This window comes from Esox lucius, chromosome 8 (assembly GCF_011004845.1).
Source record: "Esox lucius isolate fEsoLuc1 chromosome 8, fEsoLuc1.pri, whole genome shotgun sequence".
Lineage (NCBI taxonomy): Eukaryota > Metazoa > Chordata > Actinopteri > Esociformes > Esocidae > Esox > Esox lucius.
Window position 1 is genome coordinate 33,969,550 of NC_047576.1, and position 110,786 is coordinate 34,080,335.

Here is a 110,786-nt window from a genome sequence, read left to right on the forward strand (position 1 = left end):
GATTCTTCTCGAGTTTTGCATTTTGCTAGTGTCCTTGTCACTACTGGTAGCATGAAGCGGTACACCTGCAGCCCATTCAGGTAGCACAAGGTGTCCAGCTCCTCCAAGATGGCACATCCATATGTGCTGTCGCAAGAAGGTTTGCTCTGCCTCCCAGTAGTCTCGAGCACGGAGGAGATACCAGGAGACAGGCCATTACACAAGAGCTGGACAGGGCTGTAAAAGGACCTGCTCATTTGTGTGAGGAACATGAGGAGCACTGCCAGAGCCCTACAAAATTACCTCCAGCTGGCTACTGGTGTGCATGTTTCTGACCAAACTGTCAGAAACAAACTCATGAGGGTGGCAGGAGGGCCTGATGTCCTCTAGTGGGACCTGTACTCACAGCCCGGCACCGTGCAGCTTGATTGGTATTTGCCAGAGATCACCAGAATTGGCAGGTCCGGCATTGTGAACCTGCTCCATTCACATGAGAGCAGGTTCACACTGATCACGTTACAGATGTGAAAAAGTCTGGGGATACTGTGGTGAGCGTTAAGGTGCCTGCATCAGAAAGAGTTTCATTGCCAAGTTTCACAACGAACAATGGGTTTATTCTGGCTGCCGGTGCAACAATTTTTACAAAAGGAATAAGTGTAATAAAAATAAGAACAGTGGACTGAGAATAAAATAGTAGACTGTGCATTAATAAATTACCATTATATAACCAAAAAGTATATGTAAGATGCAGGATTATGTCCAGTTGAGGGTTGTGTATGTATGTATTTGGGAAAGGGTTATATAATTGTCCAGTTGAAGGTGGGGGTATTTGGGGAGCAGGCTATAGTCAGTTTGGTTCTGGGGGCATGTTCATGAGGCCTACTGCTTATGATCCTGATAGACCTCAGGCTTCTGCCAGAGGGGAGAGCACTGAATAGTCCATTTCCAGGGTGAGAGGGATCAGCCCCAATCATTGCCACTTGCCTCCGTGTCCTGGAGGTGTGTGGGTTGTATAGAGACAGCACATTGCAGCCAATCACCCTCTGCAGAGTGGATGTGCTGCAGCCTTGTCTTTGGCTGTGGCTGCAGCGTATCAGGCGGTGATGGAGGAGGTCAGGATGGACTCTATGATGGCAGTGTAGAAATGCTCCATCATAGTTGTTGGCAGGTTTAACTTTTTCAGCTGCTGCAGGAAGTACATTCTCTGCTGTGCTTTTTTTGTAAGGTATGTGATGTTCAGCTCCCACTTGAGGTCCTCATCTATGGTGATACCCAGAAAGCAAAAAGACTCCACAGTGTTGACCGGGGAGCCATCCAGGGCAATGGGGGGAAGGGCAGCTGGGCTTCTCCTGAAGTCCACTATCATCTCCACTGTCTTCTGGGCATTGAGGTCCAAGTTGTTGTGACTGCACCAGGACACCAGATTGTCAATCTCCCACCTGTTGGCGGACTTGTCTCCATCACAAAATGTCTGATGAGGGTGGTGTCATCCGCAAACTTGAGGAGCTTGACAGAGTAGTGACTGGAGGTGCGTCATCCAGCATGGTGGGTCAGTGTTTGGCAGTGGGTCAGTGATGGTCTGGGAGGCCTATCCTTGGAGGGTCGCATAGACCTCCATCTGCTAGCCAACGGTACCCTAACTGCTTTTAGGTACCAAGATGAAATCCTCAGAGCCATCCTCAGACCTTATGCTGGTGCAGTGGGCCCTGGGTTCCTCCTGGTGCATGACAATGTCCAGTCTCATGTGGCCAGAGTTTGTAGGCAGTTCTTGGATGATGAAGGCATTGATGCCATTGATTGGCCGTCATGTTCCCCAGACTTGAACCCAATTGAGGACCTCTGGGACGTTATCCCAATCAAATTTATTTATAAAGCCCTTTTACAACAGCAGTTGTCACAAAGTGCTTTTACAGAAACACCTGGTCTTAAACCCCAAGGAGCAAACAACAGTAGTGTTGAATTTCAGTGGCTAGGAAAAACTCCCTAAGAAGGCTGAATTTTAGGAAGAAACCTAGAGAGGACCCAGGCTCAGAAGGGTGACCAGTCCTCTTCTGGCTGTGCCGGATGAAATATTAAGAGTCCAGTTGGAATAGTTAATAAATGCATGTGGGCTAAATCCAGTCTATTTAAATTTAGACAAGGTCTGAAGTATGACCAGATGGACAAGGACAGGGACAGCAACAGGCCCCCCAAACCAGGTACTCCGCAGGTGTGGACCAGGACCTCATGTCCTCCTAAAGTTTAAAACGAGACTGGGAAAATTCAGAAAATGCATTCCTCATATCAACAACGATTTATAGTGGAGAAGGAGAACTTAGTGGGGAAGGAGAACTGACCCAATCCCCAAGCACAGTAGTATAGCAGCGTAAGACCTTGGAACTGAGACAGGAGGGTCCGGCGACACTGTGGCCCTACCCGGGGGAGGCCCCGGACAGGGCCCAACAGGCAGGAAATCAATCCACCCACATTGCCAGGCATCAACCAAAGGGACACCCACCAACCGCAACCACTCTGAATGAGGGCCAAGTATTGCCAGCAGAGTGCAGCCCAATTGCACAAGTGCGCAACAGAGAGACAACAACAAGCCAGTGACTCTTCCCCCGAAAGGCACTGGAGGGAGGGCATCCCAGTGGCGACAAGAGCCCACCTGGCAAGAGGGCAAGGGTGGACAGTATCAAGCCTTCTGGTCACCTTCACGCCCCCAGGCCAGGCTACACCTAATCATAAACCGTGCTGTAGAGATGAGTTTTTAGTAGACACTTGAAAGTTTGCACTGAGTTTGCATTTCTAACCTTAATTGGCAGATCATTCCACAGTAGTGCAGCTCTATGAGAAAAGGCCCTGCCTGCGGAAATTCTAGGTACAATTAAAAGGCCTGCAGCTTGCGATCATAGGTTACGTGTAGGTATGTATGGCTGGATCATTTCAGCAAGGTAAGTAGGAGCAAGTCCATGTATTGATTTATTGGTTAACAATAAAACCTTAAAATCAGACCTAACCCTAACAGACAGCCTGTGTAAGGACGCTAGTACAGGAGTAATGTGTTCCATTTTAATTTTTTTCTAGTTAGGATTCTAGCAGCCGTTTGCAGCACTAATTGAAGTTTATTTATTGATTTGTCAGGGTAACCAGAAAGAAGAGCATTGAAGTAATCTAGTCTAGAAGTAACGAAAGCATGGATTAGTTTTTCTGCATCAGTTTTTGATAGAAAGTTTCAGATTTTTGCAATGTTTGAGACATATTTTATGTGTTCATCAAAGGAGAGGTCAGGGTCAAGTGTAACGCCAAGGTTTCTTACAGTTTTTTGGGGTACGACCGTGCAGCCGTCGAGGTTCACAGTGAGATCTGCTAACAACGCTCTTTGTTTCTTGGGTCCAGAAACGATCATTTCTGTTTTTCTACCGAATTTTGGGGCTTCTCCATGCTTCATTGAAATATATAACTGTGTGTCATCAGCATAACAGTGAAAATGTACATTGTGATTTCGGATTACATCGTCCAGAGGCAGCATATGTATCAGTGCATCCAATGCCGCCAAGTAGCACCACAGACTGTCCAGGAGGTCACTGATGCCATAATCCAGGTCTGGGAGGAGATCCCCCAGGACACCATCCACCGTCTTGTCAAGAGCATGTCTAGACGTTGTTGGGAGTGCATACAGGCACGTGGGGGACATATACACAACTGAGTCACATTATGAATTGACATGATGAAATTCACCTGTAAATGCAATTGTTTAGTTAGATTTTCGGTGTGAGTTTGAATCCAACCCTCAATTGGTTGGTGATTTTGGTTTCCATTGACCATTGTTACATCATTTTCTTCTCAACTAATAACACAGTATACACTGACCTGCCTAATATTGTGTAGGTCCCCCTTTTGCTGCCCAAACAGCCCTGACCCGTCCAGGCATGGACTCCACTAGGCCTCTGAAGGTGTGCTGTGGTATCTGGTACCAAGACGTTAGCAGCAGATCCTTTAAGTACTGTAAGTTGCAAGGTGGGGCCTCCATGGATTGGACCCGTTTGTCCAGCAGTCGTCTTGCCATCACAATTTGGCCCTTGTCAAAGTCGCTCAGATCCTTACACTTGCCCAATTTTCCTGCTTCTAACACATCAACTTTGAGGACAGAATGTTCACTTGCTGTTTAATACATCCCACTCACAGACAGGTGCCATGATAACAAGATTATCAGTGTTATTAATTTCACCTGTCAGTGGTGAAATAATAATGTTATGGTTGATTGGTGTGATTTTAGTGTTCACTTAATTTTTTTTAAGCAGTGTATTTTCAGGCACTGCAGGCCTATTTTTCAAGATCCTTGTGAACTTTTACAGCTGCACAACAGAGAGCATTCTGACTAACTACGCATAGTGTGGTTTGGCGGATGCTCCGTGGCTGACCGGAAGGCCTTGCAACAGATCACTGGTGCCCAGCTTCCAGCCATCGTAGCCCTCCAGCACAAGCGGTGTCTCATCATCAGAGACCATTCACATCCATACCACGTACTGTTTGCCCTCCTACCATCAGGAAGGTGGTACATGTTTATTCCACATTTAGAATTGTCATTTGTACTTGCATTTGCCTTCATTGCACATCTATACATCCCACTTGTAACAAACATTATACTTAATACTTGTAAATACTTAATACTTTAAAATGTTCTTCCCTCTTCTATTTGCATTTCTAGTTAGATGCTAACTGCATTTTGTGGTACTGAACTTGTACTGTTCATTGACAATAGAGTTTAATCGAAAACAAATCTAAAATCAAATTTATTCATGTTGATGTAATGAATTTTTGTATAATTAATTGTCTGTTAGGGACAACGACCAACTGGATCAAAGAGGAGAGTGGATTTAGGATTCACCTTTATGAATTAGCACCAGTACATTTTCACGTTTACAATGACACCAACTTGAAAACAAAGTTATATTACTGGATAGTTCGTTGAAGATGTTAACCTTTATTTAATTTGTTTTTAAGGTTATCGTCATGCTGGCAACATTAGAGGTTCGGTAGCAACAATAATAATTTCAATGAAGCAGCAATTGCTAACGTATCCAAACTATGTGCCATTCGTATGTTGTGTAAAATCAGCCGTTCGAACAGATTTGTTTTTGTTTCAAGCAGGACAGAAAAAGGACCCCTTTCCCGCTTTCACCGGATGACGCAACCTGTCATTACCCAAGGTCCTTAAATAGAATGCCCCAATTGTCTCAAAGTTTGTTTTGGAGAAATTTAAATAGTAGGGTAAAATGGGGTAACTTGCGCCCCCCCCCCCATGTAATTCTCAAAAATCACACAAGGTGTGCCCACATTTTTTGCCCAACACTTTCCCTGTGCGCAACTGATCTTGCTTAACTAAATATGTTCTCTGTGTCATCACAATTTTTTAAAATATTTCCACAAAACGATTCTAATGAAAGTTGATCTAATTTGTTGAAATGTTTAAAGATTTCCACATATGTTTCAATTAGGTTAGATCTTTTTATTTACAAGTAGTAAAGCCTTCAGATAAATAATCCACTTGTTTAGAGAGAAAATGTTGATAACTTTTTACATAAAGTAGTAATATGTTGGATGAGTGTGTTGGGGTTACTTGCCCCCCTTCTACAAGGGGTAACTGGCCCCCAGCGGCTAATTACCTCCTTTATGTTTATGCATGTAATTTGTACAATCACAAGCTCAGTTTGTGCTTGCAAACTGTAATAAATATAATTTATTTAAAAAAATGCATAAAACAGATTAAATGGATTTTGTACATGTGTAAAACCCTGTTGAAGTAACTAGCCCCCCTGTTACACCAGTATAAAAAAACTATGTTCTTGTCATCAAATATCTTAAAAAGTAAAAATTGCATCAGTTTGGTTCCCTAATCATCATCCACATATTTCTTCCCCAACATTTTTGGGTCCGCAAGTAGACAGCGTTCTTAGGGCGGGCTAATTACCCCATATTACCCTAATATTTGCCAGAGTTTGAATTACATATTGCCTAGCACGGTATTACAACATTGTGAAAATATTTCTGTTAGGTTGTGAAAATGTACTTTAAAACACTTGAGTGTTTTAGTTGAAACGTTAATGTCTAACTGTAACGTTACAGTGAGGATAAGTACAAGCCTGTGTCATACCACAACTCTACACTCACCTAAAGGATTATTAGGAACACCTGTTCAATTTCTCATGAATGCAATTATCTAATCAACCAATCACATGGCAGTTGCTTCAATGCATTTAGGGGTGTGGTCCTGGTCAAGACAATCTCCTGAACTTCAAACTGAATGTCAGAATGGGAAAGAAAGGTGATTTAAGCAATTTTGAGCGTGGCATGGTTGTTGGTGCCAGACGGGCCGTTCTGAGTATTTCACAATCTGCTCAGTTACTGGGATTTTCACGCACAACCATTTCTAGGGTTTACAAAGAATGGTGTGAAAAGGGAAAAACATCCAGTATGCGGCAGTCCTGTGAGCGAAAATGCCTTCTTGATGCTAGAGGTCAGAGGAGAATGGGCCGACTGATTCAAGCTGATAGAAGAGCAACTTTGACTGAAATAACCACTTGTTACAACCGAGGTATGCAGCAAAGCATTTGTGAAGCCACAACAAGCACAGCCTTGAGGCGGATGGGCTGCAACAGCAGAAGACCCCACCGGGTACCACTCATCTCCACTACAAATAGGAAAAAGAGGCTACAATTTGCACAAGCTAACCAAAATTGGACAGTTGAAGACTGGAAGAATGTTGCCTGGTCTGATGAGTCTCGATTTCTGTTGAGACATTCAGATGGTAGAGTCAGAATTTGGCGTAAACAGAATGAGAACATGGATCCATCATGCCTTGTTATCACTGTGCAGGCTGCTGGTGGTGGTGTAATGGTGTGGGGGATGTTTTCTTGGCACACTTTAGGCCCCTTAGTGCCAATTGGGCATCGTTTAAATGCCACGGCCTACCTGAGCATTGTTTCTGACCATGTCCATCCCTTTATGACCACCATGTACCCATCCTCTGATGGCTACTTCCAGCAGGATAATGCACCATTTCACAAAGCTCGAATCATTTCAAATTGGTTTCTTGAACATGACAATGAGTTCACTGTACTGAAATGGCCCCCACAGTCACCAGATCTCAACCCAATAGAGCATCTTTGGGATGTGGTGGAACGGGAGCTTCATGCCCTGGATGTGCATCCCACAAATCTCACAAATCCCACAAATCTCCATCAAATCTCCATCAACTGCAATCCTATCAATATGGGCCAACATTTCTAAAGAATGCTTTCAGCACCTTGTTGAATCAATGCCACGTAGAATTAAGGCAGTTCTGAAGGCGAAATAGGGTCAAACACAGTATTAGTATGGTGTTCCTAATAATCCTTTAGGTGAGTGTATAATGCCGTATGATACAGACTTGAAAAAAGTTTTTAAGAAACATACCTGCAAAGAACCACCAGAGGGCACCTACTTCTTTAGTGCATGACGAGCACAACACTTTAAAGTATACCTTTCAATCATTCAGCAGACGCTCTATGAGCAATAATGGGTCAGTCACATATTTCACGAGGATTCGAACTTGCAACCTTTTGTTACTGTCCTAACGTTGAAACCGGTTTACCTCGAATCAGTTCCAGAATAATTTGTCATAAAATATGTCGATGACGTTGTCATCCAATAATTTAAGGACACTATAATTTGCGTTTAGTTTAAATAACTGTTTTTCATCTTTACAAAATTAGATTGCTATTTTGATTCCTATTGGCCTCGAGGCGAGACTTTAGGACTCTAAATTTACCTTAACCAAACTCTTACCTAACCTTAAGCAAATTTGACGAATTTTGACGTACACATGTGGGATATCCACTTCACGCAGTTAAATTCCTCCTTGCCCCCTTTTGTCAAGTCCTCGGTCCCAGGACTCCAGCGCAATGAGTGCAGTTCCTCTTATCAACCCACAGTCCCTCACAGCAGATGCACACAACAGCACACAGGGGACCGTAAAACGTTGGTTTCCACCGAGAACTTCTTACTGTTTGTTGTTTTTTTATAGGCTATAAGAAAATGGACGATTTGCTGATGAAATAGAAATATGATATGGGATCAAATTCATATTCAAGGAAAATCGAAAAGTTCGAGTTTTACGCAGTCTTTTGCATACAGTATTTTAGCTGTCCCTTTCATTCAGGATGGCTAAACTGGCTTTGGTGTGCATCATTTGTTGCACCTTTATAGCATTTTGTTCTGCTGCGCCAAAGGAGCGCACGAGTACTGCCAAATCTGCGACAACTGAACCTGTTACTAATGCAGAACCTATTGCGGACCACGGAGAAAACGATACGTTACCGGAAGAGATGGACACACATCAGAATATCCTTACGCAGGTAGATCAGTATGATGCTAACACTTCTCAACTAGAACATTTGTAATATCAGGTCAACATCTATAAACCTACTTATTTGCAGTTTTTTAAGTCAGTATTGTTTCATTCTTTTTTAAATAAATGTGTTTGCACGTAAACTTGCCTATATATTACACATGGTCACTGTATGCAAGATACAAGATACATTGTAATTACATAAAGAAAAATGCTTTCTGATTATAAGTGGTGGAAAATGCATCCGTCCTCTTCTCTTTGTAGCTGCTGGGTGATTATGACAAAGTGAAAGCCCTGTCGGAAGGCTCTGACTGTCGCTGTAAATGTGTTGTCAGACCCATGAGCAGGAGCGCCTGTCGGCGGATAGAAGAGGGAACCGCCACTGCACAAGACTTCTACACAGTGGAAACTATCACCTCAGGGCCAGAGTGCAAGTGCGCCTGCATCGCTCCTGCATCTGCGGTCAATCCCTGTGAGGGGGAGTTCAGGTTGAAGCAGCTACGGGAAGCAGGGAAGGATAATATTAAGGTGACAACTTGGACCTCATCCATCTTATTGGACCTTGCCTAAGAATGGTGGCTATGTGTCATCCTCCTCTCACCAATTGATGCCCTGTGTCAAGCTGACTGGGCGCTATCAGCATCACTACAACTTCATACCTTTTGTAATTCATTACAGGAGGTGGATGCTTTTTTAAATGTTATACCCATGAATGGGCTGTGGTAGTGTCATTTTTGGCTTGTCTGTGCAAAGTTTTATGGCTTGTCTGTGCAAAGAGAGCATTCTCTATGGATCCACTATGGGAAATATATTTCTTATGGCATTTGTGCTCAGAAAAAAAGCAACACCCTGACGGAATTTACTTGATCCATTCTAGCTCAGCTCAATTATTGAATTGCTGGAGGGATCCTTCTATGGCCTGGATCTATTGAATCTGCATTCTGTCACAACTAAGCTCCTGACCCGTGTGGAAAACATTGAAAAGGTAAGTCGTACCACACTGAGGAAGTTAACCCTACACCTTACCTGTACCATCTCCTGAGCAATAAGTAAGCAATAAGGCACAATGGGGTGTGATATGACCAATAAGTGTGTGCCTAAAAACACTCAGCTGTGGTATTTTGGTTATATATCACAAACAAAGATGCCTTATTGCTCTTATAAACTGGTTATCAACAAAATTGGAGCGATTAAAAATTGATGTGATGTCATACCTGTGGTATATGAGCTCATAACATAGCTGTCAGTTAGCATTTAGGATTAAAATTAGCTGGTTTATAAGGCAACATGCCTCACAGTCATATGTTTGAAGTTGGGCAGTGGGAGTACAGAATGTGATTCCTGCTGGTGAGCATAGCAGCATTCCCACTTTGAAGTAAAACGGAGAACTCCCTTTAACAAGGTTAATCAACGCTGGTCCCAGAGGGCTGAAACACATCTGAATTTTGTTTCTGTCTGCTAGTTAACTGTACTCACCTGGTTTTTCAGTTCTGAATCAGTTCCCAATTTAGAAGGACCAGATGAAAACCAGAAGAGTTTTGGCGCTCCAGGGTTATCTCAGGCCAGATGTGCATGGATGCTATAGATTGGGACAGCCCATTTCAAACTGGCAGGCTAAATGGCGGGAAACACACCACTTAAAATATAATTGGCCTGAGGACTCAGTTGGTACACAGGAGTATTGAGCTTCTATCACAGGGGCCATTCCTCTACTTTAATAGTGGTTCATTCATGGACCTGAAAGGAGTCTCCTAATGAAGATTAAATCTGCTCTAGTCATACATAACTGGTTTCTTGTTTGTTCAATATATTGTCTTGAAAAGCATCCTCTTTGTTGAACTCCCTACCTTCTCAAAACAACATTCTCTCATACTGAAATCTTTATTTATTTTTTATTGGCTACTTTTTAAAGTTAAAGTGATTTAGAAAAAGTGGATTTCTATTACAAAAAAATTCTATATTTGTATCAACCTAGAGCCAGGCATTGCCTCAGAGCCAAAGCCAGAACCAGAGCCAGGATAAGACTGGTCCAGAGAAGAGTCCCTTTGTCCAGCCACAGCAGGGGAAGGAGAGCCCCTCTATCCTCTCTAACTTGCTGCCTCTGGAGAAAAAGAATAGACTGACAGATCTAAATGATATGGCTGCAGCCTATCAGAAAAAAGAGGTGGGTGCCCTCAATGCAACACCATTGTGTGTCTTCAGTGCCTTTGGAAACAGCATGTCAGCATCTCATCCATAGATAAATAAAGGAACCAATGTGCGACATTAGGGTGAACATTTCAAAATAGTTTGTTATGACAAAATTATCTAGTGTCAACAATACATCTAAAATGTTTGTACTTTTGTCCACTTCTCTAAGATTTATAGCTATTATAAACATAACCTAAATTATAAAAAATAATACAATTCTATGTTAATAGAATTTGTTTGATAGAATACTATAATACAATAGGTTCTCTCTATCAAGAAAATAATTAAACAATAAAAATCAATAACTCATCAGTAAACTATTTGAGCTGACATGCTTGCTTTGTACACTTGTGCTCAAAAGTTTGCATACCCTTTGAGAATTGGTAATATGTGTACCATTTGTAAAAAAAATAAAATAAACATGAGTGAGCAAGCAAAAAACATGTATTTAATTTCTTATGGGATTCACATTCAATTGTAGGTCATAACAGAATGGCACCATCAGAAAACAAAACATGGCAACAAAGAAAAGAATGAACTGACCCCTGTTCAAATACTGTGTATTGCCCCCATCCATCTTGGCAAAAGGCCTCCAGGTCATTCAAAGTCTTTGGTCGTCTTGCATGAACCACACGTTTGAGATCTCTCCAGAGTGGCTTGATGATAACAAGGTCAGGAGACTGTGATGGCCACTCCAGAACCTTCACCTTTTTCTGCCTTAACCACTGGAGGGTCAAGTTGGCCTTGTACTTATGGTCATTGTTATGCTGGAAAGTCCAAGAGTGTCCCATACACAGCTTTTGTGCAAACAAATGTAAATTGTCTCCCTGTATTTTCTGTTTACATGTTGCATTCATTTTGCCATCAGTTCTCACAAGATTCCCCGTGTCTTTAGAGCTCACACACCCCCCAAACATCAGTGAGCCACCACCATGCTTCACAGTGGATGGTATTCTGTTCACTCTAGGCTTTGTTGACTCCTCTCCAAACATAGCGCTTATGGTTGTTACCATAAAGCTCTATTTTGCTCTCGTCACTCCAAATTACAGTGTGTCAGAAGGTGTGAGGCGTATCAAGGTGTTGTCGGGCATATTGTAACCAAGCTTTTTTGTGACATTGGCGCAGTAAAGGCTTCTTTTTGGCAACTCGACCATGCAGCTCATTTTCTTTCAAGTATCGTTGTATTGTGCTCCTTGAAACAACCAAACCGTCTTTTTCCAGAGCAGCCTGTATTTCCCCTGAGGTTACCTGTGGGGTTTTTATATCCCGAACAATTCCTCTGGCAATTGTGGCTGAAATCTTTCTTGGTCTACCTGACCTTGGCTTGGTATCAAGAGATCCCCGAATTGTCCACTTCTTAAAAAGTGATTGAACAGACTGGCATTTGCAAGGCTTTGGTATCTTTTTCTATCCTTTTCTATCTTTATAAAGTTCCATTACCTTGTTATGCAGGTCTTTTGACAGTTCTGCTCCCCATGGCTCAGTATCTAGCCTACTCAGTACATTCACGTCAGAGCTAACAAACTCAAAGACTATTTATACACAGACACTAATTGCTAATTGCAAAGCCAATTCACCTTTAATTTCCATTTTCACCTGTGCGTGTTACCTTGTGTGTCTGTAACAAGGCCAAACATTCAAGGGTATGTAAACTTTTGATCAGGGACATTTCTGTTATCATTATGATTTAAAAAGGAGCCAAACAACTGTGATAATGAATGGCTTCATATGATCACTATCCTTAAATAAAATACATATTTTAAAATCAATGCCAAAATGTCACTATTTCTGCCAGGGTATGCAAACTTATGAGCACAGCTATATGTCCTTGTTTACACACTTTGTCTCTTTTTGTAAGTGCTCTGCAAGGACTCTCTTCTTAATGATTTGAGAAATAAAATGGCCACGAATCCCTTTTTTGGCAATTCTGCTGGTTACTGTGCCTTCAAATTATGAATAGATTAACCTGAACTAATATTTTGTATTGATGAGTAGTTCAAATAGTAATAAAATTGCCCTAAAATTATGGTGTCAAATAATAAATAATTATTATTAAAGACTTTAAAGGCTCCAAATAGCTTACCACAATACTATATGCCACAATAAATGCTCACTGATGCCCTAGTTTATAGAAAGACCCTCTCACAGTATATTGAGACAAATCTGTCTCTACTTACTTCTAGCAAAAGGAAAAAGTGAAGCAGTCATGTGTGGCCATTGCAAAGAGAACCGTATTCATTGATTCCACATGGTGTTGCTTGGTACAGTCATGACTTGGCCAGTACAGGACATTGAAAGACCATATTTACCCAATTTCCTGACAAAACTCAAACTGATTTCTTTTTTTTAATATATTTTCAGTTCTCCTTATTGTCAGGAACACAATAGCCTGATTGTCAATCAAGAAACAAATAAGAATGTTAATGTGTATTTTTCTTGTTTTTTCTTAATCAAATCCAAAATGACCAAGAAAATAACCTCTATCCCCAATACACCCTGTGACTTTAAAATAACAGAACATATTTCAGATAATTACCACATTAATATGTGGCTTGGCAGATCCAGTGGATATTTATACGCTGGGAGAGTAGATGTGGATATTAGAGAGGCGTTCAGTCAGGCTAACGCCTTTGTGTTGGTCGGAGTCCATTATTGCTCGGCCAATCCAAGGTGGAGACAGTGATGTGTCCTAAATGGCACCCTATTCCCTTTATTGTGCACTACTTTTGGGTGGAACTAGAGACTTGCTTCAAATTATTCAACATATAAATATGTTTTCTCTAGAGTGCGTCACTTATTTATTTTATGTTGCCTGTTTTAAATTATTATATCATGCTGTGACAATAATGTTGACTCCTGTGAGGAGGATTATTTTTTTTACTCTTGAACAGAATTTAATTTCTGCATCCTGCCAGATGTTGTGACATGATGCATATTTATCAGAATACGTATAACACCTGTTATTAACACTCCATTTTTTTAACTGTGGTGAATGCATGTGTTTCATCCACTTGACAGGAGAGATATGAGGAGAGGTTTATTGGAAGCCACAAGTCCTCCAGACCGTTACAGAAGACAGATGGTTCAGGGCTCAGCCCCACCACTCAGGGGTCCCTGTTGAACTTGGTGATGCCCCAAAATGGAGTAAGACAGGGGGTGAAGACTGGCCCCAACGGGATGGTTATAAGGGGGATGACTTTCTACAAATCTGACCAGATGGTGGCTGATGACGGGGAGCCAGGGGAGAATTGTAAGTTCTAACTGTGAGATCTCAGATCTTAGTGACTTCATCAGTTATAAAACCTATCGATTTTACCCCAAAAAAGTGCTATTTAGAATAGCAGAAAATACAGGTTGGTCCCTGGTTAAGCTAAATAAGCTAAATTGGAAGATGTAAACCACAGATGTGGTTCTGTGCAGCATGGAGACTATTCCCATATTCCCATAAAACATCTGTTTTGGCTTAACCCAGCCCCTAATGAAAAAGTGGTGCTAAATTACTACTCATCACTACTAAACAAGACTTAAACAAAACCTACTGGTTGTTTCTGATTACAGTTGAGAGGTGTAGTAAACCAGTAGTGATAAAAGTCGTAATTTACGTAGTAGGACACTATTTCGTAATGACTTCTGGGTAACTGTTGAGCTTGTCAGTATCAACTGCTTAAAACCTTCACAAGCAGTACATACACAGTTCCTGTTGATTAACAAAATTAGTGTGCCATGCCTGCTTATTTCATATTGAAATGCTAGTGCCATCTTTTTAGTAAAAAACAGTATTGATTTTCTTATTAACAACCAGGTTGGTTTTCTGTGATTTAAATAGAGTCCTGTTTTCCAACAACTTGTTGGTAGTAATATGTATTTATTTTGGTAGTAATATATTTTTTACGCTATATGGCCAAAAGTATGCGGACACCCCTACTAATTATCTCACAAGTGCATAAAATCCAGCACATATGTATGAAATCTCCAAAGACATACATTGGCAGTACAATGAGTCGTATTTGAAGAGTTCAGTGACTCTAAACATGGCACTGTCATGGGATGCCACCTTTGCCACAAGTCAGTTTGTGAAATCTCTGCCCCGAAAGAGCAAGGCCCCCGAGTTAAAATGCAAAAATGTCTATCATCTGTTGCTTCACTCTGACTTCCAAACTGCCTCTGGAAGCATCATCAGCACAATAACTGTGTTGGGAACTTCACGAAATGGGTTTCCATGGCCAAGCAGCTGTACGCAAGTCTCACATCAACATGTGCAATGATCAGCATTGGCTGGAGTGGTGTAAAGCACTCTAGAGCAATGGAAACGTGTTCTCTGTAGTGATGAATCACATTTCACTATCTGTCAGTCTGATGGATGAATTTGGGTGTGGCAGATGCCAGGAGAACGCTTACCTATCGAAATGCATCGTTTTGGTGGAGGACAGATAATGGTCTGGGGCTGTGTTTCAGGGTTAGGGCTAGGCCCCTTAGTTCCATTTTAGACAATTGGGTGCTTCCAACTTTGTGTTAACAGTTTGGGGTAGGCCTTGTCCTGTTCCAGCATGACTGTGCCCCTGTGTCAGGTCCTGGCTGGGGGCCTCTAGGCATATATGTGCCTTGGGGTCACAGTCAGCACCTGGCTACAGAGGTGCCTCTATGGACCTCTGTGTTCGTTTTTCTGTTCTTCCCAATTAGAGGCAGCTGCACCATGCTGCCTCTAATTGGGGACCATATTTAAGTTGCCCTTATTTGTCTTGGTTTGATGGTTGTTTGCTGTTTGCTTCAGTCTGTGGTTGGTCCTCGTTATTATTTTGTAATTGTTTCAAGTGAGCGAAATCAATAATAAAGGAAAGTTCACTCTGCTCCACGTGTCCTGCTTCTAGAACACTGTGACACCCTGTGCACAAAGCAGGGTCCATAAAGACATGGTTCGACATGGTCGGTGTGCAGGAACTTGAGTGGCCTGTACAGAGCCCTGACCTCAACCCCACTGAAACACCATTGGTATATATTGGAACAGCGATTGCTAGCCAGGCTTTCTTGTCCAACATCAGCACCTGACTTCACAAATGCTCTTTTGGCTGAATGGGCACAAATTCCCACTGAGACATTACAAAATCCTGTGGAAATCCGTCCAAGAAGACCAGCGGCTGTTAAAGCTGCCCATGGTTTTGGAATGGGATGTCCAACAAGCTCATACAGGTGTGATGGTCGGGTGTCCAAGTGCTGTTGGCCATATAGTGTATTTACTATTTACTACCATTATCAAGTATTTTAAAGCACTACCTGATTACTACTGGAAACACTACTGTTTTTCTACTAACCATTCAAATACTCTATTTGTGTTTCTTGAGTGGTGAAATTAGATATTCACTACACCATTCATAGAAATCTCTACATAGCAATTACAGCACATATGTTTTGATGTGGTAATCAATAGTTATTTTTCATGAGGGTCCACAAATCCTCAGTAACAGGTTATTTGTATTGTACTACTGTTTGTGTGGTTTGGTGCTTGAACTGTTTTTTGCTTGTGTTACACCCAGAAATGCCAGGCTATTACTGTACTAGTTCAGGTCTCTAACAATTAAATCCAAGGCAACTCACTTTTCCATTAGGTTGTATGCTAGTTTGTAACCTATTTTTTCTTTCTTTCCCTGGCCAGTCTTTGAGTATGATATGTTGAGTGGTGATGGCACAGTCAACCTATTCATTGAGGAGCAGCTCTTCCAGCACAGGGCTCCTCAAAAACCTAGAGGGAGGGCGGGACAAAAAGCGGTTCAGCCAAAGAGCACAGACCAAGAAATGGGGGCCGAGCAGACCCGTCAATCAACACAGCCTATCCAAACTCAAGTGGAAACCACTGCTAAGATGATTTCTTCCGTGTTGGCTAACACTGCTCCACCTACCATAGGAAACACAGTTAAGGGACAGATGGTCATGCCAATTGAAAACTCTGATACTAACTCAATCATGGGTCAGACCACTGGGCAGACTACGGATGGGGGAACTGAGAAGCCCATCCCTTTGATGCTGAAACCAGCCAACAACATACAGAGCACAGAGGCACCATTCAATACATCAAAGAGTCAGGTAGGCACTGAGACCACAAGGCAGATGACTGTCAGACCCACAGACACACCTGTAATTGCCTTGGAAAGTACTGGTTTAGAATCCCTCAGACCCTTGGAGGAAAAAGACAAAATGCAGACGACCATAAGCACTAGTAGAGACAACAATCATACCACTCAAGGACAAAGCAGAGCTACAGGGTCCTCTTCCATCAAAACAAATGGCACGGCAACTACTGCCATGACAACAACTGCCACGGCAACTACCGCCACAGCAACTCCTGCCACGACAGCAACCCCAAAAACTGTCCCTCTAGCGACAACAGTGCCAACAGCTGTCTCTGTAGCAGGAACCATTTGGCCAACAACCGGCAGCTCTACGTTGACTATGTCCCCTACAAAACAGAGGCAGGCTAGGATCTTCTCCACTAGACCATCAACCACCGGCCCATTTACCACTCCTACTACCATAGACCCCTTTACCACTCATAGTGCCATACACCCATTTACCACCCCTACTACTAGAGACCCATTTACCACTGCTACTACCATAGATCCCTTTACCACTCATAGTGCCATAGACCACTTTCCTATCCCTACTACCCCAGACCCTTTTACTATCCCTACTACCCCAGACCCCTTTACCACCACTACTACCACAGACCCCTTTACCACCACTACTACCACAGACCCCTTTACCACCCCTACTACCACAAAGCATTTTACCACCACTACTTCCACAGACCGATTTACCACCCCTACTACCACAGAGCCTTTTACCACCACTACTACCACAGACCCCTTTACCACCCCTACTACCACAGACCCCTTTACCACCCCTACTACCACAGACCCCTTTACCACCCCTACTACCACAGAGCCTTTTACCACCACTACTACCACAGACCTCTTTACCACCCCTACTACCACAGAACCCTTTACCACCCCTACTACCACAGAACCCTTTACCACCCCTACTACCACAGACCCCTTTACCACCCCTACTACCACAGACCCCTTTACCACCCCTACTACCACAGACCCCTTTACCACCCCTACTACCACAGACCCCTTTACCACCCCTACTACCACAGACCCCTTTACCACCCCTACTACCACAGACCCCTTTACCACCCCTACTACCACAGACCCCTTTACCACCCCTACTACCACAGACCCCTTTACCACCACTACAACCACCAGCCGGCGTCAACCTGCCAAACGCAGGTACCGTCTCACCTGGGAGGAGGATGTGGGAGAAAATGGGAACCCAGAGGATGCTAAGGAACCAGGACAACAAACGCCAACCAGAAAGCCTGGTAGGTTCTATTTTTGAGTCCCTATTGTTGGGTGGAACATGACTAGGTTAGGAACATTTCAGTTCATTCAACTTGGTTGAAGTTGGGCTCTGTGGCTAGTTGTTTGGGGTAAATGTTATACATGTTACATATCATTATTATTTATGTTCAGGGCTGGGTCTAGGCAGTTGCAATGTAAGTGGTCACTTAGGGCCCCATACTGCTAGGGGGCACAGACTGCTAGAGAGCCCATGCTTGCTAGGGTAGAGGGGGCCCCACATGTAATTTTGCTTAGGGCACCCAAAAGACTAGAGCTGGCACTGTTTGATATTGCAGTAAGATTTCTGTGCTACTCAAGTGTTATCTGCACCAAAGCATAGTATTTTTTCTTTAAATGGTATGTAGTATGTATTTTTTACTGTATACTAGCATATATACAAGCATAAATGACCAGAAAACATCTGCAGTTAATGATTTAAGTCATTTCAATGTATTCTATCTACAAAATTGTTAGGAGTGCCTGAGAAATTCCCTATTGAAACTTTCTTACCTGACTGTCTGTTTGCATTGTCATGTAGTTTTCTCATACTGGCTTTCTCCTACCCTTATCCACCCTGGAATAGCTAATATGATATGATATCATTTGGTAAGGGAAGAGGAAAGTGTTAGTCCTGTAAGTGTTTTATGCAGGATTCTACACAATATCCCTTAAAGAGTAAGGTTATAAGAGGGGTTTGGGATGGTCCCATATGGAAATGTAATATATGGCAACATAAGTATGTAACTAATGTCTTATATGAGCATATCTGTTGTAAACATATATTTGGTTTGATCAACACATGTACATGTGCATATGTCAAAATATACAATAATTGGCAATTTTTATATATGACAGATTAAAATATGTAATTAACATATAAGATCATGTATTTTATAATATGCTGAGTCTTTTAATGTATATGGCCAAATATAAGATTTCCATATGGGGTGAACAGTGCTACACTCCAAGTTGAATGCTGCATCCTTCCTCAGGAGAGTGTAAGGACACACTGGCCACTGTCTCTGAGCCTGTTCTCCTCAACACCTACGGCCGGAACGAGGGGGCCTGGATGAAGGATCCACTGGCCAACGATGACAAGATATACGTCACTAACTACTACTATGGAAACAACCTGCTGGAATTCCGCAATATGGTGGCCTTTAAATCAGGTAGCTAGGGACCAATTCTTAGTTGCAAATGCAACAAAATCATTGGTATAAAAGCAATGTATGAAAGTAAATGCACTCAATACCATAAGTTGCTTTGGATAAAAGCATCTGGTAAATTATTACAATGTGAATTTCAATCCATGATTTTCTGTGCTATCTCAAAGGTTAATAACTTGTTTTTATTGAAGCCCTACAGTACTAAAAATACACTTCAACTTTAAAGATGATAGCTGTGCTTGTCCATAATGTTGATTTCAGTAATTCATGTATGATATATTTGAGTATGATTTAAGTGGCAAATCCAAAAGTAATGTTCCCTCCAAAATTATTAGCACCCTTAATGAAGATAAGCAAAACATTCTCATCTCATACATCTTAGACATTTTACAGAATCTTTCCTGAAATAATTTATTTGGGAAGTTTGGTATGAATATTTTTTTCACATTAATATTTTTAGTTTTAAGGTTTTATTTTAATGCTATTTTTAGCATCCTAATCTTAAACCGCAAATGATTTATTTTAAATACATCCACAGTTTCTGGTGACACAGTCTTATCTTTGACTTCTGTGTCCTTGCCTTTCTTTCTGCCACTAGGTCGATTCACCAATTCCTATAAGCTTCCCTACAACTGGGCCGGGACAGGCCACGTGGTCTACAGCGGAGCGCTCTACTACAACCGCGCATTCTCTCGTGACATCATCAAGTTCGACCTGCGCAGACGCTACGTGGCAGCCTGGACCATGCTGCATGACGCTGTGTTCGAGGAGGCCTCGACGCCGTGGCAATGGCGCGGTCACTCTGACATTGATTTTGCGGTGGACGAGAGTGGGCTGTGGATTGTCTACCCTGCCCTGGATGATGAGGGATTCCTACAGGAAGTGATCATCCTGACCCGGCTGAACCCCTCCGACCTCAGTACCCAGAGGGAGACGACCTGGAGGACAGGCCTCAGGAGGAACCGCTACGGGAACTGCTTCATCGTATGCGGCGTGCTGTACGCCGTCGACAGCTACGACGCGAAGGACGCGTACTTGTCGTACGCCTTTGACACGCACACCAACACTCAGATGATTCCTAGAATGCCTTTCACCAACAACTATACCTACACCACGCAGATTGACTACAACCCCAAGGAGGGGAAGCTGTACGCCTGGGACAATGGACACCAAGTCACGTACAATATCAATTTTGCCTACGTTGACCCCCTGTAAGAGTTTGGGAAAGGTCACGTATGGCACATTGAAGTGGATTGTAGACCAGTCCACCTAGCTGCTTGTCAGCCTTTATAAAGCTTGCTGTTCTGTCACTGTGTATATTTTTTTGCCTTGTTTTTTACATTACTGGACAAATTTAAAGAGTAGAGAAGTTATGCAAAACTGTTCTGTAGTCTATAGAGCACACAGTATGTTGTATATACTGTAATATAAATCTAAACCGTTGTGAGAGAAATGAATGTACTGTAGAATAATAACATTGCTACAAAGTCTTAAAAAGAAGTTGGGTTTAGAAGAAGCTATGGCATTACAAACAAACAGTTCCAAACATGACAACAGGAGTGTTAAAAATAAATGTAGACAACTGTATACTTATTTTTTTTTACATACCTTTATTCTTTAATTCTTTGTACATAAACCTTGTGGAAATAACGCAGATAGCGGTTTCCTTTTATCTTATGGGAAGCACTCATATCACATTGTACTGTTTGGAAGAGACTGCAATAAAGTTAAAATACGAATTAAAAAGTCTCCTTTTGTAGGTTTCAACGTTTAAAGTGGCCATAATTACCTTCTGTAAGAGGTAATCTTACCTACTGAGGGGAAACAACCAGCTAAAAAAGAAAAACCCTATCAAAGACTCAAGACCCGCAAGTTTACAAAGAGCAAAAGGGAGGAGCATTCCACTTCATAATATCCCTGGTGTCTTAAATTAGGGATGGGCAACTCTTCAGTGTATTTTAAATGTTTGGTAACTTCAAGTCTCAACTTACTCTTTAAGTAAGTATAATAAAAAACAAGGTGCAGTGCCATAAAATGTACAGTGGGGAGAACAAGTATTTGATAAACTGCTGATATTACAGGTTTTCCCACTTACAAAGCATGTAGAAGTCTGTATCATAGGTACTCATCAACTGTGAGTGATGGAATCTAAAACAAAAATCCAGAAAATCACATTGTATGATCTTTAAGTAATTAATTTGCATTTTATGCATTACATAAGTATTTGTTATGTCAGAAAAGCAGAACTTAATATTTGGTACAGAAAACTTTGTTTGCAATTACAGAGATCATACATTTACCAGGTTTGCACACACTGCAGCAGGGATTTTGGCCAACTCCTCCATACAGACCTTCTCCAGATCCTTCAAGTTTCGGGGATGTCGCTGGGCAATAAGGACTTTCAGCTCCCTCCAAAGATTTTCTATTGGGTTCAGGTCTGGAGACTGGCTAGGCCACTCCAGGACCTTGAGATGCTTCTTACGGAGCCACTCCTTAGTTGCCCTGGCTGTGTGTTTTGGGTCGTTGTCATGCTGGAAGAACCAGCCACGACCCATCTTCAATGCTCTTACTGAGGGAAGGAGGTTGTTGGCCAAGATCTCGCGATACATGGCCCCATCCATCCTCCCCTCAATACGGTGCAGTCGCCCTGTCCCCTTTGCAGAAAAGCCTCTCCAAAGAATGATGTTTACACCTCCATGCTTCACTATTGGGATGGTATTCTTGGGGTTGTACTCATCCTTCTTCTTCCTCCAAACACGGCGAGTGGAGTTTAGACCAAAAAAGCTCTATTTTTGTCTCCCATTCCTCCTCTGGATCATCAAGATGGTCATTGGCAAACTTCAGACGGGCTTGGACATGCGCTGGCTTGAGCAGGGGGACCTTGCATGCGCTGCAGGATTTTAATCCATGACGGCGTAGTGTGTTACTAATGGCTTTCTTCGAGACTGTGGTCCCAGCTCTCTTCAGGTCATTGACCAGGTCCTGCCGTGTAGTTCTGGGCTGATCCCTCACCTTCCTCATTATCATTGATGCCCCACAAGGTGAGATCTTGCATGGAGCCCCAGACCGAGGGAGATTGACATCATCTTGAACTTCTTCCATTTTCTAATAATTGCGCCAACAGTTGTTGCCTTCTCACCAAGCTGCTTGCCTATTGTTCTGTAGCCCATCCCAGCCTTGTGCAGGACTACAATTGTATTCCTGATGTCCTTTACACAGCTCTCTGGTCTTGGCCATTGTGGAGAGGTTGGAGTCTGTTTGACTGAGTGTGTGGACAGGTGTCTTTCATACAGGTAACGAGTTCAAACAGGTGCAGTTAATACAGGTAATGAGTGGAGAACAGGAGGGTTTCTTTAGGAAAAACTAACAGGTCTGTGACAGCTGGAATTCTTATTGGTTGGTAGGTGATCAAATACTTATGTCATGCAAAAAAATGCTAATTAATTACTTAAAAATCATACAATGTGATTTTCTGGATTTTTGTTTTAGATTCAGTTTCTCACAGTTGAGGTGTACCTATGATAAAAATTACAGACCTCTACATTCTTTGTAAGTAGGAAAACCTGCAAAATCGGCAGTGTCTCAAATACTTCTCCCCACTGTATGTGCATCAGCAACCACATAAATATCAAATGTCAGCTGAACATTTTAGAAAGTCTATCAGCTTTCTAAAATTGTAGTAATATGAAAAATGTATTGCCAGTGGGGCCCCTATTGATGTCGTTAATCACTCTCACGCTTAGATCATATTGAAAACAGAATGTAGAATGCAGAAAACTTGCTTTAAAACAGCTAATTATAATATCGCCCCACGTTAACATTTCCTTTAATAGGTAAATTGTTTCCCTCCATAACATGTTGATTAAGGCCCCCAAAAGGGATTTGACCGCATATGTGGGTATGGCTGTGGGTATGAAATCCACTGATTCACTCTGGCTGCTCATGGGTTCATATTCTTTGTGGCCCCAACCTCAGTTGCCTATGCATGTCTCAAAGTTACTGCCCAGTGATTCCAGGTCTCTGTGAAATACAGTGAATATCAAAAATCTACACATCCTTATAGAAAATGCAGCTGTTGTTGATGCAATGGCTGAAATCAAAACTAATCATGTTAGACCTTTTCCACCTTTAAGTGAAAAACAAGAAATGTATCAGGAAAAATAATATAAAATCAAAAGACCTGTCAATGCCTTGGTTGCATAAGGATGCACACTTGTTATACTAGGGGTTGTAATTTTTTTTAGATTCAACCAATCACATTCCAAAAGATGTACAAAGGATAATTTGTACCTGAAATAAATTCAAAGGTTTTTGTTTATCCCTAAATATAATCAGCAGGCAACTCCCATTATTCTTTTTTGCTCTGGGTTTGGCCTCTCACCCAGCCAAAAAAAACAAACACCCACTGTATCTCTTATTTCAATATTATATTAATAGATTTAAAACAAAAACTTTTCTTTAATTGCTACTAAACAGTGATTTTGTGCTTGCTATCCTATAACTAATAGTTTGTGTGTCAAGCATACACACAAATTAAAAAAATAACCATGGTAGACATCAGATAGGTTTTCATCAACAACATCTGTAGTAGCTATTGTCACTGTGAGTGACAGTTATCCGGAGGTTAACCACCATATTAGGATTGATTTATTTCAGCTTCTAATGAAAACTGTTTATGTTGTTTGATGGCAAATCTGGGAAATTTGTCAACTCCAGGATTAGCATCTTTCCATCAAAATTTGACTTTCTTCAATGCTTAGGGTGTCACATTGATCTGTCACTTAGAGAACAACTTCCACAACTGCACTGAAGACTCCAGTTTACCTAGTTATTCAGTGCTTTACTGACTTACTGGCTCATCTGCAGCCTTGTTTAAAAACTCTGGTGCATTGATATGACAAAATCTTCAACAGGGGGGTGGACTCTCCAGGAAGCAGAAACTATATTTTTTATAAGATGGGAACAGTTTCTCGCATGCACAGACAGACAAAAATCTAACTTTTAATGATATGTCTACTCCAGTGTTTTATTTATTTGGGTTTGGCAATATAATACAAAGGTTATCATCAGGTGTAAAATATACTTCCTCTAAAATCCCCTGAACACAATTGAGTAGCCAAAAGGACATTGTGAATAAAATTGTTTTTCAAATAAATAAACTCACATACAACATCTGCTGGTTTTGTAACCATAGACAAATAGAAAACATGAATGGATAGGTTGAATTGATGTTGTGCTAATACAAACATTCATTCAAACAGATTATTAAGTACAACTTTTCCCCAAGAGAAAAATCATGCCATTGTTCTCTTAAATTAATCTGAAATCAAACAAGAGATAACATAAGGTTTACTCCACACAAAACTCCAAACTGGGTAGCCACTGACTAATTTATTTCCCTTGATCCATATAGTTAAAGGCAAGAAATGTGGGTACCTATTCTAGCCAGAGAACACAAAGATGCAGTAGTCACAACAGTGAATTAAATATTTGTTTTTATTTTGTCTTTCACAAATTAGTAAATCAAAATATTGATGTTTGTCTACTGTGCAAATCTATTTTATGTTTAAAAAAAAGTATTATGCACAATCATAGGTGTTCTGTGCCTACTAAGTTTTGTTCCAGAAACACTAGTTTTAGTAAGCTAAATATTCAGACAAATATTTACCGTGAGGGAAAAATGTATTTGATCCCCTGCTGTTTTTGTACGTTTGCCCACTGACAGAGAAATTATTGGTCGAATACTTATTTTACTCATTACAATGCAAATCAATTTATACAAATTTTTGACATGCGTTTTTCTAGATTTTTTTTGGTTATTCTGTCTCTCACTGTTCAAAATAATATCTTAAAATTCATAGGGGGAGTACTGCTAGAGAAATGTTTGTGTCTAACAATGTGCCCACTTTTAACGCTGTTTTAAGAAATGTTATGTATAGATTCATGTGCAGACTGACAGGGTCTAAGAATATGATCATTGTGTCCATAGTTGATGTTTCTAAGACTGACACAAGGTATACATCTTGCTTTTGGAAACACTGGACTCAAAGCCTGTATATGTTTTACAAATGATGCCTTATCAGCACCATTCTTAAATGTTTTGTATTGTTTTATATTTATAAATATATTCGTATTGTGTTGTCTCTATGGACCTTTGTGTCTTGAATGAAGTTGATTGATTGATTGATTGATTGATTGATATAGACTGATCATTTCTTTTTCAGTGGGCAAACGTACAAAATCAGCAGGGGATCAAATACTTTTCCCCCTCACTTTATGTTTAATTTCACACAAATAAAAGTGCAATCAGGCCAAGTGAATGGACTTTTAGACCTGGGTTAACATCTTTTGTCATTATGGTAATGAACTTGAGTCTATATGATTAGCTCTGACCAGAGCCGTTGAAAAAGAGAGTTGCGACACTCCCATAGACCGCCATAGGAACTTTCGAATGCGGAAGTAACACGTGTGGTGGAGCAGCCAATAGTTCCAAACACTGATAGTTCCAGCACTGAAGACCATTAATTTTAGGAGCTTCCAAAGTACGCTCGCTGGTAAGTTGATGAAATTATTGTAATTTTTTGACTATTAAACACATTTTCCGACCTCTCATGAATCTAGTCAGTAGTTTTGTTTTATGTAGCCAGTTTTAGTTCATGTTTATTGGAAGATAGTAGATGTTTTCAAAAGGATCAAATTATGATTTGTCAATATAAACACAATATACAGTAATATGAACATTAACAAAACAATAGTACAACTGGGTGAGGAACAGCCAAACTCGGCTAACAACATTGGATAAGACCATTAACTGTCAAAAGTTATACTGAGCACTACAAAAAAGGCAGACATCCGTTTTCAGATGTGCTGTCCAAGCTCTTTTAAAGAAGCACAATTTATGTATTATGGGTTAGGGTTAGTTGTGTACATATTTATACTTAAGAGTAGGCCTATAATAGTCTGTACATCATATCGTATGGATGTATTATGTTTGTTTTCTGATACATGGTTTAGTCTATGATTAAGGAAGGATGAATGGGTACATTGGCCATACTGAAATCAATCCCATTAACAGTTATGGTCGTATTTAGGAACAGTTAATTCACTCAGTAATTATATCTCCGGTTTCATTTCATGAAGTTAATATTTACCGAACATTGCTGCAAATATAGTCGTTGCTGTAAATGTATTCTACCTTATGGGAGTCCATTTCCCTCCAAAATTAAACACAAAAACATATTAATGCTGTTTCCGTCACTCTCCCCCCCAAAAAAGTATATTGTATGCATTTAATGTTAGCGTAAACATAATAATCAATGTACATTATGCGTCAATATTTACCTATAATTGCTGAAAATATAGCTGCTGCTGTCTGTCCCGCTTAAACTCATTCGAACTGGTTGACAGCGCAGCTCTGTTTGGAACAATTGAGAGCTACATAACCCATGTGACTGCGTGGCGGCAAGATCATAGTGTGTCGCAACTCTTTTTTTCAACGGCTCTGGCTCTGACTAACTAAGGTTATGTCAGCCAAAGGCTGAATTTTGCCAACCTGTTGAAACTAATTCATTTTTAAATGCTAAACATTTTTTAATGATGATTTAAGAGTGTGACATTATTTTCTTTGTAAAGATCAATTCTGATGTCATTTATAGTTTTAGCTGCTAACATTCATCAAGCTGTTAGTCTGTTTTCTATTTGTCTAAAAAAATTATGAACTTCAATCCTATTTCAAGGAAACACTGACTTTCAAACAGCCAACACCACACAACCAACACAACCATCTAAAAGGTTTAAATAGCATCACACAAAATCCATATTACTTCATCTTCCCAAAAGTAAGCTAACGTTGCGTCTTTGGGAAATAGTACATTTCCCATCATGGTGATAATATCAATTGTATGTTATACATATGCTTTCATAGATATTTAAAAAATGTAATTAGAGATATCTTACATCACAAAAATAGAAGATAGCACTTAAAAAATCTTGCTTTAGAGTATAATACTCTAAAAATGTGTATTAGCAAAGCACAGGGCAAACAGATTTCAAAAACAGTAACAATAATTAATATCTCAGAAATTTCACTACTAAAATGAAAACAGAAACAAGGGCGACCTAAGACATTTCATACTTAAGTGGTTAAACTACTGGCTTTCGCAGACTTAAATTAACCCCTGAGTGTAGACCTCGATTGCTGACATCATCTCAATGACATTACAGCTGAGGGTGACAAAGATGGAATTAGTTCCATAAAGAGCTTCAAGAATACGAACAAAGATGGAGACTGAAGAGAAAAAAAAGAAGAAAGAACAGCATGACAGGCATATGGGAAATGCTATGGGGTGAAATTATCTGTGTTATGACAGGGTGACTCAGGGTTCAATGCTCAGACCCCTGCTGTGGCTCAACCATTACTCTGGTAAGAGGAGTCTGGGGCCATGGAAAGTCCAGCCCCACACACAGTCCTGCCCTGGTCTCTGACCCTCACAAACCCAGTCGGATATGAGAGCTGAAAGAGAGTGTGGCAAACGAACACCAACCGCCGGAGCTTCCTTGATATTGCATAACGGTATTTTACCCTAATCATAACAAGTCCACACTCATACAAATCAAGGAAAAGGGAGAGAACTCACCACCCCAGTTCAGTAAAATACATTGAATCTTTAAATACCAAATTTGCACATTTAAAAAGACTCAAAATGTGCCCAGGCATATTTTCTTTTAGATCAGGACAACATTGTGTTTCAGTTTCATAATTTCAATTTCACTGTTCGATTTAGTTTATTTTGCATTGACTGGTTGGTTTGTGGGATTGTGTATCAGTCTGAATTGTTTACGCGGAACCCATGAGCACCTGGACAGGAGGCATGGCTTGGCTGTCCGCAGGTGATGGCGGGTAAAGGGTGTCTGTGCGGTTGACACGCAAGAACGGTGGGATACTGGAGGACTTGATGTGAAGGATCCTGGTGTCTGTGACCTCACAGTCAATCTGCATCATCACCTCATATTCCTTGTCCTTGATTACGCTATCTGTTCAAAAAACAGAGAGACAGGGATAGTCAGTGCATTGGCAAAAAAACAACAACAATACATCTATTCCTCAGTTCACAAACATCTGGAAACTCTCTTCTCCTTTCATCTCCATATGAAAGAGAAAATGTAGAATGCCAGTACCACAGGACACAGTACCATAAGTTCAAAGGGTCCACTGTAGAGTGCAGTGGACAGTTGGTTTATTATGGATTAAGACCCAGAGTGGTCACGGTTAATGTAATTTTGTTTCCTGACATCCATTTTCCTGAGTTACTGTAAATTACATGGAAAGGAGGGTTTATGAACCTTTCTTCATGGGGAGATAATGTCAAGAGAAAGTCAGAGACGTTGACTGCAGCTCTCTTGAATGGACCACTCCGTCCTGTTAATGTAGCTTGGCCCCACAGTGTGTTGAGCTGATTCTTTTTCGAATGGATCCCTGCATGCATGTCAACATTTACATTACTGAACCGCTAACACTCCATAATATCTCCTATTATGGCTTTGTCTATAGGACTGGTATTGTAAAGTGGTGGTTCTGTGGGGATTGAGTGTCTCCATAACATAACCCACACCACATGGACTGAAGGATTGGAGAGGCACAGAACACCACAGATGTACAGTTTTACTACTCCTCTTATATGACCCAGAGAAAGGTCTGACTACGGAAAGCTTTGAGAACACCCAACTCCGCTCAGTTTTAGAAGATCTGTGAAGAAATCTAGCCGCAGGTTGTTTTTAGAGATACTTGCCCAAGGCATTAGACCCCTCAACCATTAAACACATGCGGTAGGTTAATGGAACATAACCCAAACAACTTGAATGTAATGGAAACTGGAAGGGAAAAATAGGAAAATCTCCTTACTGCCCACCAGCAAAATTAGCATACATGTAGGTTCTAATTTTTGCATGCTAGTTACGCTTCCAGCTTTTACGAATGGGAGGTAGCATTTAGCAGTCACTTTTCCTAAACCTGAAAAAACTGCCAGATTTCTAGATGTGCTTAGATCATGACAGATCATGACAGAGCAAATTAATATCCAATGTTTTAGACCATAGCTTACCAATGATAGTATCCATCTAACACCCCCAACAAGTCTGCATTCAATTTCTCTCTTGACAAAGTTGCCATTAGGTGGCGGTGCATCTTAAATGGCACCCTATTCACCATCCACAGCTGTGCACCACCAGTTGGGTTTTATTCAAAAGTATAAATGCAACAGGATACCATTTGGGATGCAGCCACGGTGTGCATGGGGGATTCCCTGTGTGCCACAATGCATGGAAAAGTAAAGAGAGATAAAGATGGTGACACACCATCACTTCATCCCCCTGGTGTGAGGATGGGCCTTTTAACATGGCCACAATGTCTTCACAGGCAACAAAGTAAGTCGTCTCAGAGAAAGAGTGTTAAGCTTTTTGCCGGACCACGTAAGCGGAGCCCGGCTAAGAAGAGCGAATATCTCTTACTGAGTGACTGACGACCCCTAGTTAAATAGCGTAGTGGTTAGAGAAGCGGACTTGTGAACTATAGGTCCCGAGTTTGTATCTCCTCGCAGGCGAAGCAAAGTACACATTCTGAATTATTCCGTATAGGCGAAAACTTTGCTGGCTAAAACTGAAAACTATATACGGTTATATTGCGACTGTTTCTGGCATGGAATAGTTCATCTTCAGTTTCGCTAAAAATTGGTCAGTTCTTATGATTATTCCTAGGAAGTTAGTAGATACTAGTAAGCCTATTACTGGCTAATAAGCTGTTAAAACGGCCAGTGGCAAAAGCAATACAGTTCATGGTGGAGGTAAACTTCATAAGAAACGTTTTACACAATCCTCAATGGAGTCTAGCAACTGCTGAAATGTGAAATGCCGTCGCGTAGTGGTTAAAGACAATGCCTCTCATGTGGAAGACCTAAGTTCAAATCTTTTGAGAGGAATGACATTTATTAATTATTTCTGGTAGATTCCACGAATCTCGTCTTTTCACTTGATGAAAAAGTTAGTTATCGTCGCCTTTATGGATAGTTATTGTATAAATGTCATTCACGAATGAAAGAAAAAGGGTATGTTGTTTTGCCATGAAAGAAGAAAATGACTTATTATGCCATGAAATGAAATTAGCTTTGGCAGACTCGCTAGCAATTGCTCAATTCTTATGACTATTCCAGTAAGTTAGTAGATACCTGTAAAGCTTATTACTGGCTAATATGCTGTTAAAACGGCCAGTGGCAAATGCAATACATAGCCGCTATTTGTGGTCGAGGTAAACTTAGTTAGAAACGTTAGTCATTTTAACTGTATCAATGGCATTCATGAATGGCCAATTAACTATTCAAACGGCCAGTGACAAAAGAGGATTTGTTCAGGATAGAGACAAGAGGCTATACTGACACCCAGCAAATGTTCAGCTCTGTGGTGTAGTGGTTAACGACACAGCCTTTAACGTGGGCGACCAGGTTTCGAATCTCGAGGTGGCAACATTTTCTATTGCGGGCTGGCTGAACTAGGCTTGCCTGGTTTCTTGTTTTACATGGTTTGCTTTAAATGGAGGTAGAAATATTAGGATTTAGAAATCTGAATTATTAAGAAGTTTTAATAACAATTAAACAAATAATGCAATAGTTGGAAAATGTAAAAGAATACTTCAAAATCAGATCAATTACAGAACCTAAAATGTTTAACTGGTATGGACAAATATGGAATGGTGGAAATGTAAAAGTTTAAATTTCAATTAGTTTTTTAAGAAAATAAAATGGGTGCATTTGCATAAATGTAAACATTTATTAATGAGGTGAAACAGGTGTGAAACTCCCAAAACAAACTTCCTGTTTAGCCTTACCTGTGGTGTCTCCACTCTGGCCCTTATGAATTGTTATTGTCACATTCCCTTGCATAATTCAAGCGTGTCAAGAGACAATATTACATTTTAAACACTTGCCTCTAGATTACACCCACAGATATAACAAACAGTATTAATACAACCCGAGAGTTGATTTTCAGAAGTCACTCATGTATTTTGTAAACAATTCAACCTTCTCAACCCTGCTCCTGGACGCCCCCCTATCCTGCATGTTTTAGATATCTCCTTGCCCTAACATACCTGATGTTAGTGACGCCCATTCCAGGCTTCATTAGCATTATATTAGCAGCAGGATATTATGCTGGCAGCACTCAGATTTTCTTTATCACAATAAAAGCCATCATTAAAATTTATAAGGCAATATAGTTAACAATCAAGTCTGTGAAAAAGAACAGACAAGAATAACATTGGAACGGACATTAACCATAAAATGTACAGACTAAATTACAGTATACATTTCAATTATGGCTTTTATTTTAAAAAGAAAATCTGAGTTAGCACTGCTAGCATAATATCATGCTGCTAGAAGAACGGTAATGAAGCCTTGAATGGCCATCACTACCTGATGTAGCTCATGAAGGACTTGATAATGAACTGATCATTTGAATCAGGTGTGACAGAGCAGGGAGAGATGTAAAACATGCAGGGCAGGGATGCACCCAGGAGCAGGGTTGAGAAACGTTTTAATGTTTTGAATTCCCACAAACATCCTACATTAAGATTGGGACAGAGTCGACAGTGTGAAGATGAGAGCAATGAATCCAGCAACATTTAAGAGACCACTTGGTATTGGTCTCCTAAAACACATGAAATAGATGGCTGAAACAGAGATCCTCAGGTGGGCGTGACCTGTGCACTGCTACTTTAAAACAGCAGGACTTTGAGGTATCTGCCAAAAGCCCCTAAAAACCAAACACTGTCTGTCTGCCAGGGCTCCTCTTTTCCGTTTTACTGGTGGTATTGGACACCTTCCAGAACGGACCTTCCTTCCTGCAAAGCCCCTTCAGTTGCAGCCCACTGTGTGTGTGTGTGGAGTGGAGGTGTGCCATTGTCCCTAGTGTCAGCTAAGCCTCTTGGTCTGATAACACAGCAATTTGTGAAAAAATGAAAAATAGAACATAGGAGATACTGACATATTACCAGTAATAGGCAATTTAACAATCCTTGCAGCCTACCGGTAGAGCAAATTCCTGGTCAAAACCAGTCTGAATCTGTCCAGCAATCATTAACATATACCCAAAAAACACTATTGACCTCAGGTAAAAAAAGAACCTCACCATCTCTACGCCTCTTTGATACTGTGTGGTATTTCTGAATACAAAAAGGCTTGCATGAGACTTCAGTATTATATGGGCTGAACATCTGGTCTGATGTAGAGTTCTGCCTATAGGACTGGAGGGGGTGCTCTGTTTCTGTCTACTGTGGTTAGATAGAGCTAGGAGGCTATAAGTATAGAACCATCTGATCCTAACTTGTGTGTACAGCACTGCAGCGTTTTACCTTCAACCTGTTACACGCTCCCACTATACAGACAAACTTGGATATCTAAAAATGAACAAGAGGGCACCGTGAACACACCTGGAATAAAAAAAGTAATTTCCAAATAATCTTCTCTTCTAAACATGTCACTTCAAATTGATTGAGCACCTTTCAAACGAAGCAGACTTTTAAATAAACAGGGAGAAGGCGAGTGAGAGTCCTTCACTCCTTTTAAGGAGCCAAATCTTCCTGAAATATTTGGGCAATCTAACTTTTACAGAATCCATGAACCATAGACAAATCACTAAACAAAGAGCAGATGACCTAAATGAAAGTCCCACTTGAAAATAAAACTGCAATTGCACTATTGTCCATCAAACTATGGTCCTCTATTAGCAGAACCAATCTGCTCCCTCCAGATGAAAGCCATTTTGTGTCTTGAGACTACAGAGCAAAATGGAACTGGAAAGATTTACTCTCCATCAGTCTGATGTGGAGAAATCAAGCTATTGAAACAGTTCATGCTATTTCAAGGGTCTCGTCTAGATAAAGACGTACATTCACTTTGTTGCACATAATGGCTTAATTATTACGTACACCTTCACTTATGTTTCAGAGAAACATTTCCCATGCTCCTCAGACATTGTGTCACCTGTGCATGTTAGGAGGGAAAAGTGAGTTTACATTGCAAGGATTAAACTGGGCACCTCTGTTTTCTTCTGGCTTTCTATTTAGGAATGTGACTACAGACAAAGCAAATCTGGAAAACTAGGATATAGAGTATGAGAGATTATCATCCATGTTAAAAAAAATCTAAAAAATATTTATTTGGGAAATAATTTATTTAATTTGACCAACTAAGGGTTCCTGAAATAGTTAGGGAAAGTACTTCTGATATGTGCTTCTGCACTTGGTATATTACAAGCACAATGTTTTTATAGGGCAGGAGTGTGCATTGACTGAAGAAAAAAATCTACAAACATTTTCATTCCCTACATATTTAATTCTAAGACTTCTTCTATGTAGCTGTTTAGGTGACATCAAAATGACAAGTGTTCTATTAAATCAATTCAGCGATTGGATCATCTTTATCTAAACAGTAGCAAACACTGCAAAATATCTGTTATGTGTTGTTTCTCTGGTCCAATCCAACAGTTCGATTAATCTGATTGGACCCATCGGTTACTGGGAATCATACACTCACCTAAAGGATTATTAGGAACACCATACTAATACTGTGTTTAACCCCCTTTCGCCTTCAGAACTGCCTTAATTCTACGTGGCATTGATTCAACAAGGTGCTGAAAGCATTCTTTAGAAATGTTGGCCCATATTGATAAGATAGCATCTTGCAGTTGATGGAGATTTGTGGGATGCACATCCAGGGCACGAAGCTCCCGTTCCACCACATCCCAAAGATGCTCTATTGGGTTGAGATCTGGTGACTGTGGGGGCCATTTCAATACAGTGAACTCATTGTCATGTTCAAGAAACCAATTTGAAATGATTCGAGCTTTGTGACATGGTGCATTATCCTGCTGGAAGTAGCCATCAGAGGATGGGTACATGGTGGTCATAAAGGGATGGACATGGTCAGAAACAATGCTCAGGTAGGCCGTGGCATTTAAACGATGCCCAATTGGCACTAAGGGGCCTAAAGTGTGCCAAGAAAACATCCCCCACACCATTACACCACCAGCCTGCACAGTGGTAACAAGGCATGACGGATCCATGATGAATTCTCATTCTGTTTATGCTAAATTCTGACTCTACCATCTGAATGTCTCAACAGAAATCGAGACTCATCAGACCAGGCAACATTCTTCCAGTCTTCAACTGTCCAATTTTGGTGAGCTCGTGCAAATTGTAGCCTCTTTTTCCTATTTGTAGTGGAGATGAGTGGTACCCGGTGGGGTCTTCTGCTGTTGTAGCCCATCCGCCTCAAGGTTGTGCGTGTTGTGGCTTCACAAATGCTTTGCTGCATACCTCGGTTGTAACAAGGTGGTTATTTCAGTCAAAGTTGCTCTTCTACCAGCTTGAATCAGTCGGCCCATTCTCCTCTGACCTCTAGCATCAACAAGGCATTTTCGCCCACAGGACTGCCGCATACTAGATGTTTTTCCCTTTTCACACCATTCTTTGTAAACCCTAGAAATGGTTGTGCGTGAAAATCCCAGTAACTGAGCAGATTGTGGAATACTCAGACCGGCCCGTCTGGCACCAACAACCATGCCATGCTCAAAATTGCTTAAATCACCTTTCTTTCCCATTCTGACATTCAGTTTGGAGTTCAGGAGATTGTCTTGACCAGGACCACACCCCTAAATGCATTGAAGCAACTGCCATGTGATTGGTTGATAATTGCATTAATGAGAAATTGAACAGGTGTTCCTAATAATCCTTTAGGTGAGTGTAGTTCTGGTCAATCTAGAATTGGTCATGGAAATAGCTTTGTGGAGAAGATGGATGTGTATAGTGTGATCAGTGCCAACTGAATCTTGGGTACTATTTGGCCACCAATGGTAGACAGATCAATGTTTAACAAATCTGCTTGCCTTGTCACACTCTGGGAGGTTTTTCTGGTCAATTGGGTGCATGCTAGCTCAATTGTGCAGGTTGGCTGGGGAATCCACTCACCTCCAGTGTGTATGTGCAGGTTAATACTACCTGTTTGAGGGAGCAGAGATATGAAATAGAACAACTTGTGAAGTTGTTGCAATGACATGGACATGGGCAAAATTGTTAATGTGACATCACAACATTTTCAGGAGTAGTAATCCAAATCTCATATGCATTCAAATTCAGTTCTGATATTCACTTTGTTTAGAATTAGATAAAAAAATCGCTCTTCCACATCTTTGCAAAAACTAGCCATTGGCTATCTAGACTACCACTTAATATGTATAAATAAAAATATCCAAGATCCAATTTTCGAGTCATATCATAAGAAGAAAATATCTGGATTATAACAATAAATATCATATAATTCACATTTGCTACGCTTCAGGACAGGTCATTTCAGCATTTCTCACTTCTCTATTTCTTGTCTGGTTTGAGCTCATCATAATAAACTTGCAACATTGTTTCAATTACAGTATTTCAGCGCATTTTGCGCCGACACGTGTAAAATGCGAGCCCTTTCATAGTGCGCGCCTTTTCAGTTTTGGGTAAAAAAAACTGTCCATATGCGCAATTTTACATAATGTGCACGTGACGCGTAGAAAATAGTATGTTGTTATTTTAAAAGTAGATGAATTGGTGGGGCCATTACAACGCAGAAGAAATTCATTGGCGCTGTTATAATGCAGAAGTACTGGTAATTAATTCATCATAGGGACATGTTCCTCCCTGATTGTTTTTAACCAAAACCTGAAACAGAGCACTGCAATAGAATTATAGGAGACTGCACATTGTTTACACGTAAAAATATAATGTTTAGTGCGCACCAGCAAATAACGCACAATATGAGTGTGCTGTTTTTAAAAATTTGTATAACGTGCGCGTTACATACTCTAAAATACGGTAGCTTATTTGTTGCATCAAAAAGCTCCCAACAGCTATTTAGAATGTGAGAAGTAGCCTATTTTATAATGATTTCACTGGAGACATGCAATTAAATTATTTTTTTATCATGAGGCATGGTGGTTAGAATTTTTCTAAAACAGTTATTTAGACACAAGGTCCCTCTAGTTTGACAAAATATATTGTACATGGCCAGTCAAACGTTTGGACACACATACCCTTTCAAGGACTGTGGCAAAACTGAAACTCATGTCTTCTCTAAACTCAATGATTACTTGATTTTCCCTAACTTCCAAATACCATTATGATGCATTTCAGTAACTACAAACCATGGACCTAAAGTGCTTCAGATTTCAATTTGGTTAACATACTTGTGTGTTCTTTAGTTGTATATATTATAAATCCTAGGGAGTTTTTCCCAGCCACTGTGCGTCAATATCTTGTCATTGCTTGCTCTCTGGGGTTTTAGGCTAGATATCTGTATAAGCACTTTGTGACAACTGCTGATTTAAATTGCTAAAGCATTGAAAGTTCCCAGGAGCACAGTTGGCTCTATCATTGTGATACGGAAGAGATTTGGAACCACAAAGACTTAGACCTAGAGCTGGCCATCCGGCCAAATTAAGTGACTGAGCAAGAAAGTGACAGGGAGGTGAGTAAGAACATAATGGCTACTCCAAAAGAGTTTCATAGTTTCTCTACAGAGATGGGAAAACCAGCCAGAAGGAATAAACATCACTGCAGCCATCTATCAATCAGGCCTTTATGGTAGCGGCTAGATGGAAGCCACTCCTGAAAAGGCATATGACATGATGCTTGAAGAACTAATGAGAGTGTGAAGAAAAAAGACTCTCTGGTCTGATGAAACTAAAATCAATTTGGCCTACTGGGCCTGAATGCCAAGAACTACATCTGGCCATAACAAGGCACCGCTCATCACAAGTACTACCCTCCATATGATGAAGCATTATGTTGGGAGAATCATGCTGTGGAGATGCTTCTCAGAGACATGGAGAAATGGAGAAATACAGGTGCTGGTCATAAAATTTTAATATCATTTATTTCAGTAATTCCATTCAAAAAGTGAAACTTGTATAATGTATACATTCATTCCACACAGACTGATGTATTTCAAGTGTTTATTTCTTTTAACTTTGATGATTATAACTGACAACTAATGAAAACCCCAAATTCAGTATCTCAGAAAATTAGAATATTGTGAAAAGGTTCAATACTGAAGACACCTTGTGCCACACTCTAATCAGCTAATTAACCCAAAACACCTGCAAAGGCCTTTAAATGGTCTCTCAGTCTAGTTCTGTAGGCAACACAATCATGGGGAAGACTGCTGACTTGACAGCTGTCCAAAAGACGACCATTGACACCTTGCACAAGGAGGGCAAGACACAAAAGGTCATAGCTAAAGAGGCTGGCTGTTCACAGAGCTGTGTCCAAGCACATTAATAGAGAGGTGAAGGGAAGGAAAATATGTGGTAGAAAAAAGTGTACAAGCAATAGGGATAACCGCACCCTGGAGAGGATTGTGAAACAAAACCCATTAAAAAATGTGAGGAAGATTCACAAAGAGTGGACTGCAGCTGGAGTCAGTGCTTCAGGGACCACCACGCACAGACGTATGCAAGACATGGGGTTCCACGTTGCTTGAAGTCCAGTGTAAAGTTTCCACAGTCAGTGATGGTTTGGGTTGCCATGTCATCTGCTGGTTTTGGTCCACTGTGTTTTCTGAGGTCCAAGGTCAACGCAGCCATCTACCAGGAAGTTTTAGAGCACTTCATGCTTCCTGCTGCTGACCAACTTTATGGAGATGCAGATTTCATTTTCCAACAGGACTGGGCACCTGCAAACAGTGCCAAAGCTACCAGTACCTGGTTTAAGGACCATGGTATCCCTGTTCTTAATTGGCCAGCAAACTTGAATGACCTTGACACAATAAAAAATATATGGGGTATTGTGAAGAGGAAGATGCGATACGCCAGACCCAACAATGCAGAAAAGCTGAAGGCCACTATCAGAGCAACCTGGGCTCTCATAACACGTGAGCAGTGCCACAGACTGATCGACTCCATGCCACGCTGCATTGCTGCAGTAATTCAGGCAAAAGGAGCCCCAACTATGTATTGAGTGCGGTACATGCTCATACTTTTCAGTTGGGCAACATTTCTAAAAATATTTTTTTTGTATTGGTCTTAAGTAATATTCTAATACTGAATTTGGGATTTTCATTAGTTGTCAGTTATAATCATCACAATTAAAATAAATAAACATTTGAAATATATCAGTCTGTGTGTAATGAATGAATATAATATACAAGTTTCACTTTTTGAATGGAATTACTGAAATAAATCAACTTTTTGATGAGATTCTAATTATATGACCAGCACCTGTATACATGAAGGTCTTTGAAAAAAAACTGATCCAGAGCACAAAAGGACCTCAGACTGTGGCAAAAATTATTCTTTCATCACAACAACAACCCAAACCAAACAACCAAGACAAAGTAGGAGAGGCTTCAGGACAAATCGGTGAATGTCTTTGCCTGTCCCAGCCAGAGCCTGGACTTGAACCCAATTAAAAACATATGGGGAGACCTGAACATTGCAGACCACATGCTCCCCATCCAAGCTGACCGAACATGAGAGGATCTGCAAAGAACAATAGGACAAACTGCGCAAATCCAGGTGTGGAAAGGTGGTAGAGGATTACCCAAATACACTCCAAGCTGTTATCGCTTCAAGTACTGAATTAAGGGTCCTAATACTTACATACTGAAAAATTATGTTCAATAATTTGGAGAAAATTTCTAAAAGTTGCTTTTTCATTATGGGGTATTGTATGTAAATTGGTGGCAATTTAAAAAAATGAATTATAAATTAAGTCTATAGAATAAAGTGTGAAGTGAAGGGACATATCTATACATACACCCCAAGAATTAAGGGATCACCTAAATCACACATCGGGTCTTGATGAATGAAATATGTTAAAGATCAAAATCTTTACTGTACATTGTGTAATTAGTTGAGAACAAAATGACGTAACAACAGTCAATGGAAACCAAAATCACCAACTGATGAAGCGTTGGATTCAAACCCACACCAAAAATCAAAGTAAACAATTGAAATCACAGGCTGTTCCAACTTGCGTGAATTTCATCATGGCAACTCATAATATGACTCAGTAGTGTGTATAGCCCCATGTCATCCTGGACGAGCTGGACTACCTGTACAACCTGAATAGGCTGCAGGTAACACATCATGCTACCAGTAGTGACAAGGATACCAGCAAAATTCAAAACTAGAGAAGAATCAGTCAGGAAGGATCAGGAGAAAGCAATTAACTGTGGCCACCACCTGCATAACCATTCCCTTTTTGTGGGTTGTCTTGCTGTTGCCTCTCCAGTGTACCTGTTGTCACTTTCATTTGCACTAAAACAGGTAACACTCATTCACAATCGCTTATGCTTCCTAACTAAACAGATTGATATCCCTGAAGTTTAACTGACTTGGTATTTTACTGTGATGATTACATGTTCCCTTAATTTTATAGTGAAAGGAGACTTTCACTAAATCGTCAAAACTCCCAATGGATTGAAAAAAGTTGCAGATCGCAGTAACTCTTCCTCTAAAGCATATGCATCAGGCTATATTGCTTTTTATCTACACTGCTCTTCCAACCAGGAAGTCATGTGGGTCAAAATGCATGAGGGCATATTTAGGTGCCTGAGGGGGTAGAGAGAGCAATGAAACCAGGAAATCCTGGATAACAGATCCAGATTTTGAGATTGTTTTTGGGTGGTTTAACACTCACTTTCATACAGTAACATACTGTATCATTTATACTATTTGCCATCTGGCCATTGCCTGCCTTCCAAATCATTTTAACAGACAAAGCCAGACACACAGTTAATCTAGTTTAAAGTGACCAAATGTAGATTTACACCAGTGACTGTCTAATTAGTAAGATTTAAATACTTTTTACATTTTTACAACAGCTGCAGATATAAAGGACCCAAATTATAATATAAAGTGCTCAAGAACGAGGAGGCCTCCCACGGAACAGAGGTTGATGCTGCTAACACTCTTCAATGGGCTCACCCATAACCCTGCTGGACTACCTTGGTCTTCAAGGTAGTTCATCTATTCCAGATGGTGCTGTGTTAATTTGTTCTGCCTTTGTTGGGATCCCTAGACGCTGTCTGTATGGCACGACCGGTATTTTAATTCCTGGCTACAATGATGTGTTTGTACTTAGAGGCAGTGATTTAGACCTCTATGCAACACAACCGCCTCATTTCAAAAACTAGTTTTGACAAAATCTAGCTCTATTGTCTAAATGTGTATGTTAAAATTAGCCCTATAGAAAACCCAAATCAAGTTTGGTAGAAACTGCATATGACACGCTACAGGCAGCCAAGTGTCATCCTCCACTAAGCAAAAAATTCTTACAATGAATGTTTTTTTTCTAATGCTGGTCTGTGTGAAAAAGTAGGCTACATGATTAAAAACATTTGTATAATACGTGGCAAGCAGAGAGAGTGGAAAGTGAACACGGGTCTACTGCAAGAAAGGCATATTCCTTACCATTCACACTAATAAGACTCAGACCCATTGAGAGAACTGTAACATGGCTCATAGCCTTGCTAAAGTTGCTGCAATATCATGAGCTTAGACCTGAAAGAGTTATTGCATAAACATGTCCTCCAAATATCTGACCACATGCCATTATCATTTCTAATTCTAGCAGGATCATGAAGTTCATTCTTCATCTCAATTTTCAAATCGATAACTGCAGTTCTCTTCATATGACAAAACTCCAATGAATGTATAGCCACAAAGTAAAAATCAGCATGACTTCTTAAACCGAGGAGAATAGCATCATGCAATGTGGTAAAAAGGGTTTAGTACATAATCAGCTGTTCAATAGAGTTTGCAATGACATCTGAGCAGAAGAATAGTTTTTTATACACAGTACCAGTCAAAGGTTTGGACACAACTACTCGTTATTTTTGAAAACCTCATGAAGCTGGTTGAGAGAATGCAAAGTATGTGCAAAGCTGTCATCCTGGGAAAAGGTGGCTACTTGAAAGAACATAGAAAATGAAATTCTTTCTGTCTGTTCAACACTTTTTTGTTTGCTACATGAATCCATGTGTTATTTCATAGTTTGGATGTCTTCATTATTATCCTACAATGTGGAAAATAGTAAAACTAAAGAAATACCCTTGAATGTCCAAACTTTTGACTGGTACTGTATACATATTCTTTAGAGCATCTTTGTTATAGCAATACCGCATCTGGACAGTACAAAAAAGAAGGTATTAGTACCAAGAGACAACTCTTGAGGTCCTCATTTATCTGAGAAAGATTTCATTTAATGGGATTACATTTATGTTAGCTACTGTTAGCAGAATAAAAGTATACATCTTTATTTGGAGTGAAATACTATGAAACTCACAATGAGCCCAGAATAGATCAAGTCCATATAGAGAGCCAACAGAGACCCCTCAAAAGAGACTAAATTCCAGCATACATGATCAAGCAAAAAAGTAGTCTATGCTGAAACTCTGCCTTGCCTATAAGAACCAGAATCAACAGTCACAGTATGTGATCCATGGCCAAAGTCAACATCTGTCAGTTCCTGCTAAAATATTATTTTCGGTCTGCAACTGTTGTACACTCTTTTTAAAAGTGCTACCGTCCCAGAAAATTGTGTACTAAGTTGGATTTGACTAACTGAGGTATGATTGGGACAAACATTTTATTATTAGGTTAATTATTTATAAAACCTATAAACAAAATGTTACACATCCAGCCAAAAATGTGAGGTTTCAAAACAAAAAATGTATCTTAGGGAGGTTTGAGAAAGCACAGATATTGCGAGGTGTGTTGAATTATGCTAATTTAAGTGGGTATAGAAAGTCACCACTCCCTTTCAAAATGTTCACATTTTGTTGCCTTACAGCCTGAAAACAGATTTCATCTGACTTTTCACAACTTTATTGATAGCTCCCCACAATAATCAAGTTAGAAAAACTCAAATAAATCTCTGAAAATGTATTACAACTAAAACAGTAAAATACCAACTACTCTGCTGTTTTTATTCAGTTTGTGTACCCAAAGACATTTTATATAGGCTACCTAATGTAGAATATATTCCATGATTCCAGCCCACAACCCTGTTGCTATCTGCTGGCGAAGGATGCCAATGTAAATTGTTACTTTTACTGTAATTAGATATAATAAGACATTTTCTCTCTCATTAACTCTCTTTTGTAGTGTAAAATTTCACAAACCTAGGATTCCTTCAGACAAGTCAGGCAATGCAAATCTTCAGGTACCTGACAAGTTCCTCATCACATAAATGTGGTCACCCTGTGTTACACATCACCCCTGTTTGACTTCCTCCTTGAACAAACGCATCAAGATCACAACACAAATGCCGAGGCTTACTCAGCTAAGTCTTACATAATGCAGCAAAGAAACAGAGTCAGTCACAAGTTTCATAATGAATAACCTTGTCAGAGACTTGAAGACGTGTTAGCTCAACAAATGTAACAAGAGGGCTTAAGCTTAAGGGACGAAGCGTTTTGTGACATGCAGGAGACCCAGTTCAAAATCAGTCCAACACAAGAGCAACATTAAATAGTGGAGTGGAAAGGGCTGTGACAGGGCAATTCAAATCCTAGGAGTAAGTAAAGCAAAGCAACTAAACTTGTTGCCAGTGACATCAGTCCTTGCAACTTAACAGTTACACCAAGCAGTTATAATGCAAACAATAATATAACAAATGTAGAATAATGTATACAGTGGATATAAAAAGTCTACACACCCAGGTTCTTGTCTGAAATGCCAAAATCTAAAATGCCAGGTTCATGTGATGTAAAAGAATGAGACAAAGATAAATCATGTCAGAACATTTTCAACCATTAATGTGACATATAAGGTGAACAATTCAATTGAAAAACAAACTGAAATCTTTGAGGGGGAAAAATTAAAAACTCACAATAACCTGGTTGCATAGGTGTGAAATAATACTTTGTTGAAGCACCTTTTAATTTTATTACAGCACTCAGTCTTTTTGGGTAGGAGTCTATTAGCATGGCACATCTTGATGTGGCAATATTTACCCACTCTTCTTTACCCACTTCTTAGCGCTCCAAATCTGTCAAGATTGCGAGGACATCTCCTGTGCACAGTCCTCTTCAGATCACCCCACAGATGTTCAATTGGATTCAGGTCTGGGCTCTGGCTGGGCCATTCCAAAATGTTAATCTTGCTGAAGCCATGCTTTTGTTGATTTGGATGTGTGCTTTGGGTCGTTGTCGTGCTGAAAGGTGAACTTCCTCTTCATCTTCAGCTTTCTAACGGACGCCTGAAGGTTATGTGCCAAAATTGCCTGGTATTTGGAACCGTTCATAATTCCCTCCACCCTGACTAAGGCCCTGGTTCCAGCTGAAGAAAAACAGCCCCAAAGTATGATGCTGCCACCACTGTGGGTATGGTGTTCTTTGGGTGAGGTGCAGTGTTGTTGTTGCGCCAAACACTTTTTGGAATTATGCTTTCATCAGACCATAACATTCTCCCACATGCTTTTGGGAGACTTGATGTTTGTTTTTGCAAACTTCAGCTGGGCTTGGATGTTTTTCTTTGTAAGAAAAGGCTTTCGGCTTGCTATCCCATAGCCCATTCATATGAAGAATATGGGAGATTTTTGTCACACATAGCACACAGCCAGTTCTTGCCAGAAATTCCTGCAGATCCTTTAATGTTGCTGTAGGCCTCTTGGAAGCCTCCCTGACCAGTTTCTTTCTCGTCTTTTCATCAAATTTGGAGGGACGTCCAGTTCTTGGTAATGTCTCTGTTGTGCTATATTTTCTCCACTTGATGATGACTGTCTTCACTGTGTTCCATGGTATATTTAATGCTTTGGAAATTATTTTGTACCCTTCTCCTGACTGATATATTTCAACAATGAGATCCCTCTGACGCTTTGGAAGCTCTCTGTGGACAATGGATTTTGCTCTGAGATGCAACTAAGAAAATGTCAGGAAAATCCTACTAGAACAGCTGAACTTAATTTTGTGATTATTCATTCATTCATCCATTCATTCATCTTCTTCCGCTTCATCGGGGGCCGGGTTGCAGGGGCAGCAGTCTAAGCAGAGATGCCCAGACTTCCCTCTCCCCAGACACTTCCTCCAGCTTTTCCGGGGGGACACCGAGGCGTTTCCAGGCCAGCCGGGAGACATAGTCCCTCCAGCGTGTCCTAGGTCTTCCCTGGGGTCTCCTCCCGGTGGGACAGGACCGGAACACCTTCCCAGGAAGGCGTTCCGGAGGCATTTGAAACAGATGCCCAAGCCACCTCAGCTGACCCGATGTGGAAGAGCAGCGACTCTACTCTGAGCTCTAAGGGATCGCCCAGCCACCCTGCGGAGAAAGCTCATTTCGGCCGCCTGTATCCGGGATCTTGTCCTTTCGGTCATGACCCAAAGCTCATGACCATAGGTGAGAGTAGGAACGTAGATTGACCGGTAAATCGAGAGCTTCGCCTTGCGGCTCAGCTCTTTCTGCACCACGACAGACCGATACATCGACCGCATTACTTCAGAAGCTGCACCGATCCGTCTGTCAATCTCCCGTTCCATCCTTCCCTCACTCGTGAACAAGATCCCTAGATACTTAAACTCCTCCACTTGAGGCAAGCACTCTCCACCAACCTGAAGTGGGCAAGCCACCCTTTTCCGACTGAGGACCATGGCCTCGGATTTGGAGGTACTGATTCTCATCCCCACCGCTTCACACTCGGCTGCAAACCGTCCCAGCTCATGCTGAAGGTCCTGGTTTGAAGGGGCCAACACGACAACATCATCCGCAAAGAGCAAAGACGCAATCGTGTGGTCCCCAAACCTGACACCCTCCGGCCCCTGGCTGCGCCTAGAAATTCTGTCCATAAAAATTATGAACAGAACCGGCGACAAAGGGCACCTGCCATCATTTTGTGATTAATCACATTAAATGATGGCAGGTGTGTAATGACTTCTATTTAACATGAGTTTGACTGGTGTATGGACTACATAAATTGTTATGTCTGTATTCTTGTTTTCTTTAATATGTGGTAAACTTTGATGCGAATCCTGTTGTAGACTGGTGGCTCAATTCCAAGCATGCCAGGCGCTCAAATTTCAGAAGCACTTGGACAAAATATTCTACGACAATTCCATGTAGTACGTTGTAGTAGAGTGTGTCAATCTGCCTGTCGGTCTTCAAAGTTATTTAGGTATGTATGAATTTAGAGGAAAATTACTGGAAAGTTAGTTTGCTAAAATATGTTATTTGCTCCAATTGGTTCAGATTTTTAAGTCGACTTGGGGACTGCTGCCTCAGAATAGTGCCGCAGATTCTAAATGGCATGCTACTTTTTGTGTAAAACGTCTTTCTTGCCACCCTTCCATAATTGCCAGAATTTATGCAATTCATGCAGACCATACACCAGTCAATCACTTAATATGATTGACTGGGCACCGATACTCCTCTACCAGCCATTGAAATCAGTAGCTCCTTCTAAGTGATTGTTGGCATTTCTGTGCCTTCTCTCACAAGTCTCCTTCCACTGAATTTTAAATGACAACCTTTTCTTGGCAATGCCTGGTTGATATAATGCTGCTTCCACTTACAGATTCTTGATCTAACTGTGTTGACTGGGATATTGGAACACTTGTACATTATTTTGTAACATTTTCCTAATAAATGAATTTGTATTCATTTCTCTGTAAGCTTTATACAATGCTCCCTGATGATATTTTTTTTGAAGATTCACAGCTTGACACATGATTCTTCAATAGTGGAGGTTTTGTGAAGCAAATGTGACAGCAGGTTTAACAGTTCCCAGTAGGAGGCCAATGGTAAGGTAATTATTTCCTCGATAGGGCAATTTCTTTCATCTGTGTAAACATGGGATCTCCACACCAAAGTGGTTAAATGCTTATGTAAGCAAAAATAATAATAATCCCCCTTCCAAATATTTCCCAACATGAAACCATTGTCACCTTACAGAAATTGGATATGAGAATCAGTGTTTAAAAAACAGAAAAAAATGTACCATTTGTAATTCTGTAATATGAGAGAATTGTTCTGACAAGGCACCGTATTTTATACTGACATCGAGTGGGAACAATGAATGATTTATTTCAATATCATCTGTCTTTTTAACTTTGCAATATTGTAAATGTGAATAGAGATACTTCTAATGCTTGGGGAATTGCTTGATTCTTTATTTGACAGGAAAATTGAGAAATATAGAAGAGAGATGTTTTGCTGAGAAAGCAGTAGGCTATATTTAAACACTGCAGAAATAGTTAAGTGTGGCAGAGGCAGTGGCTTAGACCACTGGACAACTGAAGGCCAAAAATTCTCAATATTTTGTTATGTCTGTATATATTTTTTTTCATGTTATGTCTGTATTCTTGTTTTCTTTAATATGTGGTAAACTTTGATCCGAATCCTGTTGTAGACTGGTGGCTCAATTCCAAGCATGCCAGGGACTCAAATTTCAGAAGCACTTGGACAAAATACATTGTTTTGGTTTAATTGTTGGACACACACACGCACACACACACGCACACATTCACACACAATGCCAGGATAAGGACAGATGAGAACAACAGGCCAGTAGAGCAATTAGACGAGCAGTGATTAGGGTCCAGTGAGAGTAAAGGGGATTATTTAGGTGATGATAGAAACCCAAAGCCTCTGTAATTGAGCACTAGGTGTATCTGCTATGGCAGGTAAAATGTGCTTATCAACAAAAACTATAATATTATTTATTTTAATTTAAGAAATAACAGTTTAGACATCAGAAAACAAAAACATAATGAAAATGATCCCCTATTGGAGGAATGACCAAAATAAAAAATATCTAATCGATTTTGGAATATCTCAATGTTTGTTTACCTCTAAGTATACGAAATTCATGCATTTATAAGCATTTCAAAGGAAATGGTGGTTAAGCGGCGCTTTAAACATGTTTTGTGGCAGCAGTTGTGAAACCATAGATCCGCCATAGCCGAATGGCTTTCAAGAAGCCACATTCAATGTTTGAAGAGAGTAGTAAAACAATGTTTATCTTCATCACTACAACTTCTGAAATGCCTGAAAAAAGCAAAACAAAAGGTTTCCCAATGCAATGCCCTGCTCATTCTTCCCTGCAGAGTAACAATATCACGTTCCACTGACTCATTCACTCCTCCCTGGGCTAGCTAACCACTAACCAAATCAGATGCTACATCTGGAGGGAACAAGAGATAGAGATGGAAAGAGAGTGAAGGAAACAGATTGAAGGAAAGCGAGCAAGAAAATGGGAAGACAACATAGACGATCAGTAACATTAAACAGGACCGGTTAAAAAGCCAAGAACAACAGACTGGTAAGATACAGTACAATGGATTCCAAACAGAGTTGGGTCATCGCTATGGCCACTCCCATTTAGTATTAGTGGTCTGGCCAGGCAAGACAAGGACCATAGAGAAAACACAATGATGATGTCATGGAAATCCAGGCCAAACACAAACAAATTTTAGGCTCTTAGGAAACACTTTGGCTACACCAGCATGACAAATATAATAAACAAATAAGAGGCCTTGAGGTGAACAGGTTTGCTTGCGCATGAGAACGAGAACATCAGTACATCCGCGGATGCCCAAAGTTATATTTTGTTTTGGTGTGGGGATGGTCAAGGGCAATAATTTCAGTAAGTCTTAACTTTTTGAGGGGAAGCTTTACAGAATTTTATGCTTTTACAGGCAGGTGTTGAGAGAGACAGATGACAAGGACATGTGGGGTAAAGAGTGGATATGGGTATGAACCTTGGTTTCTTATGGGAAGTTGCATTATGTTCATGGAGCCAGGAATTTTACTGCTACGCAAGCACTAGAATTTGGAAGTGCTGTACTATGAAGATACACACTACATGTTTCAAATGTTACCCTTTATGACATGGCACTAAGCTATAATCATCTAAATATAACGATATAGATGAGCAGCTGTAAAGTCTGTTCCCTCGGTCATCTGTTTGCTGACCATTACAAGGCCCGGCTGTAACAAGCTTTCCAACAACGATCAGAGGGTCAGAGTAAAAGGGAGTTGTGTAAACAGTGCAGAACTTGGCACAGGGCTAACTATTAGCGCACACCTGAGTCACACTGATGAAAAGCAAACAGACTCAAAAAACAATCAGAGCTATCTCTGGGCTTAAACATGGGTAATCTGTTTGGGTGGGGAACGGTACTAAAAACCAACTAGCTTCAAGTAGTTGGATGGAAAACATCATCATATTTAAATCAATCACTGTGAGCAAACTCAAAGGACAGGAAAATAGTGACAGAGAGGAGAAGCAGACCATTACAGTATATGGTGAGAGATCGATTTAAAGAAGTTACTAGCTACTGACATCTGAAATATACATGTAGACTACATCTGAACACACTCAGACTTACTTCAGAAGTAAGCGCAATTTTGTATCTCCAGCTAATCGCTGTCACTCTATTGAGATATATTGCAGACGCTTTGCTCCTAACTCTTGATGCTTGCTCAATGGGGTTTCAGGCTGGGTTTCTGTAAAAGCCCTTTGTGACATCTGTTGATGTAAAAAGGGTTTTATAAAATACATTTTACTGATTGGTTGATAAACATGTTGCTAAACTCCGTAAGAAAAAACACAAGTACTTATCTTTTCACAGTTTACCTAGGTTAGAAAAAGATGGACAGATGGATTTGCACACTTTGACAGGAAGTTGAGAAGGGTGCATTATTTACAGAACGGGAACTTTTCAGAGTAGTTTAACTTTCAACGTCTTATCAATAAATGACATTAGAACTCAGAGGTATGGCTTTCGTTGCAAAACAAATGTTACGTTGCCTATTTGGGCACATATTGGTGGTCCTCTACCTCCTCTCTGCCATGCGTGAACAGGGAGTACAGGATGGGACTGAGTACACAGCCCTGGGGGGCTCAGATGCGCAGAGGTGAGGTTGCCCATTCTCACCACCTGGGGTCTGCTTGTCAGGAAGTCCACGATCCAATTGCAATTGCAGTTTAGGAACAAGCTTAGCAGGCAAAATAGTGTTGAAGGCTGATCTGTAGTCCACAAACCGCATCCTCACGTATGTGTTGCCTTTTTCCAGGTGGGAGAGGGCAGTGTGTGTCGTCAGTGCAATGGCATCGTCTGTAGATCTTTTGGGGCAGTATGCAAAATGAAAGGGGTCAAAGGTGACAGGAAGGGTGGAGCAGATGTTGGTTCTGACCAGCCGCTTGAAGCACATCATGATGAAGGAGGTCAGTGCTACAGGGCAGTAGTCATCCAGGCAGGTGTTGGAAGGTTTCTTCAGTACAGGGACGATGGTGGTCTGTTTGAAGCAGGTGGGGACTGCAGACAGAGTCAGAGAGAGGTTGAATATAGAGGTGAAAACCACTAGCTGGTCGGTGCACCCCCTGAGGACACAGTCTGTGATGTGTTGCAGTCCACACCACATGCATCTCGGGTCAGAGCTGTGGTAGTTAGACTCCAACTTATCCCTGTAGTCTCTTTTTGGATCTCTGATGGCCTTCTGTAGGTCATATCTGGACCTCCTCAAAGCCTCCAGGTACCCGGAAATATAAGCAGAGGACCGTGCTCTGAGCTTAGCACGGACATTACCTTCATCCCAGGGCTTTTGGTTGGGGAATGTCTGAACATTTACCTTCGGGACGACATAATTGATTTACTTGGAGATATGTGCTGAGTCTGTGTTATTTATCAATGTCCCCAAAGGCAGCAACACAGAACATCTGCCAATCTGTTGTTTCAAAGCAGTCCTGGAGAGTGGTAAGGGATTCCTTATTCCAGCGTTGAACTGCTCGAATAACCGGTTTGTCCTGTTTTAGACATTGTCTGTAGGTTGGAAGGAGAAGAATGGAGGTGTGATCTGCCCTCCCAAAGGCCGGGCAGGGGAGAGGTTTGTCGCTGTTCCGTATTTGTGAATAACAATGGTCCACAATCTGATGCCCACGGGTAGGAAAATTAATGTGCTGGTGGTATTTTGGGCAAAACTATCCTCATATTTGCCCTATTGAAGTCGCCAACAACAATAAAAGCTGCCTTAGGGTGAGCGTCATCTAGTCCATTAATTACTCCGTATAGGTCCTCCAGCGAGTGTTTTAGGTCCTCCAGTGCGCTGGTATGTAGAATGCTGTGATTATTGTGGAGCTGAATTCTCGCAGGAGGTAGAAGGGCAATACCTTTATAGTTAGGAGCTCCAGGTCTGGTGAACAGTTTGTTGAAAGTACTGCAACATCCGAACCCCAGCGAGAGTCAACCATAATGCAGACCACTCCGCCTTTACATTTACCTGACTCTGAAGTTCTATCCTGCCGGTAGATGGAAAAATCAGCTGGGGTAATGGCAGAGTCAGGCATCATAGGGTCTAGCCAGATCTCAACAAATGCCAGCACATAGCAGTTCGTAATGTCCCGTTGGGAGATAATCCAAGCGTGTAGTTCGTCCATTTTGTTGTCCAGGGATTGAACATCGAGTACAATGCTTGGTAATGGCGGATTGCAGAGATCTACATAGGATACCAACATGCAAGGAATCACAGCAAGTGCTCCGGTAAGTAGAGAAAAAGTCTATAGTTGATCATACTGTATGAGTGACAATGCAGCATGAACAAAAATAAAATCAATATAAACAGTAATAAGCAAAAACCTGTGAAGTGAATGCGGAGCCATTGTCAGTATGACTTTTCTCTACAGCGCGCAGTCACAACTGAGTCCAGACAATGCATAATAGTAGTAATAGTACGAACACATGGAGCACTGATGGCAATGATGACAGTTCAGTGAGGTCATTATTGACGGAGATCTTCAGTGAGCGCTAACCAATCAATCAATCAAATTTATTTATAAAGCCCTTTTTACAACAGCAGTTGTCACAAAGTGCTTTTACAGAAACACCCGGCCTTAAACCTCAAGGAGCAAACAACAGCAGTGTTGAATTTCAGTGGCTAGGAAAAACTCCAATTGGAATAATTAATAAATGCATGTGGGCAATGCGTGTGGACGCAATAAATGCAATGCGTGGACCAGGACCTCATGTCCTCCTAGAGTTTAAAACATTTTGCACCCCCCCCCCCCAAATGTACTCCTGGATAGGACAGGTTGTTACTGACATGTCACCCTCCCGCACTTGTGTGTTATAAATCACTTACAAGCATGTGACCTGTAGTGTTTAATATAATGCCCTGATGAAGACAACTTGTCTGTCAAAATGTTGTTAACACATCATTGCATTAGAGCATAGCGGACTCAGCCTATAGAAGTTACTTACCATTAATGTTCATAGCAGGCAACACCACAGACATCTTTGGCCGACTTCCTTTGTTGTGGCTGGTGGCAGGAAGTAAAAGATGATCCTGAGAATGAGGAAAAGTCAAAAGGTCACAGGTCATTCGTTATGAAGAATCACACCTTGACCTAGATAAAATGCCACATAAAATCAGACAGTTTGTTCATCTAACAGAAGTTAGATTAACTTCTGTTAACTGTAACCCTTTACAGTTAAAGGTGATATAGCATGAAGAACACCTGGACTTATGTCAAATACCACATAAGACGTTGATCAGATTGCTTAATATGGAAGGAACAGGGCATTGTCCCGTGTAGAGTACAGTCTTTTAGATGGGTTTCCTGGTTCTGTGGTCACTACAGTTCCCAAGGCACTTTTCATAACTGCAGGGGTATTAAACATGGTCGCCTGGTTACATTTACAGTTTAGCTGTCATACCATCATGGCCACATAATCACCCCCAGCTTCCAATTGGGTCATTCATCTCTTTCTTCCAACCCTTGTGTAATTAATGCCATGGTCGTTGGTGCAAATCTGAATGTGTTCAGTAAACATAACTGGTGAAAGAATAGTGAAATATGTATGTAATAAAGGCATCTCTGTACAACATCAATCAGCCTGTAGTGTCCTGTGACACTTTGACCAAATCCCATACAGTCAGTAAATTAGAAATTGCAAAACCATAGAGTAACTATTAACTAACGTATGAATAAACTGCTAAAACAATGTGTCTTCTGCTCTAACAGGCCCATTTTCTATACTGTATCTACTGTGTCATCACATTGCAAAACAGTGTGGCGCCAACACAGACAAATCAAGACACTCAAAAGTTTACAGTGAGGTCATGAAGTCACAAGCAACAGTCAACATCAAAGTCCTTCACATCACTGGTGTGTCATAAACACAGTATTCAGACAGTTACCATATGAGCTAGCTACTTTCAACTCTTACCTACAGTGCCTACTATAATTATTCAGACCTCTCACCAATTGTCTCATTTAATTGAATTATAAAAGTCACAATCAAATGTAAATCCATTTTAAGGCATCCATCACAAAATAACACAACAAATTATGAAACTCAATATGAGAGACAGACAATTTCCCGATGCAGTTCCCTGCTTAAGCCTCTGACACTGAACTGTATAACAGCAGCATTTTGGAATGACAGGAGAATCAACCAACCCTAATTGACTTGCGATGGGTGGGACCATTTTAGGTAAAAAAACAAAAAGCTGACATGTTAAGGACTTCTATAAGGCAGAGACATGTAATTAAGAACAAACAATTAGCATTTGCCTAGTTCCCCTTGTCTTTTGAGTTATGACAGTATCAGCGGCTCCAACAGATGTTGAGGAAGAAAATGTTGTCTAATTTGCATTAACAAAAGGTTAAGTTTCAAATGATTAACATTTTTCCATTTGTGTGCTGAACTAGATTAAATATGTTTGCAATGTGAATCAATACTTCCTAGGAATAATCATAAGAATTGAGCAATTGCTAGCGAGACTGAAGATGAACTTTTCCATGCCAGAAACAGTCACAATATAACAGTATACAGTTTCAGTTAAGGCTTACTATAACGTAACTACTGTATGTTGTAGCCAGCAAATGTGTTTGTCTATTCTGACCCAAAACACATGCATGGATGCATACTTCGAAAATCCACCAGAAACAGTCACAATATAACCGTAAACTGTTTTATTTCAGGCTTACTATAATGTAGATACTGAAAGTTTTAGCCAGCAAAGTATTCATCTGCACAGAATAATTCATAATGCGTACTTCGCTTCGCCTGCGAGGAGATACGAACTGGGGACCTATAGTTTTCAGGTCCGCTTCTCTAACCACTATGCTATTTAACATGGTGTGCTCAGCCAGTCAGTCAGTCAGTCAGTCAGTAAGAGACATTCGCTCTTCTTGGTCAGCTCCGCTTATGCGGCCTGGCAAAAACATACTACCATGTGTGTAGTCACATGACTTGGCCCCGTCTTGTCAGCGGCATGGAAGCAACATGGAGAAATCAAACGCTGAGTTAACTGAGCAACTTGTCACAAAGAAAATCGCATTGTCTGTCGTTTGGACACATTTGGGCTTCCGTAAAGAAGGAGCACAATTATTATGATTATGAACAGTGCATTGCTCCAAAAAAGAGAGACTGACAAGCGCATAGCAACAAGTGCCTCCACAAAGCAGGTGTCGATAACACAAGCATTCCAAAATGCTACACATTATGAGAAGGACTCAAGAAGATGGAAAGAAATAACTAACGCCATTTGTTACTACATCGCGAAGGGCATGGCTCCCATAGCTAGTGGAGTGCAGTGGTTTTAAACACCTTGTTAAAACTCTCGACAGAAGATACAGTGTGCCATCGTCACCATATTTCTCCTAAACGGCGTTGGCCAACATGTACAAAACATGTCATAAAAAGGTAGCTGCTGAACTGAAGTCTGTTCAGCACTTAGCAGCCACATCTGATCTCTGGTCAAGTAGGACGATGGACCCATACTTGGGCCTTACTTTGCACTACATTGACAATGAATGGAAGCTGCGCAACAGATGCCTTGAGACTGTATATTTTCTAGTCGATCACACGTCAGAAATGATTGCACAGGGCCTGAGAGATATGCTTTCTGCATGGGAACTCAAGAAAGAGAACCTTAACGACAGACAACGACGCTTATGTTGTCAAAGCTGCACAGCTCAATGGATGGACAAAGCAGCAGTGTTTTGGACACAGGCTGCACCTTGCAATCGGTATGTGTACATCAGCTTAACAGACACAATGCTATAATATTCAATAATATAATTGTGGATATCTGGGTGGTGACTGGCTGCTATATTCTTTGTGTTTGTTTCCACAGTGGGGAGAACAAGTATTTGATACACTGCCAATTTTGCAGGTTTTCTCTCAAAGTATGTAGAAGTACGTAGAATTTTTATCATAGGTACTCTTCATGGCAGGCAACACCACAGACATCTTTGGCCGACTTCCTTTGTTGTGGCTGGTGGCAGGAAGTAAAAGATGATCCTGAGAATGAGGAAAAGTCAAAAGGTCACAGGTCATTCGTTATGAAGAATCACACCTTGACCTAGATAAAATGCCAGACGGAATCTAAAACAAAAATCCAGAAAATCACATTGTATGATATTTAATTAATTCATTTGCATTTTATTGGATGACATAAGTATTTGATACATCAGAAAAGCAGAACTTAATATGTGGTACAGAAACCTTTGTTTGCAATTACAGATCACACGTTTCCTGTAGTTCTTGACCAGGTTTGCACACACTGCAGCAGGGATTTTGGCACACTCCTCCATACAGACATTCTCCAGATCCTTCAGGTTTCGGGGGTGAGTGGAGTTTTGACCAAAAAGTTTTGTCTCATCAGACCACATGACCTTCTCCCATTCCTCCTCTGGATCATCCAGATGGTCATTGGCAAACTTCAGACGGGCCTGGACATGCGCTGGCTTGAGCAGGGGGACCTTGCGTGCACTGCAGGATTTTAATCCATGACGGCGTATTGTGTTACTAATGTTTTTTTTTGAGACTTTGGTCCCAGCTCTCTTTAGGTCATTGACTAGGACCTGCCGTGTAGTTCTGGGCTGATCCCTCACCTTTCTCATGATCATTGATGCCCCATGAGGTGAGATCTTGCATGGAGCCCCAGACCGAGGGAGATTGATCGTCATCTTGAACTTCTTCCTTTTCCTAATAATTGCGCCAACAGTTGTTGCCTTTTCACCAAGCTGCTTGCCTATTGTCCTGTATCCCATCCCAGCCTTGTGCAGATCAACAATTGTATCCCTGATGTCCTTACACAGCTCTCTGGTCTTGGCCATGTGGAGAGGTTGGAGTCTGTTTGAGTGTGTGGACAGGTGTCTTTTATACAGGTAACGAGTTCAAACAGGTGCAGTTAATACAGGTAATGAGTGGAGAACAGGAGGGCTTCTTAAAGACAAACTAACAGGTCTGTGAGAGCTGGAATTCTTACTGGTCGGTAGGTGATCAAATATTTATGTCATGCAATAAAATGCAAATTAATTACTTAAAAAGCATACAATGTGATTTTCTGGATTTTTGTTTTAGATTCCGTCTCTCACAGTTGAAGTGTACCTATGATAAAAATTACAGACCTCTACATGCTTTTTAAGTAGGAAAACCTGCAAAATCGGCAGTGTATCAAATACTTGTTCTCCCCATTGTATGTGTCATAAATGATAATGTCTATATGTTTTTAAATTACTTTTTTATAATTTTTTGTGGTGATGTTCTTGTTAAGCACTTTGTTACATGTGTTAAAAAAGGTGCTATATTTTACTTCAGCACACTATATAAATACTGTTACAACAATAAAAAAACTGTTCATATAGCACCTTTCTTAATTTTACAATGTGATTGATATTACAATGTTAAAAAAAAATATATATTTTTTTGTAAAAATAAATAAATATATATATCAAAATCATTCATTAATCTTAATCAAGGTAAAATGTTCAATTAATCATGATTTTAGGTCATGTCGTCCAGTCAGATCAATTTTAGTTAATAAAAAGAGGGTAAAATGCTCTGAATCAGGATGTGACCTCTGCAACTGACTGCCTCTCCCAACCCCACACCCCCATCCCTCAAACTTACTCCCCTCGCCCCTTCCAATGTTGAATTAAATTACAAAATGTAATCAGAAATAACAAGAAAATGCAAGGATTTCTGTCATAAAGTAACTCATTGCCTTTACTGTACGCGGACCAATCATGCTTACTTTTGTGCATCATCACCCCCAAAAGGCCCATTCTGAGCCAGGAAAAACCTTGGATATGGTCATTGTCATATCAGTCCATGACTGCGGAGTTAATGATGCCATACCATAGTTACGCATTGAGAGTGTTGCTGCTGGTCACATATTCAACACAAGAATGCTACTGCTGTCTCTCCACGAGTGGCTACCCAAAGTATGTAGATAGAGTTAAGGAAGGGAATTAATTGTTCAAAAAGCGCTCCTTGCGCACTTCTCTGGGCATTTAATGTACATTTCCCCCAGAAAAATCCATAAACAAACATCCCAGCTACTTATGTGATTATGTGGGCTACCATTTGCTTTTGAAGTTGGCCATTTGCGAAGAAGCACTCAATATTTCAACAGAATGTCATGGACCGATAGCTTAAACTCTAAAACATTTTAAACTGCTCCAAGCTATAACCAAATTATGAGCGCTCCTCTCCTCACTCCAATCTAAAGGATTTTTTCTCCCACAGAAGGCCCATGGTTCAAAACTGGGATTGACAGACAGCTAATGTGTGAGCCAGGCAGTCCCTCATGAGACTGTCTACATACCGCTCCACAACTGTCCCTATCAAACAGCACTGCTCTCAGCTCCATGAGTGAAATAATACACAGCCAGTCATACCATGACGACACATTGCCTTTCTTTTCCACGTACTTTTCCATACATGTGTAAACCTTTCCATCGCATGAACTCATGGACTTAAATTCACTGAGACAGACACCGGAGAGATGTACAGAAAAGGGGGGAAGTTAGGTTTTCCATCTGTGAGCTTCAATCTATCTGGAGTTAAGTAGGCCATAGGAAACGGGGGAGAGAATGGAGGGGTAGGAGCTCTACATTGTTGCCACCTCCTGTCTGAATTTGATCTGAACTTAACCTGAGAGGCTCTAGCCTGAAGCTGCAGGTTACTGGATAATCAGATGTCTGGCCTGATTCCTGGCCTGTTATCCCATGGGGCCAACTATAGGCCTGCTATTTCCATTCCATATGTATCCACCAAACAGTGCTTAACCAGCTAAAAAACTATGAATAGAGAGCCAGGAGGGGACATCATTTAATCTGATGCTCCCGTGCTTTATTTCAGCACCAACACTGAACAAATATCACTTAAGAGACATACAACTATAACAAACCAAAAGGGTAAAGGAAGTGAAAAAAAAGTGAATATGTATAAGCTACAACTAAGAACGGGTCTACATTTCAGTTCTCGAATGGAGAACCAGAATAGTTGAAGAAACTCAACTGTAGTACTGCAGCTCCTCTCTCAGACATCTAGCTGCTGCCAGAGGCATCCTGCCAAACAGAACTGACATGGCTGCTGCTACCACGTTGATGCTAAGGGTAGGTTGCTGGAACCTTACTGGTTGCCGGCCATGACCACTACAAGGGTTGCCATCACCTCAGACCTAACCTCACACTACTGTAAATCCAGTAAGCCACAGGTGCAACATAGCAGAGCCTGGAAAGACGACCGTGACCAGGGCGTGCCCACAAATTGACTGCAACATGATACTGTTAAACATGTTGGGTTATGTCAAGGGATACTCTATCCATCATCTCAGTCAAATTTCACACTCAAATTCAAAACCACATGTGAGCGTATCAGTTAGGGTGGATAGAGGGTGGAGACTAATCAGTGTCCCAGTTGACGACGGCTTAGCAAGGTGGTCATGATTCATCTGGATAACAATGTAATACGACTTAACTGTTACTCCAAAGGTATGCAAAAGGCTAGAATTAGTGCCTCTAGTAAGACTGGTATAGAACATTTTGAATTAAAAACAAAAACAAATGTCAAATGAAGTCCAGAGCTTTGGCAGGCCTTTACTGCAATCACATCACCGTCACACGAAAGGGAAGAAAAACAAAAGCTACACCCATTCTCAATACACACACACGCACACACACACTGCAACCCAGGAAACAAAACACAGTCAAATAATAAAACCAGCAGAGCAAAGCTGTACAAATGTAAAAGGTCAACAAGAGTGATGAAGTGGACTCAGTACGTCACAAAGGTTATTGAAGGACTGAAAGCCCCATTTTTGGTTGCTAATGCAGTTTAGAACATGTGACTAAAGGGTTAGCTCTCATACAGTGGGGAGAACAAGTATTTGATACACTGCCGATTTTGCAGGTTTTCCTAAATACAAAGCATGTAGAGGTCTGTCATTTTTATCATAGGTACACTTCAACAGTGAGAGATGGAATCTAAAACAAAAATCCAGAAAATCACATTATGACTTTTAAATAATTAATTTGCATTTCATTGCATGACGTAAGTATTTGATCACCTACCAACCAGTAAAAATTCCGGCTCTCACAGACCTGTTAGTTTTTCTGTAAGAAGCCCTCCTGTTCTCCACTCATTACCTGTATTAACTGCACCGGTTTGAACTCGTTACCTGTATAAAAGACACCTGTCCACACACTCAAACAGACTCCAACCTCTCCACAATGGCCAAGACCAGAGAGCTGTGTAAGGACATCAGGGATATAATTGTAGACCTGCACAAGGCTGGGATGGGCTACAGGACAATAGGCAAGCAGCTTGGTGAAAAGGCAACGACTGTTGGCGCAATTATTAGAAAATGGAAGAAGTTCAAGATGACGGTCAATCTCCCTTGGTCTGGGGCTCCATGCAAGATCTCACCTTGTGGGGCATCAATGATCGTGAGGAAGGTGAGGGATCAGCCCAGAACTACACAGCAGGACCTGGTCAATGACCTGAAGAGAGCTGGGACCACAGTCTCGAAGAAAACCATTAGTAACACAATACGCCGTCATGGATTAAAATTCTGCAGCGCACGCAAGGTCACCCTGCTCAAGCCAGCGCATGTCCAGGTCCATCTGAAGTTTGCCAATGACCATCTGGATGATCCAGAGGAGGAATTGGAGAAAGTAATGTGGTCTGATGAGACAAAAATTGAGCTTTTTGGTCAAAACTCCACTCGCCGTGTTTGGAGGAAGAAGAAGGATGAGTACAACCCCAAGAACACCATCCCAATAGTGAAGCATGGAGGTGGAAACATCATTCTTTGGGGATGCTTTTCTGCAAAGGGAACAGGATGACTACAACGTATTGAGGGGAGGATGGATGGGGCCATGTACTGCCCAGAATTGTCCGTATTGCCCAGCGACAGCCCGAAACCTGAAGGATCTGGAGAAGGTCTGTATGGAGGAGTGGGCCAAAATCCCTGCTGCAGTGTGTGCAAACCTGGTCAAGAACTACAGGAAACGTATGATCTCTGTAATTGCAAACAAAGGTTTCTGTACCAAATATTAAGTTCTGCTTTTCTGATGTATCAAATACTTATGTCATGCAATAAAATGCAAATTAATTACTTAAAAATCATACAATGTGATTTTCTGGATTTTTGTAAGGGGGAAAACCTGCAAAATCGGCAGTGTATCAAATACTTTTTCTCCCCACTGTACAAAAAAAACTAAAACAAGGGCAAAAAGACAATGTGCTGATAGAAGCTATGTACTGTATGGCTTTACGGATAGGAAGATATGGCATTGTCAAAGTTGATAACTACAGGTGCTGGTCATAAAATTTGAATATCATCAAAAAGTTGATTTATTTCAGTAATTCCATTCAAAAAGTGAAACTTGTATAATGTATACATTCATTCCACACAGACTGATATATTTCAAGTGTTTATTTCTTAAAATGTTTATGATTATAACTGACAACTAATGAAAAACCCAAATTCAGTATCTCAGAAAATTTGAATATTATGAAAAGGTTCAATATTGAAGACACCTGGTGCCTCACTCTAATCAGCTAATTAACCCAAAACACCTGCAAAGGCCTTTAAATGGTCTCTCAGTCTAGTTCTGTAGGCAACACAATCATGGGGAAGACTGCTGACTTGACAGCTGTCCAAAAGACGACCATTGACACCTCGCACAAGGAGGGCAAGACACAAAAGGTCATTGCTAAAGAGGCTGGCTGTTCACAGAGCTCTGTGTCCAAGCACATTAATAGAGAGGCGAAGGGAAGGAAAAGATATGGTAGAAAAAAAGTGTACAAGCAATAGGGATAACCACACCCTGGAGAGGATTGTGAAACAAAACCCATTCAAAACTGTGGGGGAGATTCACAAAGAGTGGACTACAGCTGGAGTCAGTGCTACAAGAACCACCACGCACAGACGTATGTAAGACATGGGTTTCAGCTGTCACATTCTTTGTGTCAAGCCACTCTTGAACAAGACACAGTGTCAGAAGCGTCTCGTCTGGGCTAAAGACAAAAAGGAATGGACGGCTGCTGAGTTATGTTCTCTGATGAAAGTACATTTTGCATTTCCTTTGGAAATCAAGGTCCCAGAGTCTGTAGGAAGAGAGGAGAGGCACAGAATCCATGTTGTTTGAAGTCCAGTGTAAAGTTTCCACAGTCAGTGATGGTTTGGTGTGCCATGTCATCTGCTGGTTTTGGTCCACTGTGTTTTCTGTGGTCCAAGGTCAGCTGTCTACCAGGAAGTTTTAGAGCACTTCATGCTTCCTGCTGCTGACCAACTTTATGGAGATGCAGATTTCATTTTCCAAAGGACTTGGCACCTGCACACAGTGCCAAAGCTACCAGTACCTGGTTTAAGGACCATGGTATCCCTGTTCTTAATTGGCCAGCAAACTCGCCTGACCTTAACCTTATAGAAAATCTATGGGGTATCGTGAAGAGGAAGTTGCGATACGCCAGACCCTACAATGCAGAAGAGCTGAAGGCCACTATCAGAGCAACCTGGGCTCTCATAACACTTGAGCAGTGCCACAGACTGATCGACTCCATGCCCCGCCGCATTGCTGCAGTAATTCAGGCAAAAGGTGCCCCAACTAAGTATTGAGTGCTGTACATGCTCATACTTTTCATGTTCATACTTTTCAGTTGGCCAACATTTCCAAAAATATTATTTTTGTATTGGTCTTAAGTAATATTCTGAATTTGGGATTTTCATTAGTTGTCAGTTATAATCATCACAGTTAAAAGAAATAAACATTTGAAATATATCAGTCTGTGTGTTATGAATGAATATAATATACAAGTTTCACTTTTTGAATGGAATTACTGAAATAAATCAACTTTTTGATGATATTCAAATTTTATGACCAGCACCTGTATTTTAGGCCTCCGACTTATTTACAGGTTTATTGACTTCAAGTTGACTCAAGGAAATATGGTGAGCACACAAACCCCCAAAAAGAACACAGAAATGACAAAATTTCGCTACAAAATGTCGTTAAAAAACCCACCATTGTGATTTGGAAGTATGCAATCAAAATAACAAAGCCTACAGAAACCTTTAGAGCTTTTCTTCCTTTTCAATTTCATTCTTCTCATCTACTTCTCAGAGATAATTCTGAGACATACAGTACTGGAAAATATGGAGGTGATTCAGTCTTAGACAATTGAGGAGTGTAAGACAAAGGTTAGATTGACAGGGGTTTCCTTGGCCAGACTACGACCAACTGTGACCGGATGGATTCAGCTTTTTGTGGCAGTGAATCTCACTTTTCACTGACCTTCATTCTCTTGTGCAATTGAACTGGACACTTCTGCTAATATGCAGATCATGTTCTGCAAGTTTTCTACCCTCATTCACATTCTTACGAATCTGCTTGTAGTCCTACAACTTACGACTTGATGAACATGAACAACGCTTGTAGCCGACATCTCAAAGAAATAAAACAATTTATTTGAATGATCATAACAAAAACCAATATAAAAAAAATAACTCTTCACAGAACTCTACAAATGCAGTGGCCAATGATGTGCCCAAAGATGGAACTCTTGCAAGCTTTGGTAAAGACAAGGTCACAAAATTATTCCAAGTAGTGTTCTTTAAACAGCAATACATGATTTGGCAGTCTAACTTTGACATAATTGTATACATAGCCATTTGGTTGGTTAAAATGCTACTTCTTCCCTACTATATGTGTCCTACTACAATACAGTGGCTATGGAAAGTATTCAGACCCCTTCATTTTCTCTAAATGTCTTATACATAATGTATAGTTGATGTTATAGTAAATGTTGTTTTTTTCATCAATCAATAAACAATACCCAATAATGAAAAAACTAAAACACATTTTTAGAAATGTATGCCAATTTATTGAAAATTAAAAACTGAAATATCTTATGTATATAAGAATTCAGAACATTTACTTAATTTATTTGGTCAGCTTCTTTCATTCGTCCTTGCAGATCCTTTCATGCATTGTTAGATTGAATGGGTAGCATCTGTGAACTGCAAGTCTCTCTACAGATGTTCAATAAGGTTCAAGTCCAGACTTTGGCTGGGGCACTCAAGAACATTCACAAATAAAGCCCGTAGCCACTCCAGAGTTGTCTTGGCTATGTGCTTTGGGTTTTTGTTGATGTACAGTTGTGCTCATAAGGCAGAAATTAAACGTGCCATCCATGCAAGAGGACCTAAGACTTTGCATGGCCTGGAGGCATTTTGCAAAGATGAATGGGCAGCTACATCATCTGCAAAAATGTGGGGCCTCATAGACAACTATTACAAAAGACTGTACGGTGCCATTGATTCTAAAGGGGGCAATACACAGTAATAAGATCTAAGGATATGGGACTTTTTAACAGGGGCCAAAAGTCCCTGTTGCTGTAATAAAATCAAAAGGTGCTTCAACAAAATATTAATTTAAGGGTGTGCACACTTATGCAACCAGGTTATTGTAAGGTTTTTATTTTAAACTGTATACATATTTGACTAGTGTTTTTACGTCCTAAAATATTAAAACATGCATTGTAAAGAGCCCCAGTGAAAGAGTGGCTACTGAAATAAACATTCTACCCGCCAATACAATTTCGGGGGCTGTTTTTACTTATGCTTTGGATTTGTGCCTTTTCAAATCCTGCCCAATTAATTGAATGTGCCACTAGTGGAGTCCAAGTTCTAGAGAAATCTCAAGGATGAAGAAAGGACACAGGATGCATCAGAGCTCAAGAGTGTCATGACAGAGGGTATGAATGCTTATGTATATAAAATATTTTCTTACTTTTCATTTTCAATAAATTGGCACTATGTCATAACGGGTTTTGTTGGCAGAAAATGAATTTAATTACATACTAATTCTTCAACACAATAAAATGCAGATAAAGTAAAGGGGTCAGAATACTTTGAGGCCAAAGTATACTTTTATGTCCTTTGAAATAGCCACAGGCTTAACCTATCAATAACATGTTATGCTCTAAAAAAATCATGTAATCATGTTTTCACTTACCCCCATGTGATTTAATGGCATAGAACTGAATATTAATTCATGCAACAGGAATGTCTTTTTTCAACCGCTTTCAACCCCACCCAATTTTCCATCCACCCTCTCCTAACACCCATCTCTTCCCCACTGCTGGGAAAAAGCAGACAAATCACAGCAAACAAATCCCAAAATAATCACCAGGATAAAAAAAATCATTTGGATCAGGGTCTTTAACCCTGGTTTCCTGAAGAAAGAAGCATGGTAATACGAACGCGCCTTCACACACACACAATCTGAATAGAAAATTCAAAAGTTGACCAAGAAGCCTGGCTTTTTATGTGCTGTTATCATTCTAGGCTACAATCTATGCACATTCTGATTGATTTAGGTCCTCCATTTAGTTAACTAGGATTACAAACTATCATGTTACTATAGTAACAGGATTCACTAAGTGCCACAACATTTACAACAGATTCCCGTCAAACAGATGGATGAAAGGGGGCCCACAAGAATCAATGACAGACTCTCAAAGTGCACGCTGTCTATCCTGGATCAGATCCACTAGGGGAAATGCATATGAGCATATAACCGTAGGTAGCTAGCGAGTTAGCTTCTCATCTCCAGGGAGTATCCCAATGGAGCAAACAGGTTAAACTCATCCAGAAAATCAAAGAAAAAGCTGAGGCCAGAGGCAGGAAAACCCAGCTGAATCAGTTTACTTTGAGAGGGGAGAGACACTGAGGGAATATGTGGGTCCACCCGGACATGCTCTGATGCTTCCGCTGCACAAGCAACCAAACTGTGATGGATCAGCTGGGGATTCCCTGATCATGTCAAAGAAGAATTGTGTGGCACTGAGGGAAACATAGCCCAGTAGCAGGATTCAACGCTCTTTAGTCGAGAAAACATCATGATACCCACCCTTTAAATCCCTGCATCACTGATAAAACGGGAATCAGAGGGTGGAGGAATCAACATGGTTAGGTGGACAAACCTTGATTTTAATCACTTGTATAGCAGGGTTTCCAGATCAACTTGAGCCATCATTGTGACTGAATTTCTTACTCAGGTTGTGTCTGTGAAGACTTCATGTTTGTTATACAGAGTGAGAGACTGAATGAGAATATAACATCTAAAATATCTACAAAAACAAACAAAACAACAGTAAAACCCCATCCACACCAACATTGGTACCAAGGTAATTGCTAGATTACACCTCTCACTCTATCCCCAGTGGGAGAGATCATAATTTCAACCTTCCTCATTTATAAATCATATGACAGTCAACAGTGCCCCTGGGAATACTGGAGCAAAGTCAACATATGCAGTGTGAGAGGATTATAAAAATTAATGGATACAAATGAATAAATAGAACTGCATACACACACAGCTTTGGAAAAAAATTTGGAGACCACAGCAAAATTATCAGTTTCTCTGGTTTTACTTTTCATAGGTTTGTGATTGAGTAAAATGAAATGTTTTGTTTAACTCTATAAACAACTGAAAACATTATTCCCAAATTCCAAATAAAAATATAGTAATTTAGTGTATTCATTTGTAGAAAATAACAACTGGTCAAAATAACCAAAAAATATGCATTGTTTCCAGATCTCAAATAATGCAAAGAAAACAAATTCATATTCATTTTTCAACAACAAAATACTAATGTTTTAACTTAGGAAGAGTTCTGAAATCAATATTTGGTGGAATAACCCTGATTTTAATCACAGCTTTCATTCGTCTTGTCATGCTCTGCACCAGTCTGTCACATTGCTGTGGGGTGACTTTATCCAACTCCTGGCACAAATATTCAAGTTGCTCAGCTTTGTTTGATGGCTTGTGACCATCCATCTTCCTCTTGATCAAATTCAAGAGGTTTTCAATGGGGTCTGAAGATTGGGCTGGCCATGACAGAGTCTTGATCTGGTGGTCCTCCATCTACACCTTGATTGACCTGGCTGTGTGGCATTGTCCTGCTGGAAAAAGCAATTATCAGAGTTGGGGAACATTGTCAGAGCAGAAGGAAGCAGGTGTTCTTCCAGGATAACCTTGTACTTGGCTTGATTCATGCGTCTTTCACAAAGACAAATCTGCCTGATTCCAGGCTTGCTGAAGCATCCCCAGATCATCACAATCCTTCACCAAATTTCACGGTGGGTACGAGGCCTCTCCAGGTCTCTGTCTAACCATTGGATGACCAGGTGGTGGGCAAAGCTGAAAATGTAACTTGTCAGAGAAGATGACCGTACTCCATTTCTCTACGGTCCAATCCTTATGGTCTTTTGCAAACTTCAGCTTGGCTCTTCTTTGCTTCTCATTGATGAAGGGCTTTTTTCTAGCTCTGCACGACTTCAGCACTGACCCTAGGAGCCTGTTTCGAACTGTCCTCGCCGTGCACTTCACCCCAGCTGCTGTTTGCCATTCTTTTTGTTGGTCAGTTGATTTCCCGGCTAAACTTGGATTTCCTATTCATGATTGAAACTTGGGTGAAAGTTGGTGAGTCAAGCTCTTTTTCTGAACTTTTACCACTTCCATCCATCATCCATCCATCAATATTCCGCTTATCCGGGGCCGGGTCGCGGGGGCAGCAGTCTAAGCAGAGATGCCCAGACTTCCCTCTCCCCAGACACTTCCTCCAGCTCTTCCGGGGGGACACCGAGGCGTTCCCAGGCCAGCCGGGAGACATAGTCCCTCCAGCGTGTCCTAGGTCTTCCCCGGGGTCTCCTCCCGGTGGGAAGGGACCGGAACACCCTCCCAGGAAGGCGTTCCGGAGGCATCCGAAACAGATGCACAAGCCACCTCAGCTGACCCCTCTCGATGTGGAGGAGCAGCGGCTCTACTCTAAGCTCCTCCCGGGTGACCGAGCTTCTCACCCTATCTCTAAGGGATCGCCCAGCCACCCTGCGGAGAAAGCTCATTTCGGCCGCCTGTATCCAGGATCTTGTCCTTTCGGTCATGACCCAAAGCTCATGACCATAGGTGAGAGTAGGAACGTAGATTGACCGGTAAATCGAGAGATTCGCCTTGCGGCTCAGCTCTTTCTTCACCACGACAGACCGATACATCGACCACATTACTGCAGAAGCAGCACCGATCTGTCTGTCAATCTCCTGTTCCATCCTTCCCTCACTTGTGAACAGGACCCCAAGATACTTAAACTCCTCCACTTGAGGCAGGCCCTCTCCACCAACCTGAAGTGGGCAAGCCACCCTTTTCCGACTGAGGACCATGGCCTCGGATTTGGAGGTACTGATTTTCATCACTTCACACTCGGCTGCAAACCGTCCAAGTGCATGCTGAAGGTCCTGGCTTAAAGGGGCCAACACGACAACATCATCCGCAAAGAGCAGAGACGAAATCGTGTGGTCCCCAAACCTGACACCCTCCGGCCACTGGCTACGCCTAGAAATTCTGTCCATAAAAATTACGAACAGAACCGGTGACAAAGGGCAGGCCTGCCGGAGTCCAACATGCACAGGGAACAAGTCTGACTTACTGCCTGCAATGCGGACCAAGCTCCTGCTTCGGTCGTACAGGGACATGACAGCCCTTAGCAAAGGACCCAGGACCCCATATTCCCGAAGCACCCTCCACAGGATGCCGCGAGGGACACAGTCGAATGCCTTCTCCAAATCCACAAAACACATGTGGATTGGTTGGGCAAACTCCCATGAACCCTCCATCACCCTGTAGAGGGTATAGAGCTGGTCCAGTGTTCCACGGCCTGGACGAAAACCGCACTGTTCTTCCTGAATCCGAGGTTCTACTATCGGCCGTATTCTCCTCTCCAGAACCCTGGCATAGACTTTCCCGGGGAGGCTGAGAAGTGTGATCCCCCTATAGTTGGAACACACCCTCCGGTCCCCCTTCTTAAAAAGAGGGACCACCACCCCGGTCTGCCATCCCAGAGGCACTGTCCCCGACTGCCACGCGATGTTGCACAGGCGTGTCAACCAAGACAGCCCCACAACATCCAGAGACTTGAGGTACTCAGGGCGGATCTCATCCACCACCGGTCCACCACCGGGTTCGGGGATTGCCGCCTCGACAGGCACCGGAGACCTTACGGCCACAGCTCCGAGCGGCCGCTTTGACAATGGCAGTGGAGAACATGGTCCACTCGGACTCAATATCTCCAGCCTCCCTCGGGATCCAGTCGAAGCTCTGCCGGAGGTGGGAGTTAAAAATCTCTCTGACAGGAGACTCGGCCAGACGTTCCCAGCAGACCCTTACAGTACGCTTGGGCCTGCCGAGTCTGTCCAGCTTCCTCCCCCGCCATCGGATCCAACTCACCACCAGGTGGTGATCAGTTGACAGCTCCGCCCCTCTCTTCACCCGAGTGTCCAAGACATACGGCCGCAGGTCAGATGAAACGACAACAAAGTCGATCATCGACCTGCGGCTTAGGGTGTCCTGGTGCCACGTGCACTGATGGACACCCTTATGCTTGAACATGGTGTTCATTATGGACAAACTGTGACTAGCACAGAAGTCCAATAACTGAACACCGCTCGGGTTCAGATCAGGGGGGCCGTTCCTCCCAATCACGCCCCTCCAGGTGTCACTGTCGGTGCCCACGTGGGCGTTGAAGTCCCCCAGTAGAACAATAGAGTCCCCAGTCGGAGCACTTTCCAGCACCCCTCCCAGAGACTCCAAGAAGGTTGGGTACTCTGCACTGCTGTTCGGCCCGTAGGCACAAACAACAGTGAGAGACCTATCCCCGACCCGTAGGCGCAGGGAAACTACCCTCTCGTTCACCGGGGTAAACTCCAACACATGGCGGCAGAGCTGGGGAGCTATAAGCAAACCCACACCAGCCCGCCGCCTCTCACCATGGGCAACTCCAGAGTGGTGAAGAGCCCCATGGGGAAAGGCCCGGCCACCAGGCGCTCGCGTACAAGCCCCAACCCCGGTCTTTTTTTTTTTTTTTTACCACTTGACTGCCCATATTTAAACTCCCCGAGGACTACTGGTCGAGGAGGAGGACTTGCCATAATTTTTAAGGATAAATACAACTGTAGGCAGTTGTTAATGACTACCTTTTCAAGTTATGAACTAACAATGTTTGAATTGGGCAAATCTCAGCCCGTTCTGTGTGCACATATTTATCAACCTCCTAAATAGAACAAGAATTTTCAGTTTGTTTTTGTTTCATGCTGAAATATGATGATTGTATGAGATAGGAACATTCATGTATGCTGTCCTACGAATCTGCTGGCTAGGGATTTTTTTTAATCTTATTGACGCTTTAACCTTACACAGTTTGAAAGTTGTGCAACACAGATCCATGGCCACACATTACAAAAATGTAAATTACAAGTATTTTATGATAACCTAAGGGATAGCTGGCGTAATTATCAGAGATGTGTTAAAGCCGAAAAGGATAAATACCTCTCTGATGTTATTGAAAAAAATTGCCATAAACCTTATGTTCTTTTTAGCACAATCAACTCTGTTCTTCATACCCAGCAATCCACAAAGCAGGAAGAGTCTTCTGTGGCCTGTGAAAAATTGCTCCACTTTTTGTGGAAAAGATTACCACCATTAGAGCCAGCATTTCATTTCCAACCTTTGACCCTTCCATTTCCAAAGTGTGTGCAGCAGTCTTCATTACGTTGGAGACTGTATCCCTCTCGGCCCTTAAAGATATTGTTACACATTTAAAACCTTCAATTTGTCCAACTGATATTGTCCCACCTCGTCTTTTTAAAGAAGTGTGGCACACTATTGGATCAAACATCCAAGCAATCATTAATAGCAGTCTTACTTCTGGTTTTGTGCCACATTGTTTTAAAGAAGCCGTGATCTGGATACCTTAATTCTTGCAAATTATCGTCCGATCTCTAAGCTTCCTTTTATGTCTAAGATTTTAGAGAAGGTAGTTCTCAAAGTTAATCTTTCTTAAATCTGCATTGTATCCTTGAGGTGTTCCTGTCTGGCTTTAAAGCATGTTATAGCACATAGTCTGCACTTAAAGTTTTTTAATCTCAACAGACTCTGGAGATTCTACAATCCTAATGCTTTTAGATCTGTTGAACAGCATTCAACACTGTCGACCACAGTGTTCTGATTTCTCGTTATTAGTTATTAAAAATGTTAGTGCATAGTTATTAAAAATAATAACTGAAATACCCAATTTACTTACAGGCTTTGCTTTTACACTTAAAAAAATTGAGCTCCAGTGCATTCTAAGAACACAGCGGGATCCATTATCCAATAATCTTTCTAGAGTTGGCTGCCCAGGCAAACTAAGCAACTGGAGGAGAAGGGTCTTTGTCAGGGAGGTGACCAAGAACCCTATGGTCAATCTGACACAGCACCAGAGTTCTTGTGTGGGAGAACCTTCCAGAAAGGCAACCATTTCTGCAGCACTCCAACATTCAGGTATGGATAATACAGTGACAAGATTGAAGCCACTCTGGAGTACAAGGCACAAGACAGCCCGCTGAGTCCTTTAGGTGCCTTTTGGCAATTTCCAAATGGGCCGTCATGCTATAGGTGAAGTGCTGGTGGTTCCAAACTTACTCCATTTAAGATTGATTGAAGCCACCATGCTCTTGGGGACCTTCAATGTTGAAGAAATGTTTGGCACCCTTCCCCAAAGCTGTGCCTCGACACAATATTGTCTCAGAGCTCTACAAACAATTCCTTGAACCTCCAGACTTGGTTTCTGCTCTGACATACAATGTCAACTGTGGGATCTTATAAAGACAAGTTTGTGTCTTTTCAAGTCATGTTAAATAAGTTGAATGAATTTATCACAGGTGGACTCCATTTCAAGTTGTAGAAACCTCAGAAATGATCAACGGAAGCAGGATGCATCTGAGATCCATTTTGAGTGTCATGGCAAACCATCTGAATACTTTTAAATCAGATATCCCTCTCCGCAGAGAAAAAGATGGCAAACTGTTGTTTGCATGATCCAATAATTCAATTGTGGTAAGAGTTTGATGAAGAAGTCATACTGTTTATATTTTTTTTATCTAGCAAGTGTTTTGCATCAGTAAGGAGCAGAAGTCTGAAGTTTGACAGGTAAAAAAGTTGTGTGGTCAGCTAACTTTAACTAGCCGGCTAATGTAGCGGAGCCAGTCAGTCAAATTTCATATGATAAGGGAATAGGAATGCTGTTAACCAGTGCAGCACACATGACAAGTATTTTGTTCCAACAAAAGCATGCTAACTTGCAACTGGTGTCGAGTAATTTTCTGGCTAACTAGCAACTATCATCATGAGCTTTTTACAAAGCAGCTGCACCGTGCTTGATTTCAGAGAACAGTTGCTTTAATTATGGCGCAGTATGTTTAATACTTTATGAAACAAGCTAAGCAAACTATTTGGATCAGAAGAGGTACAGAATTTCGATTTTCACAACTTTTCCTGTATTTGACAGGAAAACCTTGCAAAATCGCAATGAAAATCTTGAGGGCCCTTTGTCGTGTTGGAAATCCTAAAATGGTTCAACCGTTGATTATGAATAGGCTGGGGCAATGAAGGAATCCTGACCTACACCCTTGGGGGTGGGTACAAGGTCTAACATCTGACCAAATCTACCAACTTTCTTTCACTTCCAACACAATTCCAAACCTCAACACAGATGCTAATGTCTTAGAAGCTCTCTCTTACTATGGATGTAGATAGAATAGTCTAGTCTCGGATGATTATAACGTTTCACCCAGCATATGACGTTCATCTCCACAATAACATTAATGTGAATACAAAGTCATACTAAGTCATATCACGCTTCTCTTGCTCTATCCATTAGAGAAAAATAGTCAGGGCACACAGACCGGCTGAGATGAGCAGAAAATACATTTGTGGCTTCTTTTTAGATGTTATTAATCATTCATATGTCAATCCATCTGTATTCAATCAGGGGTTTCCATCTCTGAAATCCAAATTTCTTAGGAATAAACAACTCTAAAGTATTTTGAAGCTCACCCTGCGGAAAGATACCACATAGAACGTGTCTCCACGACGATGGATCTCGTCAAAGAAGTCGTTGTACGTGCGGTGAGGTGCGTAGTAGACCTGTAGCTCACTACCTGGAAGTCTGTGGAGGATGGAACAATAGAAAACCATCTCTATTAATATGCAGTTGAAGTTTTGGCTTCACTAAGTTTTTATTGCAAATGACTAACCCAACATTAGCATGTTGCCGCACAATACAAATTATCTGGGAATAAGAAGAATTGATGTCATTTTGTTGAAAAGGGGTTAAGACTTCAAAAGATAAAGCGCAAATACTGAAAGTTCAGTACCAAAAATATACAAGCTTCAGTCTGAGGACCATATTTGTGCATCCAAGTCATTATCTACTTTCTCTTTAGTCTGTCAGAATCAAGGTTAAAGGTTTGGCCCAGAGTGGCTGGTTGGCCATCAACATGATTTAGAAGTGTGGGAAAGTCAAAAGCATGAGGAAAATGTAAGACCAAAATAAAGTATAATTGCAAACAGAAACATTACAAGTCCTCTGGGGCACAAATAAAAAATGCCATGTTTTTCATTTCAAACAAAAAAAGATCTTGTACTACAAGAAGTCCTTTTTTTTTTAAGATTGTCTAGGTACGGCATCCTGAAGAATCTGTAGTTTTTTATGATCAGTTTTACAAATGGGAAAATGATTTAGGGGCCAAAAAATCCTCACAAATCCTTCAGGTTGATACAAGAGGCCAACCACAAGAACCAGCAGGGAAAGAAATCTGATGGATAACTGGTTGACTGAAAGGTTAATGGTCTGAACACTGAAATATTGTCAATCATTAAAGTCACTGTACATTACATTCCTAAATAAAGCAATTTTTTTAATCGGTAGAAAAATCTGTAGATTTTAGATATAGAATATATAGTTCTTCACCCACTTTTCCTCTGTAGAGTCTGCGTATTGGACGGTTACAACCTGGCCCACCTCAGACTTCTTATCCTCTTTCTGCAGGAATAAAAAGAGGGAGTGAGTCAACGCATGGAAAAGGAAAACAAACAACTGAAAACTACCACTAATGGATGCATTTGCGTTGTATGTATAGCATGTGCTTTCATGATGGCATCCCAAAAAAATAAATGACAAGCTCCCTGTTCCCTACACCTCCATCCAGAAAAGAGTTAGGTGATATTGTAAAAGTACAGCAAGACCATCTCTACCTCATAATGAACGTTCATCCAGCCACTCGGCTTCCTCTGACAAATTACATCTCAACCTGGCGCAATTCAAGTTAGTTCCTGTGAGAGCTAGGCTTGGCCCTCATGGGCTAGTGTTAATTAATTGGACTAATTAAAACCTTACAATCGAAGGCTTGGGGAAACAACTAGGTTTCAACACCTCCAAACAAATGGCTAAAAACTAAACAGACATGTGGATTTCTTTTAAAGAGTAAAACTTTCCTGTGTACTTTCGAAGAACATTCGAAAATAACTTTTAAACATTCAGGACATATTACATTCTATATCAACAACACCCAGTCAATTAATTGCAGAATTCTATAACAACAGAAGACAGTTACCTGGAAAAGAATGACATTTTTTAAAATGTTTTAGTCAATTGCCTACTACTTTAAGATGAACCTGCTTATTCATATAGCTATCGAATTCAAGAAATACAAATAAATCCACTCTTCCATGCTCAGGCATATGATAAAAAACGCTACTTAGCCATAAATTCATTTTGCTAGAGATAGTTCAGGCTTACTGTCAAAGCTCTCTCTCTTTCTAAACTACTTACTTTAGTGGATTTATTGCAATGGCCATAGCCTTTCTTTTGTCTGTGTCCATTTGCCTAAAAAGCTATAGCTACAGGATTCTCCTGGCTAGAATGCACTAAAATGTGAGTACAAGAGTATACTCAATATTACGTTTTGCACTAATTCTGTCATCAACATAAGGATCTTGATTACAGTAGCTAGACAGCTATCATGACTAACAAATGATTTGACACTAGTAGCTCAGTAAGAGCTTGAAGCTTGCAATACCAGGGTTGTGGGTTTGATTCCCACAAAGGACCAGTACTAAAATGTATGAAAACATATACTACTGGACAATGGTGTATGCTAAATGGCTTAAATATAAATAAGTTGGAAAATGCATGCAGATAATAAGCTAGTGTCCATTGTTTCTGCCCTGCCTGTGGTCCCTCCAATAATGGCTTGAATAATAGGCTAATAAAAGGGGTTCAGATAGAAACCATAGCAGGTTTTCTAAGATGGGACATGGCAAGTACACAAGTGTTTTGTTAACATTATTAGCCTTTACTTATTTTAATGCTAACAAACTCTACCAGTGACAAGCATGGTTCTGCCACTAAAACAATCCAATACAAATGGCTCAGTAACATCACCTTCACTTCGAAATTAGTAACATGTGTTACAAAACACACTCCCAGTCATCCATTCTGTCTGCAGCAGAGCTATTACCTATGCAAGACATCACACTAAACACATTACATCTCTGGCCTAAATAAAAAAAAAAATGTTTACATATAGAAAATACAGCACATATTGAAAACCTCTGCATGCAATATTGAGGCGATAACATTGTGTTATGGATATGGTTGTCATCGGCGGGGACCGCTGAATCTATCAGGATAGAGGATCCGTAAAAGGAAAACCTGTCTCATTCTTCTGAAAACCTAACCCTGATCTGAATGCATGCTAATAGTGCTTGTACAAATGTTGATAGGGGCCCGTGAAAATAAAAGTCTCAGTTCACTGAAACATAGTGCCTCTGAGGACTGGAGAGAATGAGGACTGGAGTACAGGATTGTCCAGGGACAACTGATTCACCCATCATGGGCTGACAGAAGACTGTTTAGATGTGGGCTTTGTTCATTGTGGCAAGGTAAACAAAGCGTACGAGAGCGAGGGGAAAGTGATTGCTAAATGCCTTCCTCTAACAGTTGTGTTTACTTTCCCAAGACTGTGGATTTCAATCACCCAAATAATGACACAGACAGAGAGAGACAGTGTGTGAGTGGAGGGAGGGATGTAAAAGAAATCTGAAAGACTGAAAAACTTCCCATGAACTGACGTTACATTTGTTTGTCCTTCAATTTATTTATTTATTAAAATTGTGAATCTATGACGTTATTTAGGAAGCTTGAGACAGAAGTGTCTTTGTACTTCTCTACCAGATAAGCTACTGTTCTGGCTAAATCAATGCAATATTTAGTTGCATTTTGCACCCTGATTTGAAAAAGTGATCAAAACAGCTTTTGGATGTTTATTATCACATGTTTCTAATAAAGCGATACAGGCACATTTTACATATTATCACAAAAAGGTATGCTATTTAATGTTAGCGTCAGATGTAATGAAGCTATGAAGCTCGCAAAGATAGCTTTCTTAGAATGTACTGAAGGTATTTTATTAGAGAAAGGTATTGTTGTAGCCTGTATGGACATTGGTTCACAAATTAGTCCACTTTAACAGATTACATTTGTGTAAACTGTGCTAGCTAAATTCTGTAAAGTATTAGCAGTTTGGAAGCAGAGGAAAAGCTTGCTGGCAACAATGAGCCATTGGCATGGTGCAATCAGTAGCATGCACAGCAGTTTGACACATTAATCCTGGTTTAGGTTGCCTTATAACAGGGGACATCGGTGGTGACAACTGTCATGGACCACTAGCCAACAGACTAGAAGAATCCTGATGTAATGGCAGGCCAATTTATTGTTCATTCTCTAGTGTATGTTTGTGCGTATGCATAGGATGCTACAGCAGCATGAAGCTCCAGTACTTACAGAGATCGCTCTAGTGGCTCTGTGCTGACTGTTGGTCATGCGTCTTGACTTGGTCCTCTCCACCTCATGCCGATGGACCCAGCCACGCAGCTCATGGTTCAGCCTGTCAATAGAATGAATTAATAACACATACATTTAAACACTGAGACTGGAAGAGGTCTTACTGGCTATCCAACCCTCTGCCTGTTCAGCCATGCCAGAGGTTTCCAAACATTTCTTCAGAATGAATCTCGCCCAAAACGGCACTATTGTTTGTCACTACACTACTGTCAACTACATTCAACAATAATGTGCCTATTTTGAGACAACAATTACATTTCAGCCAGTTAGTAGACACTAGGACTGCATGATTTGGATTAAATATGTAATCACGATTTCTATGTATATTATTTTACACTTACACAAATTTGAAGGTGCAGCCTGTGTTGAACTATAGTTTAACTACTCATTCAATGCAATGGCGTTTGCTAGGTTTGTGCCGGTGCCATAGCTGGTTAGGCAACATTTTTAAGGTAGATTTTCTCCCATATTATAATTGTAGACACCAACATTGAAGCCGAAACTTTTAATTACCATTGTTGTGTATGTGGGCCAATATCTTGGTGCCACTCGCTAACTTGAAGCAGAGGTCTTCCCTTGCAGTTGCAGTGTTAACTCAAACTTAGTCCAAAATTTGTCCACGTATTCAAATAATCTACAGTAATACCTACAGCACCCGCAAGAAAAACAATTACCGTCGTAAGATGCCCGTTGCCTCGAGTTTTGCATGTTGCTAGTGTCCTTGTCACTACTGGTAGAATGAGGTGGTACCTGCAGCCCATTCAGATTTCACAGGTAGTCTAGCTCCTCCTGGATGACACATCCATACGTGCCATCGCAAGAAGGTTTGCTGTGTCTCCCAGTACAGTCTCAAGAGCATGGAGGAGATACCAGGAGATGAGCCATTACACGAAGAGAGCTGGACAGGGTCTTAGAAGGGCATCAACGCAGCAGCAGGACCGGTATCTGCTCCTTTGTGAGGAGGAACAGGAGGAGCACTGCCAGAGTCCTACAAAATTACCTCCAGTGGGCTGATGGTGTGCATGTTTCTAACCAAACTGTCAGAAACAGACTCCATGAGGGTGGCATGAGGGCCTGACGTCCTCTAGTGGGACCTGTGCTCACAGCCCAGCACTGTGCTGCTTGATTGACATTCACCAGAGAACACCAGAATTGTCAGGTCCTCCATTGGCGCCCAGTTTTCTTCACAGATTAGAGCAGGTTCACACTGAGCACATGTGACAGACGTGAAAGAGTCTGTAGATGCCGTGGTGAACGTTACGCTGCCTGCAACATCATCCAGCATGAACGGTTTGGCGATGTGTCAGTGATGGTCAGGGGCGGCATATCTTTGGAGGGTCACACAAACCTCCACATGCTAGCCAATGGTACCCTGACTGCTGTTAGGTATCGGGATAAAATCCTCACACCCATAGTCAGACTTTTCACTGGTGCAATGGACCCTGGGTTCCTCTTGGTGCAGGACAATGCCTGGCCTCATGTGGCCATGGTGTGCAGGCAGTTCCTCATGTTCCCCAGACCGAAATCCAATTGAGAACCTCTGGGACGTTATGTATCTGTGCATCTGATGCCGGCAAGTAGCGCCACAGACTGTCCAGGAGCAAACTGATGCCCTGATCAAGGTCTGGGAGGAGATCACCAAGGACACCATTTTTTTATCATCAAAGAGCATGCATAATCCAAGCCTTATGCGGTTTCTATCCAGCCATTCAGGAAATGTGTTGATTGATCTAAAACGGTTAAGGACACTTCTTAAAAAAATTGTGTGGTTTAGACGTCATTATGGCTGTCACAATTATTACATAATTGCCTGATCGCGATAATTTGAGACAGATCGCAATTATTGTTATGACAACGATCTTTTTGCACAATATTTATATTTGAAAATCATATGTTTCCAATCTGAATAAGGGAGTTTTACAGTAATTTTAGAAAAGTCAAATACCTTGCAAATTATGTCAGTTTTAATCAGGTAGGATGTCTGGCCCAGGGGTGCAGCAGACCGTTTAGAATTGTTTTGCAATACATTGTTTAGCAAAATAATTTTGCAAAATGATCAGTTAATAGACAGATGTTTTTCAGTTGCCTATTTGTTGTGTCAACTCTGATCGACAAAAATAAACAGTGTTTGTAAAATATTTTACAAATTTTGTAAGTTGAATTTTGTCATATCCATCCATATTTTCTAATTAGATAATGCACATTAAAATGCTTAAATAGAAAGATCTGTTGTCCCATTGCATATTTCCTGTAGGCCTATGTTTGAAAATATAATGAATCGTCCTTGTACATGTTACAATGCACAGGAACATTTTATTATCGTTGCTTTGCGGTTGCACTTTGAGTAGAGCAATTGTTAACAGCATGGATCTAGTGGCAGTTCCAAAGCCAAATACAACGGCACCGCTCTGGGCACATTTTGGTTTTAAGCCAAATGAAGCAATTATTAGGAGGAGCCGAATTGTCGGATTTGCTTCAGAAAGGTGTTGATCAAAAGTGATAACACCACAAATATGAAGAATCATCTCTGGATCACTATGTGTATTCTTACAAAATTATTAGGCTTTCATTATATTAGCGGCATAAAATTAACAATATAGAGAAACAAATAATTCATCGCAATTATTTGTGTGACAATTGTCTAAATAAATTAAACTAAAATGTCAATCGTGACAGCTCAAGTCATTATTTAAAAGGCATCCCTGCATTTACAGAAGCTAAGTTTACAAAATCATACACTGTCTACACTGTGTTAAGGTCTAATGTGTAACACAGTTAGAGGTTGATAAAGTTCACATCATCTACACTATGTGCAATATGGGGCAGAGTGAAGCGTTCTGTAGAAACCAGTACTGACTTGATGCACTTAGTTCTGTTGACAGGCGGTTGGCAGGGAGGTGGGTTTCTGAAGAACAAAGGATCTTCTTTTACCACCATCAGAGCCTTATCCTCGGAACTAAGAGGGAGAGAGAAAGAGAACAAAATCAAAAATGCAATGACTTTCTGTTTTAGAACAACACATACTGTGAAAATGTGCTTCTGGGACAAACGTCCTGCTGCGGTCCAAAATGGTAAAAGGAAGGCACAAAAAAAAATATTCTTGGATACAACAAGTTTGAGACCATCCAGTGAGGACACTGCCTTTTCTTCCTCCCTGAGCCCTGAGACCATGGAACTGTACTTCTTCCCAGACAAAATTGAGCTCTTCTTTCTCTTCAACATGGAAGTAATTAATCCCATGTGAAATTCTATATGTATGTAGAGTAAACCAGACTAGGCTGTAAAACAGTGATACGCGCTGCACTGTGATCTCAGTAATGGGTGCAAAGATGGCAGTGGGTGGTCGTCAAGTCATCATTTAAATGCTGACTTTTGCAGTGCTGATCTGTCCAATACAATGTGTCCACAGTGTGCCAACTCAAGCTCGAGAATACCAGGGATAACTGTCAATAACATAACTCTGGGATCAGGATCTGCTGATGCTGTGATACGGGGCAGAGGAAAGACAAATGGAAAACTGCAAACTCGACAGCTCAGATGAAATACAGTGTGTGAGGTATCAAGCAGAGCCTAAATAATGGAAATACAGGCCAGACTAAACAGTCTAAGAATGTCATGAACATGCTAAAGAATATGTAGGTAACACTAGGAGGCAGAGCTGTGTATTGGGCACAGATGCTTTGGAGAAGTCGTTACAATGAGAGGGGCGGTGTTCTTGAAGGAAGGTGATAACATCTGGGTATAGACAGCGTGGATCTACTGGATCCAGTCGTACGTAGCTCTGTTTTCATTACAGTTCAACTCAGTAAGACATACTCAGTAAGTCTTTCACTTTCTCAAATGTCATTCAATTACACAGAATAACAGGGCTGCGGAATCTGAGAAATTACACATGAATTCCTGGCAACTGAAGTCCCTGTCTCGGAGCAATTTCTTTTTTGTGAGCTGTCCACCTGCAGACTGAGGCCCACGTTGCCCATGATGACCACCTCTTGAGTTCCATTCACCTCCTCGGTCAGTCTGCTTGAGGTAAAGAGCGCTAAGCGTAGAGGATCCGATTTCTCAATGGTCTGTGGATGGTTCCCTCAGACAGAACACGGACGTCTTAACATAACTCCAAGCTAGGGGAGTTATGTTAAGAGTGTAGCAGTGTGTAGCAGTGTGTGATTATCCTCCCAACTACTGAGGACTGCTAGCTTGGTTGGGTGAACCCCCAGTTGCAGATAATGTGTTTCTTCCTGCCTGTGCTGGCTTAATGGCATAGGGATGAAACATGATCCTTTTAATATAAAGATCATTTCTTTGTATTAAACATGACCTGATCCACGCATCAATCCCTGACATTGCACAGACCAGCGATGTTAAGAAAGCAGGAGAGGCAATAAAATCTGAGCAGTAAAATGTCTATTTCTAAGGTGGGGGCCATAACATTAAAGCCTTCTTCACTGCAATTAACAGATGAGGCCTACAGAGCCCAGTGCAAACAATAAATCATGACTTGTAAATGTACTGCCATTTGTCAACTTTGCCCAGCCCAGATACACCTCCAGTCCATATCCACCCTGGCCAGAATACAAAAAGTTGTCTCTTTTTCATGTGCAGAGCAGAGGCAGCTTGTTAAAATGACCACGTCACAGCAAGGTCTGCATTCAGAGGTAGCATGGGCATTTTTTCCCAAAGTACATTTAAACACACCCAGAACTGTAGTTGCTGAGAGCTCCTAACCTGTCAGTCTGAGAGGTCTCGAGGGTTTCCGGGTCTAATGGGCTCTCTGGCACTGGAGAAAAGCCCAGCAGGTGTCTGCCGCTGTGCATGGAGCCAGCCTGGAGCTTAGAATCTTGACCACTTTCAAAAACACTGAAGCCAAACAGGACAAGAGAGGACAGTTAAGGATAGTAGAAGTCAGGAGATGAAAATCAACAATTGAAATACGAGGGATTCACAACTAAATTCTGAACTGAGCACATCCTTGACACATCCACATACAGTAGCCCATATACCCTAACTGTGGAACTTCCCTTCTCCCATAAGTATGCACTGGCTAACTCTGCCTCACCGTTTTGAAAGGCATTAGAGTGGGCAATTGCTCGACTTCAACATGCTGAGATGTACAAATCTACCTTAACTGATTTGCTTTTAAGGCTCCACATTTTTTGTCTGAAAAGTGGATAAGTCAATCTGGACCATTGACCCTACCCTAAATGTAAAAAAAAAATAGTGTGCAAGAGCACAAGACGAGTAGAATGTTTCAAACTGAGGCTGTTGGACTCACCCTATTGGTCCCACGTTGAGCATGAGGAATACCAGCACCACCATGAGACACACGGCCCGCCTCTTACCAGCACTGGTCTTCAGAACCGTGTTCTACAGGTACAGAAAATGCATCATTGGATTACATGACACGTTCTTTTGTTTTGTCCAGGCCCAGAATTGTTTTTATAAGCTTTAGAGTATGTGAGAGTCCATTACAATGTGTTGTGTATACTAACGAACCTCTGACAGCAGTCCCTCCAGCTGTTTCTTCAGGGTGCCATTCTCGTTCTTGAGCGCCTCATTCTCATACAGCGCCATCTTGAGACGGGCTTCCAGCGCCAGTAGATACTCCTTTTTCTTCTTCCGGGACTGAGATGCTGACTCTCTGTTTTTTATCATCCTCTGCTGCCGCTGGGACACCTTCGACTGGAGCAGACAGGGAAAAAACGTTACATGCCTGAGGGATGGTTTCCCACTAGATTTCACTAGATAACCATGAAGTTAAAATGTCTTCATTGTCAAAAAACAGAAATAATTATTTTTGGTTTAAATGTTAGTTTAGGGTTAGGTTTAATGTTAGGTTTCAGACTTCAAAAAAAGACTATTATATAAAAAAAAGATGAATACTAGAAATCGGCCATTTACACATACTTTTATATACACAGCTCAAATAAATTAAGGGAACACGCAATCATCACAGTATACTGAAACAACAAGTCAATAAAACTACAGTTCTATCAATCTGTCCAGTTGGGAAGCATAAGCAATTGTGAATCAATGTCACCTGTTTCGGAGGCAAATGGAAGTAACAGTAGGTGCACTGGAGAGGCAACAACAAGACAACCCCCAAAAAGGGAATGGTTTTGCAGGTGGTGGCCACCGATAATTGCTCTCTCCTTATCCTTCCAGACTGATGTGCGGTAAAGATTTAGATTTTTTATATATTTTGTTAATCAAGACCCGATGTGTGATTTATGTGTTAATTTAGTCTTACATTTATTCTATTTTTTGCAGTGTAGTACAATATAAGCCCCTGTTGGGCTGTGGGTTACAGTGACACCAAGGTTGGCTCTAGTGTACTGGAGTGATTGAGTAGATGGGAAAAGGGGCTTTTCCTGACACATATTATCTGATTTATCAACTGGATCACTAAAGCCATCCTCAAACACAGAAACACATTTCCACTTAGTATTACTGCAACCCTGTAGTAATGAATCTCATCTCTGTGGTTCTGTATGTGATCTCACACATCCTGGCACACATGCACAGACACACATCCTGACACACACACACACACACACACACACACACATCTTGACTGTCTCACACACACACACGCACGCACAAGGATCTGACATAGAACACCAGTGAGCAACTCAGGAATGTGGCTCCTTAAAATAAAGGAAGTGAAACCCATTGAAAGAGAGAGGGGATGAGAGGACAAGGGTGGGAAAGGAGTGATAGAAATAAAGGAGTAAAGAAAAGCTAGCCTTGTTCTATAATTTCCTGTGAGAATGATTTAACATGCACTAATTCACTGCACTAGAGAATAATAAACAGACATCCAAGATGTGTCACATTGTAGACAGTCCTCTTTGCAAAATAGCATGGGTTTAATGATACTCAGGGTATTAAGGGAATTGCGGTCTGAACTTCCTGTCGAAATATTTAAGCTCACAAATACAGAGGTCAAGGAGAAAACAGACCAGCATGGTGGTAGGGCAGGGCTATAAAACGTAATATCGAATGATCAAATACTATTTTCATATGATAAGACTTGTTTACATCTAGTTTTGCCTTCTGCTTCCCCTCTGGGAAAACATGGAGGGAGTAGAACATTTTTGTTAGCTGTGATAATGCTAATGTGATAACAGTGATAAAGTATTCTGCTAGAAGTGTTTTCGCAAAAAGATTCCCCAAAACGTTAACATGACATTAGAGGTGGTTTAACACAAGTCATTTTACACAATACACAAATTGAAATCTCTATTTTTGAAGACATGCCCACCACTGTCTTTGCATTTTCATAAACAGGCTGCTTAACATGCATACACTGAGTGGGACAGTATGAAGTACACCCATCAAGTACCGGTGTCAGAAACCCATAGCACCCAGTTTTTTTGGGGAATTGATTCAAAAATATTTTGAAAACATACATATAGTGATGTTTGTCCATGCTGATCACACATACGCTGCATTTTAGATGAGAGTATTTTAATCCTGCGAACCATCTCATCCCAAAGATGGAATTGTGTGGTGTACCTAATAAACTGGCCATTGAGATTCATATATTTTTGTTTTCGCAAACATGTTATAAGCAGCTTATATGGCAATTGCCTCTGACGTTTACAACACTGAATTTTAAAGAAATTATAAGACTTATTTCCTACTCCCCTCCCCTTACTGAACAAGAACTGAATAGTATTAGCCAGTCCAAAGCGAAAAATTGTGGGTTTAAATGCAGGGGGTATACTGACATACGGACCGGCAAGTACGTTTCAACGGGGAATATCTCACGTACTGGAACATTTTTGTATTAAACATTTTGAAACATTAACTGAAATCATTCCCTGCAGATGCATGCCAAGAGTACAATAATTATCACAAAATTGCCCTCTTTTAATAGCATTAAAAGTAGATTCTGGGGTTTCCTAAGCAAAAAATCACATTTGAAATGATCTATTAAAAGATAATCATATTTTCCAAGAATAACCACTGTTTTACACAAGCATGCAAACACCTACAGTTACAAAATGTAATGAAAATCTAATTGTTATAAAGATTAATAATTAAGGCCTTCATCACCAAGAGTTTTTGAGAGTGAAATACGCACCCAAAAAATAAAATAACAGAAAATCTGGAACTAAACCCAATAGCACAAGAACAATTTTACAATGTTATGTTATTCAAAAATTATTTTACATCGGACCTACAAAATCACTTAAATTGCTTGAAAAGTTACTTTCAATATACTATGATACTCCGTAACTAAATAAAAGCAAATAGATTGGGATCTCATTGTGAATCGCCATATGGCCAAACCTTTCTAAGCAGAATTAGTTTGAATGACACTCCCTAATTTTCCAACTCTCCCAAACCCGGTTCAGAATAGAAGGAACGATTAAAATAAGCTTGTTAATTACAGCTAAACAAATCCATTGTCCCCGATTCTACCCTCCAAGGACCCTGAATGCAGTCATTTACCCCTCTCCCAACAGCAGCAGGAAGTTTGGAAGACCCTGGCCTGGGCCTTAAGGGACTGCTGGACATTTGGATCAGAAGAGAGACTCCATAACTGTTTGTGTTCAGTCTCCTGAGAAACTTTCCCTCTTTCTCCACCCGACCATATCTGGGATCTGTGCCATCACCAGAGCCTGGGAACTCCAGGAGACAAAGGTTAACAGGACAATAAGGGCATTTGCTGCACAAGAACAGGACTAGTGAAGGGGGCATGAGGGGGGTGTGGTGGATTGGTTTAAGTGGCACTGGCTGGCATGGCAACTCTCACTTGAAGAATCCAACTGCATTCATTTCCAGCATACAGAATGTTACCTAAAAAACATATTTGATGACCTGATTCATGTTTTGTGGTTTGGCTTACTTGACTCGAAATTTGTGCCAATTTATTGAAAACAAAGTTTGGTGTCACAGAAATTTCATTTTTGCCCCCATGAAAACATACTTTAAAGTGAGTTTGAATAGAAAATATAGCAAATGAATAGGAAACCATTGACAAGATTAGAAACAAATATTTTTTATTGAAATCTCCCAATATACCACCACCCTAAGCACTCCCTGACCATCACATTGCCAGCACCATGCTTTACAGATGGCGTCAAGCACTCCTCCAGCATCTTTTCATTTGGTCTGCGTCTCACAAAACTTGAATGTTCTTCCGTGTGATCCGAACACCTCAAACTTGGACTTTTTCCCAATCTTCCTCTGTCCAGTGTCTGCCCATTTAAATATTTTCTGCTTATTGGCCTGTCTGAGATATGGATTTTTTTTGCAACTCTGCATAGAAGGACAGCTTCCCAGAGTCACCTCTTCACTGCTGACATTGAGACTGGTGTTTTGCGGGTACTATTTAATGAAGCTGCCAGTTAAGGACCTTTGAGGCATCTGTTTCTCAAACTAGACACTAATGTCCACTTGCTCAGTTGTGCACCGGGGCCCCTCACACCTCTTTGTATTCTGGTTAGAGCCAGTTTGCAAGTTGATGTTATTTTAATGGACTAGAAATGTCTTTCAAAAACATTGACCCCAAACTTGTGACCCCAGACTTTAGACCATTTATTCTTAACTTTGTAAAATTGCTGATGGTCACAGATCTGTACCCATCCTTGGTTAGGCTTCCACAGGTGTTACACACCTGGATTTGGGCAGTTTCTTTCATTCTTTCTTGTAGATTTTTTTCAAACTCTCTCAGATGTTTGGGAACTGTCAGTAAGCTGCAATTCTCAGGTCTCCCCACACACAAAATGTGGTTCAAGACCGGACCTTGGCTGGGCCATGCAGATTTGTCCCAAAGCCACTCCAATGTTGTCTTGGCTGTGTGCTTTGGGTCACTGTCATATTGAAAGAAGAATCTTCACCACCATTTGAGGTCCTTTTGGTATTTTGCTCCGTTCATCCCTTAACTCTGTCCAGTCTCCTGATCCCTTCTGCTCAGAAGCATCCCCAAACCATGATGTTCCCAATACCATGCTTCACCGTAAGGATGGTATTAACCAGGTAATGAGCAGTCAATTGATTTCACCAGCTGTAGCACTTGGCATTTAGGCCTAAAAGTGAAATATGGGTCTAATCAAACTAAATATTTTCCCCTTATGCTCTCAGAGTTCTTCAGGCAGCAGTCTGTCTAGCTCTCTACCATAAAGGCCTGATTGATGGAGTGCTGCAAAGATGGTTGTCTATTTGAACCTCAGTTAGAGTAGTCATTGGTTTCTAGGTTACCTCACTGACCAATAACCTTCTTGCACAGTTACTTAGTTTGTCCAGCCCAAAAAAAAGTATTTGCGGTTCCAAACTTCTTCAATTTAAAAATAATGTAGCCCACTCTGCTCCTTGGAAAGTTCAATGCTTTAGCCTCTTTTTTTCTAACCCTCCCCAATTCTATACCTTGACACAATCTCGGAGGTCCACATACAGTTCTGTGGACTTTTTGACTAAGTTCTTGCTCTGACATGCATTCAAAGACAGGTGTGTGCAAAAACATATACTTAATGGGTATATTGGTACGCCTAACGGTTTGATTTCGGCTCAGCAAAAGGTTGTTTTTATTTATTTCGCAAAACATGCAACACTTATCCATGAAAAATGTTTAATGCCTGAATAGAGCAGTGTAAAATAAAGTACGACAGATAACATGACACCATTTTTTTTTTACAATCATATAGTGTGGGTAATTACGGCTTGCTGAAATAGGTAGGACAAGGATATTTGTAACGTGGCTCCAGCACCTCAGAAGCTGAAACCTTCTAATCTCCATCAAAAATTGCAGGCACATAGCCACAGCTATATGTCCAAACATTGCTCTTGTCATTTCTTTAGCCTGATTAGACTGCTGCTAATTGCTGCTTGAATGAATTGGGGAGATGAAGTTGTGTTCTTACTATGCGTTTCTCTGAGGATATTGATACTGGGGTGATGATGGCTTAGATGTGTCCACATTTGACTTGTCAGCAGCTACGTAGGCTACATTCGTCAAGGATTGGCGGCATACAATTTATGTTTTTAACGCCACTCTGTCCATTGCAGTCTACTAAAATGCCAAAATACATTCAAACTGGACTTTTAAACGAAGCTGGAGAATTCTTCAGAGTTAGTTTATCAATACCTTCATTCAGCAGGCATTTCAGTAGGCATTCAACAAAGCATAGCAAGCTATTTATTTAGATTTTTTTTTAAATGTATTCATTCGGGTTCATGTGTGAACTGTAGAGCCCCCAAACTGTAAGGTTACAAATACATATAACATTAAAGAATACTTTTTTAATCAATCATAACTTGCCAATAAGTCTATAACACAAAACATTTTCAGAAAGTGAAATGGTCTGAATATTTTCCGAAGGCAGTGTATGCGAGTGTCTATATATACAGTAGGAATTTGTGTAAAGCTATTTATCTGGGATTTCAGTGTTCATTTGTTTGCAAACAACCTAGCAACCAACCTTTGCAGCAAAAATCTACATAGCAAAGCAAATTACTTCAGTTCTGCATTCTAAGGGAGGCCACATAAAATACTGATATGTTTTAAAAACACAAGATGGTTGTTTTTCATTGTATTAACATTTCTTTGTGTTTACTGCAGTTTTATAGATTGTATAAAAAAAAAGAGACTGTTTGGTGAAATGTCTTGATTTTTGCCCCCTTTTTTCTTATTCGGACATGTAAAATCTCTTCAACACAACTGACAGCAAAAGGTAACGTAATTTAACAAATCACACTGATTATACTTTGAAATAATTTTTTTATACAAATAAATCACAAAAAATGCTAATTCATGGTGTGGAAAAAGTAAGTATACACCTAACTTCAATAGCTGGTGACAGAGTATGAGCGTAGTTGGCCCAATTTGACTTGGAGCATGGAGTGATATTAGAGCAGTACAGAAGGTTGGTACAAAATATTGCTCCAGTTCCGCTCTAAATAGCATTCACTTGGTTAGGGCATGCCGAGCCCTGCATGCATTTGTAGGATACATGTGTGCTGCTCAGCTCATTGATTAAGCTATCATTGGGTTTGCTAAATACTTTCACGAAGAAACTCATGAAACACAGGGGCAAAATGAAGGTGACTTACAAAGATTAAAAGGACTAACCACAGGTTTCTAATCACCATAATCTTATTTTAGTGCTAAGTTTTGGTAGTCAACTATTGGGTAGATAATGCATTTATTTGTTTAAATAGAATGAATACCATCAGCAATGAACTAAGCAGGAGAAAACACCTCAAAATGACTTTCTGCTGGGAGAAAAATATGAGCAAAACTCACAAAGTGCTTAGTCTAGAAGCCATGGTACAAATCCTGACTACATTAAAACACCTCACCAATGCAGAAACAATTAGGGAAAATAGGCACGGTTCTGCCTGCTGTAGTCTGAAATAAAAAACACATCGACTACCATGTCTCAGCTGATTGACTACCAGAACATCTCGTAAGCTATGTACAGACAGTACTTTAAAGACAAACATCTCAGCTTTTCTGTGTCATTTCTTCTTTAAAGGGGCCATTTTTACAGTATTGTTTACTGGGCATAAATGATCAGAAAAGATCTTCAGGTAATGTTTTAGGCAATGTTTCAAATGTTTTTTCTACAAAATTGTTTAGAGTGCATGAGATATTCCCAACCTAATTTATCTTGCCGGTCCATCCATCAGTTTTTATAGATTTTTAGTCTCCACATAGACACTTACAGTACTATCCTTCCACAAACCACCTTGAACTAGCTAATACTATTCCAGTCTCATTCAGTAAGGGAAAAGGAGGAGGTGGCAAGTCGTGTTATTGTTTAAATTCAGTCTTGTAAACGTTAAAGGCAGGATTCTACACAAAGCCCCTTTAATTCAACGCAAGTCCATTTATTTATTTCATTTTACACAGACTATATGCAAATGCTATAATGCTGACCCCTTGATTTCCCTAGTAGTGTCACAAATGCTTTATTTTTTCTATATAGGCTAGAGTAGTTCCCAAAAGTATTCACCCATCTGGAAAATGTTATTTATTTAGGAGGTTTTGCCACTGATCAACACAAAAACGTAAATTCTGTTCTTACTGTTCTTAATTACAAATTATCTGATTGCATAAATAATCACCCCCTTTTTTGTGACAGACCTGAATGACATATGGTGTGACCAATTGTCTTTGGAGGTCACATAATTAGTGGAGTGGAATCCACCTGTGTGCAATTAAGTTGTTTCACATGATTTCAGGTTAAATACACCAGTCTCTGGGAGGTCCCACAGTTGGGTGAGAAAGGCACTAGTCAGAAAGCCCACTGTGAGGCTTATGGCAACTCTTAAGGAGTTACTGATCATACTGCAATAACAGTCCAGTTGCTTCACAAAAGTGACCTTTATGGAATAGTGGTAAAAAGAAAACAACTTACATCTATTCTCGGCTAAAGCTTGCCCAAAGGCATTTAGGAAAAACTTGAGACCAGGTGGTGTTATGAGACCTCAATACAATGCACTATGTTTGTTGCAAACATAACACCACAAACATCATCCTGAGAACAGCACCCCCATCATAAAGCACGGATGTGACAGTGTCATGCTATGGGTATGCTTCTCTTTGTCAGGGTCTTGAAAGCTTGAGAACATAGAGGGCAAAATGTATGCAACAAACCAAATATTGACTAAAAGGAGTGACTACTTGCAATCATATGTTTTCTGTTTTGTATTTGTAGATTTTGCAATTTGTAGATATTTTTCACTTTATGGATTTTACTGTATCGATCAGTGGCAAAAACTCCAAATTAAATCTATTTTGATTTTATGTTGGAACACAAAATATTGTGTTCCAACATAAAATTACACACGGGGTGGTAACTTCTGAGAACAGATATATACATATATACATGTATAATAAGTGAGTGTAAGTTCTAACTTGTCATCTCTTTAGCTCAGTTGGAAACTTGGAATGCTGCTTTGCCTTTTATTACCTATTAACGGCAAGGGTTTTATTAGGCACAGTTCTTTTCACTGACAGATTTGGCAAAGTTTCATTAATTGCCACAAAACATTGGTCATAAACAAAACATTCATTTTCACTTCATTTTAGCATTATCAAACTGAGTGCACCACCAGTTAGCCATTTTTCTTCACAATTATCAGAAGAGGAGCTCATTATCAGAAGCTAGCCACCCAAACCTGCAACTTACGCAAAATTAATAGTGGATACAGCTTATGAATCCTTCAACACATTTGTAAATGTACACTGATCAGCCATAACATTATGACCACCTACCTAATATTGTGTGACCTGCTCTGTAGCACCTTTGCGTCACTGGTTCCAAATATGAAATCATTAGAAACTACCCCAACAATTACATATACACATAACATATGAGCTCACACACAGACTGACAAAGAGGAAAGAGAATAACATAAACACACACACACACCTGCCTAATGTAGGCAATCTTTAACAAGCTTTTCACTTTTCCTCCTTAACACACCCGCACAAACCACCATGCTATGGACAAACCAAAACAAGCCAGTTAAAATACCACAGCTGTGATGGGTCAAAATACACTTACACATTCATACAGCTCAACTACTTTCTGTGGGCCAAGGTGGTTAAGTAAAATGTCTGTATAATTTCAGATAGCACACCTGACACAACAAAACTTTGAGCCTACCTTTGCTTTCCAGTCAAAATATCTACCAAATGCATTTAAAATCCTTTAGATTTTCGATATTTGATAAGTCTAACTGCTTAACAATATTGAACCATAGAAGGCAAATTATGTTGAGACATCAGTCTCAGAATGTAACACATAGTTTCATAGGTATGTAATCCCCAAAAACTGTCTTGTTTTTTTTCTCCATAATTAATGTATGAAAAGCCTGGCGCTTTAATTTCTGTATAGTACACTTTATTGACTTGGTCGGGTTTATAAATGGCCTGAGTGCCTCGTTTGTTTTGGCCTCATGTACGCTGGCATTCTTCCTCAATGCTTTCGAGGTCTGGCGCTGAGATTCCTCCACGCCAGACTACATTATGCCCATGATAATTTAAGTACCAGACCAGACCCTTTCCTAGACCCTTCCTCCACCCAGAGCTGGGATTGCTCAGTCAAAAGATGAACCATTACTATTTATAAAACAACATCTGGAGAAATGGGATAATGATTTCCCATAGAAAACAATGTTAATGTCAAACGTGATTGCTCAGTCGACTCACTAGCTGGCTAACTGACACTTCCTTCACACAAATAGTCATAATTCATACGGTAGAATACAATCATAGTGAACAAACATTCATTCGGTAGTTGTAAGGTAGTCGAAATTAGCTGACTTTGTGTGCACAAAAAATGCACTATAACGTAAAGAAAAGTTGACTAAGGGTGTGACACGTCCCAACAATGCATGTCAGTTATTTGGTACAACATGCCTTTGAGGCTTATTAAGAATTACATTTCACAACGCACAAAAGAGAAGAAGTAAACATTTTGCAAGAAGACAATGAGGGAGAAACAAGGATGATGGAAAGAGAATGAGTGGTTCTGAATTTTCTAGAAGGCCCAGGTCGCAAGTAGACACTCTAAGAAAAAGTATTTCTGGTAGTCACACAGTCTTTAACTACTGCCGACTATAAAACATCAACATCCCGACGTCAACTATCACACAAACTCCTTGAGTATCATGTATGAAAAATGTACCACCCAAAATCTGTGCACAAAGGACCTATTCAGAAACAGCATGCACAAAGGATATTTATTCAGAAACAGCTGGCAAGTATAAACAACAGCAATATGCTACAATTTACATAATTGACATCATCTTGACAATAAAGATTATGTCTTTGAACATCATCACCTGAAGTTAAATAATACCTTGTCTGAAACCCTCGGTTGTGTTGTGTGTTTGACTTCCCAGGGCAGGTAATTACACAGCACTGAAAAGGATGACTGTGTGTGGAGGCAGCAGAGAGTGTGCATGTCTATGTAAAAGAATGTTTATATGTGTATGTGTGTAAGCTGCAGCTGTCCTGATTTCACCCTAGCGAAACAAAAGGCACTGGAAGAACATTGGAGATCCTTTTATCATGATATTTCTCCAAACACATACAGACTGTACCAAGTGGTTTTACTATTACATAACAGTTGTAGTCGTTATTTGGATCACCCTCCCACAGGCAGTATAACCTGTTTAATGGGGTTTGTACTGACATCATGACAGCCACAAAGCGTGCCCTCGGAGCACAAACTGTTGCAGAACACAGAACGCACTTCCTTCTGAAAACACTCATTACTGACCTTCTTCAGTTATTCTGAATGATTAAGGGCACACAGTAGAATAGAACCAACAACTTCTGAACGCTACTGTAAGAAAGTCTTTAGGAGAAGGATATATTCAACATGATCTGAATTATAGAAGTAACAATACTTTTATTAAATAGAGGTTAAATATAATAATAAGCAAACAAATAAGTTAACAATAGTGGTATACTGTAGTTACTGTATACAGAATACAGCTCTATTCCAGTCCAGGCTACAGCAAATTTTGTTAGAAAATGTGAAATCCAGCATCAAAGATAATAAGACTGAAAATTGTTCCAGGCTCCCATTTTGCGTGCTTATTCAATCAAATGTAACCCAGAAACTCAAGCCAGTGGATTGTAAAAGACAGCGAGAAACCATATGCTGCGGGATGATGAGGAAATGTTTGATCCAGCGGTAGACCAGGCATCTACAGTGGATATTTAAAAAAAAGTCTACACACCCCTTGAACAATTCAATTAAAAAACTAACTGAAATCTTTAAGGGGGAAAAATAAAAAAACTCACAATAACCTGGTTGCATAAGTGTGCACACCCTTAAACTAATAGTTTGTCAAAGCACCTTTTGATTTTATTAAAGCATTCAGTCTTTTTGGGTAGGAGTCTATTAGCATGGCACATCTTGATGTGGAATTATTTGCCCACTCTTCTTTGCAAAAGTGCTTCAAATCTGTCAGATTGCGAGGACATCTCCTGTGCACAGCCCTCTTAAGATCACCCCATAGATGTTCAATTGGACTCAGGTCTGGGCTCTGGCTGGGCCATTCCAAAATGTTAATCTTCTTCTGGTGAAGCTATGCTTTTGGGGATTTGGATGTGTGCTTTGGGTCATTGTCGTGCTGAAAGGTGAACTTCCTCTTTATCTTCAGCTTTCTAATGGACGCCTGAAAGTTTTGTGCCAAAATTGCCTGGTATTTGGAACTGTTCATAATTCCCTGACTAAGGCCACAGTTCCAGTTGAAGAAAAACAGCCCCAAGCATGATACTGCCACCACCATGCTTCACTGTGGGTATGGTGTTCTTTGGGTGGTGTGCAGTGTTGTTTTTGTGCCAAACATACCTTATGGAATTATGGCCATAACGTTCTACTTTCGTTTCATCAGACCATAACACATGACTTGATGTTTGTTTTTGCAAACTTCCGCTCGGCTTGGATGTTTTTCTTTGTAAGAAAAGGCTTCAGTCTTGCCACCCTACCCCATAGCCCATTCATATGAAGAATACAGGAGATTGTTGTCACATGTAGCACACAGCCAGAAATTCCACATACTTGCCAGAAATTCCTGCAGTTCCTTTAATGTTTCGCCCTCAAAGATTTCAGTTTGTTTTTCAATTGAATTGTTCACCTTATAGGTCACATTAATGGTGGAAAAAGTTCTGACATGATTTATCTTTGTCTCATTCTTTTACATCACAAAAACCTTGAATTTTAACAGGGGTGTGTAGACTATCCACTGAACATCAGACTGACTGGGACCACAATCTGCATGGACTTTCACTGTACACAGTCACCCACAGTCACACAGAGGCAGACGCCCACAGACAGCCAGTCAGACAGCCAGTCAGACAGCCAGTCAGACAGAAAAAGTCAGTCAGCCAGACACCCAGTCAGACAGCCAGTCCAACACCCACAGTCAGACAGACACCCACAGTCAGACAGTCAGACACCCACAGTCAGACAGACAGTCAGCCAGACACCCACACTCAGGCAATAAGCCAGACACCCACAGACAGTCAGACACCCACAGACAAACAGTTAGACACCGACAGTCAGAGTCAGACACCCACCGACAGACAGTCAGTCAGACACCCACCCACCGACAGACAGTCAGTCAGACACCTACAAACAGACCGACAGTCAGACACCCACAGACAGTCAGTCAGACACCCACCGACAGTCAGTCAGTCAGACACCCACCGACAGTCAGTCAGTCAGACACCCACCGACAGACAGTCAGACACCTACAAACAGACCGACAGTCAGACACCTACAAACAGACCGACAGTCAGACACCCACAGACAGTCAGTCAGTCAGACACCCACAGACAGTCAGTCAGACACCTACAAACAGACAGTCAGTCAGACACCTACAAACAGACCGACAGTCAGACACCGACAGACAGTCAGTCAGACACCTACAAACAGACCGACAGTCAGACACCCACAGACAGTCAGTCAGTCAGACACCCACAGTCAGTCAGTCAGTCAGACACCCACAGACAGTCAGTCAGTCAGTCACCCACAGACAGTCAAACTCAGATACCCACAGACAGTCAAACTCAGATACCCACACTTACATCGTCGTCAGAGCCAGGGTTGTTGAGTGGGACCGACACTAAAGACGGAGGAGTCGTGATGGAGGCGGGCCTGTCTTGAGTCTGCGCTGGAAAGGTGACCAGGTGGCGAGTGACAGCCTGGGGTGTCTGGATGTGTAGCACCTGGGCCGGCTGGGCCAGCACCAAAGGATGACCTGGTAGGAGGGATGACAGAACATATACATAAACAAGATTTTTGACAGCACCTTACTATTATTAAACGGGGGGGGTTTAAAGCTCTCCATTTGCTAACCACAAAAACAAGAGAGCCGCACCTTGTCTCCTGGGTAGCCGCTCTACCCTTCGACCTCTCTGCGACCTACAATAACCCCTCGGCTTAACAGTCCCTCCCAACCTGAAGGTGAACTAAAATACTGGGGAGCTAACTGGACAGATGTTAACCATCAGAGTCAATGGGCTGTCACATTCCTCACCTCCTACCTGCATTAGCACATTATTAGTTCTCAACAGTTGTATAGTGGTAATACAATATGCATGTTTATAAACACCAAACTCATGTTTTACAGCTGTGCTTGGTTCAAACCCACAGTGTTGTGCGGAACCTCAAGTTTAACTACATTCCTCAAGCCAGCAACTATCCCCCAGACACTGGCACGGGCAGCCTCCCCTCTTGCTCCTGCTAAATTACTTGTCAGTGTTGATAGGGATTAACCAAGCAAGCCAATGCACTGTTAATGAATGAATGCAAATGAGAGGTGCCCCCACAAATGACTGCAGAGAAATTACAACTGCTTCCTTTAGCATGTCAAGCAGGGACAAGCTCTAGATAGAATAGATAGTTCAAATATGTCAGATATTCCACAGTGTTGGTTTGGTTCCGTCCTGATCTGTGACATCACTGGCCAAATGCTGAGGTAGTGAATAAGGCATAGGGTCAGACCAGCGTGAATAAAAAGAGACTGGTGATTTTAATGGGAGTACTCCGATCACATGACCCCCACATTGACAAGCTCCTCAAAAAAAAGCCCTGTTTCAGAAAAACGCAGTGTCATCTTGTTTAAATGTGACCTCACCCTGTATCAGATATCTTCCTACCAATCCTGTTCCCAACCAAAATGAGGTTCAGGTGTGCAGCTGGTTGTTTGGGGAGGGAGATGCATTACTCTCTCTGCTTTAACAGGTTAGAATATGTTATTATTATTTATCATTATAATAACAGATTGTGTTATTTTTTCTTCCAATGACTAATTTGCAAAGTGAGACTTTTCAGCAGAAAAGAGTGACCAGACCAGAGTGCTTCCAAAGATCCTAATAGGCTAGAGCACCAGTGTAGGGAAAGGGTGACCTCTGGTGGACAATAAACTAACTGAACAACCCCAATACTAACCTTTTTTTCAAACATACAAAATATTGCCAAAATGCACACAGAGGTCTGATGGACCAGTGGGTCCACTGTGGCTTTTGTAAGTCATTTAGAAAGGTGTGACTAACCCTGCAACAGACTGTCTTAATCGTTTCAATCTGCCAACCAATCATTTCCCAGAACACCTTCCCACGTGTCTCGCGTTTCTGTTCCCTCTGTACACCCAAGGTCTACTCTGTAAGAGTGACATGTCAGATTAAGACCAATAAACACCATGCTGAGGATATGTTTGAGGAAGCGAGTCTCCAAAAGAAATAATTTGAACTTAGAATTGCAAAGACCCCAGACACAGAGTGCCTGCCCCTATTAGGAACTATGCCTCGCAGTCATGTGATTCAATCAAATAAAATGTCAACAAATACTTCACTTAGTAGGTCATTCCCACAAAATTATCCCAGTAAGGCCAACTGTGCATAGGACATTTAGGACAAGGTTACATTAAAACCTACTTAAAAAACTACTTCAAATACTTGTGCGGTGCCGCAATTAGACAGGAAGCCAAATACACCCCCCACAAAAAACTAACTGGCCTTTTGATAGCTAACAAGCTAAGAAAGCAGGCATTCCAAAACAAAAACACTTGAAAACATGCCCATTTTATAACAGACATCATAAGAAAATGTTTACAAGCATGGCTTCATGTCTAGAAATCACCATAGAGAATTGGACAGCAGTATGTCTTAATGAGTAATGTGGCACAATGTTTTGTTGTGTTTTTTGCGTCAGAGTCTGCTTTGTAATAATTGAGGTTTAGACCAAACCTATAGGTGGCGCTGGCTGTATGCTGACGGGGGCTTGTTTGACCACAGTGGAGTGGGGCAACATTGCAGTCTGCAGGGGTTGGATTATGAGGGTCTTGGTCTGGAGAGGGGTCGTGGTTTGGGCCAGAGGTACGGTGGTTAAAACTGGTCGCGGTTGGATGGACACCTTCGGGCAGAGCTGGATGGGTCTTTTCACTGGCTGGGCTTGCTTGGCTGTGAATCACAATTGACAACAGTTTAGATTTTCGATTGCACATCTCACAGATGCTCGCCAAGCGATTGGCACTGTACGAGCCTTCATAGTTTGATGGAGAAAAAGTATTAAGGATGATAGGCCTAAATAAATGCACAGATCAGTTGAATGATTTTACTTTGCAATGTCTGGTTCACATTATACCCTCGCAATCCATTAAAACCAGCAAATTAATTGAACGCGAATCAGGAACAAACAAACATTACCAAATTAGAAAAACACTGGTGGAGGAGAGTATTTTAAGTAGTAAGAGGAGTAGGAGTAGTATTAGGGGGAGTATTATGCAGAGGTCTAGGAACAGGAGTAAGAAGAGGAGAAGTGGAAGGAGTAGTGGAAGGAGTAGAAGGCAAGAGGAATAAGAAAGGTAGTAGTTGTAGGAGGAGAAGATGAAAGGAATTGTGGGGTTGGCTTGAAAAGCATTTTTTAGAAGTACTAAAATTGTTACATGTTTTGAGTGGATTAGTAGGTGTAATAGTAGGAGTATGAGAAGTAGAGGTATCACGTTTAGTAGTAGAAGATGACATAGCAGCAGTAAAAGGAGAAGCAGGATTATTAACAGGAAAAGGAGTAGTAGTAGGAGGAGGAATGGTAGGAAGCCAAGTAGGAGGAGTAACAGGAGTGGGAGGTGTATCAGGAGGTAGCCGTTTTAAAAGAAGGTATAGTGGTAGAAGGGGTAATATGAGGATTTGTATGAGGAGTGGAGAAGTAGAGGAAATAGACAAGTAGTAAGGAGTAGTAGTGGGAGCCACTGGATGAGCAGGAGGAGCAGGAGGGCTAAGAGTAGCAGTGTTCAAGATTTTTAAAAATTTAAGTTGTACAAAAACGTTTAATACTTTAAATAGTATAATATATAAAAGGTTGTACAGAAGCAACATAATGTAGAACACATTTTGAACGGGGCTTCTAGCTTAAACAGCGTGGGAGGAGTAGCGTGGTAAAGAAGTATAACCCTGTTCCAAAAAAGTTGTGACACTGCATAAAAATTTAAATAAGAACAGAATGCAATGATGTGCAAATCATTTAAACCCTATATTCAATAGAAAATAGTACAAAGAAAACATATGTTGAAACTGAGACATTTTATTCTTTTTTGAAAAATATGCCCACTTTGAATTTGATGCCAGCAATGACTGAAAAAAGTTGGGACAGAGGCAACAAGACTAGAACAGTTGTGTAATGTAAAAAAACTAAACCTGGTGGTGTATCACACAACTAATTAGGTCAATTGGAAACAAGTCTGTAACATGATTGGGTATTCATTAAAAGATAATTCCAGAGAGGATGGCTCTGCCAGAAGTAAGGATGGGTAGGGGTTCACCACTCTGTAAAAGACTGATAACGCAACAATTTAAAAATAACTACACAACAATTAAAAAATTAAATTTCTCAACATAAAATTGCAAAGAGTTTGGGGATCTCATCATCTACGGTATTTAATAACATTAAAAAATTCAGGGAATCCAGAGAAATCTCCTTATGCAAGGCAAGGCCGAACACCAATATCGGATGGCCATGATCTTCAGACGGCACTGTATTAAAAACAGACACTGTAGTGGACATCACTGAATCACTTCCAAAAACCATTGTCTGTATGCAAGTTAAAACTCTACCAACCAGATATAAACAAGATTGCATTCTCTGGGCCTGAGCTCATTTAAGATGGACTGAGGCAACATGGAAAACTACTGTGGTCTGACAAATCAAAATGTGTAATTATTTTTGGGAATCATGGACACTGTGTCCTCCGGACTAAGAGGGAGAGGGACCATCCGCATTTGTTATCAGCGCGCAGTTCAAAAGCCAGCATCCATGATGGAATGGAGGTGCATTAGGGCACATGGCATGGGTGACTTGCACATCTGTGAAGGCACCGTTAATCCTGAACAATATATACAGGTTTTGGAGCAACATACGCTGCCATCCAGACAACATATTTTCCAGGAAAGGCCTTGCTTATTTCAACAAGGCAATGCCAAACCACATTCTGTACATTACAAAAGCATGGCTCTGTGGTAAAAGAGTCTGGGAGCCTGCCTGCAGACAAGACCTGTCACCTGTTGAAAACATTTGGCTCATTATGAAACTAAAAATACAACAAAGGAGACCCCGAACTGTTGATCACCTGAAATTGTATATCAAACATTTCACTTTCAAAACTTCAGCAGTTGGTCTCCTCAGTTCCCAAACACTTACAGAATATTGTTAAAAGAGGTGATGCAACACAGTGGTAAAATGGTAAACATGCCCCTGTCCCAACTTTTTGAAATGTGTTGCTGGTATCAAATTCAAAATGAGCATGTATATTGTCTTTGTACTATTTACAATTAAATATAGGGATAAAAGATTAGCTCTTGTACATTACTGCATAGTGTTTTTATTAGCATTTTACGCAGATAAAATGTAATTGTGGCAGGATTTCTAGCCGCGCCCATAAAAATGTTAGCAAATGTCTGTTACTTCACTCAAGGTCCCTATGATCTACTATTAGGTTTTGGTTCTGCTAACATTCAGTGTCAAACCCATTTTCACTGCAAAGTATAGCTGTAAAAGAGAGCATACTTTGGGGGGGGGGGGGGGGGGGGGGTTTGCTATTTGAGCAAACAGTCCAAAAACAACTAAAAATTTGTAAAGTCTGTCCATATTGCATTGGCAAAACAAGTTGCATATTAATCACCCATACAGCTACATTTAGGATAATGCTGCCAGTGTGTAGCCTGATTTGCTGGAAAATGAGCTGCCCCTGATATCATTCCACTGGGATAAAAAAAACAACTATTAAATTACAATTTAGTAGACACACTTTTATATATTAGTAATAATGATTGACATTTCCAAATTTGGAGACTATTTATACAGTTTTTGGCATCTCTAACAAATTCCAGACATAGTGTTAATAATTATAATGGACTACTGTTACAAGTTACAACAGACATGTTTGTTGTAGCCTACGTGAGCACAGAGAATTCATTTTGAAATAACCATTCGAAAAGTAGTGTTTTTTTTCTCCTATTGTTCAGAAATATGAGACTAGACAGAGAACTCAGCTACATCATGTTGACCAAATCCAGAGTAAATTAATAAACATGTAGTGGATTCGGTACAAGCGGAGACAAACTTGGTGAGAACACGCAGAAAAAAAGGAAGAGGGTGATTGACTGGTGTCTGACCTTGTCTGGCCTGGCTGGTCCTCTTGGGGGCCCTCTTGGCCAGGGGAGGCTCAGAAAAGCCGCTGGACTCGGAAGAGACAGAGAACGCAGGAGAGGGAAGGTTCTGAGAAGATATGGCTAGATCATCCTGTGGAGGACAGTAGAGAGTCAAAGACCACTATGCTTAATTTCAGTTCCAGGAACGGTATCAGACGTTACAGTATTTTCATACACTATGCATATACTGTACAATCTGAAGCTACTTATAAAAACAACAAGAAGTTGTCATAAATGTACAACACAGAAAACTGCATGTCATTCACCCCTTCTATCATGCTGCCTATTCTGTCAGAAGGATCACTGTAATCCACACATGCAAAAGTAACTAAAGTTCTCAATGACTGATGCCCTTGATAACATCCAAATTACTTTCAGATGCAGTGACACAGAAATAAACATGTGCAAGATAAGGTCAGATGATCTAACCCATGTCCTCTTTAAAACGTGCTGTGAAAACAACTGCCTTCCACATTATGCTAATGTGTTCAGAGTTGTCATCACCTCATTTTAACGAGGGGGTGTGGTACACCTCTAGCAGAAGGTGATTAATTTGTCTGACAGGGTGCTTCAGATATTTCTTAACGAGGAGCTCAGGTGTGTTTATTGCAACAGAACAGCTGGCAGAAGTGGCAACATCACTGAAGACGCCATGTGGGACCACCAACCCCTCACACAGATAGATGGACACTGTGGAAATACCCTGAGCCAAACAGGACAAGCACATCGAACACATGCAGACCTACAGTAGATTTCCCATGACTGCAAAATGACCTCTGTTAAAACACACTGAACATAGACAGGCGCAATGACTTACTTGTATGGAGTAGGGTGACAGGGCCTCCAGGGAAGCAGGAGATGGGACAGAGCTTAGGGTATGAGCAGGAGAAAGAGAGTCCATGCTTAGGTCCCCATCTGCAGACACAAGGACATAAGCTCAACCTTCAATGACTGGAATGCTAGTACTGATCATCTCTAAGGTACTGACAACATATTAAAACAAATGGACCCAATACAATATAAATTATCTCCTTATAGAAGAGAAATGATTAAACACCTGTATGGGTACTGCTTGCATCAGTGCTCCAAGAAGGCAGGTCGATGTCAAAGTCCAGTTCAGGAGCATCACCAGGCTACAGGGGAACAAAGCACACATCATAGTAGCTCACAAAATGAGAGTGAGTTAGAGTGGCTTTGTGAAAGGTAGGCAGAGAGACAGTAAGTGGTACTCACATATCCAAACTGTTCCAAGGCCTGGAAAAGATCTTCTGCATCTCCAAGGTTGTCTAGCTCATCGAAGAGACTGATATCTACATGAGAGAGACACACAAATCAAATTTATAACTTTCCATTTTCTACACCCCTGTTGAAGAAGCATCTTATAAAACTCTAACACTACACTTAAATTACATGATATTCTTTGACATTTTTTATTTGACTAAAGATTGTGAAATGGAGGGCTGTGAGCATTCACTGCTATGGCAAACATACAAGTAACAAAGGATTTTCTTTGTCACGTGTCATCTTAGCAGAATCAGATGTTGACTGCAGACCCAGTAGGATATGACAGTCAGGGGAGATATGGAGCTGAGGTGAATTTTGCAATATAATATAAAGCTATGGTCTGATTTTAGCAATTTCTAAAAGGACAGGGTGATGACGGCGATGAAATCACAATGTCAAAAACAAAATGTTACTATATTTGAACTTGACTTGTGCGGCCCCGGTCAACCACCACTAACGTGAAGTGGGGTTAGCAGGGCAACATGCCAAAATGGTCTACTCCCTTATTTCCCAATTTACCATAGGCTATATTATGCATGTTCAGCATCAGTATGGAGAAGTTAGACTGTTAACCTAATAAACATAATACAAGACAACAATAAAGATTATAGATAGGAGCGAGATCAATTGGCAGAGTGGAATGTCTAACTGGGTACGTTTTTCTTCAATCTGGCCTTTCATGATCAAACACTGTGTCCATGAAACTATTGGCCTAATGAAATTCCATTTCAGAAAGTTTTTTGTTGCTAAGTTTAAAAATGTGAAAGAAAATAGCAAAACAATGGAAAGATAGTAAGTAAAGTTAAACTGCTGTCGGAAATCTCTTCTTGCCAAACAAAACCTAAAATTGACCATAGGCTTCAGTAAATACAATTGCAGTTAATGTTACTATGACAAATCAAGATAACAACATCAATGGTGATATACGTTTAAATATATATATTTTGCGATGTGAGCTCTCGGTCGACACAGCTCTTACACTCTGTATGGCAGATCAACAGCATGTATTTCACAAGGTTACTCCACCTCCCAAGGTATGGTACAGCACCACTACTTTGTTTAAAAAAAAATATTTCACGTAAACACATTTTGGTCGATATGTTCCAATTTTACATTTGCATTATGAAACATCTGCCAACCAACATAACTCACATGTACTGAGGTGAAATTTGCTTCATTTTGGAGATTCAACAGACATTCATATTCATAGCTCCATTCAGGCTACCGTCCACATTTAGATACCAGGGTAAAAGTGTGAACAGGGTAATTGTGGAAAAGACAGCAAACGCCTGTAATACTATTAATACGTTTCTCATCCACACAACTTTGACATACACGCGCCAATCCACATTCTAAATATTCTACATTATTTCATATGATCAAAAATACCTTTATTTTTGCAATAATGCTCATATTAACTTCAATCCTGATGCATATTTTTCTAAAAATAACTGACTTTGGTGAAAAAAGTATGAATTGATCTATGAATAGTTAATGAATCAGTTTGAACACATTTTACACTGTTTTATAATCTTTAGTATCTGATTTCAATCAGTAATGCTTTTAGAAACTTCAAACATGATGTATAATATTCAAAACACAGCTGACCTAAGTATTTATTCATTAATAATCAATAAATCCATAAAAATAAGTTATTGAAGTTATTCCGTTCAGCTTCAAAATATTTTTCATTTATTGTTATAAAACATCTGACCTTTTGCATATTATTGTACAACCCTGTTTCCAAAAAAAGTTGGGAATGCTGCATAAAATGCAAATAAATGATTAAGGATTTCAGCTGCTCAAAAGTTAAGGGTCTCCTTTGTCATATTTTTTCAATGGGTAATAATAATAATACTACACTGAACTTGTAGATTGCATTTCTGGGACCCAAAGACGCTTTACATAACGTACAAAACAAACAACATCAGAGAAAAGCGATTGGACAATACACTACCAAAACATAAAGAAAAAAACTCTGACATGACACTGGATGAAGGGAAAGGGAAGGGAATAGGGGCGGGCTTCTTTGAACAGATGAGGCTTGAGGCGGTGGATGAAAATGGTAACAGATTCAGAGTCATGGACTGATTGTGGAAGAGAGATCCAAAGCCTTGGAGCAGCCATAGAGAAAGCCCTGTCTCCAATGCTCTGTAGCTTGGACCAGGGGATGATGAGGTGACCAGCTGCAGCAGTGCGGAGTGACCGATAGGGTTGGTAATAGGAAATAAGATCAGACAGGTAGGGTGGTGCAAGTTAATGGTGGGCTTTATAGGTGAGCAGAATAATTTTATTTTGTACTATATTATTTATGTATACAGCTCCGGAAAAAATTAGAGACCACTGCACCTTTTTCTTTCTTTTCCAAAAAAGTTGAAAAGGAATGTTTTGAGTGAGTGTAATTTCAACCCTTATGTTCCTCACTCAAAACATTCCTTTTCGACTTTTTTGGAAAGGAAAAGGTTCAGTGGTCTCTTAATTTATTCCGGAGCGGTATGTATGTATGTACGTACGTACGTACGTATGTATGTATGTACAGTGGGGAGAACAAGTATTTGATACACTGCCGATTTTGCAGGTTTACCCCCTTACAAAGCATAATATTTATCAGGTACTCTTCAACTGTGAGTGTCGGAATCCCAAACAAAACTCCAGAAAATCACATTGTATAAATTAAGTAATTAATTTGCATTTTATTGCATGACATAAGTATTTGATACATCAGAAAAGCAGAACTTAATATTTGGTACAGAAACCTTTGTTTGAAATTACAGAGATCATACATTTCCTGTAGTTCTTGACCAGGTTTGCACACACTGCAGCAGGGATTTTGGCCCACTCCTCTATACAGACCTTTTCCAGATCCTTCAGGTTTCGGGGATGTCGCTGGGCAATACGGACTTTCAGCTCCCTCCAAAGATTTTCTACTGGGTTCAGGTCTGGAGACTGGCTAGGCCACTCCAGGACCTTGAGATGCTTCTTACGGAGCCACTCCCTAATTGCCCTGGCTGTGTGTTTCGGGTAGTTGTAATGCTGGAAGACCCAGTCACGACCCATCTTCAATGCTCTTACTGAGGGAAGGAGGTTGTTGGCCAAGATCTCAAGATACATGGCCCCATCCATCCTCCCCTCAATACGGTGCAGTCGTCCTGTCCCCTTTGTAGAAAAGCATCCCCAAAGAGTGATGTTTCCACCTCCATGCTTCACGGTTGGGATGGTGCTCTTGGGGTTGTACTCATCCTTCTTCCTCCTCCAAACATGGGGAGTGGAGTTTAGACCAAAAAGCTCTATTTTTGTCTCATCAGACCACATTACCTTCTCCCATTCCTCCTCTGGATCATCCAGATGGTCATTGGTATCTGATTTCAGACGGGCCTAGACATGCAGGGGGACCTTGCGTGCGCTGCAGGATTTTAATCCATGACGGCATAATGTGTTACTAACGGTTTTCTTTGAGACTGTGGTCCCAGCTCTCTTCAGGTCATTGACCAGGTCCTGCCATGTATTTCTGGGCTGATCCCTCACCTTCCTCATGATCATTGATGCCCCACGAGGAGAGATCTTGCATGGAGCCCCAGACCGAGGGAGATTGACCGTCCTATTGAACTTCTTCCATTTTCTAATAATTGCGCCAACAGTTGTTGCCTTCTCACCAAGCTGCTTGCCTATTGTCCTGTAGCCAATCCCAGCCTTGTGCAGGTCTACAATTTTATCCCTGATGTCCTTACACAGCTCTCTGGTCTTGGCCATTGTGGAGAGGTTGGGGTCTGTTTGACTGAGAGTGTGGACAGGTGTCTTTTATACAGGTAACAAGTTCAAGCAGGTGCAGTTAATACAGGTAATAAGTGGAGAACAGGAGGGCTTCTTAAAGAAAAACTAACAGGTCTGTGAGACTTCGGAATTCTTACTGGTTGGTAGGTGATCAAATACCTATGTCATGGAATAAAATGCAAATTAATTACTTAAAAATCATACAATGTGATGTTCTGGATTTTTATTTTAGATTCCGTCTCTCACAGTTGAAGAGTACCTATGATAAAAATGACAGACTTCTAGATGCTTTGTAAGTGGGAAAACCTGCAAAATCGGCAGTGTATGAAATACATGTTCTCCCCACTGTATATATTCTGGGTGACAGGTCTAGACTGCAGGCAGGCCAGAATATCACCCAGACTATTTTACTATGGAGCCATCCTGTTGTAATATTTACAAAATGTGGTTTGACATTGTCATGCTGAAATAAGCAAAGCCTTCCCTGAAAAAGACAATCTGGATGGCAGCACATGTTGCTCCAAAACCTTTATATATTGTTCAGCATTAAAGGTGCCTTCACAAATGTGCAAGTCACCCATGCCATGAGCACTAATGCACCCCCATACCATCACGGACGCTTGCTTTTGAACTGTGCACTGAAAACAAGCCCCATGGTTCCTTTCCTATTTAGTCCTGAGGATGCATGATTCCCAAAAATAATTTCACATTTTGATTTGTCAGACCACAGGACAGTATTCCACTTCACCTCAGTCCATCTTAAATGAGCTCAGGCACAGAGAAGGTGGCGGCGTTTCTGGATCATTTTTATTTATGGTTTCTTCTTTGCATGGTTTTCGGAAGTGTTCCTGAGCCCATGCAGCGATGTCCACTACAGAATCGTGTCTGTTTTTAATGCAGTGTCACCCGAGGGCCCAAAGATCAGGGCCATCCAATATAGGTTTTCGGCCTTGTCCCTTGCATACAGAGATTTCTCCTGATTCTCTAAATCTTTTAATGGTATTATGTGCCGTAGATTGAGATCCCCAGACTCTTTCGCAGAGCGGTGAACCCTTCCCCATCTTTACTTCTGAAAGACTCATCCTGGGATGCTTTTTTTTATACCAATCATGTTACTGATTTGTTGTCAATTGACCTAATTATTTGTGAGATGTTCCTACAGGTTTTTTGTTTTGCATTACGCAAATTTTTTCAGTCTTCTGTTGCACCTGTCCCAACTTTTTGGAAATAGATGCTGGCATCAAATTCAAAGAGGGCATATATTTTTCAAGAAACATCAAAATGTCTAAGTTTCAACATTTGATATGTTGTCTTTGTACCATTTTCTTTGAATAAAAAAGTATTTATTGAAAAATCAATAAATGTATGAAAAAAAAATATTTTCAATAATGGTAATAAAACATCAAACCTTATTTTAAAAACAGCTGGCCTGCTTTTTGAACCTTTGTTTTAGTGATACAAATATTTATTGAATTATTAATAATCAAAACATCTATTAAAAATATTTACCTTTATCACTTTCTTCACCAAAACAATGGTTGAACATGTATTCTATATCTATAACATCATCCATCAGGATTGATGCATATTATGATATTGAATATATATGGAATGATATTGAAGATACAGTGGATATAAAAAGTCTACACACTCCTGCCAGGTTTTTGTGATGTAAAAGAATGAAACAAAGATAAATCATGTCAGAACTTCTTCCACTTTTAATGTGACCAATAATGTGAACAATTCAATTGAAAAACAAAATGAAATCTTCAAGGGAGAAAATAGTAATGATTCCCAGCAGGAAATCACCAAGAAACGGAGGATCCTGTGCAACCCTGTGTACTACTCTCTTCTCAGAACAGTGCAAACCGGCTCTAACCAGAATAGAAAGAGGTGTGCGAGGCACCGGTGCACAAATGAGCAAGAGGACAAATACATTAGAATGTCTAGTTTGAGAAACAGATGCATCACAGGTCCTCAACTGGGAGCTTCATTAATTAGTACCCACAAAACACTAGTTTCAACGTCAACAGTGAGGTGGCCTCCTAGGCAGAGTTGCAAAGAAAAAGCCATATTACAGACAGGCCAATAAAAATGGGCAAAAGAACACAGACACTGGACAGAGGAAGATTGGGATTTTTTTTTATGGACAGACAGATCAAAGTTTGAGATGTTTGGATCAAAAAACATTTGGGAGACGTAGACCAAATAAAAAGATGCTAGAGGAGTGCTTGATGCCATCTGTCAAGCATGGTGGAGGCAATGTAAGTGTATGGGGATGCTTTGGGGGTGGTAAATTGGGAGATTTATACAGGGTAAAAGGGATACTGAAGAAGGAAGGCTATCAGTCCATTTTGCAATGCCATGCCATACTCTGTGGACGGCGCTTAATTGGAGACAATTTCCTCCTACAATGACTTAAAGCACAGCGTCAATCAATGCAAGAAAACAATTTAGGGAAGAAGCAATCAACTGGTATTCTGTCTGCAATGGAAAGGCCAGCACAGTCACCGGATCTCAACCCTATTGAGCTGTTGTGGGAGCATCTTGACTGTATTGTACATGCGCATCAAGCTAATCCAACTTCCGGGAGGTGCTTCAGGAAGCATGAGGGGAAATCTCTTCAGATTATCTTAACAAATTGACAAATAGTATGCCAAAGCCCTTGAAGGCTGTACTTGCTGCAAATGGAGGATTCTTTCACAAAAGCAAAGTTTGAAGGACATTATAATTATTTCAAGAAAACATTCTTATTTCTTACCTTGTAAATTTCCTATTCATTTTGCTATATTTCCTATTCAAACTAATTTCATGTATGATTTCATGGAAAACAAGGATATATCTAAGTGACACCAAACTTTTTTAACGGTAGCGTATGCATCAGCTCGGAAGTTTCTATGAGCATTATTGAAAAGATATACATATTTTAGCATGTGGATTGGTGTCTATGACAAAGTTGTGTGGATGAGAAAGTTATTAATAATATTACAAATGTCTGCTGACATTTCTACGATTACCCTTTTCACTCTTTTACCCCAGTCCCTAAATGTGGAAGGAAGCCTGAACAGAGGTACGAATGCGAATGTCTGTTGAATATTCGAATACGAAACTGATTTCACTTTGGTCTTACATGTAGTCTAAGCCAAGTGAGTAGAAATGGGGGGGGTCATGACCCCCCAATATTACACAGGTCATTTTGAGCTCCTTGGAAAAGAGCATAAATTCTGGGATCCATTGATACTAACCCCCTCAATATGTAATTAATAGCTACATTCTTGGCCTAAGCTATAAAACCAGGAATATTTGCTTTGGATATACCGTAGTTGACACCACAGAAAGGTGTATGCAAATATTTTCTAATGGAAATAACAAAAAACAGCAGACATGGCCCCTGTGTAATGAGTTTGAAACCCTAGAATTATCAATCTTCTATTCACAAAGGTAGCCTATCTTTAGTCTAGGAAAGCTTAGCAGTACATTCATGGGCTATACTAGGTTGCTGGCCAACAATACCATAACTTTTTGATATTGTTACAATGAAGATTGCAGAGAATTAAGGTAAGCAAAAAGACCTTCTCTAATATAAGCATTATTCCACCATTCTAGGCAAATTTCAAAGCAACCCCAAAAAAAGAAGACTGACCTTTCAGTACAAGCACACAATCACTAAACAGAAACTTAAGTACAACCAATTTTTCAGTGTATAACCAATGTCAACAAGATAATGTATAAAACATTTTTTTTTACAAGAGCATTAATTGGCTTCATATAAATGTGAAAAAATAAGAGCAAACCTGGCAGATGGAAATGTAAATTGCTACTTTCTAAGCAAGAGGCAAAACATAAAATATAACAATCCTGCCCTCTACCGCTCAGGATCGGTACTTCAGAAATCGTTGCTAACTACAACAGCTAAGTCTATTTCGAAGTGTGGAGGGTAAAACACCTTAAGTAGAATAATATATGGGTTGTTAGTTATAAGCAGAGCCCTATTATAACGGAAACTTAGTTAATAGCTATTCATATACTAGTACTCATAATCTAAGTTATCATACGTGTCCCTAATTTGCTAACAAAATAAATAGGATAATATTTAAAAAACTAACGTTTACGTCAGGCATATTACAGAACATGACTACTGAAGTTATTTTGCTATGCATTATCAATCTGTAAGTTTTAAAAAAAAGCTGTTAGATAGCTAGTTAAATTTGGGAACTGTTGATAACTGAAACATGCTTACCCCACTCCTCGCCATCCTGGTCAATTGACATGGTGCTAATTGTCTCACTGTTCATTTGTTGTTTTTGATTTTCGAAGTCTAAATCGGACGACATCCTTCATAGAATACATTAGTAACCGATTATAAACAAGGAGCTATAGTTATTTCAAATTATCCGCATCAAAAACGTACACATCTTGCTTGCTTGTCGTATTTGTATTATAGGCTGACTGTACTTCCTGTAGTAGTTCCGAAAAATACACGTCTTGCTTTACCGTAAACATACGGGTGCCGAGATGGTTATATGAATAGCGGTCTTTCTAATGACCAGAAACACCATAAGATGGCAGCAAAGCGAGGTTTTGTGAGAGTGTACAGTAAAATCTTAGCAACATTCAAGTTCGAAGGCCATTTTACTCCGAGTGATTGGGAAGATATTTGGATTTAGTCGGATTGGTTTATGTTGTTTTTTTTATTTTGCTACTTTTGGCTTCTTAAAGCCTTTTCATTAAGCTTCCCACAAAAAGCTCCTCAATAAATAACATGTAAAACAACAACAACATTACATGTAACTATCCAGACTGCTTCATCACAAGCACTCATCACTGTGACATTTTACACCCTGGTTAACTGCCCCTTGCTATATACATGTCACACCAGACTCACTGTTACCAACTTAAGTCACTTTCATACTTGTGGATGTGTGACTTGTTGTTTATTGGTGCATAATCTTTTAGCAGAACCACTGTCATACCTCAATAAGCCATAACATTACAAATTGGATAGCACAGTATGGGCATTATGTATTGGCACATACAACATAGTACACAAGTTTTACAATCAGTGACAAAAAATCCCAGAATACACCTTCAATTAACATCAGCTGCTTGAATAGTAACCTGGACTGTAAATACAGTATCTCCCACTGGTTCCTTTAGTTATCATTCATTTCAGTTCACTACTGCCAGTGACTGCAAGAAATTGCAAAAGACCATTCAAATTTATACTTTCACCATATCTCAGTCCTTCACGAATGAACAAAGCAAGCTGCTATCTGATCAATGCATTTGCTGATTCTTTTAAAACTATTTGAATTGAATTTAAATGTTTAATGTTTATTCCCTTATAGTTATATTGTGTATACTGTTTATTTTAGTTTATGTTAATACATTTGATCAAAATATGTAGTATATGTACATATGTATCTAGTACCTATTGAAATGATGTTAATTCATACTAATTCAATTTCTAGTTTGTTCTTATACCTCTCCCAAGGACCCCCAGATATTAAATCATTTTGCTGTAGCCATCAACTATCGTACCTGATTTATCTGGTAAGTTGACAAGCTGAATCAGGTGTGCTAGCTCTGGAATAGTTTGAATACATGGTTGGGGGTCCTCAAGGAGAAGTTGAAAACCATTGGTATTTTTTTAAACCCAGATTTTTTAACCCTTTTTTCTCCCCTCCAATCGGCCTTGCTTCCTCACAATATATAAATTATTACATCATTTTATTTTTGCCAGTAATTTTGAAGGTTACTATATAATTAGACTACAGTGGTGATTCCTAAATGACCCATTGGCATCGTAAAGATCAGTAGCAGCTGCTTGGCGTTATCTGTCCTGGGCAAATTGGGACAGTGAAGGCTTAACCTGAGGTGGTCGTCCTGATTACCTACCTACGGATTGAACAGATAAAGAGATTTAACCTGTTTCTTGATATGACAAGACCATTGAAACGTCTTCTGTTACTCACTCTGACATTGAATGGTAGTGGTAGCTGGTTGGTTGAGCATGGTATGATGGGAAGCACCATATATGGCATTGATGCTTTATCCTGAGGATAGGTCCAGGAGTTCCAATCATGGTGATTATGTGCAAAGCCCCTAGGCCCAGAAAGGAGATTAACAGGTTAACTTAATGCAGAAGGTCAGATTGGTTAAATGGAACATCTGTGTAAAATGGATTTAGGGGTTTAGACAATTAGCTGCTATGGATAAAATATGTACAGAATCATCCAGGAATGATATGTTTTTCCTTAATATATTCATTTCATTATATTTATATAATTTATACAAACATAGCATGCCCCTGTTAAAAGTCTAACATGACAGTCTCATACAATTGCATTT

At 40.6% G+C, this 110,786-nt stretch overlaps 2 protein-coding genes across 6 annotated transcripts; one reads left to right on the forward strand and one right to left on the reverse strand.

The window, feature by feature from the left end:
• The first annotated feature begins 7,923 nt into the window (after positions 1-7,923).
• Positions 7,924-20,881, forward strand: olfml2ba (olfactomedin-like 2Ba). Of its 3 annotated transcripts, none has more exons than XM_029121373.2 (8): positions 7,924-8,357; positions 8,615-8,878; positions 9,228-9,335; positions 10,326-10,514; positions 13,559-13,790; positions 16,191-17,915; positions 18,927-19,103; positions 19,699-20,881. In XM_029121373.2, the coding sequence occupies exons 1-8, from the start codon at positions 8,163-8,165 to the stop codon at positions 20,313-20,315; spliced, it is 3,507 nt and encodes a 1,168-aa protein (XP_028977206.2). In that variant the 5' UTR covers positions 7,924-8,162; the 3' UTR covers positions 20,316-20,881. The 3 variants fall into 3 exon arrangements, with proteins under 3 accessions (XP_028977206.2, XP_028977208.2, XP_028977207.2); XM_029121374.2 differs by having other exon boundaries at positions 8,178-8,357; positions 8,686-8,878; XM_029121375.2 differs by lacking the exon at positions 10,326-10,514 and having other exon boundaries at positions 7,925-8,357.
• Positions 20,882-26,403: 5,522 nt separating this feature from the next.
• Positions 26,404-108,911, reverse strand: atf6 (activating transcription factor 6). 3 transcript variants are annotated; one of them, XM_034293771.1, is made up of 17 exons: positions 108,676-108,911; positions 100,614-100,690; positions 100,438-100,513; positions 100,198-100,295; positions 99,345-99,471; positions 95,925-96,137; positions 93,762-93,934; positions 80,693-80,878; positions 80,472-80,563; positions 79,925-80,056; positions 78,057-78,155; positions 75,140-75,242; positions 72,270-72,337; positions 71,350-71,461; positions 54,349-54,424; positions 42,939-42,947; positions 26,404-28,133 (listed from the first exon to the last, which is right to left on the reverse strand). In XM_034293771.1, exons 1-17 carry the CDS (start codon positions 108,767-108,769, stop codon positions 27,937-27,939), a joined length of 1,932 nt encoding a protein of 643 aa, XP_034149662.1. In that variant the 5' UTR covers positions 108,770-108,911; the 3' UTR covers positions 26,404-27,936. The 3 variants fall into 3 exon arrangements, with proteins under 3 accessions (XP_034149662.1, XP_034149661.1, XP_028977232.2); XM_034293770.1 differs by having other exon boundaries at positions 93,756-93,934; XM_029121399.2 differs by lacking the exons at positions 42,939-42,947; positions 54,349-54,424 and adding an exon at positions 51,374-51,458.
• Between the last annotated feature and the right edge of the window lie 1,875 nt (positions 108,912-110,786).

Coding starts and splice junctions, on each gene's coding strand:
- olfml2ba (XM_029121373.2), top strand. CDS start 8,163: ATGGCTAAACTGGCTTTGGTGTGCATCATTTGTTGCACCTTTATAGCA. Junction 10,515..13,558: donor CAGCCTATCAGAAAAAAGAG/GTGGGTGCCCTC, acceptor TCCACTTGACAG/GAGAGATATGAGGAGAGGTT. Junction 13,791..16,190: donor CGGGGAGCCAGGGGAGAATT/GTAAGTTCTAAC, acceptor TTCCCTGGCCAG/TCTTTGAGTATGATATGTTG.
- atf6 (XM_034293770.1), bottom strand. CDS start 108,769: ATGTCGTCCGATTTAGACTTCGAAAATCAAAAACAACAAATGAACAGT. Junction 100,691..108,675: donor CCAGGATGGCGAGGAGTGGG/GTAAGCATGTTT, acceptor TCTCTCATGTAG/ATATCAGTCTCTTCGATGAG. Junction 100,296..100,437: donor TGCAAGCAGTACCCATACAG/GTGTTTAATCAT, acceptor TTGTGTCTGCAG/ATGGGGACCTAAGCATGGAC.